This window comes from Haliotis rufescens, unplaced genomic scaffold (assembly GCF_023055435.1).
Source record: "Haliotis rufescens isolate VD_foot unplaced genomic scaffold, xgHalRufe1.0.p SCAF_15, whole genome shotgun sequence".
NCBI lineage: Eukaryota > Metazoa > Mollusca > Gastropoda > Lepetellida > Haliotidae > Haliotis > Haliotis rufescens.
Window position 1 is genome coordinate 28,520,557 of NW_025963835.1, and position 137,589 is coordinate 28,658,145.

Sequence of the window (137,589 nt, forward strand, 5' to 3'; positions counted from 1 at the left end):
CTTCTACGAGGTGGGGCGGTCGGGTAGCCCAGTGGTTAAAGCGTTAGCTCGTCACGCCGAAGACCCGGGTTCGATTCCCGACATGGGTACAATGTGTGAAGCCCATTTCTGGTGTCCCCCGCCGTGATATTGCTGATATATTGCTAAAAGCGGCGTAAAACCTCACTCACTCACTCACTCTTCTACGAGGTCCACGCATGATATCCATTGTATGTTGGTGGTCTGATCTTTCTTCCCATATCAACTTACACACATTGATACAACTAAAATACTTTTTTTAAAACACTAACTCACTCACTCAAAATTGAATTAAAAGTTGACTGATTCCAATACGGAAATATTTCTCCTAATTAAAACAAGGTCTTACAAAACCTCCGACAATACTTACCAGATCAGCAACTCATTATCTATCAATAATCATATCTTATAGTGCTTTTAACGTCTTCAGCTGATGGTAATACGATAATGTACATGCTGCCATAATACTTGGGTCGATAGCGCCAATTGTTGGAATGTCGCCATGAGCTTCCTCCTTTCAAAATATCGATGCCATTTAAAACGCAGTCGTGTGTTTCCTTGTATGCTTCACAGAATGATCATTTGGCTTTAACCGGAATGAAACGAGCATTCGAGAATGGGCTAGCAGCTGTCGCCACGGTTTTTCAGTAATCAAAACTTGAAAACTGTCACGCATTCTGGTATATTTGAGCAGAGACCATATGCATATGTAATAGTTGTGCAATATTTGTATGGAATATGTATGTATATGACGTCTGATTTGTGTTATGCTATTTGTCATACTTTCGAACTACTTTGAAGAGGAACTATGCAACACGCCTTTGTACCTTCGGGTTTAAATTTGGGGCAACGAGGCAACGTCTTGAGGCAACGTCTCTATGTAACTTGGGAGAAGACGAACAGCTATATTGATATACATAATCACATTGAAGTTTGACAGAAAGGGAGAGGCGAACTGCTAGATTGATATACATAATCACATGGAAGTTTGAGGGAAAGGAGAAGACGAACTACTAGATTGACATAGATAATCAGATGGAAGTTTGGGAGAAAGGGTGGCGACGAACTGCTAGATTGATATACATAATAACATTGAAGTTTTAGGGAAAAAGAGAAGACGAACTACTAGATTGATATAGATAATCACATTGAAGTTTGAGAGAAAGTGAGAGACGAACTGCTAGATTGATATACAACATAACATAAAATTTTGAGACAAAGTTATTTTTTCAATGTTCTTTTCTGAAACTTACTGGGTTTGTAAACTGTCATGGGTGATGTCTATTAAGTTGGCTATTACGTGATCAACTTGTTAAAAACATATCTACCAAGCCTGCCTCTGTCGTAACAGCAAATAGACTCACTCTTTTTTTATACCACGCATTATATATTGTCTACAGGTCTCTTGAATCGTGAGTGAATTTATGTTGTTTAACGCCAGATAGCAATATTCAGGCTATATAACATCAATAAGTAATCGTGTCTGGACCAGGAAAACGAGTGAATGAAAGCATGAACAATTATCCACAACGACGCCAAATCAGCAACGTCACAACGTTTGACCATCCGATCCTCTTATCGGATCCTCTAGATGCCTCTTACTGTAATAGGTAACTGAGGACCGATGGTGTATGTTTGTTTGTTTGTTTGTTGTTTAACGCTGCACGCCGCACTCCAGCTAAATTTATATCATGGCGGTCTGTAAATAATCGTGTCTGGACCATACAATCCAGTGATTGACATCATGAGCATCGATCCATGCAATGGGGATACGATGACATGCATCAACCAAGTCAGCGAGCCTCGATGGTGCATGATCATATGTTATGTGTATGATGATACTTTCTGTTGTTCTAGACACCAGGAACTGGGTGAATAGCGTTTGATTTCCCGACTACATGAACCGCAGTGCCCCATGTGTTTATATTTGCCTAGCTGAAGGCGTGTCGTATTATATGTCACAACCTATCATGTATCAACAGTCAATAACAGACGCGCAACCAATCACCGTGTGTGTTACAATGTCGACACCTGTGTACAGTCATGTTTCCTCAGTGTAGCCTGCAGCAAGCACCATGACCGGACTACGCCAACTTAAGGTAATACTGGTACTTTATTTCACGATCTGGTGTCGGTATTAATTCAAGTTACATATCATATATATATATATATATATGTCTGAAGGACAGATTGTGTAGATTCTGCGGACACGGTCAATGTCCTCCACACTGACCGGCACGTTTCAGAACATTGTATGACATTACTGTCTGTGACCATCTGTGTGAGGACCGACGTTGGAATATTGTGATTATTTTATCATTATTATAATTAGACTGTCATAGTAAGAAAGACTTTGGCGGATCTTGGGACACATGTGTGGATCTTGAAACACGCATGTCTCATGTCCTTAAGACAAACAAGTCTCATGTGCTTAAAACACGCGTCCCCTGTACTTGACACGCTCACGTTTCCTTTCTTACCATGGACCCTCGATTGGCACCATTTTTCGTGGATACTGCAAAATGCTGAGCATTCTGGCTTTTATTTGGATTTATTATAAGAATAGAACTCTTTCATCGTCAGGTGCCTCGTACATGCGCGGGGTATGGTTTTCCTTGCTGTTCAGTCTCGCGCGTGTTTTTTTCCTTTCTCATCATATTCCATATCCACAAACAGTTTTAACATGTGTGAAGGACAAAGTTATCGCATTGAATACCCCTCAAACCCTCTCTGCTACGGTCTCGTGAAGATTCCGGGGTAGAATAGGTCTTCAGCAACCCATGCTTGCCGTAAAAGGTGACTATGCTTGTCATAAAAGGCGACTAACGGGATCGGGTGGTCAGGCTCGCTGACTTGGTTGATGCATGTCATCGTATCCCAGTTGCGTAGATCGATGCTCATGATATCAATCACTGCATTGTCTGGTCCAGACTCGTTTTTTTACTGATCATTTTCATATAGCTGGAATATTGCTGAGTGTGGCGTTAAACAACAAATAACCACACAAACAAACAAACAAAAAATCAACATCATGCTCAGTTTTCATTTCAAACATTCCTTCCTTTTCTAAATATGATAGATATGCAATGTCCTCTAACAGTTCATCTATTTCACCGGGTCGGTGGGGTAGCCTAGTTGATAAAGCGTTTGCTCGTCCCGCTGAAGGCCCTTGTTTGATTCTCCAATTTCTGGTGTCCCGCGCTGTGATATTGCTGGAATATTGCTACAAACGGCGTAAAAACAAACACACTCACTCACTCTATTTCATCATTGTCCTCATCACCTGACAAACACCTAGTAGGTTACAGTGTAAACCTCCGTTCAGCTACAGCGTTCATTTTCTCATTCACCTTGTGTCCATGACATGTAATCTTCTACAGCAGAACATGACATTAATAGTATTGACGGTAAATGTGCCAGGTGAGGACGGCCATTATCCCTTCATATCTCTTGGATGCGATTGTTCGGGCCTTGCATTTGTCGGCGATTGCCCTCAAAAATAGCATCGTCCAATGTACGACGTCATCAGGTTACAAGCGTATGACGTCATGATGGAACAATATTTGATCGCGAAATTGATTACGTCTCGTCTTTCATTTTTTTGCGATTTATTGCGTAGCAGTCAGTCATAATTAATAAAGTCCTAGCCCATGATGCCATAGTCGATGGTCGGATTGATTTAGTGTCTCCACTGCAATAAATTGAAAGAAACTTTCACGCCTAAACTGTTTAAACAATACTGGTATTGACAACCGTATTTAAAACATATTCAAGAGCTATATATTTGACTTTGAGAACATTGTGTGCGTCGCCCTATGTGAAACACGTGAAATATGTTCCCTGTGCTTTTGACACGTCCATCTTTCTCTTTAACGACTCGGGTTATAAAATACACGTCCCGGGGCATGTCTCAATTCATACTAGACCAACTCGAACACATTTATCAATCTCATAAAATTTATAGGTCCTTGTTGATGGGCCTATATGAGCAAACACAGCCCTGATCAGGTAAAGAGTAACTGACTGAATAAATCGTACATTTACCCATTCATGAAAAGGATTACTAGTAACTATTAGTCTTGAGGTTAGTACTGTGAAAAAACATCTACATTCTTTAGCCTTCGGTACGGCTTTCGTGTGTTCGAAACCCGCTGGCGACACACGTTTTTCGCGATATTCTTCTTCGTCAAGGTAAATTATAGAGGGAAATGGAATTTCTGGCATAAACAATTCATTACGTTGGTGCACGGAGCCATGGTTAAAGGTTAAAGGTAGATTCAGTGGCATCCAAGGCGATAGGGTATGTCCGGACTCCACCACAGTTCTATACGTATGTGTGGGGATTGTGTCAAGTAGAGGTCAGTGAAATGGTCTGTCAATGGGTACAAAGGTTCAAGAAAGTCCCTGCTCCACGTGTCACCTTTGCAGCTGTTGCACTGTGTTCTGTGGAGAGCTATGTTGTCAAAACTGGCCAACATCTAGTCAATAAGACACTGATATCATTGATATTTCGTATCCTAATCAGTGAATGCATTAGTGATCATCGACAGCTCTTGTTAGTAGTATTTGCTGGAGAAATTCATGATTGGTTGGTTTGGTTTGGTTGTTGTTTAACGCCGCTCTCAGCAAAATTCCAGCATTACGACGGCGGTCTGTAAATAATCAAGTCTGGAACAGACAATCCAGTGATTGATATCATGAGCATCGATCCACCCATCTGAGATCGATGACATGCATCAACCAAGTCAGCGAGCCTGACCACCCGATCCCGTTAGTCGCCTTTTACGACAAGCATGGGTTGCTGAAGACCTATTATACCCCGTAATCTTCACGGGTCGCAGAAATTCATGAATTAATGTGGTATATATTACAATTAATATATCAAACAGTCTCGAATATTGTTGTTTACCTGACTTGAACAGTGGACGAATATTTCATTTGAAACTTTAGAAGTGTTGAAGCTGATGTGCATGTAACTGTGGCAATAAATTATATTATTAAGATGATCTATATGTATTTGATTATTTGTTATTACATCTGTCCGCGCGTGTGCGTGTGCCTGTGTGTTTGTCATCATCGATCCAATATTATGAAGTGTGTCGTGTCTCCATAAATTTGCTTTAAAACTCCTTGGCCCATTCCCTACAATTTCTTCTTTGGGGGGACCGCCTCCGTGGTCTTGTGGTAGAGCGTCCGCCCGGAGAGCGGAAGGTCCAGGGTTCGATCCCGGGCCGCGTCATACAAAAAGACGTTAAAAGATTGTACTTGTTGTTACCCTGTCTGGCGCTCGGCATTAAGGGGCTAAAACAAGGACTGGTCGGCTCGGAGTCAGTATACTGTGTCTGAGTGGGGTATTCATGTTAAACTGCGGCATGGTATCTCAGTGAGCTAGCACTATAAATCGGCATCAGTCCGGACTAGTACAAGCAGCCACACAAACACATACACGTGCATGCACGTCGCTATATAAGTGCAATAATCTTGGACGCGACGTTAAACCCAATTTCACCTCACCTCACCTCTTCTTTGGGACGTTGTGTTATTTTGGGACAAAAGAAAAGAATGAACACGACTATTTATGACAGTTGCTGGCCAGTAGGAGAGGCACACCTAACTTGTTGCATGCTTGTGAGCGTGTTTAGAGTAAGACACTGATATCAGACGTACAGTGAAAGAGTGTCACCTTATTCATGGAAATTTGTTTAGTTCAGTTTAGTGAAGCTTTGAACAATATTTCACTTACATCACCTCATGTCAGCTGACGACAACAGGGAGATGCAGGGCGTCGTGGTACCTTTAAAATGTAAGGTGCTGACAGAAGACAGAAGAAAAGTTCTAACACAAATATCAAATTGGTTTTCATCTGGATTCATTAGGTTTGTTAGTTGCGAGTAATGAGTTAGGTTTGTTAGTTGTGAGTAATGACTTAGGTTTGTTAGTTGTGAGTAATGAGTTAGGTGTGTTAGTTGCGAGTAATGAGTTAGGTTTGTTAGATGTGAGTAATGAGTTAGGTTTGTTAGTTGTGAGTAATGAGTTGAGTTTGTTAGTTGTGAGTAATGAGTTAGGTGTGTTAGTTGCGAGTAATGAGTTAGGTTTGTTAGTTGCGAGTAATGAGTTAGGTTTGTTAGTTGTGAGTAATGGGTTAGGTGTGTTAGTTGCGAGTAATGAGTTAGGTTTGTTAGTTGTGAGTAATGAGTTAGGTTTGTTAGTTGTGAGTAATGAGTTAGGTTTGTTAGTTGTGAGTAATGAGTTAGGTGTGTTAGTTGCGAGTAATGAGTTAGGTTTGTTAGTTGTGAGTAATGAGTTAGGTGTGTCAGTTGCGAGTAATGAGTTAGGTTTGTTAGTTGTGAGTAATGAGTTAGGTGTGTTAGTTGCGAGTAATGAGTTAGGTTTGTTAGTTGCGAGTAATGAGTTAGGTTTGTTAGTTGCGAGTAATGAGTTAGGTTTGTTAGTTGCGAGTAATGAGTTAGGTTTGTTAGTTGTGAGTAATGAGTTAGGTTTGTTAGTTGTGAGTACTGAGTTAGGTTTCTTAGTTGTGAGTAATGAGTTAGGTTTGTTAGGTGCGAGTAATGGGTTAGGTGTGTTAGTTGCGAGTAATGAGTTAGGTTTGTTAGTTGTGAGTAATGAGTTAGGTGTGTTAGTTGCGAGTAATGAGTTTGGTTTGTTAGCTGTGAGTAATGAGTTAGGTTTGTTAGTTGCGAGTAATGAGTTAGGTGTGTTGTGTGCGAGTAATGAGTTAGGTTTGTTAGTTGTGAATAATTCTGTGCAAAAATACCTGGCAAGTCTCTTGGGGTGTTATGTGAAAATGACGGTTACATATGTTCGGGAAATGCTACAGAAAGTCTTTTGTCTTCTCAAGCAATTATAGGATGATTAGGCCCTTGCAAAACAGACACGACGAATATTGATTAATATGCACTGGATAATCAAGGCAAGGAAACTATCGACAATAATACTTCTGTATTTCAGACATCGCTCGTAACCCCACAGCCACGGCGAATACCAATGACCCGCCTTATCCTGGTCATCATGATATGCTTACTGGGGAGTTATATATTTGGAACATTTTACATAAATTATGTCGTGGACAAATATTATAAAGCCATCGAGTGTCCACGTGTTGTCCCCAAAAGGGATGTATTACAGTCGGACACACTGTTGGTCAGAGTGGAGTTCCAACCCACGTACGTCATACCGAAGTATGCGCTGGTTGTTGAGAAGGCTCAAAATGTTGTCTACAAACCTGTCAACGTTTCCTCGCAAATCAAGTCTGCTCAGAAGGTGCAGTTGAAGAAACTCGCCTGGCTAAATCCCCCCGGTTGGATGACGGTCAAGCCCTACAAAGACTTTACTCAGTGCGCTGTCAGTGACTGCGTCATCTCCTTCAACAGGAGCGACGTGGATGGTGCTGACTTGGTTCTGGTTGAAGGTAATGCTATTCCTGACGCTGAAACACCTACAACTAACCCTGATCAAATCTGGGTGTTCTACACAGCCGAGACGGTTCAACAGTTCTACAACCCTAGAAGCTACAGACGGAAAGACTGGATTGGAAGATTCAACTGGACAATGACCTACAGATTAGACTCTGATATCGTCTCTTCATACTCCAGACTCATTCTGAAGGACGGCTTTGTCGACACCGCTAACTACACCGACATCGTCCTCAGGAAGACCAGGTCTGTGCTGTGGTTCGTCAGTCACTGTGACACTCAGAGTAAACGGAAGGAATACGTTGAGGAACTGAGAAAGTACATAGATGTGGATATATACGGTAAATGTGGCAATCTGACGTGTGAAGGACAACAGTGTGATAATTTGTGGAATAAATACTGGTTTTATTTGTCTTTTGAAAACTCAATGTGCAAGGATTACGTCACCGAAAAGTTTTTCAACGCATTTAACAAAAGAATCGTTCCAGTAGTTCGAGGGGGTGCAGACTACCGAACTCTGTTCCCCCCAGACTTGTACATCAACACAGCAGATTTCCCCAGTCCCAGAGCTCTGGCAGAACATCTCAAGGCTCTGCAGCAAGACCTACCTGGCTATACTAAGATCCTCAGGAACATGGCTAAGTACGAACAAGGTGGGAACTTCTTGAAGGGTGTTCCGTGTATATGTGACATTTGTGCCAAGTTGCACCAGCCTTTGGTGAGGAAGAACTACTTTGATATGCACAGATGGTTGACCGAAGGCATTTGTTATGAACCAAAGGACATTTAGAAAACGGATTGTCTGTCAAAAAGCAAAAAAGAAAAACTATGGAGACCTGAAGACTAACACATGAATTCCGTTTCTGCATAGAGTTTACCTACCAGTTCGGACCAAAAACACGTGCGCCAATCTTTACACGATAACGTAAGCCTGGTTTGGGGATGAGAGCAACCTTTGAATGAGCGCTCGAAAACAACCTGTAATGAAAATACTAAAACGGAATTGGAACCAAGAATTTGGAAAACAGATGTCTGTGATAACACCCGGGCCACAGATAATTATTTATTGTTAATTTGGCATTTTGCTTGGAGTATGCATGAGTTAATAGTGATATACTTATTATGATCATATTCTTATGTTGTTTCAACAAAAATATCTATCTTGTCTAAAATTAACTTACAAAAAGTGTGTGGGATCATTAAAACGAAACAACTGAATCATGAAAAGTCAATACAGCAATAGTATTATCATCAACCTTTCTATCATTTACAAATACGAATATCAAACTATGTCTTGTTTTTAAAACTATACCACATTATCAAAATATTGAACGCACTTTCAGGCGAAAATCAAATTATCAACTTTACGAAAGCGTTTATCTGGGAAATTCTGTTTCTGTTTTCTTTTGTTTCTGAATTCATAATCAAGTTTTTTTCTGGGAAAAGTGCATCCTGGTAAATATTGTATATAAACAAAGAAACATTTGTCAGTATCATTCTATGAATGTTCGTGAAAAGAATATCGTTAGCTTATAGTGTTTCGTGAACTGGATATCGTTAGACTATTGTTTCGTAAACAGAATATCTTTCCACTGTCATATCTCAATATAATTTTGTTATATAATCGTATTGTGAACAGTATATCGTTATACTATCGTATCGTGAAAAGGATATCGTTATGCGGTCGTATTGTGAACAGTATATCGTTTTACTGTAGTATCGCGAACAGGATATCGTTAGACTATCGTATTGTGAACAGGATATCGTTAGACTGTCACATTGTGAGCAAGATATCGTTAGACTATCGTATTGTGAACAGGTTACCGTTATCCTCTCGTATTGTGAACAAGATATCGTTAGACTGTCATATTGTGAACAGGATACCGTTATAATGTCGTATCGTGAACATGATATCTTTAAACTCTCATATCATGAATAGAATATCGTTAGACTATCGTATTGTGAACAGGTTACCGTTATCCTTTCGTATTGTGAACAGGATATCGTTAGACTGTCGTTTTGAGAACAGGATATCGTTAGACTATCCTATTGTGAACAGGATATCGTTAGACTATCCTATTGTGAACAGGATATCGTTATACTCTCGTATTGTGAACAGGATATCGTTAGACTCTTGTTTCGTGAACAGGATATCTTTCTACTCTCATATCTCAAAACAATATTGTTAAGCTATCACATTATGATCGGTATTTCGTAAAACAATCATAACGTGAACAGATTATCGTTAACCTCTCGTATAGTGAACAGGATATCGTTAGACTATCGTGAAAAAAGCTTCAATAATAATAAACACAGACATGTCATATTGTGAACAAAGTACACTGCATCAATAATGTAGGGTCATCGTCATACATGCACAGTGTCGTATATTTGTATATTGAAGTGTATTAATCCCTTGTGATCTGCCACAAGTGGGCGTCATGCAACGTGTCACTTGACTCCTCTGGTGAGTTAGTTGGGTTTAGCTTAATGTGGGAGGAAAGCCCGATGTGATGCAGGTCTGAGACGTTTACCACTTCGGTGAAACCCACGAGCACGGGTATGGTGCTGACAAACCTAGAAACATAATCAGGGCGAACCGGGATTCGAACCCACAATCATAGGTTTCCGGCGTGCCCAAGGGACGCAACTCTGCACAGAGAATCGCGGCGCCTTAGACGACTGGGCCACCCGTGCCCCCAGACTCCTCTGGTGTAGGGAAGTGAATCTATCGGTGTAGCAAGAGCGGTAGGGTAGCTGTGTAAGCGTCAGGTTTAGGTCATAGTTCGGTGATTTGATTGTTTGTTCTATTAGCGTTGATGGTGTTTATGATTCATTGTTGTAGATCTTGATGTTGTAATTGTTACCTTGTTGGAAACTGAAACCCTCGTGCAATTTGAGCTAGAAGACGAACAATCTGTACCTTAACAAATTATTTCAAAATTGCTAAGACTGCAAATTTAAGTCAGGATTCTGTACATTGTATACTAGTATATGTTCTTGATCATATGGAGGCGAATTGTTTGATAGGCATTACTTAGAAGTTGACGGATGACAAAGTAGACACAATTTATGGATAACAACTTTTTTAATACTGTACTGTATCAAAAATGTTGCTATCTGTGAATACATTACAGTATTAAACAAGTTGTTATCCATAAATTGTGTCAACTTTGCCATATGAAGGCGGTTTATGCTTCACAGTGTGTGTTCACACGCTAACCCTTTTGCGAACACCTGGTGTCATTTTCAGTGATCCATTTATATAATATTCACCACTATTTTGAACGTATATTTACGCCAAGTGGAATCTGTTTTATCAGACAATCGAGACTGAGCATTCTCTGGCATTGACGTTGTATATTTTGTTTCAAATCAAACTTGCTGGGACTGCTTATTTTCCCGAGCCCAGACCCCCTTTAACTGTTTTAACTGGGCAAAAACCCTACGTTATGGTGAGTGAAAGTGTGAGTCCCTCCTGTGGTTTATTTAAGTTGGGATATTCAGCATGTGAGGCGCTATTCCCTCCATCTGGGCAGTATGTAATATCACATCGTTTATATGTTCAGTACAAGATAATGTTATTCGTTAAACTGACCAGCATGCATATACCATGACCATCAACCATCGTGTGTTAATAAAAGTACATGTTTGTTGGCAATCAAATTGTTGTTGAGTTATTGTTCTTATCTCGCATGGGCGGTCGGGTAGCCTAGTGGTTAAAGCGTTCGCTCGTCACGCCGAAGACCCGGGTTCGAATCCCGATATGGGTGCAATGTGTGAAGCCCATATCTGGTGTTCCCCCGCCGTGATATTGCTGGAATATTGCTAAAAGCGGCGTAAAACCATACTCACTCACTCACTTTTTGGGAGGATGGGCATGGAGGAAGAACGGAAGTTCTTGAAATCCGCAAATCTCCTGATATCCACTTTCCCGAGAGAGGTCGATCACTGTTGAAGTCTCCGGTGTTGTCGTTTTTTGTTTCCATACGGTGTTTGTTCGGGCTTGCGTCACTACCATCTGCTGTTGGCTGGCAGATCATTGAGAACTCAGGCAATGGCATGGTAACATCCCGTCTGAAATCAAGTCTGGAAAGAGCGCTATAAATATGTCTTATTTATCATTATCATTATTATCATTAGAAGTAGTAGTAGAAGTAGTTGTAGTAGTAGTAGTGGTGGTAGTTGTTGTAGTGGTAGTAGTGGTAGTAGTGGTAGTAGTGGTGGCAGTAGTGGTAGTTGTAGTGGAAGTTGTAGTGGTAGTGGTAGTGGTAGTGGTAGTAGTAGTAGTAGTAGTAGTAGTAGTAGTAGTAGTGGTAGTGGGTAGCTATAGTAGCAGTTGTAGTAGTGGTAGTGTTAGTGGGAGTGGGAGTAGTGGTAGTAGTAGTAGCAGCAGTAGTAGTGGTAGTAGTGGCAGTAGTAGTAGTGATAGTGGTAGTGATAGTGGTAGTGGGAGTGGGAGTAGTGGTAGTAGTAGGTAGGGATGGTAGTAGTATGATTTTTCGAACTTCAAGTGAAAATCGAACAACGAGCAAGTCCGTGACTCGCCCAAGGCGGCTTACTTCATACATACGTGAACTGGGTGGATGTTTCTGATGCTGGACTGGGTGGATGTTTCTGATGCTGGTGGACTGGGTGGATGGTTCTGATGCTGGACTGGGTGGATGTTTCTGATGCTGGACTGGGTGGATGTTTCTGATGCTGGACTGGGTGGATGTTTCTGATGCTGGACTGGGTGGATGGTTCTGATGCTTGACTGGGTGGATGGTTCTGATGCTGGACTGGGTGGATGTTTCTGATGCTGGACTGGGTGGATGTTTCTGATGCTGGACTTGGTGGATGTTTCTGATGCTGGACTGGGTGGATGTTTCTGATGCTGGACTGGGTGGATGTTTCTGATGCTGGACTGGGTGGATGTTTCTGATGCTGGACTGGGTGGATGTTTCTGATGCTGGACTGGGTGGCTGTTTCTAATGCTGGACTGGGTGGATGTTTCTGATGCTGGACTGGGTGGATGTTTCTGATGCTGGACTGGGTGGATGTTTCTGATGCTGGACTGGGTGGATGTTTCTGATGCTGGACTGGGTGGCTGTTTCTAATGCTGGACTGGGTGGATGTTTCTGATGCTGGACTGGGTGGATGTTTCTGATGCTGGACTGGGTGGCTGTTTCTGATGCTGGACTGGGTGGATGTTTCTGATGCTGGACTGGGTCGATGTTTCTGATTCTGGACTGGGTGGATGTTTCTGATGCTGGTGGACTGGGTGGATGTTTCTGATGCTGGACTGGGTGGATGTTTCTGATGCTGAACTGGGTGGATGTTTCTGATGCTGGACTGGGTGGATGTTTCTGATGCTGGACTGGGTGGATGTTTCTGATGCTGGACTGGGTGGATGTTTCTGATGCTGGTGGACTGGGTGGGTGTTTCTGATGCTGGACTGGGTGGATGTTTCTGATGCTGGTGGACTGGGTGGATGTTTCTGATGCTGGACTGGGTGGATGTTTCTGATGCTGGACTGGGTGGATGTTTCTGATGCTGGACTGGGTGGATGTTTCTGATGCTGGACTGGGTGGATGTTTCTGATGCTGGACTGGGTTGATGTTTCTGACTGGGTCCATGTTTCTGATGCTGGACTGGGTGGATGTTTCTGATGCTGGACTGGGTGGATGTTTCTGATGCTGGACTTGGTCCATGTTTCTGATGCTGGACTTGGTCCATGTTTCTGATGCTGGATGCCCCTTTCGTGGACACCTGGCGTCGTCACTGATTTTCAATGAGCCATTCATATAATTAGCATCGCCATTTTGTCTCTTACGCCCAATGGAATCTGTTTCGGCCGTTAATCGACACTGGCCCTTCTCTTGGGTTGACGTTTTATATTTTTATAATTTGTAAACGTTTTTCTCATTGTTTAAATTATGCATTCCCCATGGTCAACAAGGGTCCTTATCATACTTTGTCAATTGCCACTATGGCATGATTGAAAGTTGTTGTGAAAGAGGTCACTGAAAATCACAGGGAAACACCAACGCTGACAGCAACGTATTTTGAGAGTTTATCAAATAAGTTGACATTTTAATGTGTAGATGATAGCCAGGTGTTTTAACTGCTCAACGAAATCGTGATCGTTTGAAGTAACTTCTGCTGTTTACCTGTATAATTTACTATATATAAATTAAACTTTTAACTATAAACAAATAACCATACATGTGTCATGTCGCCGTATTTCGACGTATTTCCTCTCACAGAGTTAATGGTTTTGTACACTCACAAAGTAATTATTGTTCATCACCGTATAACGTTAAGCAATCGATACTTCTTCGCACACGCTCAATCTCTCATCCACTCACTCGCACACCTATTTCCCTAACATTCATCTACTCACTCAATCAATCATTCTCTCGATTACTCACTCACTCAATCATCCACTCGATTACTCACTCACTCAATCATCCAATCACTCACTCAATTATCCACTCGATTACCCATTTAAGCAATCATTCATTCATCCACTCGATCACTCACTCACTCTGTCATCCACTCCATAAATCACAACCATCCGCTCACCTACTCAATCATCCACTCGATTACTCACTCACTCAATCATGCATCCTCTCGATCACTCACTCACTCAATCATGCATCCTCTCGATCACTCACTCACTCAATCATGCATCCTCTCGATCACTCACTCACTCAATCATGCATCCTCTCGATCACTCACTCACTCAATCATGCATCCTCTCGATCACTCACTCACTCAATCATGCATCCTCTCGATCACTCACTCACTCAATCATGCATCCTCTCGATCACTCACTCACTCAATCGTCCACTCGATCACTCACACACTCAATCGTCCACTCGATTACTCACTCACTTAATCATCCACTCGATTACTTACTCACTCAATCATCCACTCGATTACTTACTCACTCAATCATCCACTCGATTACTTACTCACTCAATCATCCACTCGATTACTCACTCACTTAATCATCCACTCGATTACTTACTCACTTAATCATCCACTCGATTACTTACTCACTCAATCATCCACTCGATTACTCACTCACTTAATCATCCACTCGATTACTCACTCACTCAATCATCCACTCGATTACTCACTCACTCAATCATCCACTCGATTACTCACTCACTCAATCATCCACTCGATTACTTACTCATTCAATCATCCACTCGATTACTCACTCACTCAATCATCCACTCGATTACTTACTCATTCAATCATCCACTCGATTACTCACTCACTCAATCATCCACTCGATTACTTACTCATTCAATCATCCACTCGATTACTCACTCACTCAATCATCCACTCGATTACTTACTCATTCAATCATCCACTCGATTACTCACTCACTCAATCATCCACTCGATTACTTACTCATTCAATCATCCACTCGATTACTCACTCACTTAATCATCCAATCACTCACTCAATCATCCACTCGATTTGTTCACACACTATACCAAGACGCATTCACTAACACAGTGTCCTGTCCACTGAATTGACTGAGATTGCTTTACATTTCAGACACAGCTTGTACACCCCTGTCGTGTACTCGGACGGGGCGCCGTGGCACGCTTGACCCTTCTTGTCGGTGTGGGTGTTCTGGTTTTGCTACTTTTCCATCAGACAAATGATTCTTTTGCAGATAAACTAGAAATAACAACTCCTAAACCTATAACCACCACGACATTAAAGCCACGGGTGATGTTACCAGGTGGCGTGAAAGATGAATCAGAGTTGTTCAAAATGGAATATAAATATGAATATGGGATACCGAATTATGCACTGGTCGTTGAGAAGGTCAAGAAAGTAGTATACAAACCAATCAAGGTATCCACAAAGTTAAAATCTTTTAAAAAGCGACCCTTGAAGAGACTTGCATGGTTAAATAATCCAACCTGGATGAAAGTGAAAGAGTACAATGATTTCTCGATGTGTGCAGTCAGCGACTGTGTTATGTCCCTCAATAGAAGCGATGTACCCACGGCCGACGTTGTCTTGGTTCATATCGACTTAGTGAAGGACGATGCCGTACCAAATAATAACCCAGACCAGATCTGGGTGTTCTACACAGCCGAGACAATTTACCAGTTTTATAACCCTAGAGCCATTCAACGGGCGGACTGGATTGGAAGATTCAACTGGACATTATCCTTCCGGATGGATTCTGACGTCGTCTCTACGTACTCCAGACTCACCCTCAAAGACGACTTTGTCGACACCGCTAACTACACCGACATCGTCCTAAGGAAGACCAGGTCTGTGCTGTGGTTCGTCAGTCACTGTGACACTCAGAGTAAACGGAAGGAATACGTTGAGGAACTGAGAAAGTACATAGATGTGGATATATACGGTCATTGTGGCAATCTGACATGTAAAGGACAACAGTGTGAGGATTTGTGGAATAAGTACTGGTTCTATTTGTCTTTTGAAAACTCAATGTGCAAGGATTACGTAACCGAAAAGTTTTACAACGCATTTAACAAAAGAATCGTTCCAGTAGTTCGAGGGGGTGCAGACTACCGTACCCTGTTCCCCCCAGACTTGTACATCAACACAGCAGATTTCCCCAGTCCCAGAGCTCTGGCAGAACATCTCAAGGCTCTGCAGCAAGACCTACCTGGCTATACTAAGATCCTCAGGAACATGGCTAAGTACAAGCCTGGCGGGAACTTTCTGAAAGGTATCCCATTTATATGTGACATGTGTGCCAAGTTACATCAGCCTCTGGTGAGACAAACGTACCAGAATATATACAAATGGTGGACTGAGGGGATTTGTTATGATCCCAAGGACTACTAGAGTCGAAATTCGTCTTCCACTTCCTGGCACTCTCGCATTTATTACAGTAAGGAAATGCTGACTTAGCGTTAGTCTATCATGAACCAACAGTACCATGAATTGATAGTTATACAACCTGGAGGGGAGTGTTGTATGTCACGTCAATAACGTAGATGAATATTCAGATATCTAAACCAGTATCTGTCTTTGGACCTACAAATTTGTGATCTGATGTGTGTCTCAGAATATGTGTATGGGTTCCAGATATATGGATATATATGGATACACAGTTACACAATATTAAGAGTGTGTGCTGTGGCAATGCATGTAACAGTGGAAATGAACTGATGAATGATGCTTTCCCCAATTGCTTGTCTGTAATCATGACATAAATATGTGTTGATGTTTCACGATGAACCCTTGCTGTCTAGCTTATCAGATGAGCAGCATCCCTTGTTGGATCTCGACATGTGGATATAACACCAGCTGAATGTTATGATATACATGTATTTGGATTGTGCTGTGTGTGTGATGAAATGCAATGCCTGGCTGTCTAGCTTAAGAGAGACGAAAACAATCTGGTTGAGTTTTGATCATTGAGTTGTACAAGTGGATATAACACCAGCTGAGTGTTATAAGACTGTGTATATAAGGACATTCAACACCTTACTGACATGCAATATAGTAATCTATATTACTGCAAATATGTTCAGTTGTACCACACAGTTATGTCGGCAGTTATACCTACCTACAGTATGTGACAATATGTGTATCTACACCAAACGTACACCGACAATTGGTGCAGATATTATCATACCGAGTATATGTGCAGTTATACCTACCGACAATATGTGCAGTTATACCATACCGACAATATGTGCAGCTACATCACGTGTACACCGACAATTAGTGCACTTATACCACACCGACAATATCTACAGGTAAAATGTGCAGTTATAAACAACTGGCATTATATACCTCACGACTCTGCGCTGACCATATGTGCAGATATACCACACAACACCTTGCTGGATATATGTGCAGATATACCACACAACACCTTGCTGGATATATGTGCAGATATACCACACAACACCTTGCTGGATATATATGCAGATATACCACACGACACCATGCTGGATATATGTGCAGATATACCACACGACACCATGCTGGATATATGTGCAGATGTACCACACAGCACCATGCTGACAATATGTATAGCTATACCACTCTAACAACATTTGCAGATATACCACAGGACACCATGCTGACAATATGTATAGCGATACCACTCTAACAATTTGTGCAGATATGCCACACGACACCATGCTGGATATATGTGCAGATGTACCACACAGCACCATGCTGACAATATGTATAGCTTTACCACTCTAACAACATGTGCAGATATACCACACGACACCATGCTGGATATATTTGCAGATGTACCACACAGCACCATGCTGACAATATGTATAGCTATACCACTCTAACAACATGTGCAGATGTACCACACAGCACCATGCTGACAATATGTGCAGATATACCACAGGACACCATGCTGACAATATGTATAGCTATACTACTCTAACAACATGTGCAGATATACCACACAACATCATGCTGGATATATGTGCAGATATACCACACAGCACCATGCTGACAATATGAATAGCTATACTACTCTAACAATATGTGCAGATATACCACAGGACACCATGCTGACAATATGTATAGCTATACCACTCTAACAACATGTGCAGATATACCACACGACACCATGCTGGATATATGTGCAGATGTACCACACAGCACCATGCTGACAATATGAATAGATATACCAAGCACCACCATGCTGACAATATGTGTAGATATAACACACAACACCATGCTGACAATATGTGTAGATATACCAAGCACCACCATGCTGACAATATGTGTAGATATACCACACAACACCATGCTGACAATATGTGTAGATATACCACGCACCACCATGCTGACAATATGTGTACATATACCACACAAAACCATGCTGTCAATATGTGGAGATATACCACACGACACCATGCTGACAATATGTGTAGCTATACCACTCTAACAATATGTGTAGATCTACCACACGACATCATGCTGACAATATGTGTAGCTATACCACTCTAACAATATGTGTAGATATACCACACGACACCATGCTGACAATATGTGTAGATATACCACTCTAACAATATGTGTAGATATACCACACGACACCATGCTGACAATATGTGTAGATATACCAAGCACCACCATGCTGACAATATGTGCAGATATACCACACGACACCATGCTGACAATATGTGTAGCTATACCATTCTAACAATATGTGTAGATATACCACACGACACCATGCTGACAATATGTGTAGATATACCACTCTAACAATATGTGTAGATATACCACACGACACCATGCTGACAATATGTGTAGATATACCACTCTAACAATATGTGTAGATATACCACACGACACCATGCTGACAATATGTGTAGATATACCACTCTAACAATATGTGTAGATATACCACACGACACCATGCTGACAATATGTGTAGATATACCAAGCACCACCATGCTGACAATATGTGCAGATATACCACACGACACCATGCTGACAATATGTGTAGCTATACCACTCTAACAATATGTGTAGATATACCACACGACACCATGCTGACAATATGTGTAGATATACCAAGCACCACCATGCTGACAATATGTGCAGATATACCACACGACACTATGCTGACAATATGTGTAGATATACCACACAGCACCATGCTGACAATATGTGTAGATATACCACGCACCACTCTGACAACATGTGTAGTTATTACATACCGACAAATTATGTAATTATACCATATCGACAATATGAGCATATATGTCAATCTGGATCTTTCTGTTCATTTAAATATAGGACATGTCTCTTCTACACATTATCAAGCATGTAAAGTATGCCATTGGTATAGGCGAGCTGAACGGAGTTAACAGTTGGAAGTAAATGTATGGTATCAAACAGATTTGTATCAGTCGTGGTCATTGATAGATTAGTGAAGTTACGGTGATAGCAGTTTGTTATTATGTTGGGTAATAAAGACAATGGAGAACAATTCAATCGACTTTACTATTTATTTTATGTTATGTTTAAGTGAGAATGTTATTGAGACATGTGATAATTGTATCTCTTTCTATTGATGGTCATGCTGATCTCTGACATATAGTAAATATAGAATACTAAACGAGCTCCTGTGTAATACCAGTTTTATGAAACTCGTGAATAGTTGTGGTATCTGACGAGCGAAAGCGAGTCAGATACCACAACTATTCACGAGTTTCATAAAATTTGTTTTACACGGGAGCGAGTTTAGTATTTTATTTATTACTTGTATTTTATAACGTTTTATTAGAATTATGCTGTTGAGTGTGAATAGGCTGACACCTACACGACCCACGGCATTATCCAGTTGAGTTCAACATAATAATACTTCAAACACGTCAAAAGTTGAAACGTATGAATTTAATACCATACAACGGTCTACCTTCAGAATTCAGGCGTCCGTTCCACAAAACTATCGTAGCGCTAAGGTTATCGCAACTCACATACTTTAACTAAGACCAACGACTGTCGTTGCGCTACAGTACCATCGCCTTGTGGAACGGAGCCTTGCACCTCAAAGTTTACAATCACGTCACGGTACCCGATGACGTAATTTGTGGAATTTTGTTGCAAGATCCATAGGGGAAACAATGCCATGTGACGTCAGCATAGCAACAAGGTTGCTGGGGGCTTCGAGTGTGCATAAGCTCCTCTCAGTGATCTATCATCTCCACCCGCAATGTCGTTGAATAAGCCCAGGGATGTGGAGTGCTTTCAATATTTGTTCGTAAAACGTGTGTCGAGAGTACATAAGCACGCGATTTGGTATAACACAATGTGTAATACAGCTGTATGTTTATTAAACGGGTGATCTCTTCACGGGCGAGTAACACCATTATGATTCTCAGTATAGCTGTCATATCCGGCCGAACTTTGACTTCACACATTGTTGTCATGTTTGGAACTGAGTCTTTTGCCACTCAGCCAAGTCTCTTAAACTGATCTCTTAATAACAGAACAGTATAATGCAGTACATCTTTGCAGAACAGCAGTATCAACCAATCTACATCAACCGACTGTACGCACAGTATTATGTGTATAAGGATATACAAGTGGTCATACTTGACTGAAAATATTATCAGTTATACCACGCTGACAATATGTGCAGTCATACCACAACGACTGTATGTGCAAATATACCAAGCTGACAATATGTGCAGTTATACCGCACCGACTGTATGTGCAAATATACCAAGGTGACAATATGTGCAGTTATACCACACCGACTGTATGTGCAAATATACCAAGGTAACAATATGCGCAGTTATACTACACCAATAATATTTGCATTCATACAAAAAAAACTTACTGCTATGGAGTATATTATTTAGACATGACAACTGTATCTGTTTCTATTGATAGTCAGACTGTTCTCTGAAACACAGTAAAACACCATAATGATTCTCAGTATAGCTTTCATATCTGCCAAACTGCTTCACACATTGTTGCCATGTGGGGAACAGAGCCTTTGACCATTCAGCTATCTAACCTCTTGAACTGATCTTTAAATACCTAAACAAATATATTGTAGTACATCAGTGCACAACAGCAGTGTCAACAAATCTACACTAATAAACTGATACTGCATAAAAAGCGACCAAAAACATTTTCCTGATCATAAGATATCTCTCCATAAAGCAGAGTCCATTCTAGGCCTACACCATGAGCATGTGTTAATGAATCACTATCACATAGTAATTATACCAGGTGTTCACGAAAGGTGGGCTGTCCTCGCCCCGACGTTTTGCCCGTCACAAAGTCAAGTCGTTTGTTAACTTGTTAAACACGAGAACATATGGTACAAGTCAAAAAAGGGAATTCCAATTGACATCATTTTTGTCACCGATGCGTCAAAGTTAAAGAACATAAGTTACTTTAAAGCTCTATATAAAACAACGATTTTGTTGTGTACAATCAATACATGGCTGTCATGTACTGTGATGTGTTTGCTATGTTGCTGACACCCTCAAATTGTCCACAAACACTCAAAACTTCCAATCATCCAAACGTGATAATTGACAAAGTATGTTCACCTGAGAAAAATGTTCACCTGACCAAGCACGGGAACATATGGTCCAAATTATGCTAGGGAATTGCATCGGATATCATTAACGTCGTTGTCCTCCACATGTCTATCATAAAACCTTTTGAGGCCTTGAATGTTCAAGGGTTGTATAAAGCTCGTATATATTCGTTGAAAGAGCATGCTCGATTGTGCCTCAATAGTTGTGAAATGTAGACACCACAGGCTGAAGCTGCTGGAATATTGCTTGACATAAGGGAAAGTTGACTATTGGAAAGTTGAAGCCATCCCTCTTGTCATATTGTCGTGTGGAGAGTGTTTTGTCATTCTGAATCTTTATGCATAGATCTAAATATGAAACAGATGAAGCGGCCTCGCTGGTCTCCCTTATTTGTAGTTCAGGTGAATAAATCAGGGGAAGGGAATTGGCTATTTGAAAACTATTGAACAATATAAGGTCTTCGATATACATGTACCTGGAGCTTTAGTTTTAAACGGAGGATCTTCAGTGATCATCGAACTGAAAAGCTTATTTCTGATATGAGAATAATTTAACACATTATCCTTGCAGGGTTCTATTTGACCGATGTTGGTGGTTGTCAACGTGTGTTGAAATTTGAATGTATAAATGTAATGCTTTGAACCAGATTATAACTTCCTTATCACTTCAGCAGTTTGGTATTCAGTTCTCAGCGTTTTGATTTTTTTTCAGGCGAACCTACCATCCCTCAATAATCTGCCAGATTTGTTTTCAATTTCAGATGTCCGAGTTTCAGTCCTGCGCGCAGCCCATTGGCTTGCTTCAGATTCGTCTCTCCGCATTCTGCTTGGTCACGATTGAGGGCTTTATTGTACAACCAGTGGCAGTTTTGTCACGTAAAATTTATAATTATTGGGAAAACTGGCGTCTTCATTTCATTTTAGATTGCCAGCCGTTTATTGTATAAACAATAGGAATGTTTAAGCCATTAACTGCTTTGAGGTGTCACGTGTCATCATAAATCATATCACCATTAATAAAGTTTATATTTTACTTTCAAAGGATTTCCAAAAAAGGTGAGGGATCGTGAATAACTTTGATATGCCATACACATTTAAGTCTTTGCTACAACGAAATATCCACAAAAGTATTCATAGTCCGTAACTAATATATTTTGATCATTATAAACAGAAGTCCTATTTAAATGTACTTTAAAATAGCACGATATGAAGAGTATATGTTAGAGGCAACTACGTTTGGCCGAAGAGGCGACTAACGGGATCGGGTTGTCAGGCTCGGTGATTTGGTTGATGCATGTCATCGTATCCCAACTGCGTAGATCAATGCTCATGATTCGATTATTTAGAGACCGTCGTCGTACGGCTGGAATATTGCTGAGTGTGGCGTTAAACAACAAACAAACAAACAAAGTATATGTCAGATTACTGTGATTGTTCTGATTGCTTTGATTACTGAGATTATTCGTGTTAATCTTATACTAATTTTTCAGATTATCCTGATTACTCTCATTCGCATGAATATCCTGTCCTACTCAACACACATGTTTTGGTTTTAATGCCATTATGCCTTGCATGTTCCTCTGCTGCAACGCGGATTCTAGCATTATATAGACATAATACCTTGCATGTACCTCTCATCCAACACGGAATCTAGTATGTTATAAACATAAAACCTTGCATGTACCTCTCATCCAACACAGAATCTAGTATGTTATAGACATAATACCTTGCATGTACCTCTCATCCAACACGGAATCTAGTATGTTATAGACATAATACCTTGCATGTACCTCTCATCCAACACGGAATCTAGTATGTTATAGACATAATACCTTGCATGTACCTCTCATCCAACACAGAATCTAGTATGTTATAGACATAATACCTTGCATGTACCTCTCATCCAACACAGAATCTAGTATGTTATAGACATAATACCTTGCATGTACCTCTCATCCAACACAGAATCTAGTATGTTATAGACATAAAACCTTGCATGTACCTCTCATCCAACACAGAATCTAGTATGTTATAGACATAATACCTTGCATGTACCTCTCATCCAACACGGAATCTAGTATGTTATAGACATAATACCTTGCATGTACCTCTCATCCAACACAGAATCTAGTATGTTATAGACATAATACCTTGCATGTACCTCTCATCCAACACAGAATCTAGTATGTTATAGACATAATACCTTGCATGTACCTCTCATCCAACACGGAATCTAGTATGTTATAGACATAATACCTTGCATGTACCTCTCATCCAACACGGAATCTAGTATGTTATAGACATAATACCTTGCATGTACCTCTCATCCAACACAGAATCTAGTATGTTATAGACATAATACCTTGCATGTACCTCTCATCCAACACAGAATCTAGTATGTTATAGACATAATACCTTGCATGTACCTCTCATCCAACACGGAATCTAGTATGTTATAGACATAATACCTTGCATGTACCTCTCATCCAACACAGAATCTAGTATGTTATAGACATAATACCTTGCATGTACCTCTCATCCAACACAGAATCTAGTATTATATAGACATAATGATTTGCATGTTCCTCCGCTGCGACCACAAAATCTTGCATTATTTAGACCTACAGTTTATGCCTTGTATGGTCCTCGGCTCTAACACGGAATCTAGTGTCATATAGACATAATGGCTTGCATCGTCTTCAGCTCCAACACAAAATCTAGCATTATTTAGACCTACAGCTTATGCCTTGTATGGTCCTCGGCTCTAACATGGAAACTAGTATTGTGTAGACATGGTGTATATGCCGCGCATGTTTCTTTGCTACAAGGACGCCTCCGTGGTCTAGAGGTAGAGCGTCCGCCCAGAGAGCGGAAGGTCCGGGGTTCGATCCCCGACCGCGTCATACCAAAAGACGTTTAAAACGGTACTTGTTGTTACCCTGTCTGACGCTCGGCAATAAGGGGCTAAAACAAGGACTGGTCGGCTCGGAGTCAGTATACTGTGTCTGAGTATTCATGTTAAACTGCGGCATGGTATCTCAATGGGCTAGCACTATCAATCGGCATCAGTCCGGACTAGTACAAGCAGCCACACACACACGTGCATGCCCATCGCTTTATAAGTGCAATAATCTTGGACACGACGTAAAACCCCATTTCACCTCTTTGCCACAACACGGAATCTTGTTTTCTATAGACGTAGTTCCTTGCATGTTCTTCTGCTCTAACACGGAATCTAGTATTATACAGCAATAATGTATCTGGCTTGCATGTTACTCTGCTCAATAACATAATCTAGCAGTACATTGGCATCATGCACATGCTTTGCATGTTCCTCTGCTCCAACACAGAATCTACCATTATGAAGACATGAAATCTTACATGCTTGTCTGCTGCCCACAGTATCTAGTACTATATAGACATAATGCGTTGCAGGTAAGTCTTCGGCAAACAAGGAATCCTGTAGTTTTAGACAAATGTCTTGCACGTAAGTCTGCTCCAACACGGAATCTACTATTACATAAACATAATGCATTGCATGTTAGTCTCCTTCAACACGGCGGAATCTAGCATTGTATGGACTTAATGCCTTGCATGATATTCAGCTCCAACATTGAATCTTGTATTATATAGACGTAATGGCTTGTATGTTTCTCTGCTCCAACACGGAATCTAGTATTCCTTAGTCAAAATGTCTTGCATGTTAGCCTCCTTCAAACACGGAATCTATTATAGTATAGCCATAATGCCTTGCAAGATAGTCTGATCCAACATTGAATCTTTGATAAATATTCGTAATGGCTTGCACGTTTCTCTGCTCCAACGCGGAATCTAGTATTCTATAGTCGGAATGTCTTGCATGGTAGTCTCCTTCAAACACGGAATCTATTATAGTATAGCCTTAATGTCTTGCATGATATTCAGCTCCAACATTGAATCTGGTATTATATAGACGTAATGGCTTGCACGTTTCTCTGCTCCAACGCGAAATCTAGTATTTTATAGTCAGAATGTCTTGCATGGTAGTCTCCTTCAAACACGTAATCTATTTTAGTATAGCCTTAATGTCTTGCAAGATGGTCTTCCCAACATTGAATTTTGTATTATACAGACGTAATGGTTTGCACGTAAATCGACCGCCTCCGTTGTCTGGTGGACAGAGCGTCTGCCTGGAGAGCGGAAGGTCGTGGATTCGATCCCCGGCAGCGTCATATCAAAAGATGTAAAACGGAGGTACTTGTTTTTATCCTGCCTGGCGGTCGGCATCAAGGGGCTTAAAACTAGGACTGGTCAGTATACTGTGTCTGACTGGTGTATTCGTGTTCAACTGCGGCATGGTATCTCAGTGGGCTAGCACTATAAACTCGGCATTGGTCCAGACCAGTACAAGCAGCCAGGCACGCACGCACGCACGCACATGTGCATGCACGTCGGCAATAAGTGCAATAACTTTGAGCGCGACATTAAACCCCATGTCACCTCACCTCACAATCTTGTTGGCTACAACAACGCACATTGCACGAGAACAGACATTACGTACACATGGCACCATGCACGTTACTCTGCGCTTTACTGAGACACTTGACCCATGTATTAATGACGTCATTCATGCCGCTATGTTATTTGGTGGTGGTTCCTGAAATTTGAATAATTGTAGGACATTTAGGGAAACTGATTTTTGTCTCTGATGATACTCAATTTTAAAGCATTGATTGCCTTGTTTGCAAATTTCAAATTTAGGAAAGTTTCTGATTTAGTGATTCCTGGTTTTGAAACGGTTCAAAGCAATATCAAAGCTGTTTGTCTGCAATGCACTTAAGTCGGTGAAATACAAGGTAATGGGTAAGGTAATAGTATGCGATAGGTCATGCTTCTTATTCTGATCTGCATAAGGTAATGGTATACGATTAAGCAATGCACATTATTTTGATCTGCATAAGGTATTAGTATAGATTAAGCCATGCACATTATTCTGATCTGCATAAGGTAATGGTATACGATTAAGCCATGCTTGTTATTCTGATCTGCATAAGGTATTGGTATACGATTAAGCTATGCTTGTTATTCTGATCTGCATAAGGTATTAGTATAGATTAAGCCATGCACATTATTCTGATCTGCACAAGGTAATGGTATATGATTAAGCAATGCTTGGTATTCTACTCTCTATGCATGCACATGGAAAATACCCAGCACCCCCCGTGTTATATTTCCTGAAGTTTTGGAAGCATTTACATATGCCATTGATCACAGGTTTCTCAATGTCTAAGAGATCACAGTACCTGAGAAGTAATTGGTGAAGCAGCACGTATGGAACCAAGGACTGCTTTACAACCAGGGGATGCAACTGAATGTTACTCAAACAACTACGGCTATGGAATAGAACATTGGTATACGATTAAGCCATGCTTGTTATTCTGATCCGCATTTGGGTTTGTAAATGATTAAGCAATGCTTGTTTTTCTGATCTGCATAAGGTATTGGTATACGATTAAGCCATGCTTGTTATTCTGATCTGCATAAGGTATTAGTATAGATTAAGCCATGCACATTATTCTGATCTGCATAAGGTAATGGTATATGATTAAGCAATCCTTGGTATTCTACTCTCTATGCATGCACATGGAAAATACCCAGCACCACCCGTGTTATATTTCCTGAAGTTTTGGAAACATTTACATATGCCATTGATCACAGGTTTCTCAATGTCTAAGAGATCACAGTACCTGAGAAGTAATTGGTAAAGCAGCACGTATGGAACCAAGGACTGCTTTACAACCAGGGGAAGCAACCGAAAGTTACTCAAACAACTACGGCTATGGAACAGTTACAAAACGTGTCAATGGATAGTCGATATTGGGTTCTGTATTTTAAAATGTGCATTTTACTTTGTGAAAAATAATCTAAAGTATTTTCGTCAGAAACTTAATACAGAACACGATTTTTTAAAATAAAGATTTTATAGAGAAAAATGTTACTGATAAGAACACCGGATTCTTTCATATTACTGCAGTTATTCTGTAACGCCCGACAACCCGATTCCTTCATATTACTACTGTAGATATGTCATGCCATGCCAGTTTAACTATACTAATATGACAGAATCCTGTGTTCTTTAACTCTTTTTGAGAAGGAAGTGGTGCTTATTTTGTTTCCAGGTGTATGTATAAAACTATGCGTGTTGCCTCTGGTACTGTACAAATGACCTTACTGTAATAAAACAAAGTTCTGTAAAACTATCAAATAGTTGGTGAATGCCACAATTATGTGAGTAATCTGCAAAAGCCTTTCATCCGTGAATGTTAACTGCCTCGAACAAAACTTATAAACGAAACTAATCGTGAGATTTTGGACTTTCTCTGTAATGTCGTTCACTGCTTTGCTATTGATGTAATATTGTTCTGATATCATTTTCACGCAATATAAATCCTGCTCACTCACTGTCCATTGAGTGAATAAATTAATATGTTCTACATTTCAGACACTGCTTGTACACCCTCTTGTGAGACGTGGGGCGGCGGTACGCTTTGTCCTGCTTGTCTGTGTCGGATTGGTGGTTGTGCGACTGTTGAATCAATCAAACCATGTCACCCTCGTCAACAAAACGGAAATACCCCTCCCTAAAACTAAAGCTGCTACGACTTTAAAGCCAAGGGTGGTGTTACCAGGAGGTGTGAAGGATGAATCAGAGTTATTCAAAGTGCATCATGAATCTGAATGGGGGATACCGAATTATGCACTGGTCGTTGAGAAGGTCAAGAAAGTAGTCTACAAACCGATCAAGGCCCCCACAAAGGTAGAATCTGTTAAAAAGCGGCCCTTGAAGAGATTTGCCTGGCTGAATACTCCCACGTGGATGGTTGGGGAGGCGTACACCGACTTCTCTCAGTGTGCAGTCAGCGACTGTGTTATGTCCCTCAACAGAAGCGATGTACCCACGGCCGACGTTGTCTTGGTTCATATCGACTTACTGAAGGACACTGACGTTCCAAATAACAACCCAGACCAGATCTGGGCTTTCTACACAGCCGAGATAATGTATCAGTTCGTGAATCCAAGACCCATCCAACGGGCTGACTGGATAGGTAGATTCAACTGGACTGTATCCTTCCGACTCGACTCCGATGCTATTTCAACGTACTCTAGACTCATTCTGAAGGACGGCTTTGTCGACACCGCTAACTACACCGACATCGTCCTCAGGAAGACCAGGTCTGTGCTGTGGTTCGTCAGTCACTGTGACACTCAGAGTAAACGGAAGGAATATGTTGAGGAACTGAGAAAGTACATAGATGTGGATATATACGGTCAATGTGGTAATCTGACGTGTGAGGAACCGCAGTGTAAGGATTTGTGGGGTAAATATTTTTTCTATTTATCGTTCGAAAACTCATTGTGCAAGGATTACGTAACCGAAAAGTTTTTCAACACATTTAATAAACAAATAGTCCCAGTGGTTCGAGGGGGTGCAGACTACCGTACCCTGTTCCCCCCAGACTTAAACATCAACACAGCAGATTTCCCCAGTCCAAGAGCTCTGGCAGAACATCTCAAGGCTCTGAAGCAAGACCTACCTGGGTATACTAAGATCCTCAGGAACATGGCTAAGTACGACCAAGGTGGGAACTTCTTGAAGGGTATCCCGTACATATGTGAAATGTGTGCTAAGATTAACAAGCCCTTGGTAAGAAAACGATATACAAACATTTACCGATGGTGGACTGAGGGAATTTGCTTTGAACCGAAGGATATCTCGAAGTAGGACTTCAATGAAACTACAAAAACGGAACTGGATCCGATGACTTGGATTCAAACATTCACTACCTCAGCAAAGCTTTTTCAAAAAGTAGACATGTGTAGGACATTTCCAAATTTGACTCATCAGTGACAGAAATTATTTCCCTATTTTCACTTGTACCATGCGTCCCCGTGATTCTTCCTGTGTACAAGTGACTTGCCTTTGCATGTGTTTGTGCCACCAGTAGGCAGCATTCGTTCATGTTTTCGCGAACATCTTGTGACAGCACTATTTGACAATGATTAAAAAACATGCTTTTCATAAAATGCTTTTAATGACGAATCCTAATGATCATGGAAATGTTTTTTGTCGCGTTCTATTCCGTATACCTACATATTTTATCCACCGAAAAGGAGAAAGGTCACCTGATATGTTAAAATCTTCTTGTGCAATAAAGACAGTAATGGAGAAAGTCACTTAACGGGACTATTATTCTGTTGCATCGTACAATTTTTATGGTGAACAGTTTTCAGTCATATCATCGTGTGTCAGCATGAGTGACTGAGTGAGTGAGTACTGTTTTACGCCGCTTTTTGCAATATTCACGTAATATGACGGCGTGGGACACCAAAATTGGGTTTCGCACATTGTACCCATGTGGGGAATCGAACCGGGGTCTTCGGCGTAACCTCAAGGCTACCCCACCGCCCGTGTATGACGTGCGAGAAAAGCCAGAAGCGACGCAGATGTTAGACATCAAACAAGTTGTTGAAACCACGGGTAACGCGCGGACAAATCTGGAATCATAACCAGGGCTTTTGCAGGATTCGAACCCGCGGTCGCATAGGAATCTGGAACGCTCTGATAAGTAAAGATACAGGAGACACCTGTGTTAAAATATTGTAATGATGATTTTCTTTATCCACAGTAACACTTAAGCTCTCTACTGTGGTCGACCGCCTCCGTGGTCTTGTGGTAGAGCGTCCGCCCGGAGAGCGGAAGGTCCGGGGTTCGATCCCGGGCCGCGTCATACAAAAAGACGTTTAAAGATTGTACTTGTTGTTACCCTGTCTGGCGCTCGGCATTAAGGGGATAAAACAAGGACTGGTCGGCTCGGAGTCAGTATACTGTGTCTGAGTGGGGTATTCATGTTAAACTGCGGCATGGTATCTCAGTGAGCTAGCACTATAAATCGGCATCAGTCCGGACTAGTACAAGCAGCCACACACACACATACACGTGCATGCACGTCGCTATATAAGTGCAATAATCTTGGACGCGACGTTAAACCCAATTTCACCTCACCTCACCTCTACTGTGGTCAGATCTGGAATGCCATACCATCTTTTAACGTCTTTTGGTATGACGCGGCCGGGGATCGAACCCCGGACCTGCCGCTCTCCGGGCGGACGCTCTACCACTAGACCACGGAGGCGGTCCTCTGATTCACAGATGGCATATACATAGGAGTATACACTCATGACATTGTACAATTGGCGATGATGTTCACAGTGTATATGTAGGAGGGTATATATACAGTAATATAGTTATAATAATTATTTTAAATATTACTGAGTGTGTCATTTAACATCAAACAAAGAATATGATACTCAATATGTCTACAACGTGATGAACGCCATTAGCTGGGATTCTGTATGGAGACTAGATATATTTCAGATACAAAACCATATCTTTTAAATTAAAACTATGACCCTAAATTGGAAACAATGTATTTTTGTGGCAAACAATGTCTTTTTCCAACAGTCTGAGGCTTAATTATTTTTTTCAAGCATTAAAAATCCCATCCTCCCAGAATATCAAATGATCGGTCCCAAATGTTATAAGATGAGTCCGGATTCAGTGTGGATTTTCTGGATAGGCCTGGACGTGTCTGGAGGCGTCCTAACGAACGTCATGCGAAGTCAACGTGCGGCAACATGAGGCAACATGACAAATTTGGGTGGGATTGTCATGATATGGGGCGGGATCACTGTGGCAACCAGAACGCCGTTTCAAATTGTCCATGGAAGGGTCAGTGTACTGTGATTTGAAGACAACATACTGGCGCTAAAGGTCGTGCAGTATGCGCACCATGCTGGTCAACGGGTTGACTTTCAGGCCGCGATTCGCCGTGCAAAGTTGCGTCCCTTGGGCACGCCAGAAACCTATGATTGGAGGTTTGAATCCCGGTTCGACACGATTATGTTTCTAGGTTTGTCAGCACCATACCCGTGCTCGTGGGTTTCACCGAAGTGGTAAACGTCTAATACCTGCATCACTGCGGGCTTTCCTTCCACATCAAGCTGACACGCCATGATATAACTGGAATACTGTTAAAAACAAGTACTGGTCGGCTCGGAGTCAGTATACTGTGTCTGAGTGGGATATTCATGTAAAATCTCAGTGAGCTAGCACTATAAATCGGTATTAGTCCGGACTAGTACAAGCAGCCACACACGTACACGCGTGCATGCACGTCGCTATATAAGTGCAATAATCTTGGACCCGAAGTTAAACCCAATTTCACCTCACCTCACCTCACCTCACCTCTTTAGTTAATGAGGCCTTGACACATCCGGGTCCGCGTGTTATTAACTTGAACTATTGAATGGACCGGTAGCTAGCTACAGGATATTACGAAAAAAGTTCATTAGCCTAGCTAAATATTTTACAAAATTGTTGATGATTATAACGTAATGTTAAGACGAGAAATTAAATTTTCTTAATCATTTTCTTTTGCTTCAGTGCAGTAGTTATTTGCTAATAATTAATAATTATTGAAACATTTTGCATAAACAAAATATCTGCATAAATATTAAGCAACAAGAGCAACGGTGTAGGGAGAAAGCTGCATTTTTCTCAAACGGACAACGGACAACGGACTAAAACTCTACAAATAAGACGAAGATCCATAGTCACCTCACACATACAATATTATTAGGATTTCCTGTTTCCGAGAACAAGCTGTCACCCCTTAATTTTACATCCTTATTTAGCTTCATCGACTGTGAGCCACGACTGGCTCGACAGCTGCTAATATGGGCTTAATAACCGTTAGCTGTAATGAGATACAAGCAGTTATTTATTCTCGCACTATTGTTGCTGCTCGAGGTGGTGCAAGAAACACGCGTCGCACGACCCTTTGTAGACATATTTGTGATTCGAGCGGGGGGAGTATTGACTCGCCTCCTTCCAATAACAGGCAGGGCGAGATGTTGCTTTTCGACTTTTGACCACGTGTATTCAGTAACAATGAGATAGGCAGAAATGGCAACAATCATGTTTCTATTGTGAACAGTGTCTATTGAAGGGCCAAGCTAGGTTGTACAGGATGTGAATGCGAATGTGAGCACCAGACGAACAAGTGAGCGATAGTGTGAGCACAATGCAAACCAAAGAGTGATAGTGTGAGCACAATGCAAACTGGTGAGTGATAGTGTAGCACAATGCATATCTGTGAGTGATAGTGTGAGCACAATGCAAACCGATGACTGATACTGTGAGCACAATGCAAACCAAATAGTGATAGCGCAGCACAATGCAAACCAATGACTGATACTGTGAACACAATGCAAACCAAAGAGTGATAGTCTTGGCACAATGAAAACAAGTAAATGATTGTGTGAGCACAATGCAAATCACTAATTGATAGAGTGAACACAATGCGCACCAGTGAGTGATAGTGTGAGCACAATGCAAATGAGTGAGTGATAGCGTGAGCACAATGCAAATAAGTGAGTGATAGTGTGAGCACAATGCAAACTGGTGAGTGATAGTGTGAGCACAATGCGAACTGGTGAGTGATAGTATGAGCACAATGCCAACTGGTGAGTGATAGTGTGAGCACAATGCAAACTGGTGAGTGATAGCGTGAGCACAATGCAAATAAGTGAGTGATAGTGTGAGCACAATGCAAACTGGTGAGTGATAGTGTGAGCACAATGCAAACTGGTGAGTGATAGTATGAGCACAATGCAAACTGGTGAGTGATAGTGTGAACACAATGCAAACCAATGTTATACATATCCACAAATGCATTTCAGATATCATTGATTCGTTTTAGATATATTTAATTCAAATAGAGATATCTTTAAATCAATTCAAGATATCATTAATTCTGAGCGTTACTGATATCAAAAATCCAATTTAAAACAATTGAAGATATCTGTAATTCCGTAATAAATGTGAAAACAGCTCACACTTAACAGGTATAGTTTATTGTATTTGCAGGACGGTATCATTAATACTGTGAGTTAAATATCATTCGCAGTTAAAGTCAAATTCTGTTTGTATACCGCACTCTCGTGGGTTTTCAACAGCTGACAGGACATTTATTCAGTAGACCTGTCCTTCTCATATCCTCTTTTCATTCTGTAGAGCACATTGATTCGACTTGTCGTCTGTTGTTCGGGTTTATTGTCAAATACAGTTTGATCGCAGCTGTCGCATTAAATGAAGGACAATCGATTTTCAGGCTATATGGTGTCTGCTCATATATCAAATTTGCATTAATAATCTGTGATAATGTATGATAGGTGAGGTGAGGTGAAATTGGGTTTCACGTCGCGTCCAAGATTATTGCACTTATATAGCGACGTGCATGTGTGTGTGTGTGTGTGTGTGTGTGTGTGTGTGCTTGTACTAGTCCGGACTGATGCCGATTTATAGTGCTAGCTCACTGAGATACCATGCCGCAGTTTAACATGAATACCCGACTCAGACACAGTATACTGACTCCGAGCCAACCAGTCCTTGGTTTAGCCCCTTAATGCCGAGCGCCAGACAGGGTAACAACAAGTACCATCTTTTAACGTCTTTTGGTATGATGCGGCCGGGGATCGAACCCCGGACCTTCCGCTCTCCGGGCGGACGCTGTACCACCAGACCACGGAGGCGGCCTAATGTATGATAATATGAAGGATACTGTAAAACAGGAATTATACGAAATCTATCAAAACTATTCCTCGTGGGTGACCAACTTAAGCTTAAGCAGGGGTGGGGTGGGGTGGGGTGGGGTGGGGTGGGGTGAGATGGGGTGAGGTGAGGTGAGGTGAGGTGAGGTGAGGTGAGGTGAGGTGAGTGACTGAGATGTGGTGAGTCAGTGTGTGAGTGAGTATGGTTTTACCACGCTTTTAGCAATATTCCAGCAATATCAGGCGGGGGGCACCATAAATGGGCTTCACACATTGTACCCAATTTGGGGAACCGAACCCGAGCCTTCCGCGTGACAAGCAAACGCTTTAACCACTAGGCTACCCCACCACCCAAGGAGAGTCAGGGAGCGAGCGAGCAAGTTATAGTAGGCGTGTAACTGGTGTATGAGTGGCTGTGGATTTGAAGCTTTGACAAATGGTCAAATATAGTAAGGGACAATTTTAGAACTACATACCTTCACTATTTCCCACATTCAAGACCAATATCGGAACAGCAGTTTCTGTGATACGTAATTATTAATGACAAAATGTTCAAAAATACAATTTTTCGGTTTCATGATATCATCCAAAAACTGCATACTATCCCCCTTGTTTTACGTCGCTGGAGTGTTTGAGTGAGTTGGGTTCAAAGCGGCTTTGAACAGTTTTATCACAGCGTGGCAGCTTGATGTGGAAGAAAAGCCAAAGTAATGCGAGACTAGATATCGACCACTTTGGTGAAACCAACGAAAAGGGTATGGTGCTGACAAACCTGGACTCATAATAAGGACCGGTATAGTTGAACCCACGATCATAGGATACTGTCACGTCTAAGGGACGGAACTCTGCACAGCGAATTAACAGCGCCGTGCCCCAAATCCAGTTTAAAGTGATATACAGGTGATCGAGTTAACATTTTGCCTCACTGAAATCAACTCATTTGGTGATATGTTTTGTCAACACAAACCACAGCATATTTGTAGAACTTTGAAGATTCGGGGAAGAATAGGTCTTCAGCAATCCATGATTGCCATAAAAGGCGACTATGCTTGTTGTAAGAGGCGACTAACGGATCGGGTGGTCAGGCCTGCTGATGGTTTATGCATGTCATAGAATCCCAACTACGTGGATCGATGTTCATGAATTCAATCACTGGATTGTCTGGTCCAGACTCGATTATTTACAGACCACTGTCATATAGCTGGAATATTGCTGAGTGCAGCATTAAACAACAAACAAACAAACACAGCATATTTGTATTTACATGGATATTTGCTGGTTGTGGCATTCACTATAACACAAATCAAGTGTATGTATTGTGTAATCTTAGCATTATTCTAGCATATTCTACATTTCATATTTACATTTTGATACAAAATCACACATTGCAGTTTCAAGTGGGAAGTGACTGGTCCTGAGCAGCAAACAGAAAGCCTTCTGTTTCACTGTTAAGGCCAGCCAACTTCATCCAAGTGAAGGACTCTGCACATAAACTTGATGCAGTGGTGGTCAAGAGAGCCTTCCATTGAGAAACCGAACATGTGCCGATTTGATAACTCATTTCGCTTGGTTGACACTCATTTCTGTACCGTCGAGCAGTACAGAACCATCAATATAATCAACACTGACATTAAGATTATGTCCCACATCCTTGGCTCGTTTTAGAAAAAACTGACGGAATGCCTTGTTTCATCATGAGCTTCACAAGAGGATCATCAGACAAATAAATGTTTGCAAAAGTGCACAAAACAATTCTATCATGAAGAGCCTCCACCTTAATCAGACCACGCCCTCCCATTATGATTGGTATATATATGAGGGAAGAGTGAGGGTGCTGGGATCTATTGTCTGACATGATTCTTTGTATGAGGATGTCAGTACCCTGAATATTTTTTTTCATCCATTATAATTATTATTAATTATTAATTATCATTTTTATTATTATTATTATTACTATTATTATGATGATGACAAGTCTAAATTTCAGTGATTATTTTCCTAGCTTTAAATGGTTTTGTTTCTATTATCATTATTGTTGTTATTATTATTCTCATTATTATTATATTATTATTATTATTATTATATGTAAGTCAGGCATTTTCAAAATTATAATTGATGTACAACATAAAACTAAATATTTGCTGTGAACTACACACCCTTGCAATGAGCTGTTGAGTCCTTATCAAAGAAATGCATCCCATTGTCAAACAAACGCATAATATCAATCAATGTTTAACACTTGAAATGACCCTGGAAGTTCGATATGGAAAACACAACTATGTTATTCAAGCAACAGATTGTCAGTTGTAGTATCTAAAAACGTGTTCAAGTATGGGGTGTTTCTATAGCTTTTGTTATATATTTTATTATGGTGGTCTGTATATATAATCAAGTCTAGACCAGACAACCCAGTGACTGATATTGTGAACAACTGTCCATGGGTCATCAGACCCCTTTTGATACTCAACGCATACAGAAAAAATATAAATTCTAAAAATCCCTAAATAGCAAAAGGCACCAGTTGACAACCTGTTCTTTGTGTTTGCACAGTTTCAAGAAAGAGAGACCCGTGAAGATCCAGGGTAGAATAGGTCTTCAGCAGGCAATGCTTGCTGTAAAGGCGACTATGCTTATCGTAAGAGGCGACTAACGGGATCGGTTGGTCAGACTCTCTGACTTGGTTGATGCATGTCATCGATCCAAATTGCATGGATCAATGTTCATGATGTCAATCAATGGATTGTCTGGACCAGACTCGATTATATACAGCCTGCCGTCATACAGCTGTAATATTGCTGAGTGCGGCGTAAAACAACAAACAAAACAAACAAATCAAGAAAGAGTACCTATAAGTTTTAGAGACATGGTTCTGGCAAACACACCACTATGAACATTCGAAACGCAACAAATATAAATCCTAATCAGCCCTAAGTAGCAAAAGGTCACTTTTGGCAACCTGGTCTTTGTGTGTGCAAAGTGTCATGAGAGAATACCTATTAGTTTTAGAGATATGTTCCAGGCACACACCACTATGAACAAAGTCAAAGTTCACTTGTTGCCATGGAAACAGGAAAAACATAATTGTTTTAAAATGTTTTGCAAAAGCCACCTCAACCCCTGATTTAAACATGTACTAAGTTTGGATAAAAAATGTACAATGGTTGTTTAGTTTTCCTCTGGGAACAACACATACTTCCGTTTCAGCTAAGTCTAAGTTATTTCTATGGAAACAGGAAAAAATCAAATTTTGAAAACTTCCTAAATAGCAAAAGGCACCACTTCAGCCCTTGCTTAATACATATTGTAGGTTTGGATAAAAAAGTTTTTCACACTTTTCAAGTTGTGCTCCGGAAACGAAATCCACTACCACCTTTTGAGTCCAAATTGTGTCCATGCAAATCGAGAAAAATTAAAATGAAAAAAATCTGCAAATAGCAAAGGGCAGGACTTCAGGATCTGTTTGATATATCCCCCAAGTTTTGTTGAAAGATATTGAATAGTTTTTAAATTGTGCTCCAGTAACAAAATCCACCCCATTATGAGACTTAGTACAAATTGTTTCCATGGAAATGGAGAAAAATTGAAGTGCCCAAAATCCATAAATAGCAAATGGCGCAACTTTGGATCTGTTTGATACATCTGCCAATTCTTGTTGAAAAATATATGAATGGTTTTTAAATTGTGCTCATGAAAACGAAATGATTACAGATGGATGGACAGACGAGCATCGACTATATCCCCCTGCATTATATATGCCGAGAGGATAATATATGATATATATTAAGTCCCTTAATCCAAATGCCATATGTAGGTAGGTCGAAAACATGCATGGCAGTGTTGGGAAATACGAAAATGAAGGGATGGTGATTAATTTCTTTATATGTTTATATATTCTGGTTATATATTCAAACACATATACTTATTCAGACTCAAACTGGATATGGAATCAAACCAGCACCTGTCTGTCTGACAATGTGAGGTTCACCGCTACTGCTAAACAAAGATCTGAGGACAATCCATTAATTACAGGTCAAGTCAGAATTACCTTTTGCGAAATTGCGAAACAAGAAGTCGACATTATCCATTCAGCAGCAGCTTTCTCGAGCTCTACAGAGCTTGTTTCAAACTGGCAATGTCCGTTTCAGATTATGCTTTGAGAAATATCTATTCAAAATTTGAAAACATAACAAAACAATGTCTTATAGATGGTTGATATTGTATGGCAGTACTTCCTACGGGATATGGACATTCTCTTCCATTTTAAATGTTTCACCAATTAGTAACTATCATTCGGAATATCCTGTGTTGACCTCTGGAGGTTGCAAGATCAGAAAACACATTCCTTCTGCCACTTTACGAATCTGGAAAGCGAGGCTCTAATTTGTCGGTTGAAAGGTCGGTCTGACGTGACCCGTGACAGGATGTCCTGAGATCTTTGTTTAGCCATGACAGCGATCTTTGTTTAGCGCTAGCGAGAACTAAGAACAGATTTTAATGAGTTTGCACCATAAGGAGATCAGTCACCACAAAAAAAAACAGCAGACCGGATGTATTGATAAAACATTTATTATAAGAGTGTGCATGACAGTTACCAAATGACAACAGTGAAATTCTCCACTTGAGTCGCAGGCGAGAGGCCCCCAACAAGTTTTCCATGTTGCTAGGGTGCTCTATACAGACACGACCTGGTGACCCCCAGTCACTCCAGTGAAGGCACTTACTGTGAAGTCACACACAGAAATAATCCAATATTAGGGGCACAGTCTCCTGGAACCTAGTTTCAGTAATTCTCACTGAAAAATAATTCTGTGTTTTCATTGTTTCCATGTCAGTGCATAGCATGATTACCTCATGAATATTCATGTGACATCATTAGAACAATAGCTCAGCTTGGCGGCATCTCTTCAGGTAACAAACATCTTCCTAGAAATTCTTTACTAAAAATACAAGTTGAATAACGCATACTTTGAAAATGTAAAACCTGTATTTACTCAGAGCAGATAATCTCTACTGTTCTCTTAAGCCTCATTAATTCATGGTCTCTCTCTCTTTCTTTAACCCCAAACGTGTTCAAGTACTTAAATAACTGTACAATCAAAAGCCATTGTTATTCTTGATTATCTAGGGTAAATATAGCATCTTTCTATACTGAACAAAACAACATAGGTATCATGTCTACTTTGGGGGATTTTGTGATGAAATTGCGCTCTGTCTTCACTACAAAAAAATATCCCCCGTATCTTCATGATCCTTTACTTTTTTTGTTCAGTATATAATGAGAAATACCACAGACCCATTTGTTTGTCCAAAGAATTTTCTTCCATAACCTCCACAAACATAAAAAGTGTACTAAGTACTGAAGACTAAAGTAATACTACCATAGGTTATCTGAACATACAAATATGACAAATGTATTTAGATTATCATGTTCCAATGGCCATGCATCCCATCTTCTATAATCCAGAAAATACATTGCCTTTGACAGCAAGCCCATGTCACATACAATATTGACTTACAGGCTTGGTAGCGACACAAGCTGTTGTCCTAATTTCTTTATCCAAGCTAAAAAACTCCTCAAATGTCACAATCAGTGCAGCAGATGTAGGCTCCAATTATTGCATACGTCAAGATTGTCGTCTATGAAAAGCCAGTGCTGTTTTGAGAAAAATGCTATTTGACTTTCACACCAAAAAAATTGTTGTTCAGGAAGAAGTAACTCCAAGATAACCCCTACAGAAAGTCACGAGACTTGCCTTCTAGCTGGTTGTAAGTGAGTGAGTGAATTAGGTTTAACGCTATTTTCAACAGTATTCCACTTATATAAGGGCATGTCAGCTTGAGTTGGAGGAAAGCCCAAGTGATGCAAGTCTAAGACGTCTATACCACTGTAGTGAAACCCATGCACATGGGTATGGTGCTGACAAACCTAGAAACAAAATCTACGAAGTGCAAAGTACTACGAGTAAAACGATATTTCAAACTACTGATGCATTGCAATTGTTTTCCATATGATTGTACAATATAGTAATGTATTTAAAAAAAACAGTGGTATTGTTGACAGTGGGCAGAGCAATCGATAGTTTCAATTGTCGCAATAGGTCATTATTAGAACATGAATAATGTGTCACAAAACTCAGATTTCAAACTTCTTATCAGAGTTACTTCCCCTTGGTTTGATAAGCGACAGCAATACTTTATTCATTTCTATTACATTGTTTAATATAACTATCAAGCCTTAAAGCTGGATTAATAGTATCGCATTACTATTGCAATAGTTGACAACTATCGCAGTACTATTGCAATAGTGTGGTTACTATTGCAACACAATCGCAATAGTGACCATATCTTCAATAGTCCTCCCTACAAAATACCCTTATTACATGCACGTAAGTTCACCAGGGATAGGCCTGCATGGTAGCATCATTTATCAACGGAGACGTCATTAAGGCAAGGATTCAGTGGTCTATCACAAGATCATGTAGTCTCTGAGAAACAAACATTACCATGGTTACATGTAGCACTTCAGCAATCATACATAAAAGCTCAATAATTATCATAAAAGATATAAAATTAGACATAGATATATCAATGTAAGTAAAAACCCATATAAGCCTGAATTAACATTCAAACTTGGAACAAATGACTTCAAATGCTGACATTATGCACGCATACTTTGCTAATATTAAGAGATCAGAAGTTGTGATTAAGAGCTGGAACAAGTCATTCATAAACTGATGAACAGCGATATGTGACTCACGTTGTAATATACTTGTGCAATATGCAATTATATGAACAAGACATAGTTGTTTGTAGCCATCAACATTTCACTATGCTTGTCGTAAGAGGCGATTAACGGGATCGGGTGGTCAGGCTCACTGACTTGGTTGATGCATGTCATCGATCCCAATTGCGTGGATCGATGCTTAAGTTATCAATCACTGGATTGTCTGGTCCAGACTCGACTACTTACAGACCGCCGTCATATGGGTGAAATATAGCTGAGTGCGGCGTTAAACAACAAACAAACAATATTTCATTAGATGTTACAAGGAGCCAGCTCAAAGATATATTTTTGGATGCATCCTGCAAATTGTGTGAGTGTGGTTTTATGCCACTTTTACCAAAATTCCTGCAATGATGACAGTGACACCAGAAAAAGGCTCCACATTGTATCCATATGGGGAATCGAACCCCGGCCTTAAGCGTTATGAGCAAACACAGTAAATACCAGGCTACCCACCCTGGAGACGCAGATGGAGATGAACACATAGAGTGTATCATATTTATCAAACAATTCCCATTTCAAGGGACAGATTAAATTATCTCAAAAAGTTGTTTGTTTCTTTGTCACTTTATCAAAGAATATTGCAACGTGTCATCACACTGAGAGTCAGATATCCTGTGTGTTGACACTGTATGTATGCATGGTGCAGCAACAATAGGACTGGGTCCGTTAACACAAGGCTTTGGCACAAGAGCAAAGCAGAACTGATAATCTGTTAGAGTGAGGTGCAAATGAAACTAAAGACTTCTAGTGCAAAACACAGGCCACAACAAATCAAAAACTTTCACCATCAGAAACAATTTTGACCATTTTTAATACTGTTCAAGGTTTAGAAGGACCGCTTCTCATCTTTGATAAAAAAATAAAATATTGCCTAAAACTTTCAAATTCATTTCATGGTTTGCCATAAGTAAGTTTGGTTTTACGTCATTTTTCAACAATACTCCAACAATATTACAGTGGCGGACACTTCATCAACTTCAAGTGAGTGAGTAAGCTGGGTGTAACGTCGCTTTGAACAGTATTTCAGTTATATCATCAACTGTCATCAACTTTAAGCACATTTATAGGACTTCCTTAAAACCGAAAACAATTTTCAGTGAGGCTACAAAAATGAAACAATTTTCAAATCCATGTTGCAAGAAATTTGTACCAAGTTCCTAATATTCTCAAAAATAGAAACAAAAATTCTTACTTCATGATTTCTTTTCGTCATTCAAGAGGACTGAATCTGCCAATATACCGCTCATCAATTACATATGTAGAAATGTTATATAAAGCCAACCAACCACCCTGTCCCCCTTACTTAAAGTAAAGGCCCTGTCATTCATTTGTTGCGGCCTATCTCCTCAACGCAGAACACACACAGATGCATCTCAATGAAGTATCCATGTGCAAGTTTGTCTATCTGCATAGAAGCAGCTAAAATATCACAAAGTAAATACCAAGCAAGAGACTTACCTCCCTTCCTGTTTACACAATGCACAATTAATCAACTGTGTTAAAACGGTGTTGAATCAACAAACACCGAACAAGTGTGTTTTATGTACATAATTTTATATATCCATTTCTGAAATTAATGGCAGTTTACACAAAGCAGCAGGCTATGTCATATCTCTGTAACATATATAACATGGATAGATGCTACCAGTTATACTGTTGATTATAATACAATCACAATACGCACAAGTTTGATTTCAGAAGTGTCGACATAGTCATCTTCAGGACTCCCTTGTTTGAATGAGCAGAGTTGCCTCCCTTTGAGCACAACATCTCTCAGAAAAGGATTGTCTCCCTTTGACAGGGATCAGCAAGCCCAAGTTATTGCCAGCTGATGAAAGATATTGGGAAGTCAAGTGTCATGAGAAAGAGTTAAAATAAGGCATATGATGTTGTTTCCATAGGCAGTCATAAGGTGACAGAAAGAAAAAGACACATGCAGTATTACTGAGAACTGATGGCAGGTCGCTCATCAGCAGGCGAGGAAGTGACGAATAGTGTAGGCTTGTCATCTTGTAGAAAGGTACAGGTACCGGTTTATAGGAACCGGTTTACAGGAACCAGTTTATAGGAACCGGTTTGTAGGAACCAGTTTAAAGAAAACCGGTTTATTGGTACTGGTTCTCTGAATTCAACTCAAAAACCTGCAGGTTATGTCAATCCTCAGTCATGATGATACAATTAAACGAAGGCTATGTCCTTGATGTGAGTTGGAGTAAGCATTAAATATATTTCTAAAATCCTTTCGGTTATATCTGGTTACTAGAAACACAGGCAGAGTCCAAGATGAAATGGTACCATGTCAGTAGGTTAGATCTTAGAAGGGCAGCTGATTAACGTGCCCACTCTTCATACATGTATTTCTCAGTAACAGGCCATGCACATGGAGCAGTGAGATTGGTGGTGTGGAAAATATCATCTAACAAGCAAAACTAACTGACAGCTTTCTGCCAGAGAGTTTTTGAATGATGGTGATGCTGCTGTAATATTCCGGATGTAATGTTGAAACGAAGACTGGCACTCATGACTGTTTCTTATGGAGGAAGGTGTTTCGGTTGACTGGTAGGAAATATACTTCGTAAAAAAAATAAAACTATCATGTGATCACCCCTAGATGTCCTAGATGCCTTTGTCGCTGGGGAGGTCAGTATTGGGACATCCTCATCACACTTGATGCACTTCAGAGGCAGTAAGGATCCATGCGGATTGAATTGGATCATCGCACTTGTATCACTGCACAGTTATCCATTGTTTTGGTAGTGATGTCTCGGGAACAGTATCCTGAATCTTTGCATCTTTGTGCACACAGTCAGTACGTGTGTTTTATGTGTATAGATATCTGGCAATATTGTATCTCATAATTTTGTGTCTGTATCTTGTATCCTATTAATCTGTATCTAGTATTCTGCCTGATCTCTGTCCTGAGTCCAGTACTGTCCTTGTATCCTGTTCTGTATCTTGGTACGAGTGCCTGTATCTTGGAACCTGTATCCTGTTATCCAGCTGGAACCTGAGTCCTGTGCTCCTGTGCCAGTACCCAGTCAGAATCCTGCAAGTATTTCCTGCATCGATCAAGCTTTCCGTACCTTTGTATCCCACACCTTGGTAGATGCGTATCCTGTACATGCACCGGCCTCAGGAACATCCAGCCGTATGACAACATGTCACACCAGAGTGTTGTGGTTTCTTATCGGTCTTCAACTGACTCGGAATTATCACACTAGCAAATCCATCACATCATTTCGAATCCTATAGAGATTTCCAATAACTGAAAAAGCATAGCATAGAAAGGTCCTTCTTTCTCTGCATACAAATAGCAGCAGAACCAGCTGCAATGTGGTCCCCGATGTGCATGCGTGTACTCAGTCGGTAACTGGTCACGTACGTCATGCTACATGGCGATCCTGGAAGACATGTGTGAACACGGCTGGGGCTTCAGCCAAACAGCTTGACGAAGCAGGGGTGACAGTAGGGTTTGTCTCCCTGGTCCTTGAACGTCCCCTTATTCAGCTGCTTTAAACAGAAGGCGCACACAAAGTGTTCGGGGTGGAACTTTTTAAACATGGCCGTGATGCATCTTCCTGTGATGGGCTTCTGACAGCTGGCGCAGAGGGAGCCTCGTTTGGTGTGGTAGTGAGTTTCGCAGTAGGGCAGTCCGTCGTGGTCAAAGAAACTGCCACCACCGAATGGGCTTCGGCAATCCTGGAACAATGAAACAGGCTGTGAGTCAAGGGTCGTGGATATTTTTTCATAATTGAGTGAGTGAGTATGGTCTTACACCTCTTTTAGCAATATTCCAGCATTATCACGACAGGGGACACCAGAAATGGGCTTCACACATTGTACCCATGTGGGGAATCTAACCTGGGTCTTTGGAGTGAAAAGCGATCACTTTAACCACTGGGCTACCCCAATGCCCCTGTTCTTGATTGAACATTAACTGATTCTTATGAAAGTAATTATAAAGATATGCACTAAAACAGGAGATCTGATAAAATTTCAGGGATATTGATCAATTAGTGAGTGCCTTGATTGAGTATGCTTTTATTCCGCATTTTGGAACATTCCAGTAATACCGTATTCGACATAATTCCCAAAATTAGAAATAGGGGGCTCTTATCAGAATATTATTTTGGTGAAAAAAAACAGAGTTGAAAGATAAATTTCATGGTATATGCTGACAGCCTGAAATGTTTATGTCTGACAGATATATTTTTCCAGAATTTAATTGCCCATAATTAAGGGTGCATATAACACACCAGTGCGTATTATACCAGGGTATGAAACTCCCAAAAATTTCAGCCAGACCACAGGACTGGCTAGCTGAAATACTTGCCAGCCCTGACCAAAACCTGCCTGCCCACTATAATCATATGTTTCTCAGGATAAGCTAACGGGGTTTCTTTTGGGTTACATTTTATCATTCATCTTTACATGTGAATTAATGCTTATCATCAGGAAATATTTAGAATATTTTCACATATGAAATATAACCCGACCGTCGGGCAGGGGGATTTGAAAATCTGGCAGCCCGAGTTGAAATCAACCCGTCTCGGACGGTCGGGCAGGCAGGTATTTTGAACACTGATTATACGCGAAAATATAAGTTTTGTGTACATTGATCAATCCGAAGGGGTGCCAATTGGGATTGTTCACTAGCCAATATATCAGCAAATATCGCCGTGGGCGCTTATTACGTTGAATACGGTATCATGGTGGGAACCAAATGGGCTTCACACGTTGTACCCATGTGAGGAATCCAACCCAGACCTTCAGCAACCAAATGTGTTGAGCACTAGGCTACCCACTGCCCCTATTGTTCAAACAACATCACACAAACTACTATGTGGTGTCACAGAACATGTGGACTACTGCGACAGATCATAGTGAGTGACGTCAAGGCTGTCACAATGTTCAAAGATAATGTTGCATAGAGACAGTGAATACTACGATCTTACCCAGCAGACGAAGCACTCGGGATGCCAGTGGCGGTTCAGCGCGGTGATGTAGTTGTCCATGATGGGGTTGCAGCAACCGCCACACTTCGGAGCAAACATCTCATAGTAGTCATCCCTGGGCACAAAATAGCCCAAGCATTAGTTTGTGATAGCAGTACAAGGATATTCTAATCAGTTGTTTCTAAGCATATGTTGTTTAACACCACAGCAACAGACATTTATGTAGACCTGCTCAGAAGCAGATATTTAGCCCCATGTCTGCAGAAAAAGTCAGTAAAATTTCCCTTGTTGGAAATAAACTTTTCTTAATTCATGTTAATATATATAACTAATAACTAATTTTCTGGCTTTGTATTTCACTGATAACAGAACCAATAAACAGAGGAATAAAGGTATTTATACTGCTTAGTTTTATATCATTTCATTGAATACAATGTTAAAATCCAACTGAATTCAAGAAAATAAAAACTGAAAAAAATAATTCCAATTTTGAACAAAATAATGATATTTTCCCAATTTGCCTGCGGGGATGCTTTGGTTTGGAATCTTGCATAAATCCCTGCTCTACAACAGTGGTCTGCAGATATTCTGAAGTCTGAACCAGATAATCCAGTGACTGAAAGCATGTGCAATAACCCATGACACCTGGGCCCGATCAGCCCTATGGCCCCATGATCCTCTCCTAGCTTTCATGGCACTAGAAGGCATGGCACCAGAAGGCAACGATGGAGAGAGCACCGACCCCCTGCAGGGGGTAAAATCGCATGCTACAATCCATCCTCAGTCAACAAACAGACCCCTCTACAATCCACCCTTGGTCAACAAACAGACCCATCTACAATCCATCCTTGGTCAACAAATAGACCCCTCTACAATCCATCCTTGGTCAACAAATAGAACCCTCTACAATCCATCCTTGGTCAACAAATAGAACCCTCTACAATCCATCCTTGGTCAACAAACAGACCCCTCTACAATCAATTTTTGGTCAGCAAATAGAACCCTCTACAATCCATCCTAAGTCAACAAACAGACCCCTCTACAATCCATCCTTGGTCCACAAACAGACCCCTCTACAATCCATCCTTGGTCAACAAACAGTCCCCTCTACAATCCATCCTTGGTCCACAAACAGACCCCTCTACAATCCATCCTTGGTCAACAAATAGAACCCTGTACAATCCATCCTTGGTCCACAAACAGACACCTCTACAATCCATCCTTGGTCAACAAATAGAACCCTCTACAATCCATCCTTGGTCAACAAACAGACCCCTCTACAATCCATTTTTGTTCAGCAAATAGAACCCTCTACAATCCATCCTAAGTCAACAAACAGACCCCTCTACAATCCATCCTTGGTCCACAAACAGACCCCTCTACAATCCATCCTTGGTCAACAAATAGAACCCTCTACAATCCATCCTTGGTCAACAAATAGAACCCTCTACAATCCATCCTTGGTCAACAAACAGACCCCTCTACAATCCATCCTTGGTCAACAAACAGACCCCTCTACAATCCACCCTTGGTCAACAAACAGACCCCTCTACAATCCATCCTTGGTCCACAAACAGACCCCTCTACAATCCATCCTTGGTCAACAAACAGACCCTTCTACAATACATCCATCTACAATCCGTCATTGGTCACCAAATACATACCTGCAATATGCTTTTCCGTCCTTTTCATGAAATCCCTCCTCCCCAAACGGGCGGCCACACTTTGTGCAGAAGAAATGTTCTGGATGCCAGGTCTTACCCAGAGCTGTGATACATTTCTGAAACAAAGCAGGAATCCAAGGCTTTGTGGGAAAACATGTCATAGATAATTAACTACTTAGTTCTTCCTAGAAGACATCAACAACAGCCTGTCTGATTCCATCTCTCTGTGGCTGTCAGCAAGCAGGTTTGCGTGAAAGTAGTCCCATCTGTCTGTTCAGAAATGTGGAAACTAATTATGCACACAATCTTATCCTTTGTTTCCTAATATCAGCAGTGAGGTAATCTGAACCAATCTTACTGAAACAGATCCCACCTGAAACCTTTGTTAGTGTGTGTGTACGTACCTAAATCTACGATGTGTTCACAGTCTATGTGTATGTGTGTACGTTTACTTACATCTACGATGTGTTCACTGTCTGTAAGTGTGTATGTATACTTACATCTACGATGTGTTCACAGTCTATGTGAAAGTGTGTATGTATACTTGCATCTACGATGTGTTCAGTCTATGCGTAAGTGCGTATGTATACTTACATCTACGATGTGTACACAGTCTATGCGTAAGTGTGTATGTATCCTTACATCTACGATATGTACACAGTCTATGCGTAAGTGTGTACGTATACTTACATCTACGATGGGTCCACTGCAGTAGCCACATCGTGGTGCAAATAGTTCGTGGTAGTCTCTCTCACAGAAGGCCTGATTGTCACGCTCGTAGAAGTTCTTTGTCCCGAGTGTTTCATTACAGTGGCTGCAGGTGAAGTGCTCCAGATGCCAGATCTTCCCCAGAGCTGTGATCACCTGCAGATGTACCCAATAACATCATCATATGGCCACAATCAGCAAGCTTCCCTAGCAGTTAGACTAGTAACTAATGATCTCTTATAATCATACGACTAAAAATAACTTATGGACTACCCGATTCTTTCTTGACAGATTAACAATAGTAATATGAAAGAATTATGTGGACCTTAAGTTCTTTTGAGTTGCACAGAATCACAAGTTTCACAAATCATATATACTATACATCTACTGGTCGGTCAGTTTGTTGTTTGGTTTATTTAACATGCTATTCAGCAATGTTCCAGCTACATGATGGCAGCCTGTAAATATTTGAGCCAGGAGGAGACAAACCAGTGATTGATATCAACAATAGATACGAGTGAGTGAGTTGGGTTTAACGCCGCTTTTAACAGTATTCCAGTTATATCACGGTGTGTCAGCTTAATGTGGGAGGAAAGCCCGAAGTGATGCAGGTCTTAGATGTTTACCACTTCGGTGAAACCCATGAGCACGGGTATGGTGCTGACAAACCTAGAAACATAATCTGGGCGAACCGGGATTCAAACCCACAATCATAGGTTTCTGGCGTCCCAAAGGGACGCAACTCTGCACAGTGAATCGCGGCGCCTTAGACGACTGGGCCACCCATGCCCCCACACTATAGATACGATCACCCACTATCAATTAAGTCACTGAGCCCTACCACCTGATCCATTAAGTCGCTTGTACGACAAGCATAGGTTTCTGAGGACCATTTCTAACCCAGCAGTAAGCAAGAGAACCAATCTGAATGTTCCACTACATTAATGTAGTGTCGGGTAGATGGCTTCTTGTTTTTGTGAGAAAGGATTGCTTAGTCATTGCATCAATTATTTCACCTACTTTTGTGGTAGCTGTTGTAATTACCTACTCAACTATTTTCCATTTCCATAAGTTCCACGAGTCAAAGACCTCAACAGATCCCATTGTTCTGGTATTAATCCTGGTGTCAATTTTACCCAGTTTGCTGCAATAGCTCACCTGGCCCACGGTGGGTCAGTTGCAGGCAGCACACACACCCTTAGTCTTGGTGCTGACCCATTTGTTAAACCCCCATGTCTTCTGTATTAGCTCACCTGGCCCACGACGGGTTGATTGCAGGCAGCACACACACCCTTAGTCTTGGTGCTGACCCCCTGTTTGTTCATGTCAGACTGCAAGTCTCCAAGCATGGTCTCCAACTGGTTTGGTGAGGGAATACTTGGGTTCATTGGACTCGTCGGTGTCACCTGACGTCCTGTACCTTTGTTCGGTTTGGCGTATGCTGGTTCTACACTGGCTTGTTGAGGCTTGTTCTGAAGCTGTGAAAACACAAAATTTAACATTGAAAATACATTTCTTACTTTAAAATATTCTAAAAATCTTTTCAACAGCCAACATGGATAATATGTGTCGAGTTTAAAGTCCTTGAATCACTGGCATGATCTACAGAAAGAATAACCTGTCTGGGATTAAATATATCATTTGCAGCCTTTTAAACACCAACCCAGTTTTGGTGCAGAAGCACCAAACTTTGAACCACATAGTTCATGTGCATATAAAGAATTAGCAACATTATCTTAGTAATCCGGGCAGATGATTTCAGACAATATCACAATGATCAAGTCTAGAAATATTTTAAAGCTATAGTAACCTGCTCAGTAAACAGTCTCAATGGGATAACGGGGAAGACCATGTGATAAAACTGACCAAAAATAGGTGCAAATCTGGTCCATTACATCCCAGTCTGGTTGTCCTCTTGAAGAATGATACTGGCACAAAAAGGCAGAAATGTGCACAGGCCATTTCCTAAAAAAATCCCTATCTGACACTCAAAGGTTACATTCTTACAAATAAGTGATTGTTTGTAGCTGGAACACCTTTCTATTCTGACATTACCAGTGGTAGAAATTCAATCGAGTGAATGATTTTTTAGCAATATTCCAGCAAATATTTTGTATCCACTTGGGGTATTGAACCTAGGACTTAGGCATGACGAGTGAACGCTTTACCCACTTGACTTGAAATTCGACATGTTAATTGGTGATACACAAGTGATACACAAGGACACCCAGTAAAAAGTTAACATTAGATGCACTAACTCAGGCTAGTGGGCGAATGCGAATTTCCATCACCAATAACTGTAACATCTTGGATCATGAGATACATTCATTAAAGTTTGGACACAGCCACTAGTCCAGTAGTCAGAGGCTAGGACCAAGCTGCTTTGTCATAAAATGTAGTCAAGTGGCATAATCAAGTCCAAAATGAACTGTTTGGCCTAATGGGTTGAACCTATCTGTTAACTAAAGAACCTGAACAGCAGAAAAACAAGCACCTGCTGACTAATGGGCTGACTCCATGTACACTAGAGGAACAAGTACCTGCTGACTAATGGGCTGACTCCATGTACAGTAGAGGAACAAGCACCTGCTGACTAATGGGCTGACTCCATGTACACTAGAGGAACAAGTACCTGCTGACTAATGGGCTGACTCCATGTACACTAGAGGAACAAGTACCTGCTGACTAATGGGCTGACTCCATGTACACATAAGAAGAACAAGCACCTGCAGTCTAATTGGCTGACTCCATGCACACTAGAGGAACAAGCACCTGCTGACTAATGCACTGACTCCATGTACACTAGAGGAACAAGCACCTGCTGACTAATGGACTGACTCCTGGGAACAAAAACTTGCTGGCTGTACACAAGATGACTCTCTTATCTAGAAAAGCTGCTCTCTTGCTAATAAAATCAAATCCAGAAGAGATTAACTAAAACATCAAAGTACAGTCAAAGAGGAGATCCTTCCTTCATGGCATCAAAGTTGAGTTTCATCTATCTAAAACTTTCGCTTCACGGAGAGCTGGAAACCCATCAGAAAATGGAGCAAGCTTGAGATGAACATAGCGATATTAATAATTGAAAAAAGATAACTTATCAGGTTGTCTAAAAGTTACCACTGGTTGAGTGGCATGGGCTCTAAATCAGAAAACACAGAACAAAGATCTTACTTTAAACTCAGACAATGATGCCATAAGATCATCCAGCTCCTTGGTAGCTGTAGATGCCCCAGGGGTGGGGGGAGCATTTCCAGGGTGGCCGTTAGGAGCAGGGGGACCTCCTCTTACTTGCCCATGGGGGGAGGAGGGGCCAGAGTAGTGACCTAGGTCGTTACCAGCTCTGAAAAACGACACCAAACACATAATTTCACATTTGTACATTTAAGACATAAAAAGACTTCTTGATCAATCTTACATAGGTTGAATCCAACTACATATGAGTTCACTTAAAGGTTTAATTTGGATGAAAAAAAAGTCTCACAATAACATATATCCATAATACTTTAGGCATAATCTTGTCCCTACACACAACATGAGACGTTTCATCATTCAATCAACTTCTGTCACAAACTGTTTTATGAAATGTACTTGAAAAGGACCCAAAACCCAAGTACAGTTTCCTCAAAGATAAGCATCTGATCACAGAAGGAACTGACTTTGTAACCTGTAATGTAAGGTTTAAATCCCTTTGTGGACTTACCCGTGAGGGGATGGGACAGACACTTCCAACTCATCCAGCAAAGACTCGACTGTTGCTCGCTCGGAGGGGCGAGAAGGTTTGGGAGCTACTGGGGGAGGTGCCCGCCCTGTTCCATTCACGATTGGCTCTTTTCCTGTGATAAAATAAAATAGCCATGAATCTGAGGATGCTCTCGGCTCCTAATTATGCTTATCTGGGATCTGGACATGAAGTATGAGATGAGGAGGGGTTATTTCCGTAGGGGTCACCCATCATGTTGGCTCACTTTTCTTTAAGTGATATAAACAGAGTTTTATCATTACGATATGCTGCATCTGGGATCCCTCCATGCCAAATTCACAAAAACTCTTTTAATTTTCAACCAAGAATCTGGCTTTCAGAGGAAGTGGTTATTTTTGGTTTCTAATTTATCTTTAGCAGCAGCTCCTCTGTGAGCTATCTGTGTGTTGTAAAGTACTTGTGGAATGTCGGCAGGGCAAGTGTCAGTGATCACACCATGCTTCTAACTTCAGTTTGAAATTCATGAAACACATCTGCAAAAGCTTGATCTATTTTAAAAACATGTTTATTTCTTTCCATCTCTAATGCAGTTCCTTTAGGTCAGTTGGTAGATATCTGAATGTGTTATCTTCTATATCTGCTAGTATAAATATAGAGTTTCTAATTTGAGAGTCTGGTTTTAGAAACTTGCTATCTCTCCAAGTACACATAAACAAACTAATAACCTGGGCAGGAAAAACAAATTAGCATATACCTGTACCTGGTGCAACATATACCTGTACGAGGTAAAACATATACCTGTACTGGGTATACATATACCAGCAATAGGTGTAACATATACCTGTATCAGGTGCAACATGTCAGTACAGGTGCAAACATATACCTGTACCAGGTGCAACATATACCTGTACTAGGTATACATATACCAGCAATAGGTGTAACATATACCTGTACCAGGTGCACAATGTACGTGTACCCGGTGCAACATGTCAGTACAGGTGCAACATATACCAGCAACAGGTGCAACATATACCTGTACTAGGTATACATATACCATCAACAGGTGCAACATATGCCTGTACTAGGTATACATATACCAGCAATAGGTGTAACATATACCTGTACCCGGTGCAACATGTCAGTACAGGTGCAACATATACCAGCAACAGGTGCAACATATGCCTGTACTAGGTATACATATACCATCAACAGGTGCAACATATACCTGTACTAGGTATACATATACCATCAACAGGTGCAACATATGCCTGTACTGGGTATACATATACCAGCAATAGGTGTAACATATACCTGTACTAGGTGCAACATGGCAATACAGGTGCAAACATATACCTGTACCAGGTGCAACATATACCTGTACTAGGTATACATATACCAGCAATAGGTGTAACATATACCTGTACCAGGTGCACAATGTACCTGTACCCGGTGCAACATGTCAGTACAGGTGCAACATATACCAGCAACAGGTGCAACATATACCTGTACTAGGTATACATATACCAGCAATAGGTGCAACATATACCTGTACTAGGTATACATATACCAGCAACAGGTGCAACATATACCTGTACTAGGTATACATATACCAGCAATAGGTGCAACATATACCTGTACCAGGTGCACAATGTACCTGTACCAGGTGCAAAATATACCTGTACCAGGTGCAACATATACCTGTACTTGGTATACATATACCAGCAATAGGTGTAACATATACCCATACCAGGTGCAACATGTGACGTCAGTACAGGTGCAACATATACCTGTACCTGGTGCAACATATACCTGTACCAGGTGCAACATATACCTGTACCAGGTGTACATATATACTAGCACCAGGTGCAACTCTCTGCTAAAGACTGATCAGTTCCGTAATATAACAAAGATCACAAAGATGACAAAGGTCACAGTATGTATGTTAAAAAAAAATACATGTAAAAGAAACAGTCTTCTTATCACATTTTCTATTGAACTTTATAGAGATTAGGCTGAAAGCTGCTTTGAGCTGTATTTCAGTTTATCAAGGCCTGTCAGCTGAAGGAAAGTTCACAGTGATGCAGGTCAGAGAGGTTTGGTCAAACCTGTACTCACAGGAATAATGCTCAAAGACCAGGATGGTAATCAGGCAATTCTACGACCACTGGAAAGTGGCACAGACATTGTGGTTGAACTCATATTATTGGTATTTTGGGACATAATTGCTCAATCATGTGCTACAATTACCTGGTATAGGTCTATTTAAAGTTCAACTTTGAACACTCTACACCATGTACACAGGAATTTATCCAAAAATTGAAACAAAGTGCCTTTGGCAGTCAAATTGAAAAAAAATATCTTGATACTGATCAACATTAAACTTTTTAAAAGTTCTTATAAAAATAAATTCCGAGGAATTTGGAAATTTTACAGTCATTTGCTACAGACATGGGGCCAGATATAAGCCCCTACAGATAAATCACGGCTACAATTCTGGAAACTAACACATGTACACAGAGATTGTTCAACCATAAGACGGACACCTTCACACAAAGTGCAGAGATGAAACTTCTCCTCGGTTCCTGGTTTAATTTGGGCTGATGTAAGCTGATTCTGGTGTAACCTGAGTCATGCTGAAGGCATCTGTGGCCCAGAACCTGGCAGCCTGGCAAGATAGAAGCCAGGCTCAGTGTTGACTACTGGTTATCTACTGTCTGTCTTATCTGTGTAGCATGGTCATAATCAAGGGCATATGCCCCTAACCTGTGTAACACTGCTGTAACCCCTGGTGGGAGGGGGATAGCATATACCAGTGGGGGAATATGGCTGTTAACCAGTGGGGGAATATGGCTGTTAACCAGTGGGGAATATGGCTGTTAATCAGTGGGGAATATGGCTGTTAACAAGTATTGGAATATGGCTGTTAACTGTCTGGGGAATATGGCTGTTAACCAGTGGGGCAATATGGCTGTTAACCAGTGGGGGAACATGGCTGTTCACCTGTGGGGGAATATGGCTGTTAACCAATGGGGGAATATGGCTGTTTACCAGTATGGGAATATGGCTATTAACCAGTGGGGGAATATGGATGTTAACAGGTTGGGAAATATGGCTGTTCACCAGTGGGGGAATATTGTTGTTAACTGGTTGGGGAATATGGCTGTTAACCAGTGGGGAATATGGGTATTAACCAGTGGGGAATATGGGTATTAACCAGTGGGGAATATGGGTGTTAACAAGTTTGGGAATATAGATGTTAACCGGTTGGGGTATATTGCTGTTCACCAGTGGGGGAATATGGCTGTTAAGCAGTTGGAGGATATGGTTGGTAACCAGTAGGGGAATATGGCTGTTAACTGGTTTAAGGATATGGCTGTTGACCAGTTGGGTTACATGGCTGTTGACTGGTTGGGTAATAAGGTTGTCAACCAGTTGGGGAATATTGCTGTTAACCAGTTGGGGAATATTGCTGTTAACCAGTTGGGGAATATTGCTGTTAACCAGTGGGGCAATATGGCTGTTAACCAGTTGGGGAATATGGATGTTAACAAGTATGGGAATATGGATGTTAACGGGTTGGGGAATGTGGCTGTTAACCAGTGGGGGAATATGGCTGTTAACCAGTGGGGCAATATGGCTGTTAACCAGTGGGGGAACATGGCTGTTAACCAGTTGGTAATATGGCTGTGGGGCAAAATGGCGGGAACTAGACTAACATATTATCTATGAAATCATTTATTACACAATACATTTGTCTCCTCAAAAATAATAAATAAAAATTCCTGATGCTGATTATAGGTGGATAGACCAGCTTTTACATAAATCTAGATTAGTGTTGTTTTCATAAAATACATATATTCTGAAGTCATGGTCCAGGACTAGGCTCTAACCAGAGGGGGAATATAGTTGTTAACCAGCGGGAGTATGTAGCTGTTACCTTGAGGGAAGATTTTATGCCAGATCATATATCGATACAAGAGGGTCTATGTGTAAACATAAGGAAGGCATTCAATATACTATCAAAATATATGGTCAAGATGCTATTTTGTGAATATATGAAAAGAATTCTCAATTTTGACAAAAGCCTACTGAATATGTTTGGGTTGATCTCCCTTTAACCATGTATTGTTTGTGTTAAGTAATGTGATAAACTTTAGCCCAACATGAAGCAACAGCTAACAGATGTCTCCACAGGCAAGTGTTATGGGTTCAAATTTGCCTCTGTTCGTCAAGCAGTTAATGTTTGTTTGTTTGTTTGTTTGTTGTTTAACGCTGCACTCAGCAATATTCCAGCTATATGACGGCTAGCAGTTAATGAGTTCCCTGTAGGTTGAAATGGTAATGTAAATGCACACATTCTAGCGACTTGGGTTGTATACTCCCCAAGGAGTTGAGAATTAATTTGGAATGCACAATGATCCAGCGACTAGGATAATGGCCTGCACTTTGAGAGGACATGGTCTGAAAGTCTTGCACTATAGTAGCCTATTACTATTATTATCATCATTATCATTGTGTTTTCCCTCTGGACAGAGAATAATCAACTCTGCAACATCAGTGATACAGTGCCTCATGCATAATTCTAGCATGGTGTATGTGCTCTTATTGACACCTCACACACATTTACATAATGGAGCATGCTGTAATTACTAACTTCCTGTAAACAACCCGTGCTCTACTTTACTGCCTGTTGGCTACAAGTGCCTGAATACTCCTGCATACACCATGTAGCTGTATGTATGTGGCAGTATGTAGCTGTTTAGGTCCCCATTTTGATTTGTACCCTATGTTCCCGTGTTTTTTTCAGGACACTTGCATTGCCTTTGCATGTGTTTGTGATTGGAGGCACCAGGACAGGACACCTTTTTGCAAACATCAGCTTCAGCTACTAGGCTACTCGGCCGCCCCTCATGTTTATGAAATATTCAGAATCATACATTGGACTCTTACTTTAGCAGAGATTTTTTTTATGATTATGGAAAGGGTTCTTTTGCATATCTATTCATATGACAGTGTTATCATCTCAAGGATAGTGGCCCAGGTGGTCTTGGATCGAAAGTGTTTTATGCTCTCTATGTTGTTGACTCCTGACAACTTCAACTGTTTGAAGCATGTGTGTGTTTTTGTGTGTGTCTGTGCGTGTGTGATTAATGGCACACTCAGAAATATCACAGCTGTATGATGGCAACCTGTAAATAATCAAATCTATTGACTGATCTTGTAAACACTGCAAGGTTAGGATGACACGCTGTGACCCAAGCTACTGGGTCTAACCAGCCGGCCACTTTATCGCCTCTTACGGCCAGCATGGGTTGCTGGAGACTAACCCTAACTCAGAATCTCATGGGGGGTAAAAAACAAGATATGTGCTCTCACCGCCAGTGGACTTCTTCTCGACCTCAGACAGGAACTGAGCCGAGTTGAGGTCCTGCAGGAGCTGGTCCAGCTCGGACAGGTTGGAGCTGAGCTGTGACATTCCTTGCTGTTGTCTCCCCTTGTCTGGGATCGAAGCCAAGTCGGAGCTCTGTGATGTGTCCGATGTAGGGGTCGTCTCTCTCATACGAAAATTCTGGGGCTCGTAGATTGGCTGCAAGAAGAGAAGGGTAATCACACATTCTGGAGGGTTGAAACACTGCATCTTCCAGTGTCATCAATAGCTGGATTAGGGGGTACCCTCCAAGGTTAACAAAATATGACTGATATAAACCAATTGGATAACATTCATCCAATACTGATCTCGCACTTCCTGGATTCAGAACCTCAATATACTGACTACTCCAGTACGTAACTCCTGTTTGCTTGTTTGTTTGTTTGTTTGTTTGTTGTTTAATGCCTCACTCAGCAATATTCCAACTATATGATGGCAGTCTGCAAAATATTAGAGTTTGGACCAGACAATCCAGTGATTGACATCATGAGCATCGATCTACACAATTGGAATACAATGACATAGATCAACCAAGTCAGCAAGCCTAAGCACCAGCTCCCATTGATTGCCTCTTACAACAACTATAGTCACCTTGTACAGCAAGCATGGGTTGCTAAAGACCTATTGTCTACCCCGAGATCTTCACGGGTTCCTGTTAGCAGGGGATTTAAGACTCGACTAGATTTACAGCTCATTTCAAAATGGTGGCTGATGTTTGTTTGTTGTTTTATGTTTCACTCCCAAATACTCCAGTTATATGGCAGAACCCTGTAAACAAATCAAGTATGGACCAGACAAACCAGTGATTGATATTCTGACCAACTTCTCATACCCTCGGGGCTTCACTCCCCAATACTTCAGTTATATGGCAGAACCCTGTAAACAAATCAAGTATGGACCAGACAAACCAGTGATTGATATTCTGACCAACTTCTCATACCCTCGGGGCTTCACTCCCCAATACTCCAGTTATATGGCAGAACCCTGTAAACAAATCAAGTATGGACCAGACAAACCAGTGATTGATATTCAGACCAACTTCTCATACCCTCGGGGCTTCACTCCCCAATATTCCAGTTATATGGCAGAACCCTGTAAACAAATCAAGTATGGACCAGACAAACCAGTGATTGATATTCTGACCAACTTCTCATACCCTCGGGGCTTCACTCCCCAATACTCCAGTTATATGGCAGAACCCTGTAAACAAATCAAGTATGGACCAGACAAACCAGTGATTGATATTCTGACCAACTTCTCATACCCTCGGGGCTTCACTCCCCAATACTCCAGTTATATGGCAGAACCCTGTAAACAAATCAAGTATGGACCAGACAAACCAGTGATTGATATTCTGACCAACTTATCATACCCTCGGGGCTTCACTCCCCAATACTCCAGTTATATGGCAGAACCCTGTAAACAAATCAAGTATGGACTAGACAAACCAGTGATTGATACTTTGACCAACTTTTCATACCCCCGAGGTACAATGACACAATTAACCCACTTTATCTGTCCCCCCATCATGATCTAACCAGTCACCTCTTATTAGCAACAGTTGCTGGGGATCACTTCCAACCCCAAATGGACGATGACACTATAGTGTGTATCATGATGCATCAATGTACTATTCCCATCCCATCCCATCCCATCCCATCCCATCCCATCCCATCCCATCCCATCCCATCACATGGTCCCATTAAAAAGAAAGATGCTTAAGTTAATCTTATGCTTCAACATGCTTTACACACTAGTATACTGTGTTAAAGTCTCCTCTACATTGGATATTGTGTAGGTCAGTCAGTCCATGCATAACAAAGGCCATAGGAGAATATAGTTACATATGAATATGTATTCCTGCGCCATGACTGTGGAATTTATATTTTTTAGGTATCTTTTTTTTACTGACAGCCTTGGCAAGTCTAGATCAAACTAACCAAGTCTAGTTTGTTTGATATGAAAACAGCAGAAGAGGAAAGGTTCTTTCTAAGAAAAAAAATATAATCATTTTTAAGACATGTTTTCATTGATTAAGCGTTAGTCTAATAAATATGGAGTGGCTGTTCTTGTCCCCACTGACATACTTGAGAAAGGGTGGTGACAAGCCTTAGTCTTCTCTGATTACTTCCTCAACATGATGGTTGGTTGGTTTGTTGTTTTACGCTGCACTCCGCAATATTCTAGATATATGATGGCGGTCTGTAATAATAATCGAGTCTGGACCAGACAATACAGTGATTGGTATCATAAGCACTGATCCACGCAATTTGGATCGATGACATGCATCAACCAAGTCAGCGCGCCTGACCACCCTATCCTTTTAGTTGCCTCCTACGACAAGCATAGTCGCCTTTTACGGCAAGCATGGGTTGCTGAAGACCTATTCTAACCCCGGATCTTCATGGATCTCCTCAGCACGTGTTACCCTGTGTCAACACTCCACTCCATCACTCCATCATCCATTTCATACAGCACTACAACAGGTGATAGGGCAATTGAGTAAAGCAAAAAGATTTCCACTTTGTGAATGTAATATCTATCTAATCCTGCACCATGACTGTGGTATGCATGCATACAACCTTAAGGACCAAAGAACCCCTTTACTTAATTAGAACACAGTATGTTTGATAGTCTGCCTCCATTAGCCCCAGAACCACATTATTGTCCCTTTCCCCAAGCCCTTACTGTAATGCTAGGGGCGTTAATCTACATGTGTGATAGAGAGTTATTTGTTAGCCATCAGGGGCACATGTTAACATCAACAGAGCTCCAGATAAGCTGCCTATCTGCGTAAAATACGCATCAGAAATGCAGAAATACGCAGTAAAATAAAATCCAAGCGTATCAAATATGCAACGAACAGTACAGATACGCTACAAAAATAAAACTTGTGCGTATTATCAAAATATTGTGAAGTAACCCTGCGTATTCGATTAGTGAATCAGCAACTTATTTTGAAATCATAAACAGGCATTCCGTCAACCTTGCCAAACTCCACGATGACAGTTACATCATGATCATTTGCCATCACACTTTCTTGTGGAAGTGTCGTGGTATTTGTGAGTCCTATAAAGCTCTCTAACCCACATGACACCAGTTTGCAGGGACTAGATGAATAGCGTTGTTAAATATTTAACTTAAATACCCACATGTGTAAAACTAGTGGGTTACAGAAATTTGTATACCTAGATAGAATTACTGATACCCAATGATTTTAAATGCATGGGTAAAATACCAACAACACCAAAAACGTATCTGGAGCTCTGATCAAACTACATAAATGTGAGTGACTCAGTGTGGTTTTATGCTGCTTCTCTCAATATTCAACCAACCTTACAGTGGGCAGCAGCAGAAATGGACCCATTAACGTCGCGTCCAAGATTATTGCACTTATATAGCGACGTGCATGCACGTGTATGTGTGTGTGTGGCTGCTTGTACTAGTCCGGACTGATGCCGATTTATAGTGCTAGCTCACTGAGATACATGCCGCAGTTTAACATGAATACCCCACTCAGCCCCTTAATGCCGAGCGCCAGACAGGGTAACAACAAGTACAATCTTTTAACATCTTTTTGTATGACGCGGCCCGGGATCGAACCCTGGACCTTCCGCTCTCTGGGCGGACGCTCTACCACTAGACCACGGAGGCGGTCGGACCCAAGAGGGGAATGGAGCCCAGGCCTGAACATGCTGAATACATGGACCCTTATACACTGTATAAGATTATGAAGACTCAAGTTAGACTTTTTCAATAATTAAAAGACATAAAATAAGCAATAGTAGTTTCCTAATTGAGATCTTGGCTCCTGTAAAACACAAAGAACATCACAAAAACATTTTTCGTGGTTTAGGTACAGAAAGAGTTATGGTTTCCGAGAGAATGTATTGGATTGGAACAGCTGAAAATTGTTGATATTTTGTTATAAAAAATATATTTAGTATGTTTAGTGTTACCTAATTGACTCCTTTTAGGATGTTTGGATTTTATTTTCCTAAAAACATAAATCAAACTTACAACAAAGATGGTGATATAGTACAACATGGTACAAATGTGTTTTCAATTTAACATGAATGTCCCCATCATGATACGTTCAGCAAGTGCAGCATAGCACAGAGTGTATTCACTGGTGATCACAAACACAGCAAGTTCCAAGGCTGCAGATCAGCTCACAGTGACCTTCATGGCTCCAACATGACTCAGGACTATGTTACTGGTGTTGCCCTAACCTGTTGCTAACAGTTGGATCCACATGACACTCCTGTTCCCCGCATGGCTCCGACATGACTCTCCTGTACCCCGCATGGCTCTAACATGACTCTCCTGTTCCCTGCACGGCTCTAACATGACTCTCCTGTTCCCCGCATGGCTCTAACATGACTCTCCTGTTCTCCGCATGGCTCTAACATGACTCTCCTGTTCCCTGCACGGCTCTAACATGACTCTCCTGTTCCCCGCATGGCTCTAACATGATTCTCCTGTACCCCGCATGGCTCCGACATGACTCTCCTGTACCCTGCATGGCTCTAACATGACTCTCCTGTTCCCTGCACAGCTCTAACATGACTCTCCTGTTCCCAACATGGCTCTAACATGACTGTCCTGTTCCCCGCATGGCTCTAACATGACTCCTATGTTACTTATGTAAAAGTAGAACTCATTGTTCCCTGAATGGCTTTAATATATCGACTCCGTCACTACAGAAGTGTACATTAGATCATAAAAACAATTGTGCTCGCAGGAATAGATGCTTAGTTTTAAGCATCACTGCTGAGTGATTTTCAAGTAGGCATGGCTCATAGTCAAGACCACATCCACAGTTTGCTACAATGATCATTAGCAAACAAGGTTTTTTACTGATATATGTCTTCAAAATAATTTCCTGGTAATCTCCTCACTATTGAAGCTGAACGGTGGGCCTCATGAATTTTCACTCATCCCATCCTCCTATGATGTAACACTAGTAATTATCCCACGCTGAGAACGCTTACCGGAAACAATTACACTCAGTAATGTTTAATGAAATACTGTTTCTACAAGGGTAATAAGCCAGCTTCCTGCAGATGTCACGACAAACATTTGTCAGTTTCTTTCAAAACGGAAGTTTTTAAAATCAAAACCAAAAATAGTTCCATGGTATTGTGTTCATCATTTGTTTGTTGTTTAAAGCCACACTCAGAGGTATAGCTGTGTGCCAAGGTGAGTAAGGTTGTATGCTGTTAGTAACAATACTCAAGCAAAATCACAGAAATGGACTTCACACATTGTAACCATGTGGCGATTCGAACACGGACCTTCGGCGTGATGAGCAAACGCTTTAACGAGGCTACCCCACCACTGCATATCTGACTATGTCACATTCATGGCTTATAGGAAACAGGTTGAATACCTAACCTGAAACATGCTATATGCCTGAGATAGAAATTTAAAAAATCTGTTCATGGTCAAAATTAATTTGTTCTGAAAAAATGACAAGTATCAAATGATAACATTTATTAATCCACATCTTCAAGTCTCCCAGACAAAACAAAGAACAGTCCTCTGTTGTCAATGGACATATCATATGCATGCCTAGACAACAGTGAGTGTGAACCATGGATTATTCACTACCTAGGATGGTTACTGGAAGACATTTCATGCTGCAATCGACAGCACCACCATCTGAAGATGTCATTACAGCTGTCTGCAGCACTCTGGCATGGGAAGGTGATACTGGCTTACATAAAAGATTAACAGTCATACAGGAAGCCTCTTCCTTTTGCACAGCACTATACACACAAAACTACACACTATGTACAACAGTAGTCAGTCAGTAAATAGTCATGAATATACAGAATCTATTAAACATCTATTTATTCAAACTGATCATTATGATCATGACACTGAAAACTGGGATACTGTCCATATCATGCAGGGCTTGTAATTATTTTTAAACCCAACTTGTCCTGCAGGGCAAGCAGATAATACTTCGTACTCGTCCTGCATTATTTTCACTTACCCTGTTAAATCTAATAACGTTTTATGTTCTCAGTTATTATTCATGACAGTACAAAATAATTCAGATTTCCCGCCATCTACATTTATCTGTGCCCAGTCAAACTCGCTCAACCATGCATTTTGCACAGTTCGTATTAGGTTAAAAATTATCAGTCATATTTAAGGAAAAAGATTAGAGATGAAATGATACGATGGACTTTTGAGCCCTGTCATGTATACATCTCTGTTCTCTACTTAAAGGGAGACCATGTTCCAGGATCTCGGTCCAAATCTCACTGTCTAGGGTGAGACATTTTAATTATTAATGTGTCTCACTGTCTCTGGATATGTCAAATCAGGGGGCCTTGTCATAATATGATAAACATGTCATGTTCAGGGGTTCCAAGGCTACTTCAGGATGCCACTTAATTTTGAACACAACAAAATGAAATTTGAGTTGGTAGTTTGCACAGTGGGAAATGAACTACTTGACATTAAAGAATGGTCCTCCACAAATCATGCCCTTGTCAGCAGTCTGTGCAAACACACTTGTGAATCTACTAGCCCAAAACATGTATTTTAGCTTTGTTTACAGTAGATCTTAGTCAGAAGATGTGAGGTGAGGTGAAATTGGGTTTAATGTCGCGTCCAAGATTATGCACTTATATAGTGACATGCATGCATGCACGTGTGTGTGTGTGTGTGTGTGTGTGTGTGTGTGGCTAGCCCACTGAGATACCATGCCGCAGTTTAACATGAATACCCCACTCAGACACAGTATACTGACTCCGAGTTGACCAGTCCTTGCTTTAACCCCTTAATGCAGAGCGCCAGACAGGGTAACAACAAGTACCATCTTTTAACGTCTTCTGGTCTGACGCGGCCAGGGATCGAACCCCGGACCTTCCGCTCTCCGGGCGGACGCTCTACCACTAGACCACGGAGGCGGTAAGATCTTAGTCAGAAGAAGACTTACTAGACTAGTCTCACAATGTGTCAGTCACAGTGTGACTAGAAAGTGCCAGGTAACACTGTCTCCACGTTTTGGAGTCTCTGCTACAGGATGTCTATAGGGGTCAACTTAACTGCTGGCCTGTTGGCCCGTGGCCAGTTAAAATTACAAAAGGCTTGCAAAAAGTAGATGGCCTGTCTGGCTAGTCAAAATTTCACCTCTGTGTATGTTTAATTTTTTTAACTGGACACTGCTCGTGAATCATGTAATTTCAATAAGAAATAATTAGGGGGGATGAGGTTGTGTGAGTGGTTGGCTCAAAGATCATCTCAGTAGAAGACACAACCACTGGACATTTTGTAACGTTCTTTACAACAACATCTTTACTTAATCATAAAATCATCACTAAATGCGGCAAATGGAAGCTAGATTTTATCTCAGAGTGCAGGAAATGATGTTTCAGTGGTGAGGAGTTCTAAACGTTTCGGAGACCCTGGACAAGTTAGTCGTGGCCTCCACCAGTTAGCTTTGGGCCAGTTAGTTTGGAGAAGGCCCAGTAAATTTTGAAAGGAACAAGTCCAGCTTGGTTCATATGAATTTGTTGTTAAGTCTACCCCTGTGTCTACCATATACCCCACTGGGATAGAAAGAGACATGTTTAAGATACAATATACCACACACCTAACTGAGTGAGTAAATAGTATTACAGTTATATCACAGTGAGAGGAAGTGATGCAGGTCTCAGAGGTTTACCACTTTGGTGAAACCCACGAGCATGGGTATGGTGCTGACAAACCTAGAAACATAAATCTGCACAGTGAACTGCAGGGCCTAAGACGAACAGGCCACTCCTGCCCTCCATGAACCTGACATTGAGAAAAAATTATAGTCACACCTCAATACTCAGATAATATTCTTCGGTTGAGCAAAACCTTTCTCTTGGGTTGATCCAGATGGGGAATATTAAGTTCTGTTTTCTGATAATATTTTCTCTAAGATGAACTTTTTTGGATAAATTATTTGAATTGGATAGCCAATAAAAATGTGTTTCATACAATAAACAATAATTGTTTCACTCTCCAGTTCCTCATTGATGCTAAATGTGGACAGTCTAAACAGTCTGGGTCCAGACTATCAGGGGGTTTGTTTATCACGAACATCACACAGACTGTTACTACGATATTCACTCCCTGGGACCACATTCATACATAAAACTCCCCTATACATCCACAGACAGAGCGTGAGGTATTATCAGATCCTGTGCCCAGAATAACTCTGCATGGCACCAGTCCATACTGCTCTGTGGGAAGCACCGATGCTAGATGCATTACATTATTAAAATACCACAGGGAAACACATACTTCAGGGTAAACAGAACCGCAGGGATAGAAAGAATAAATCTAGGATTCACTTGCGCTGGCAGTTTTCAGTGTGCTATTCCTGGTCCCGTGATTTATGGATAAGTTTGGGAGCTATTTCAGTACTTAGCACCCACCTGCAATGTTTTGTGTTTACAAGAAAGAGCATTCCCCTTTCCCCTTGCTGAGCACTGCTCTAGACTTACCCAACTCAGTGGGGCAGCTGTAGGGAGTCTCAGCACACGCTGTCCACAGTCAACATTCGTATTTATTTGTTTGTTGTTTAACGCTTCACTCAGCAAAATTCCAACTATATCGCGCCAGCCTGTAAATAATCATTATCTGGACCAGACAAACCAGTGATTGATATAATCTGACCACATAATCCATACAGTCATCTCTTAAGGAATGGCACGAGGCATACCTATATATAGTACAAACTAATATTTGCCCATCCCTATGTACAATCTTTTTGTCAATATATCCCTTTTTTCCATCTAAACTCCATCTTGTTGATTATAACAAGAAATTCATAGGTAACAGGGAGTCTTGTAGAATAGGTAATGGTTGCTATTCATTCACCAAAAGACTAAAACAGGTCAGCCTAATCAACAGGAGCTCAACTAACCTCCCTGCATCAACAAGAGCTCTACTAGCCTCCCTTCATCAACAGAAGCTCTACTAACCTCCCTTCATCAACAGAAGCTCTACTAGCCTCTCTCCATCAACAGGAGCTCTACTAGCCTCTCTCCATCAACAGCTCTTCTAGCCTCCATCAACAGGAGCTTTACTAGCCTCCCTTCATCAACAGGAGCTCTACTAGCCTCTCTCCATCAACAGCTCTACTAGCCTCCATCAACAGGAGCTTTACTAGCCTCCCTTCATCAACAGGAGCTCTACTAGCCTCTCTCCATCAACAGCTCTACCAGCCTCCCTTCATCAACAGCAGCTCTACTAACCTCCCTTCATCAACAGCAGCTCTACTAGCCTCCCTTCATCAACAGGAGCTCTACTAGCCTCTCTCCATCAACAGCTCTACTAGCCTCCATCAACAGGAGCTTTCCTAGCCTCCCTTCATCAACAGGAGCTCTACTAGCCTCTCTCCATCAACAGCTCTACTAGCCTCCATCAACAGGAGCTTTACTAGCCTCCCTTCATCAACAGGAGCTTTACTAGCCTCCTTCCATCAACAAGAGCTCTACTAGCCTCCTTCCATCAACAGCTCTACTAGCCTCCTTCCATCAACAGCTCTACTAGCCTCCATCAACAGGAGCTTTACTAGCCTCCCTTCATCAACAGTAGCTCTACTAGCCTCCTTCATCAACAGGAGCTTTACTAGCCTCCCTCCATCAACAGCTCTACTAGCCTCCCTCCATCAACAGGAGCTCTTCTAGCCTCCCTCCATCAACAGCTCTACTAGCCTCCCTTCATCAACAGGAGCTCTACTAGCCTCCTTCATCAACTGGAGCTTTACTAGCCTCCCTCCATCAACAGCTCTACTAGCCTCCCTTCATCAAGAGGAGCTCTACTAGCCTTAATCAAGAGGAGCTCTACCAGCTTCCCTGTATCAACAGCTGCTCTATTAGCCTCCTTTCATTATATCACAGACATGAGAACAGAAAAACTTGTTTGGGGAGGAACATTGCCAATCTAGGTTGGTCTTAAAAACAAGGATTAAAATAAGTGCATTTTACATCATTCTGAAACTGAGAGGAAAATCCCGGAATTCTGGGAATCCAAGAAAAATTCTCATGCCTGATATCAACAAGTAATTTCATGGGTAACTTTGACTCCGGAATCCAAAGAGGTGCCGGCAAGTTTGACATTCACAACATACAATCCTGTCCTCACCTGATCATGACCTCGCGGAGGAGGCAGACTATCCAAGACCTCAACCGGTGGTGGGGGTGGCAGTGGGGGGGTGGAGCTCCTGGAGTCACGGCTTGAGGCAGAGCTGTCCCTATTGGTGTTGGTGATCACCTGCGCTGGGGGATTGATCTGATGCTGATATGTGGATATGTTCTGTGTCGTGGACTGCAGGTCAGCCAAAAGGGCATCTACAACAAACAACACAGCAGTATTGTTAAGGATTGTTGACTCATATGGATGAAATATTGGAACATAAATGTGAAGTATATGCGTGGGAATTGTTCAATGGAACATAAAAAGCTAATTCATTGAAAAATAGAAAGAAATAACTGTAAAATGACATCCTAAATGATGACAACAGTATTTTTCACTCAACAAGTGTGACTTTGTTAAAAAGAAAATAATTCAATGTGATAGTCATCATCAGGAAGTCTGTATATGTCACACCCAGGAAATAAAATATGAATGAACTGAAACCCAACATTAAAGAAACCTTCAAAATATATTATCAAGATTCTACCTCACTGGCAATGACATCCAGAGCTCTATTAGCCTCCCTTCATCAACAGAAGCTCTACTGGCCTCCAATTATCAACAATACCTGGCTCCCATGTTCAACACAAGCTCTACTAGCCTCCCTTCATCAACAGCTCTACTGGCCTCCCTTCATCAAACAAGAGCTTTACTAGTACTAGCCTCCCTTCATCAACAAGAGCTTTACTAGTACTAGCCTCCCTTCATGAACAAGAGCTCTACTAGTACCAGCCCCCTTCATCAAACAAGAGCTTTACTAGTACTAGCCCCCTTCATCAACAGCTCTACTAGTACTAGCCCCCTTCATGAACAAGAGTTCTACTAGTACAAGCCCCCTTCATCAACAGGAGCTCTACTAGTACCAGCCCCCTTCATCAACAGGAGCTCTACTAGTACTAGCCCCCTTCATCAACAGCTCTACTAGTACCAGCCCCCTTCATCAACAGCTCTACTAGTACCAGCCCCCTTCATCAACAGGAGCTCTACTAGTACTAGCCTCCCTTCATCAACAGGAGCTCTACTAGTACTACCCCCCTTCATCAACAGGAGCTCTACTAGTACTAGCCTCCCTTCATCAACAGGAGCTCTACTAGTACTAGTCTCCCTTCATCAACAGGAGCTCTACTAGTACTAGCCCCCTTCATCAACAGGAGCTCTACTTGTACTAGCCTCCTTCCATCAACAGGAGCTCTACTAGTACTACCCCCCTTCATCAACAGGAGCTCTACTTGTACTAGCTCCACTTCATCAACAAGAGCTTCAATATCACTGCTTCATCATGTTCATCCAACCCCTTTGGGGTAGGTGGCTAGCTTGCTTGGTTAACTCCCTGCATGCTTGTCGTAAGAGTTGATTAAAATGTGTATCAGTTGGACGTACTTGTGACGTGGCTGTGTCATCAGTCTCTCACGTCATAGCTCACTTCTCATGCTGTCAAACTCCACCTTACCCTGTCCAGGCTCCACACTAATTATTTACAAGCCGCGTAATGGAGCTGGAATATTGCTGACAGCAGCATTAAACAACACTACCTCCCATCACCAAAGAGACAACTCCATTCTCTCCTCCCAGCCACACACCTGGGATGGGCTGTTTCTGGACGTGTTTAAAGAAACGTGGCTGCTTTAGTCTCCCAGATGGAACAGCTCCTTAGTGGAATGAAGGAATGTTGGAGAGTAAAGAGAAAGGGACAGAACCAAGATGGCACCCTGTGATTTCCTGCTAGAGGAAATTATCTGTAGCCATCAGCAATCTGTTGATGCAGTAACATGGGTCAGTGTGATGTAACGAGCCTCCAGGTAACAGAGCTCCAGGTGTTAACACACTTCTTGTTCCTCAACTCCAAGTGATTTAACAAAACATCTCTCCATGATGATTATGTATAGGAAGTCAATAATAATGTTCAGGTGAACTGTTCTTCTTGTACAATGACAGTTGTTGTTGTTGTTGTTGTTGTTGTTGTTGTTGTTTAACAACGCACCCAGCAATATTCCAGCTATATAACAGCTGTCTGTAAATAATCAAGTCTGGACCAGACAATCCAGTGATTGACATCATGATCATCGATCCATGCAATTGGGATACAATGGCATGCATCAACCAAGTCAGCGAGCCTGTCCACCCGATCTTGTTAGTTGCGTCTTACGACAAGCATAGTCGCCTGTTACGGCAAGCATGGGTTGGTGAAGACCTATTCTACCCCGGATCTTCACGGATCACAATGACAGATGGAAGTTGGTTAGGTCTTGGTAAAGGAGGACGTAGGGTAAGGGTACTTCTTGGGCCACTGGAAATGTCAAATTATAAAATGTTGGGCAAACCTTTGAAATACTGATATAAACTAATCAGTCACAATTAAATAGTTGAATGCAAATGTGACTAAAATGGGCAATTTAAGACCTTCAAGAGATATTCTAAGAATGAGCAAGTCTGTGACCCAAGATGAATACTTCCCCTGTGTTTGTCCTGTCTTTATTTACATATCCTATGAAAATCAGCATTGGTCAAGGACTTCTTTATGTTGAAATATATATAAAAAACTCTTTGAAAACTCAAACATTAGCATTTCGAAACATCAAGGTGTGTCATAATTCCACAACATGCAACTGCTGACATGAACTATCCTTCATCATGTTCATAGGTATCAGATAAATTTCAAAGGGACTTCTTAAGGTATTCAGATCTTAAGGTATGCAGATCAAAAACAGCCCTTATCATACCATGCATACCTTGTCCTTTGGTAGACTTGTTATCAAATATGTTCTTGCTAAGCAAGTCAAGGCTATCTGACTATTTAGTTACAACCGCAGAGGCAGACACCATTGGTCCTCCCACTTTAAGCTGACACGCCGTGATATAACTGGACTACTGTTAAAAAGTGGAGTTAAACCCAACTCACCGACTCACTCACTAGACTGAACAGAATTTTAGTAGAAACAGGCTTCGGTCAAGCGGCTAAAGTACATATTGTTGCAATAAAATATAACATCATATGCAACCCCATAGGCTGATGCCAAATGTAGCTATTCTCATGGTTTGCAAACCTTCAAACCGCATTGACAAGAAGAAGCTTTGGTAATTACAATGCTACTAGTCTTACAACATTTCTTTGATATTCAATACCTCAGTTGACTCATCCAGCAAACTTGCACATCTGAACGAGTCTGTCTGACGCTGAACCAGTAAAAACATCTATAAACTGGGCTCAGTTTACTATCAAGCGCTGCAGGCAGTTAACCCTAGCCTCACCATCACCTAGCTCATGTCTGCTGACAGTCGCTAGGGGTCTTGCTCAGCACTGCTAACTAGTCTGATGGACGATAGTACCAAGTGTTCTGGCATGAAAACTGTTTATAACAGACAGCTGCCAAATACATGCTTGTTTAATGCAATTGTTCCCTTAAAACATACCGTTAAAGAGATGTGCAACCCTATTTTATTTTCACTGGAGTGAGCGAAAGAGTGTGTGTGTGATTATTGTTAGACACAACATGAGCAATATTATTTACTATGAGCATGTCTGTAAATATATATAGACAATTGATGTACAAGCAGTCCTGCCCTGTGATGGCGTAATGTCAGCATATTATTATTCTACTTCTCATAATAACGTAACGTCTGAATCATAAAAATACTGAAGTCTATCAGCCTTCGGAAAAAGGTTCTTACACAATTAAATTTTTCAAAAACGGAACAATTCAAAAGTTAAGATTGTAAGTAATGAAGTCTCTGTCATAACCCTTGTCTATTTCACAGTCCCTGAACCAGATTATTTCCCCTTCCGCCCAGCCCTTACTGCAATGCTACAGCTTTCAATCAATCAAGTCTAGATTTTCTCCAGGTTCAGGCTCCAATCTCACTCGGGCTCCTTTTCAATTTAGGATGTAGTTGCTTGTTTCTTTCAAAATTACATTTTCAGAGCTTTAATCTATGATAATCCTAATGTTACAAGTTGAAAATTTAGATGGTATCTACATTGAAGGGCCCCAGGATCATGTTCAACACTGTATATCCCACTCCCTCATACAGGTAAAAAGTAATATGGTAGTGGAGGATTGCTGCTGTAGTTTTATTCATAACACAAGGATGGTTCTCTTTGTCACACTCTTCCTCCAGGGTGAGGGGCAGTGGGGTAGCCTAGTGGTTAAAGAGTTTGCTCATCACACTAAAGACCAAGGTTTGATTCCCCACAAGGGCAGAATATGTGCAGCCTATTTCTGGTCCCCCGCCGTGATATTGCTGAATTACTGCTAAAAGCAGATAAAACCATATTCATTCATTTCTTCAGCGTGAGCAATAGGGCTGTTACGATTCACTCGCATCTTAGGTGAATCAAACCATATCCATTCATAATTGAATTCGTTATTCGTGGCCACTAGAATCAAATATTTATGGATATGCAATCATGTGCATTCACATACCCTGTACCTAAAAATATCCATAAGAACATATCATATGCATAGATTTATTCAGAGATAACACTCATATAATATGTAATTTGACAGTATTGTGGTCACTGGTCATTGTTGCATTTGAGCAGATACTAGTACCTGGATAAGTGCAGTATATAAATGTATAATATATTAATAGTTAACAAACGATGTCAAATAATTTTCGTTATCGTTTCACTGAATATAACAAATAATACATCAGCTGCTGACTTGTTATTGTATTTGTAAATTAATATTCGTATTCGTAACCCTATATTCATGATAATGAGATATGAATCATATTCGCCTCATAGTGTATTCGTTGCAGCCCCAGTGAGCAACTGGGTGAGAGTTAGCTAAGATTCCATACTTAGTCACCTTGGGAGACAAATTAGGAAAACAACAAAATTTTGTTCAAAATTGGGATTTGGGCAAAAACAATCCTTATTTTCTTAAATGTGGGAACATTTGAACATTTCATTCAATTCGAAAATGTAAAACTCAACATTAAAGCCTGTTCTTGTTCTTGCCCTGTTATCAGTGAAATGTAAGACCAAAACTAGGAATACTCAACATGCTCAATGAGAATGATAACTTTTGAGTAAATATTCAGTGGCTCAAAACATCATCTGGAGCCTTGCTGGCCAGCCAACCTGTGTTCTGCAAGACTTATCCTTGGTCAACTTTATCTGGGTCAACGACAGCCTTTACAGACAGTTGAGACCACGAGTTGTCAGGTAAATAACACTATTACAAGTGGGAACCACCTCAACATGCTTAAGTTGTCAGGTAAATAACACCATTACAAGTAGGGTTTGCCATTAGTTGTCAGGTGAATAGCACCATCTTAATGTATAATGCCTTGAGGCTTACCCAACATGCCAAAGTTTTAAGACAAATGAAAAAACAAGATCTTTTTCGCATAGGTTGGAAATACAGATTAAAAAAGTTAAAAACATCTTCACATGAATGTAAAATTATAATCATTCTGCTTCATGTCATAATGGCTAACACAGTACAAGCTCAAAATGACCATTTCAAAACGTAACAAATCATCCCTGCTTTAAAAAAATGGCTGTGATAGTGGTCATGTTTATAATCAGAACACAATTCTGTCAGCACTTTTTAAAAACACTATGTCCAGATTCAACCATGTTCGTTTAACTTTGTGGTTTCAGAGAATATGTCGAAATTGTAGTTTTCGCAAATTGCTTGACATTCGAGAAGGTCATAGTTCCTAGCAGAGTAAAGAATTCAATTGTAATACTTGTTGACAATCAGCTTTGCAGCATCCCACCCAGGAAATCCTGTAAACTCTCCACAATATCTGTGTAAACAAGAGAGGCAGGCAACAGCTACATGGGAGGTGTTGCCACTCTCTAATACCCTTTGCCTCTTGCCACATGGTCCATTCACATCAGCTTAACCAGCTAAATAAAGGGACAAAGAACGTTTCCAAAATCATAAGAAATCCATTGTACGAGTCGACTACATCATGATGTCATGAGCATGATGAGCATGTGTTTACGAATCACTATCAAACAGTGCTGACAAATGTTCACGAAAAGTTGAGCGTATCCTGCCCCACCTGTGTCCACCGTCACTGGTCATGTCATACCTGTATGGGAAACAGATGTTGATACTAAGCCCCCTGAAGCACCTTTACTTATCTGGTTGGACATATGGCCTGTAAATGTTTATCAGGATCATTCAAAATTGAGGTGAAAAACATGTCAGTGTCAATATTATTACCTATTACCCGTAAATTGCACTAGTGCAAATATCACTTCTCGCACGTGAGTGTATTGTTTCCGTCATCTAGACGACATTGTTGACATTATTCAAATCTTATCATGACGTAAGGTTAGAATGACGTCACACTAGAAATGTCATAGCTGAAGAGTTTTGACGCCATTCAACAAATTGTGTTTTTCTAGGACAGGGGTGGTGAGTAGAGCATTAATCTAAACGGGAGCTCAAAATGATTAATGAACAAGAAATTGTCTGTGATACTGATTTTGTGAAACTCATCTAACATTGTATGCTCGCTTGGGAAATACAAGAATTCTGACACTCGTTTCGTAAAATCAGTATGTCGCACATGCTTGTATAATAATCTCTACATATTGCTTAGTCAAAATGATGTCAGTGAGTGAGTTGGGTTTAATGCCACTTTCAACAGTATTTCAGTTATATCATGGCGAGTCAGTACGATGTGTCAGAAAGCTTGAAGTGATGAAGGTCTCAGATGATTACCACTCTGGTGAAACCCACGGGTACAGATATGGCACTGATGATCCAGGAAATATCAAGGCGAATCTGGGATTCAAACCAAGGATCACAGCTTGACAAAGGGATGCATGTCTGCACTCCAAATTGCAGCACCTTGGACAACTGGGCCACCCATGCCGCCACTATGATGAACACTGTACAGAGTGAGTGAGTTAGGTTTAACACCTCTTTTAACAGTATTCCATGGCATGTCAGCTTAAAGTGGGAGGAAAGCCTGAAGACCTTTACAACTTCGGTGAAACCCACGAGCACGGGTATGGTGGTTACAAACCTAGAAACATAATCAGGACGAACCGGGAATTGAACCCACAATCATTGGTTTCTGGCTTGCCCAAGGGAGGAAAGCCTGAAGTAATGCAGGTCTTAGACGTTTACCACTTCGGTGAAACCCACAAGCACGGGTATGATGGTTACAAACCTAGAAACATAATCAGGACGAACCGGGATTCGAACCCACAATCATAGGTTTCTGGTGTGCCCAAAGGATGCAACTCTGCACAGCGAGTGCGAATTGCAGCTCCTTGGACGACTGGGCCACCCGTGCACCCACAATGTTGAACACAGTGCAGACCATCAGGAACACAGAAATGTTATGCACTTGCTTCCTCCTGCAAACATAATCCCGAATTACATAGCAAACCGACAAAGCAGCTATGATGTTCCAAAACATGTTCCATTCATCTGCCGTTTAATGACAGAAAACAACTGTGTCTTTCACCAATCCATACACTTAGTGTAATCTGGTAGAATCTGACATGCTGTGTGTGATCACAGGCCAACTGCCATTGGCACAGGTGCTTGCAGCTTACATGCATGGAGCACACATGCCTATTGAATGAAGCACACATGGCATGCACACATCAACGGTGAAACCTTTTTAGAAACATGAGAAGAGCTATTTACCATGTTATCTATTCCGTAATGAAGCATTGGAGACGTTAACCTTATTGCTCGGATAATAATAATTGAATAATGAGTGAGTGAGTCATGTTTTACACCACTTTTAGCACTGTTCCAGCCATTTCACTGCAATAACACCAAGAATAGGCTTCACACATTGTACCCATTATGATCATGTAAATAATGAATACTGACATACCTTATCTTGTAATGGCAAGAACATTCTCACAAATCTAACTGATTTACACAATTAACTAGGAATGAATTGTGGACCAGTGCAGGGTTAGAACTAAACTCTAAAGCTTTACAAGCCCAGCTAAAGATAAATTGCCCTTGTAATGTTAGAACAATGGAGAAAATGGGCAATCAGTACTAGCCCGCAGGAATTTGTGCTAGCCCCGGGCTAATGGGCTAGTGTATATTTCTAACCCTGCAGTGTCGTTAAACACATGTCTGCCAATGCCAGAGGGTTAAGTTAAACCTTAAGGGTTGGTATTTTCTGCTGGATTATTCCTGATGCTGGAGCAAGCACCAGAAGCTGAGGGGGTAAATAAGCATCAGTTCTACTCAATCTTAGTCAACTAGGTGGACATCATGGATGGCGGTGGTCAACATTAGTGTGTTTGTCTTCCTACTGACCCAGTGATGGAGGAGGATGCATACTTCAAGAGGGAGTGGGTGACGGGAGGGCTTGGATCCCCTGACGATTTTCAAATCCTAGAAACTGAACAGATGTGAAAGACAATCTTGAATTTCTGGAAGGAGTGTGGGGTTCTGGGTCTGGGTTTTGGGGTGTTGGATGTATATGGTTTCATCTTTACTCGGAAGATAGGGTCATGCCACCTACCTCAGTACCTGTGCAGCACGATGATACGACTCCTAGTCTAGAGTACAATCCTGAATATTAGAAGGGGTGTGGTTCATGTCACCTACCTGTGCAGCACCATAGACCAGTGTGGCACAACTCCTAGTCAAGAATACAATCCTGAATGTTGGGAGGGGTGTGGGTCAAGTCACCTACCTGTGCAGCACCATAGACCAGTGTGGCACAATTTCTAGTCAAGAATACAATCCTGAATGTTGGGAGGGGTGTGGGTCAAGTCACCTACCTGTGCAGCACCATAGACCAGTGTGGCACAACTCCTAGTCAAGAATACAATCCTGAATGTTGGGAGGGGTGTGGGTCAAGTCACCTACCTGTGCAGCACCATAGACCAGTGTGGCACAACTCCTAGTCTACATACAATCCTGAATGTTGGGAGGGGTGTGGGTCAAGTCACCTACCTGTGCAGCACCATAGACTACTGTGGCACAACTCCTAGTCGAGAATACAATCCTGAATGTTGGGAAGGGTGTGGGAGGGACCCCTACTGAGAAGGAATGAGGAAATGTGGTCCTCACCTGTGTGGAAACTCTTCCAGGATAGCCTGTTATTTCTCTGCCTGCCGACCAACCAAAATCTTAGCTAGCATTACCCAAAATATCCATCCCAAATATCAAACCAATACCACATGGTAAAGCTCAATACTCCTGTGTTACTGATCATTAATCTGAACAAGAACCATTTCACAAAATGATCATGTGTGTCAATTACAATAGACACTTCAAATACACCAACACAACATATTAGTTACACTTTCCACCCACATTGGTGTGAGGTATTTCAGGATGAAGGCTTGAAAGTTCAGAGGTCCTAGACAACCTGTTTATACGGCACGAGTCTGGATGACCCAGGAAGGGCATGCTGGGAAGGATGCTCCAGGTGTGAGGAGATGAAAATACACCGCTCTGTATCCTGACAGCTCAAGGCCAGAAGAGAAAACGATTTGGATCAAAATTACAATAATGTCAAGTCAACTGTGTACTAATGGGACTGCAAGTACTCTTTGAAAATGATAAGAACAGCATTAATCGTTTACTGGAGACTTCTGTTGTTTGATACGAAAAACAAGGAGGCAAAATGACTATCCCGAATAATGATCACATATACGTCATGTACATGATATTTAACCTTAATTAGGAGCATTTTCCTTTGGGCAAGTGTACGAGCATCCAACAACTAATATGGTTGTTATAAGAGGTGAATAAATGGGTCGGTGGTCAGGTGAATTCGTTGATTGAGTGTTATCAAACAGTCACGTGATGTTGCTCATGATATTAATGACTGGTTCGTCTAGGCAGGACTTGGCCACAGGTTGCCGTCACATAGCTGGACTATTGCTGAGTGTGGCCTTACACAACAACTCGTCGTAAGAGGCGACGAACAAGATCAGGTGGTCGGGTGTGCTGACTTGGTTCATGCATGTCATCATATCTTAGTTGCATAGATCGATGCTCATGATATCAATCACAGGATTTTTTGGTCCAGACTCGAATATTTACAGACCGCCGTGATATAGCTGGAACATTGCTAAGTGTGGTGTTAAACAACAAACAAACGTACAAATTAAACAACAACAAACAAACACTACTACCACAAGGCACACCTCAGAGCCCCCCAATCACCTCCCATACCACTCATGTTGTGGCTGGTACAGCTACACTAAACCCAGCACTTACACCTAGTCTTGTCTCTTGCACTACTCCCACTAGTCCCCCCAAGTCTCTGGCTGGTACAAATGAGGTGCACTGATTATACCTGATAGCATGATGATAAGGGAGTGGATGTATCAGGTGGCAACAAGCTGGGATTCTCCATGTCTACTGTGAGATACAGACTTCCCCCTCTCCATCTCCACCAACACACACATCAAAGTGATACATATTTCACCCCCGTGAAGATCCGGGTTAGAATTGGTCTTCAGCAAACCTTGTCTTAAGAGGTGACTAAGAGGATTGGGTGGTCATGCTCCCTAGTTGATGCGTGTCACCGTAACCAAGTTGCAAAGATAGATGCTCGTGATGTCATCCCTGGATTGTCTGGTGCAGATTTGATTATTTATAGACTGAATGAGTTAAACAGCAAACAAACACAACGTCTGGCCTGCCTGTGTCTGGTGACTTTTCTGTCAGGCTGCATGAAATTTTCCCCTATCAGCCCGACTGTCTTGCAGATAATTTTAAGACAATAACTCCTTGAGGATTCTCAAGATATTTGCATTATTTCAACTGAATCAAGACATCTGTCATAGTTTTTTTTGCGATTTTTCAATATTTATAGTGCCTGAACGTGGGCAGGTAACTTTGAAGAAGGGCAGGCAACACCTATGGGTCACCTGACTGAGTGTCTAGTTGGGTTTTGAAATTATTCAAAACAGGTCTGGCTCCCGAGACCCGACACTGCCCGTGTCAAGATGACATACATATGACATTCTATCTCTGCACATATATATGCAGGATGATAGTGCATGAATACGAGATGATTATTCCACTGTTTCCAGGAGATTACAGCCTTATTACCCACACAGCTTGTAACACTGTATCAACTTGCAGCACACAGGTGGAGGTGGAGGCCTCACACACTGCCAGACGTGACATGGCAACCTTGTTCCACATTACAAGGAGCACTAGGAGACAAAAACACAACTACCCAAGATGACCCCTCCATGTCTAATGCTTATGCATATCCTGCAAAAATCCCATTTCTTCATTTCCTTTGGGCACGGGTAGCCCAGTCGTCTATGGCACCGCGATTCGCTGTGCAGAGTTGTGTCCCTTTGGCACGCCAGAAACCTCTGATCGTGGGTTTGAGTCCCGGTTCGACCCAATTATGTTTCTAGGTTTGTCAGGACCATACCCGTTCTCGTGGGTTTCACCGAAAAGGTAAACGCCTGTGACCTGCATCACTTCGGGCTTTCCTCCCACATTAACTGGAATAATGTTAAAAGCGGTGTTAAACCCAACTCACTCACTCACTCACTCTATTTCACTGACATGGAAGAAACAAGTGACTTTAATATGCTGATAGAAACCATATCAAGCTGGAAATTTCAACAGTTTACAAAATACCCTAAATAGAGAGATGAAATGGGGTTTTAAATTACTGCACTTACCTGCTTACATAGCGACATACATGCAAGCATGTGTGTGGCTGCTTATACTAGTCTGGACTAATGCCAGGTTTATAGTGCAAGCCTACTGCGATACCATGCAACAGCTTAACATGGAGACCCCTATCATCTGAGCCGAACCAGCCCTTGTTTCATCCCCTTAATGACGAAGGATAACAACAAATACCATCTTCTAACGTCTATTAGTTTAACGTTATGGACTGTACACAATATCCCATATATGGACCAACACGCCAACAGATTGAAGACGTATTGTTCCATTTAGGGTGTGGTACTGACCATATCGATTCATAGCGGACCCGTGAAGATCCGGGGTAGAATAGCTCTTCAGCAACCCATGCTTGCCGTAAAAGGCAACTAGGCTTGTCGTAAGAGGCGACTAACAGGATTGGGCGGTCAGGCTTACTGGCTTGGTTGATGCATGTCATCGATCCCAATTGCGTGGATTGATGCTCACGATATCAATCACTGGATTGTTTGGTCCAGACTCGAGTATTTACAGACCGCCGTCATATAGCTGGAATATTGCTGAGTGCGGTGTTTAACAACAAAACAACCAACCGACCAACCGATTCATATGGTTACTGAAAGAGAAAGAAACTTTTTTCCTGTCTCCAAACTATATAATTAATAAGCCACTAATGACTAATTATTACTGTTGGTTTTGTTGGAATATAATGAAAGCTCAACAAAGCCATTAATCTACCAGTCCCTTTCACACAGTTAATAAACTGTTCCACCTCAGCATGCCATGTTGCAATCACTGAATGCTTGTTTCCAATAATGCCCAGCTCTTACCAGCCATCAAGGCATCTCCTGGAATGACATTTAATTCCCCTGATTCTCTAAGTGATTGACAGGTCAAGCTGTCAATCATCTCCCCCTGTACATTACACTGCCAGGAGACCAGAGAAGCCCATGTGGAGCAAGCAGTCTGATCCCCATCCACACCCTTGTGTTGACCCACCAATTACAGTTTCCTCTCAACTAATTACAAGTCATTCCTGGCTTTGAGGCCATGTGAAGGAGGAAATAGTGTCTGGGGCTCATTAGCACTAAAGAGCTTTGTTTCTCACTGCAGTACTTGCTGAGCATGTTTCACCAACTGTGTGTAAGAGGACTCTCCTACTACTGAGTAATTGTTGGCTGTTCTGCTGAGCAGATCTTCCTGCAGAGTCAGAGGTCGACCATAACTGCTGGCTGTTCTTTCGTTCAGATCTTCCTGCAGAGTCAGAGGTCGACCATAACTGCTGGCTGTTCTTTTGGGCAAATTTCACTGCCGAGTCAGAGGTGAACCTTAACTACTTGTCCTTGGCCTGTGGCCAGGAATAACTTAGTCACTGGCCTTTTGGCGCTCATAATAAGACCATACAAATGCAACTCTAGCAATTATCATAATGTACTAATTGAATGTACCACGCCTATCCTAACTGATGCCCCTCTCCTCCCTTCCAAGCGGGTACTCCAAGAAAGCATCCTTTTCACATGGTTATTATACCTGGTAGGTTCATTAAGTTGGTATTCATGGTTTCAAAATTCTGAGTCCCATGTAGAAAACAAACCCTTGGCCATCAACAAGGCATCCTAACACCCTGCCCACTGAGCCATCCAACAACCAAACAACTAAATCACTGGGCCACCCATCCTTGTTAGCTACATATGGAGAAAAAACCAAGGCCATCATCAAGTCAAGCCAACACCTTGCCCACTGGACTACCCAACCACCAAAGCACTGGGCCACATAACCATCACAGCACTCAAGCACTATGTCACCCATCATTGTTTGTTACATCTCGAGAACAAACCCTAGGCCATCATCAAGACAACACCCTGCCCACTGGACTACCCAACATGACCATCACAGCACTCAAGCACTTTGTCACCCATCAATGTTAGTTACATATGGAGAACAAAACCTAGGCCATCATCAAGACACGCCAACACCTTGCCCACTGGACTACCCAACATGACCATCACAGCACTCAAGCACTTTGTCACCCATCAATGTTAGTTACATATGGAGAACAAAACCTAGGCCATCATCAAGACACGCCAACACCTTGCCCACTGGACTACCCAACATGACCATCACAGCACTCAAGCACTTTGTCACCCATCATTGTTAGTTACATATGGAGAACAAAACCTAGGCCATCATCAAGACACGCCAAGACCTTGCCCACTGGACTACCCAACATGACCATCACAGCACTCAAGCACTTTGTCACCCATCAATGTTAGTTACATATGGAGAACAAAATTTAGGCCATCATCAAGACAAGCCAACACCCTGCCCACTGGACTACCCAACATGACCATCACAGCACTCAAGCACTATGTCACCCATCAAAGTTAGTTACATATGGAGAACAAAACCTGGGCCATCATCAAGACACGCCAACACCCTGCCCACTGGACTACCCAACATGACCATTACAGCACTCAAGCACTATGTCACCTATCAATGTTAGTTACATATGGAGAGCATGAGACTTAAATGGCAGACCAATTCCATACATCAATATCAGCAAGGATTATTGATCTTCCCCTGATTGTCTGTGATCCCAACCTTCTCCACGCCATCTCCCTGTCCACCCACACACCAGCTCCTCGTCCTGATTCTCCATACAAGGATCTCACAGGACAGATTCAGTTGGGTTTTCTCAGCAAAAGCTTAGCAACCCATATTCAGAATAAAGACTCCGCAAAACCACAAAGACAGCACACACATAGACACTGATGTTCTGTATTTAGATACCTCTTTCCTGTTTGTTTGTTGTTGCCATGTGACGGCAACCTATAATTGTAAATAATCATGTCTGGATCAGACAATCCAGTGATTGACATTATGAGCAACAATCCACTCCATCAGGTTACGAGGACACTGTCAACCAAGTCACAGAGTCCATCCATTAAGTCACCTCTTGTCTAACCCAGAATCCCCTCCCCCCAGCCCTGTACTGCCAAGTGATATCGCATAGCCACACAGTGAGTGTTCCCCCTCACATCTTATCATGACTAAGCTACCCTACTTCTTTATAGTCATCTAATACAACTGATCAACTCTCAGGTTTCTAATTCGGCTTAAACATGTTTCCTGAGGAACATCCAGTCCTGAATTAAACTCAGCAAGAGAAAAAAGAAATGTGAAGAAAAAAAGTGAGAAGCAGCAGATTATTATTCAAGTGTCTGATTGAAACTAACCCTTTTTCTATAGACCTGTTAAGAATGATAGATTTTAAGTTTTTAGCAATATTCCAGCAATATCACGGCGGGGGACACCAGAAATGGGCTTCACACATTGTACCCATGTTGGGAATCGAACCCGGGGCTTCGGCGTGACGAGCGAACGCTTTAACCACTAGGCTACCAGACCGCCCCAATTTTTTAGGAAATTAACCAGTTACAACATGCTCAGACTGACAAAATGTTTGTCTCCTACCTCTTGATACAAAATGGCATAATGACTCGTGCCAAAATGATTAAGTCTTCTCATCCAGGCCTGTGTTTTGGCATCTGTGTTCAGATGAGTTTAGTCTTAACATATGACCGATTATTATCACCTGAAATCTTTTCAGACAGAAACTGTATTTAACTCAGGCCACAGCCCAGTCTCTAAAGTCACAATCTGAATATATAAATCAAGAAATTAAATGTGTCTGGCATGAATGATAAGAAATTTACAACTTCCCTTCTTCCTGCCTGCCACAGTCTGTGTACCTGGGCCTCGTACCACAACACAATCTTAGCGCTCTGACTGTCGTAAGTCTATGAGTTACGATTATTTAAGCCTCAAGGTCATTGAAATAGGGCCCTGGAAACATGTTGGGCTCAGATCATTATGATGACCACTATGATTTGTTTGTTTGTCGGAACGCCACACTCTGCAGTACTCCATCTACAGGAGCGGTCTGTAAATAATCAAGTCAAGACCAGACAATCCAGTGACTGATTTAATGAGCACTGATCCACGTACTTGGGATAAGATGACATGCAATCAACCAAGTCAGTGAGCCTGACCATCCATTCCATCTAGTCATTCTCACGTCAAGCATTTAAATAAGGTTGCTGGGGGCCCATATTGTTACCTATTACCACATAGATCATGTTGCAGCCTATGACTTTGCACATGGCCACATAGCTCCAGCTGTGTCACTATCATCTAACACACAAAACATATTCCTGTCTAGCTTCATACCAAGCCAAGCACCATCACAGAACATACTGATGTTCATTTAGATGTTGCCAACTGAGCTCCCTGCACCCAGCTGAGTAGAAACATCGCTTGTTCATTGACAAGCACATATTATATCTATAGCACATTTAACTTGTTTACAGAGCAAAGTCGTGCAGCAAAACATCTGTGCACAATGATGAAAAGCAAGCTAATTATGTTATTTCATTCTCCCTGGATTGATTGACGAAGGAAGGCTAATGCCATGGCATTCATCAAGCCTTCTCTACACAATATGAAAACAGCACATAAACCTATCGAACATGTGATTCTCGCAGCAGAGCGGCTCCTCTACAACAAAGGGAAACTTCTGAAGGTAGATTGTAGGTTTCACAGCAGGCAGGAGATGTACAAAAACATTAGTGGTGGCAGGAGACGTACAAACACATTAGTGGTGGCAGGAGACGTACAGTGGGCGACAGTGAACAGAAATGTTCAACCGTACAGAAAACATGTCACAGTTAGATCACAAAAAACATCTATATAATATAAATATATGTTGGCAAGCATTCTTGTAAATGTCACTCTCATAATGATTTATGACTTCACAAGTCAGTTATTTTGCAGATGTTACTGAAGAAAGGATTCGTATGCTGTGATCTTATCACAAGCTCAGACATGTTACATTTCTTCAATCCAAGGGAGTGAGTGCAGGGAATGAAATTAGGGCTGGGACGAGAAACTCGGGTACCCAGGTCGTGTGGGTACTTAGTAAGACCCGGGTACCCACAGAACTACCTGGACTCGTGGTCCGGTCACGTGATATATTGTTTATTGATAAAAATTATCTAGAACTCTATGGTCACACTACAAGTCACTAATGTTCGCATTTCTTTCTGACTATGCACCCATTCCTTCTAATTTTTCATATGGTTGAATAAAGATATAACTTAATTCAACTTCAGTGTATGAATGACCAGGTTGTTTAATACATGTATCAAAATACGTTTTGCCAGGGCTATTCTAAAAATGTTCCCAGTCGGACATTTTGAGACATCTCCTGAGACCTACAGTGGGTACCCGGGTAGGGTCAGGTAATAGGGGGTTATGTACCCAGGTAGTAAATTTGGACTCGTCCCAGCCCTAAATGAAATGTATTTTCCAACAAGCTCCCAGAGCCCCACAGGCATTCATAACGTTGATCAGGTGTGTCGTGTCATATGCAACAAGAACAATGCATTTTATCTATCTTTGATCTTGCTGAAAGTCATTTCACCATGAGTAAGATAATGGTGATTTGCCCACTTCCTTTACACCGAGATTGTTAAGAGTTTCGGAATCCCCTGGACTATTTTGTGAAATAAACTGTCCACTCAGCATATTCTTATGTATTCATCATGTATTCATCATGTATCCATCAGGGAGTTATCCAGGATTCCAAACTAAGTGCCTTAGACAGGCAATTTGGGAAAACAATTGTTATTTTGCTCAAACTGGTCAGTGAAATACAAGTCAGCTCAACAAAGACATAAGATTAGTTATTACAATATATCATGAATTGGGAAATTTGTAATTCCACATTTGCTGCAGGTTTGGGCCAAATATCGGCATCTAAACAGGAAGATAATACCTGTCATCATATTTGTCCAGTTGACTTCTGCAAGAGTACATTTATCACTGCCTTTCTCAAGTTTCATATATAAACGAGTATAATAAACAGTTTTGTCAAAACACATGTTTTTTAAGTTATCTTTCAGGCAGCAGATTTTTATTTAAAAACATGCCATCATGATTTTGACCATGACACTCTAAAACGCTAGAGTTTAAACATGTTAAAACAGCCTTGAACAGTATTCCAGTTGTATCACAGCGTGTCTGCTTGATGTGGGAGGAAACTACGAATTTTAAACTCTGGAGTGAATGAATGTTGTTTAACACTGCAATCGGTATATATACGGGATATGCAGTTATTGTAATACTCTAGTCTAGAGAAAACAAACAAGGGCTGATATCATGTGATACTAAAAACAGCGGACGAAACTGAAAGCGCATGCAAACATCTGCCATGGATCAGTTACAAAACATGTCAGGGCCCCGTTCCTCAAAGCGATCTCAGCACTAAGATGATCGTAAGTCCCATACTTTAACATAGGGTTACGATCATCGTAGCGCTAAGATCGCTTTGAGGAACGGGGCCCAGGAGATCATTTTTGGTTCTGTACTTCAATATAAGTATGTAACTTAAATATACGAGTATTGACATAAAAGTTTAGAATGTATGATTACCACGATTACAAAAATGGATGTTATATAAGGAAATATACAGCAGTGTTCAAAATTAAGAATGGAAGTCAAGGGATCCTTGTCATAGCCCTAATGTTAAAGGCTACGGTTAATTGGGTCCCTAAATTCAAATAAAACAGGCCCATTTCTGGTGTCCTCCGTCATGATATTGCTGGAATATTGCTAAAAGTAGTGTAAAACCATACTCACTCACTCAAATAAAATTTCCAAAGACCTCAAGGACCCCACAATCCTGCACAATGACTGTGGAATATATATATATTTTTTTATTTGTTTTACTAAAAGCCTGGGCAAGTCTAGATCAATCTATACCAAGTCTAGTTTCCTTCATTCCACAGGAAAGTTCTTTTGAAAAAAAGGATTACAATTATTTTCAAGAAGTGTTTCATACACTAAGTGTTGGTCACTTGGTTGATGTCACTCCAGATTGATAACGGTGTAAGAAACGTCGCTATATGCAATAAACCAGAAGTTGTTATCCATAAAATTGTACGTTTTTCTTACTTATTTTGCAAACTTCTAGAAGGCCAATCAAACAGTTGGTCTAAGACCACCTTAATTTAGAACACTGGTTGAAGCATGGCTGGCAATGCTTTAAACGTTTGTCCAGGTATGTATGTGTATCACCTCAAGCAAACGTTGCCATCATGTCCATACCTCAGTGTCCAGGTTGAACCCGGGGGTCAAACCTGTCATATCTGTGTCACGAAACAGCTTTGTCTTTCATCCCTGACCTAGATTCCTCCATATCCCACTGACCCTGTGGAGGAGTCCGCAACAAGAGGCCCAACACCCACCATACAACATAAGTAGGGCCGGATATAGGTATATGCTAATGAGGAAAAGGACAGGGTTATTCCAGTAATATCATAGCGGGTCAGATTAATTGTGGAATGAAATCCCAAAATGATCCTGGTTTTGAACATTTACCACTTTGGTGAAACCCACAAGTACGGGTTTGGTGCTGACAAACCTAGAAACATAATCAGGGCGACCAGGATTCGAACCCACAATCAGGTTTCTGGCATGCTAAAGGACATAACTCAAATTGCACTGCCTTAGGCAACAGGGCCCACTTGCACAAAGCGATCTTAGCGCTAAGATCATTGTAACTCCCTTACTTTAGCATAGGCTTACAATAGTCTTAGCGCTAAGATCGGTTTGCGCCCTGGGACCTTACTGTGCCCTGTGATCATAATAAGTGAGGATAAGCAATCAAGTAAATATGAACAGGGAAGTAACTAAAAGACAGCACAGAATCATTTAGTCACAAGAGCAATCATCATCATATTCCATCAATACAATCACACATTAAGTCTTCACGAACACCCTGGAATAAGTTTGCAAACTTCCAAACCGTCAAATCGACACATTCCAGCTGAAAATCAAGCTGTATACACCATTAGAGTGAAAGCCGTGGCCTCAACTCACCCTTTCCTATCCACTCACTCCGATGATTTACAGGGACGACACGCACAGATGATGCACACAGATGATGCACACAGATGATGCACACAGATGATGCACACAGATGATGCCCACAGATGATGCACACAGACGATGCACACAGATGATGCACTGACAAGATGTAAGGGCAGGACAACAATGTCCGGCCACACTAGTTCCTAGTCGTACAAGACTCTACAAGTGTTGATCGGACACAACTCTAGGACACAAGAGAAGGGAGATGCCCCTGCACACAAGGTCATCCACACCACTTGAGACGGCCAACCGACATGTATGTCCCTGATATTTGAACGTTTTCCGTGTTTCAAAGCACCATGCCCATTTTAGACCAGTTGCAAGTCCAACACACGATGAAATGGGAGGCTCAGTGGGATGGGAGATTCAGCAGGATCTATATTACTCAGCTTGGGCTGGAACATTTCTACTTAATTAATTCTGACAAATTTGGCCCAATTAAAAAGGCCTGGGGCCTCAGGGGAACAATTATCCTTACATGACCGAACGTAGACTTACACAAGTCTCTAAGGCAATAATTATTAGTTTAAATCATAATTTTTAGACTATGAAATAATAAGAACAAGTTGTCCCTATAAAAGACTGGAGTACACATATCTAGACTTGCCTATTAGGTGGATAGAATTACCATGATTACTACACATCCATAGACTTATCTTTCAGTACAGCCTTGGAGCAAGGCTAGACCGAACCAGTAATCAAGTAGATGAACTAAGGTCTCAACTTGGGCCATGCTCCTACGCAGCATTAATCAAGGACATTATATCTGTGGCTACATTACTGAACCAAAAGGCTACTTCCAACTTTCAACAAAACAATGGATGATAAGGATAGGACACCACAAATTATATCCAACTGGTCCTCAATTAATTTCAGACAAGCATGACTAGTAACTACATAAAACTGGATACAGCCTTGGCGCAAGTCTACAGATTTTCTTGTAAAAGTAAAAAAGTGTGTGTCCAAATAGAGATTGCATTTCTTATCAGCACAGAAATATTAGAAAAATCTTCAACATGCTTCAATCCACTAAGTTCAATAATTCCAAAATCTGCAATCTTTTGCATCCAGTGAGACTTGCCGTGGAGAATATGTAGGGCTGGGACTATACACCAACTGTGCGATCCGATAGGTATCATGATACCTTGCTCACGATCCCATACGTTTCAAGATACTTGTATGTGCTGGTATCTGTGGTACGTTAGTCATCTTTTTCATAGACTGGATAGTTAAATACCTGGCACACTGACGATTTACAGTTGGCAGAGTCAATATGGCTCAATGGATGAAAATATTTACATTTTCACTACTAATAAGTAGTTGGTTTACCAGCCATTAAAGTAAACATTTAAGGTATGAATCGATATTTTTTACTTTGTGTGTGATCACAGTGTTCGATATTGTATCGGGAAGTAAAATATCGCAATCCACCAATGCATCTGTGTATCGTCCCACCACTAATAATATGTGCCCACATTCTAAATTTGTAGGAGGCAAAACCTTGACAAATGCTTCACATCACTGTATCTACATCGTTGGTGAAAACCACCAATCCCGAACTCATCCCCAGCTGGGTAAGTTCACATCCTGTGTCGTATCTTGTATGTCTTCATCTTGATGAATAGTGGTAGATAATAAACTTGTGGCAGGTATTATCAAGGTACACAAACTTAAAGGAGTGGAACATTGAGTAGGATTACCTTCTCAGAGGCTGTGAGCCAGCTTCCCCATGTACCCAGGTTAAACCCGGACAGCAGCCAGTGTGGAAGTGTATGTGTGTATTGTAAACAGACATGTGTGGAATGTGTGATGCTGACCTGCTGCTATTTGTAGATGCAGCTACCCCTTACACAACCTGTCAGTTCAGTCGGGCAGAACACAAGGGGCCCACTTGGACGTGTAGCTAGTTCTCCTGACAATAGGATCAGCTTTTCCACTGATAAGCATCCTATAATTATAGGCTTGAGGCACTTGTGATGGGAGAGGCACCTGTGAGAGCAAGGGCACCTGTTATAACAGAGGCACCTGTGCCAGGAGAGCCACATGTCATGGAAGGGCACCTGTAATGGGTAAGGCACCTGAGCCAGGACGGCAGATATCATGGAAGGGGCATATGCCATGGAAGGGCACCTGTAATGGGTAAGGCACCTGAGCCAGGACGGCAGATATCATGGAAGGGGCATATGCCATGGAAGGGCACCTATAATGGGTAAGGCACCTGAGCCAGGACGGCAGATATCATGGAAGGGGCATATGCCATGGAAGGGCTACTGTAATGGGCAAGGCACCTGAGCCAGGACGGCACATATCATGGAAGGGGCATATGCCATGGAAGGGCACCTGTAATGGGTAAGGCACCTGAGCCAGGACGGCAGATATCATGGAAGGGGCATGTCATAGAAGAGGCATATGTCATGGAAGGTCATCTGAAATCGGAGAGGCACCTGTGCCTATACGAATGTTACATGTCATGGAAGGGGCACCTGTAATGGGTAAGGCACCTGTGCAAGGAAGGCACATATCATAGAAGGGGCATATGTCATGGAAGGGCACCTGTAATGGAAGAGACACCTGTGACAGGAGGGGCATATGTAATGGGACAGACACCTGTAATGGGAGAAACACCTGTGACAGGAGGGGCACCTGTAATGGGAGAAACACCTGTGACAGGAGGGGGCACATGTAATGGGAGAAACATCTGACAGGAGGGGCATATGTAATGGGAGAAACACCTGTGACAGGAAGGACACCTATAATCTGAGAGACACCTGTGACAGGAGGGGCACATGTAATGGGAGATACACCTTTCACAGGAAGGACACCTGTTATGGGAGAGACAACTATGACAGGAGGGGCACATGTAATGAAAGGTGCACTTGTCATGGGTGAGGCACCTGTGCCAGGACACCTGTCAATGAAGGGACACATGCAATGAGAGGGGCACCTGTAACAGGAGAGACACCAAGGCAACCAGGACTACCAGGCCATTGCACCATGAACTCCCCTCCACCCCCACCCCCTCCTGACAACATTCAGGAACACTAAATGATTTATATCCTTCACAATACAATGTGACAATCCTTCCGGGGACAATAGTCTTCTGGATGTGATACACTGTAACGTATACCCTCAGTCCATCGCTTAGTGTGTGTTTCAGGCTTGAGTTGGTCAAAACGTGAATATGCAGAACCTTTTTACAATTTTACAAACTGATCTAAGCTGATCAGGGAAGAAACAATATTTTCCAGAACACAAACATTTGTCCATAGGTAATTACTTATTCCTTTGACACAAGCATCTGGACACAATACCAACCCTATACTATTCTTCACATTTTCAAATGAGCTGCCTCAACTGTGTGTAAAGCTCGCTAAGAATCTCATGGAAATTCCCGCCACAAAAAATCCCAATCCTTGTCATAAAATTTGGCAAAAATGGTAATCGGATAGTTACAGCATATGCCTTGGACAATATCTAGACCAGGCATAAAAATCAAGATTCACTCACTCACTTAAGCTCAGAAACTGGTAATTGTCCAATGGCGAGAATTGAATGATTAAACATGTTACATAGTTAATATGAGTCCACAAGACTAATAGAAATTATTCTTTGAAAACCTTTCTTCTAGACATGGTAGACATCAAAAGAAGGTCATGTGTTGTTTCCAGTGATTGGAAGTACCCTATGTTGATCATCCACATTACCTGCCTATACCACAGAGAGGTCACTTCCCACACAAACACCTCAGTCATTCTCAAACATTTATACATCTATCAACAGTCTTCAGAAAACTCATTTTCCAGTTGACTTGTTTTACCCCAAACCATGACAAAACAGGTCCACAACAGACATCAATCCCTCTACTATCACAGCTTCTGGATCTCTCAACAGACACATCAGACACCCAGGACACCTGATCTTTAATGGTGTCAGTCAGGGGAGCATGTTCACATTGTGTGGCCACAGAGTTCCTCACTACTAACCCCCGACCCACTGTCAGTAAGGGAGGTGTGTTGTGTGGCCACAGAGTTCCTCACTACTAACCCCCGACCCACTGTCAGTAAGGGAGGTGTGTTGTGTGGACAGAGTTCCTCACTACTAACTCTCGACCCACCGTCAGTAAGGGAGGTGTGTTGTGTGGACACAGAGATCCTCACTACTAACTCCCGACCCACTGTCAGTAAGGGAGGTGTGTTGTGTGGACACAGAGTTCCTCACTACTAACTCCCGACCCACTGTCAGTAAGGGAGGTGTGTTGTGTGGACATAGAGTTCCTCACTACTAACTCCAGACCCACTGTCAGTAAGGGAGGTGTGTTGTGTGGACATAGAGTTCCTCACTACTAACTCCCGACCCACTGTCAGTAAGGGAGGTGTGTTGTGTGGACACAGAGTTCCTCACTACTAACTGCCGACCCACCGTCAGTAAGGGAGGTGTGTTGTGTGGACACAGAGATCCTCACTACTAACTCCCGACCCACTGTCAGTAAGGGAGGTGTGTTGTGTGGACACAGAGTTCCTCACTACTAACTCCCGACCCACTGTCAGTAAGGGAGGTGTGTTGTGTGGACATAGAGTTCCTCACTACTAACTCCAGACCCACTGTCAGTAAGGGAGGTGTGTTGTGTGGACATAGAGTTCCTCACTACTAACTCCCGACCCACTGTCAGTAAGGGAGGTGTGTTGTGTGTACATAGAGTTCCTCACTACTAACTCCCGACCCACTGTCACACTACTAACCCCCCTACCCACTGTCAGTAAGGGAGGTGTGTTGTGTGGACACAGAGTTCCTCACTACTAACCCCCGACCCACTGTCAGTAAGGGAGGTGTGTTGTGTGGACAGAGTTCCTCACTACTAACTCCCGACCCACTGTCAGTAAGGGAGGTGTGTTGTGTGGACAGAGTTCCTCACTACTAACTCCCGACCCACTGTCAGTAAGGGAGGTGTGTTGTGTGGACAGAGTTCCTCACTACTAACTCCCGACCCACTGTCAGTAAGGGAGGTGTGTTGTGTGGACATAGAGTTCCTCACTACTAACTCCCGACCCACTGTCAGTAAGGGAGGTGTGTTGTGTGGACACAGAGTTCCTCACTACTAACTCCCGACCCACTGTCAGTAAGGGAGGTGTGTTGTGTGGACACAGAGTTCCTCACTACTAACTGCCGACCCACTGTCAGTAAGGGAGGTGTTATGTGTGGACATAGAGTTCCTCACTACTAACTCCCGACCCACTGTCACACTACTAACCCCCCTACCCACTGTCAGTAAGGGAGGTGTGTTGTGTGGCCACAGAGTTCCTCACTACTAACCCCCGACCCACTGTCAGTAAGGGAGGTGTGTTGTGTGGACAGAGTTCCTCACTACTAACTCCCGACCCACTGTCAGTAAGGGAGGTGTGTTGTGTGGACAGAGTTCCTCACTACTAACTCCCGACCCACCGTCAGTAAGGGAGGTGTGTTGTGTGGACAGAGTTCCTCACTACTAACTCCCGACCCACTGTCTGTAAGGGAGGTGTGTTGTGTGGACAGAGTTCCTCACTACTAACTCCCGACCCACTGTCAGTAAGGGAGGTGTGTTGTGTGGACAGAGTTCCTCACTACAAACTCCCGACCCACCGTCAGTAAGGGAGGTGTGTTGTGTGGATAGAGATTCTCACTACTAACTCCCGACCCACTGTCAGTAAGGGAGGTGTGTTGTGTGGACATAGAGCTCCTCACTACTAACTCCCGACCCACTGTCAGTAAGGGAGGGGTGTTGTGTGGACAGAGTTCCTCACTACTAACTCCCGACCCACTGTCAGTAAGGGAGGTGTGTCGTATGGACACAGAGATCCTCACTACTAACTCCCGACCCACTGTCAGTAAGGGAGGTGTGTCGTATGGACACAGAGTTCCTCACCACTAACTCCCGACCCACCCTCAGTAAGGGAGGTGTGTTGTGTGGACACAGAGCTCCTCACCATTAACTCCCGACCCACTGTCAGTAAGGGAGGTGTGTTGTGTGGACACAGAGCTCCTCACCATTAACTCCCGACCCACTGTCAGTAAGGGAGGTGTGTCGTATGGACACAGAGTTCCTCACTACTAACTCCCGACCCACTGTCAGTAAGGGAGGTGTGTTGTGTGGACAGAGTTCCTCACTACTAACTCCCGACCCACTGTCAGTAAGGGAGGTGTGTTGTGTGGACAGAGTTCCTCACTACTAACTCCCGACCCACTGTCAGTAAGGGAGGTGTGTTGTGTGGACAGAGTTCCTCACTACTAACTCCCGACCCACTGTCAGTAAGGGAGGTGTGTTGTGTGGACATAGAGTTCCTCACTACTAACTCCCGACCCACTGTCAGTAAGGGAGGTGTGTTGTGTGGACACAGAGTTCCTCACTACTAACTCCCGACCCACTGTCAGTAAGGGAGGTGTGTTGTGTGGACACAGAGTTCCTCACTACTAACTGCCGACCCACTGTCAGTAAGGGAGGTGTTATGTGTGGACATAGAGTTCCTCACTACTAACTCCCGACCCACTGTCACACTACTAACCCCCCTACCCACTGTCAGTAAGGGAGGTGTGTTGTGTGGCCACAGAGTTCCTCACTACTAACCCCCGACCCACTGTCAGTAAGGGAGGTGTGTTGTGTGGACAGAGTTCCTCACTACTAACTCCCGACCCACTGTCAGTAAGGGAGGTGTGTTGTGTGGACAGAGTTCCTCACTACTAACTCCCGACCCACCGTCAGTAAGGGAGGTGTGTTGTGTGGACAGAGTTCCTCACTACTAACTCCCGACCCACTGTCTGTAAGGGAGGTGTGTTGTGTGGACAGAGTTCCTCACTACTAACTCCCGACCCACTGTCAGTAAGGGAGGTGTGTTGTGTGGACAGAGTTCCTCACTACAAACTCCCGACCCACCGTCAGTAAGGGAGGTGTGTTGTGTGGATAGAGATTCTCACTACTAACTCCCGACCCACTGTCAGTAAGGGAGGTGTGTTGTGTGGACATAGAGTTCCTCACTACTAACTCCCGACCCACTGTCAGTAAGGGAGGGGTGTTGTGTGGACAGAGTTCCTCACTACTAACTCCCGACCCACTGTCAGTAAGGGAGGTGTGTCGTATGGACACAGAGATCCTCACTACTAACTCCCGACCCACTGTCAGTAAGGGAGGTGTGTCGTATGGACACAGAGTTCCTCACCACTAACTCCCGACCCACCCTCAGTAAGGGAGGTGTGTTGTGTGGACACAGAGCTCCACACCATTAACTCCCGACCCACTGTCAGTAAGGGAGGTGTGTCGTATGGACACAGAGTTCCTCACTACTAACTCCCGACCCACTGTCAGTAAGGGAGATGTGTCGTATGGACACAGAGTTCCTCACTACTAACTGCCGACCCACTGTCAGTGAGGGAGGTGTGTCGTATGGACACAGAGTTCCTCACTACTAACTCCCGACCCATTGTCAGTAAGGGAGGTGTGTCGTATAGACACAGAGTTCCTCACTACTAACTCCCGACCCACCGTCAGTAAGGGAGGTGTGTTGTATGGATAGAGTTCCTCACTACTAACTCCCGACCCACTGTCAGTAAGGGAGGTGTGTCGTATGGACACAGAGTTCCTCACTACTAACTCCCGACCCACTGTCAGTAAGGGAGGTGTGTTGTATGGATAGAGTTCCTCACTACTAACTCCCGACCCACTGTCAGTAAGGGAGGTGTGTTGTGTGGACAGAGTTCCTCACTACTAACTCCCGACCCACCGTCAGTAAGGGAGGTGTGTTGTATGGATAGAGTTCCTCACTACTAACTCCCGACCCACTGCCAGTAAGGGAGGTGTGTTGTGTGGACAGAGTTCCTCACTACAAACTCCCGACCCACCGTCAGTAAGGGAGGTGTGTTGTGTGGATAGAGATTCTCACTACTAACTCCCGACCCACTGTCAGTAAGGGAGGTGTGTTGTGTGGACATAGAGTTCCTCACTACTAACTCCCGACCCACTGTCAGTAAGGGAGGGGTGTTGTGTGGACAGAGTTCCTCACTACTAACTCCCGACCCACTGTCAGTAAGGGAGGTGTGTCGTATGGACACAGAGATCCTCACTACTAACTCCCGACCCACTGTCAGTAAGGGAGGTGTGTCGTATGGACACAGAGTTCCTCACCACTAACTCCCGACCCACCCTCAGTAAGGGAGGTGTGTTGTGTGGACACAGAGCTCCTCACCATTAACTCCAGACCCACTGTCAGTAAGGGAGGTGTGTCGTATGGACACAGAGTTCCTCACTACTAACTCCCGACCCACTGTCAGTAAGGGAGATGTGTTGTATGGATAGAGTTCCTCACTACTAACTCCCGACCCACTGTCAGTAAGGGAGGTGTGTTGTGTGGACAGAGTTCCTCACTACTAACTCCCGACCCACCGTCAGTAAGGGAGGTGTGTTGTATGGATAGAGTTCCTCACTACTAACTCCCGACCCACTGTCAGTAAGGGAGGTGTGTCGTATGGACACAGAGTTCCTCACTACTAACTCCCGACCCACTGTCAGTAAGGGAGGTGTGTTGTATGGATAGAGTTCCTCACTACTAACTCCCGACCCACTGTCAGTAAGGGAGGTGTGTTGTGTGGACAGAGTTCCTCACTACTAACTCCCGACCCACTGTCAGTAAGGGAGGTGTGTTGTATGGATAGAGTTTCTCACTACTAACTCCCGACCCACTGCCAGTAAGGGAGGTGTGTCGTATGGACACAGAGCTCCTCACTACTAACTCCCGACCCACTGTCAGTAAGGGAGGTGTGTTGTATGGACACAGAGATCCTCACTACTAACTCCCGACCCACTGTCTGTAAGGGAGGTGTGTCGTATGGACACAGAGATCCTCACTACTAACTCCCGACCCACCATCAGTAAGGGAGGTGTGTCGTGTGGACACAGAGCTCCTCACTACTAACTCCCGACCCACTGCCAGTAAGGGAGGTGTGTCGTATGGACACAGAGTTCCTCACTACTAACTCCCGACCCACTGCCAGTAAGGGAGGTGTGTCGTATGGACACAGAGCTCCTCACTACTAACTCCCGACCCACTGTCAGTAAGGGAGGTGTGTCGTATGGACACAGAGTTCCTCACTACTAACTCCCGACCCACTGTCAGTAAGGGAGGTGTGTCGTATGGACACAGAGCTCCTCACTACTAACTCCCGACCCACTGTCAGTAAGGGAGGTGTGTCGTATGGACACAGAGATCCTCACTACTAACTCCCGACCCACTGTCAGTAAGGGAGGTGTGTTGTGTGGACACAGAGATCCTCACTACTAACTCCCGACCCACTGTCAGTGTGTTGTCTTGTGTCATACACAACATCATATCCTGAACCAATTTGAAAACAGCCAACCATAACATCCTTGAACATAATGCTTCAATTCAACCAGACTTAATGCACAGCTATGTCTTGGGCGTATTGTTCATCGCGAATGAGAGACTTTACATAGACAATGTTTTCCTTATCCCAAAAATATTTTTTCATAATCAACATGTGTGAATAAGTGTAATCTTCCACCGCCATGCATTTTATGACCTAACTTTTATACATCCAGATCATTTAATGGTCTCCAACTTCGGTACAGATGTTACTTATTCATCAAATTTGATGGAACAGACCAGAATACAAAATCTTTTTCACTTGCAACCATGAAATTCTCATAACATCTGGAACTAGTCATGAAGTAGCTCATCAAAATTTCAACAGTGAGTGAGTGAGTGAGTGAGTGAGTGAGTGAGTGAGTGAGTGAGTGAGTGAGTGAGTGAGTGAGTGAGTGAGTGAGTGAGTGAGCGAGCGAGCTCAGTTTTAAGCCACTTCTAGCAATATTCAAGCATTATCACAGAAGTGTACAATGTACACCAGGATTTGGCTTCACACACAACAATGTGGGAAATATCCCCAGGTTTTCGGCATAATTAGCAAACCCCAGCTATCCAGCCAACCCCACTGCTCCAATCCAAAAGAAAATTAAAAAAGTGATCACTATTTGTTACCTACAACACAAATTTATAAATTGGGGCCTTACTGGCACTACTGAAACAAACAGAAACACTCATGAATGTCAGACTATAAGGAAATAGCAACACATGTGTGATGGCTGCCCACAGATCTCGCCCCACCCCAGGTCTCTGTCAGATATCCGCCACTTCATTGTGGGAATCACGTAGAAGCTCATGATTGATCATCCCTGTGAGATCATGTGGATAATGATCACAGATTGATCAATGATTGATCACAGGTTTAGCTGGTTAAATCTTTGATAAATTTTAGCTCCTTTCAGAAAACAATATTCTGAAAAACAGACAAATAACAATGTGATAAGCCTCTTTCATAACAAGTTCAACTCTTGTTGCCACACTGACCATGCTCATATCAATGAAACATATTCCTCTGAAAACTGAAAAACAGTTAACAATTAATCAATCTTGTGATCTACTGTTTTGACATTTGGAAGGCGAGTGGTGAGCAGTAACAAGTCCACATCCCATTACTGTTACTACAGGAGGAGAGAAGTGTGTTACACTTCTCTACAATCAATGAGCAGTTCAAGTATGATGCTGTTTCACCAACCACGAGGAATAATAAGAGCAAATATGGAATTCAAACCTATGATTGTAGGATTCTGAATTGCCTTAGGGATACAACTCCGCCATTTTGAGGCAGGTAAACCTTGAGGCTGCTTGAGACAGAAAATGGCCACATACGGGGTAATGGACTTAGGGAGTATCAAGGACACGTCAGAAGCCTTCCATAGTGTTGAAGGTACGTAAATAAACTTACAACCAAAGTTCTTAGGAATATTTGGTAAATGGTAAATCGCTACATGCTGATCCTCTACCTCGGAACTAGTGGAGATATGACAGTAATGATCAAATTGGCCTATGGGTATTATGATAGCCTATGGGTATTATGACAGCATGGTGTTCCAGACACATTCTGTGGACACAAGTTGGACAATACACCGACATCCACCTGCCTACTCAGTGATAGAAGCTCACAGTTTTAGCCAACTAGTCCTTATAGTGATAACATATAGCAAAAACCCTAAAAAGGGCAATTTTCTACTAGTCCGTAGGACATGTAGGAGACCTTAACTATTGGGCAGTTTGGCAAGGACTATAGGACTAGTGCCAATTTCTAACGCTGCTACTAAGTTAATACCTAGCTAGAAGTGCACCATGTCCATTAGCATCACTATAGATATTCTAATCAACTAAGTGGACTTTACCTCATATCTCCCAAATGAAACTTCTGTAATCAGAATCCTGTCATATCACATACATCCACAGCACTGAAGATCTCCACACTACCCTGTGACAGCGTTAATACTACTTGACAGCAGTCCTTCCCTTCAGCTCAGAGTGCCTCCTCCTCAACGTGTTGTCTGCATGATACCCGGTCTGTTGCAGTATGCGATAAACAGGATATAGCCTCTCCACTCAACCACACTGCCTCTCTGTCCACATGTGGAATATTTCATATATATACCATGCATATACACTCAAAATAGCATACCAGCTGCAGACAGACACACTTCAATTACCACGGATACTCTCTTTCATGACATTGTGTTTCTTAATGTTTAATCTGTATACATGGTATAAATCTGTGTCTATTTAAGGGTGGGAGTAAAATGACCTTCCCCTATCGCTTGTCATTTATGGAAGACCTTAAGCCGAAAGACAAAAGGCAAAAGCACTTTATATTATATTCTAAAATGTCCATTTTATGACCTTCCCCAAATATGTGTATTATTTTTTATGACCCTCCCCAAGAAACTATACTCAAACTTCTTCGTTAAATAATTGACCAGTCCCTAACTCTTCTGCAAGTTAGTTATCTGGGCCCGGTTTCACAAAGTGATCTTAGCACAAAGACTGTCGTAACTCCCATTCTATAACAATAACTTAATATGATAGTCGTAGTGCTAAGATCGCTTTGTTGAACTGTGGCATATGAAAAAAACTGTACTTTCATCTCCCTATTTATATACCTGTTTCCTGTGTCTGTGTAGAACTAATGCTTATAACAAGAGCTCACTATACTAAGTCCAAGTCACATTGTGTGATCTGTGTCATTGTGTGATCCGTGTCATTGTGTTTCATTGAGCCCATGACAGGAAGGGCCATCGTCAATGCTACTAACCATGGTATGTGTGATTGCTGTGTTATAGAAACCCAAAATATTGCTGACTGTAGCTTAAAACAACATTGTTTTCATTTCAACAGTGGCCGGATAGTCTAGTGGTTAAAGCATTCGCTTGTCACAGTGAAGGATCTGGTTTGATTCCTCAAATGGACACAATGTGTGAAGCCAATATCTGGTGTCCCCAGTCATGGTTTTGCTGGATTAATGCTAAAAGAAGAGCAGTGAGTGTGTGAGTATGGTTTAGCGCTGCATTTAGCAATATTCCACGGCGGGTGACACCAGAAATGGGCTTCACACATTGTACCAATGTTGGGATTCAAACCTGGGTCTTCGGCAAACACTTTCACCACTAGGCTACCCTGCCGCCCCCAAAAGAAGAGTAGAACCCCTCACTTGATTTCACCGAAATTGCAGCAGCCTAATTACCATGGATGAAGTTTACAGACAATTAGTACCTAAAACCTTTTAACATATAACAGCGTATGGACTTGAGATTTCATCATTGGTCACTGGTCATATGTTCTTTGTTCACAAACAATCACTGATAATGATTATGTAGTAGTTATTGTCTATTTTCCAGAACTGACACATCAAAGACTTTGTTATTATGACTGATTTTTCTTCACACATTGTAAACAAGTCTAATCATGTCGAAACCTGATAAACATCTGTTCAATTAGCACATCTAGATTTAATATTTCTTCATCTTTGTTTTAACAGCATTGTCCAAGCAATATGATGGTGGCCTGTAAATAATTGTACCAGACAATTAATCCCGTGATAATATAATGAGAAACGACCACACCATCAGAGTCATCAAAGTCTGATCACCAAATGACACACAAACATGATGAAGTCGCCTCATAAGACAAGTATAGGTTACTGGGGACCAATTCTTACCTAAAATACCCATCAGGTGCATATTTAGGGCAGAAAATGTACATCAAATATCAATTTTCTCCATTATCCAACATACACATTAATCCATGCATCCAGGCAAATTGGAAAAATAAAATACTGTTACTGGTCCTAATGTCAATGAAATACAATTCACCTCTACAAAGCCATAACATCAGTTGAATATTATGAGTAGGTTGGTCATGTTGGTTGGTTGGTTTGTTGTTTAAAGCCGCACTCAGCAATATTCCAGCTATATGACCGCGGTCTGTAAATAATCGCGTCTGGACCAGACAATCCAGTGATTAATATCATGAGCATCGATCCACGCAATTGGGATAGACGACATTCATCAACCAAGTCAGCAAGCCTGACCACCCGATCCCATTAGTCGCCTTTAACAAGCATAGTCGCCTTATATGGCAAGCATGGATTGCTGCAGTCCTATTCTACCCCCGATCCTCACTGGTCTATTATGAGTAGGAAAATTTTACTTCCAATTTGGTAATGATGACTGACATTTATTTTTATAGATTTGGACCAAATATGGCCTCTGAGCAGAGATAGATAAGTCACGGGGAGTGCAGCATAACACATGTGAACATGACAGAGACTTAACTAAGCCTGCTCAAAGGCCGACATAGGATCAAGTCTACAAAATGTCCCCAAATTCCAAAAATGGAATTGAAACTTCCCAATTTATGTTAATACATAAAACAATGAGCCAATTATGAGCCAATATGGCTTTGGAGAAATAATAAATATTTCATTGACAACAAGAAGAATAAATAGGAAGAGGTTGTAAGACTTTGTGGTATATTATTGCATTCAATGCAATCTCAAAATACAATGTTATAATAGGCCTCTGAATTTAATCCCAATTTTGTTTGATTTTTTCCCAGTTCTCCTACCAGGGGCACTTAGTTGAGAATCCTGGCTATAATCCCTGCATGATGAGAGCAGTAACAGAAATAGCCTGTCTTCCTTGCACCAGTAGACAGTAGAACTGTGTTAGCACTTCATGACCTGACTTCTCCCACTCCCAGCACAATGACAGTCAGAGACAAGCATACATCACATGACAGATCATATCGCCTACTTCCAAACTGACACAGGAAATTATACTTCTTTCCAACAAATTGAAATCACTTTGTCTACAGACGCGATAAAATCTGAGTAATTCTACATAATTTGTGGTCCTAATTGGATGGTAATTTCAGGGCTCTACACACATGCTGCAGGTGAGATGAACACAGCCCAGCTGATGACGGAGAAGGAAACGATCCAGCTGGAAGATCTACACAAGTGTTGGGAATGAGAGGCGCTCAATCAAATCTGAAAGTAATGTACCTGACTATCTTTCCAGAACGTGACTATCTCTAAATTAGGTTGTAACTTCGGTTTAACACTGTTTTGAACAGTATATCAGTTAAAATACAGTGTGTCCGCTTCATCAGGTTGATGTTGGAGGAAGGCCAAAGTGATGCCGACCATTGACGTTTAAACATTCAGGGAAACCCCAAATCATGGTATGGTGCTGTTGACACTAGAAACAATAAGGGCGAGCTGGGATACAAACCCATGATCAAAGGTTTCTGGCAAGTCTGAACACAATACTGTGCAGCCAACTGCAGTGCCTTTAATGGCTAGGCAACCTGCGAGGCCCTCCACTAATCTGAGATGAGGTGAGATGAAATAAAAGGAAGTTTGTTTGTTTGTTTGTTTGTTTGTTTAACACTGCACTCAGCAATAACCCAGCTATATGACAGTGGTCTGTAAATAATCGTATCTGGACAAGACAATCTAGTGATTGACATCATGAGCATCGATCAACGCAATAGGGATAAGTTGACATGCATCAACCAAGTCAGCGAGCCTGACAAACTGATCCTGTTAGTTTCCTCGCACGACAAGCATGGGTTGCTGAAGACCAATTCTAATCTGGGACTGAAATGAGGTTTAAATTCACGTTCAAGATTATTGCATGTATACAGTGATGTGCGTGAGAGCATGTGTAGTTTCTTGTACTTGTAGCATGTGTTGTAGTCCAGACTTATGAAAGTTTAATAGTGTTAGCTCATTGACATACCTTGATAAACCCACTCAGTATACTGACTGAGCCAACCAGTCCTTGATTTATCCCGTAATGCAGAGCGCCAGGCAGGTAACAACAAGTTCCATATTTTAACATATTTTGATTACAAACATAGGTTGCTGGCATTCTGTATTCACACCCGGGAATGTCCACGGGTAGTTATCAATATTGCTGACAATGCATGAAGCAGGCCTCAGTGAAATCTCCACCAAGGGAAACACGGAGAAGTACTTGGTATCTCTTTGCCAAGTTTCCACCTATTTAACATCAGGTCAGCTACCTGCTTAGTTAATCAGCAATTCCGCCGCTGGTCTTAACCATCAAACTCTGTGAAGGATGTAAATACCACTGGCTCTGAAACCCGATCAGCCTTTACACAAATCGTCTCTACAACTTTCTACCCATCTCAGTGTTCCTGTAGGGATGAGGAGATACATGAAGCTTCAAATTTAAAAAGTATTCAAATTTATATTTTTTAATTATTATTTTCGATTACTTCAATGCACAGATCTTAAAAATGTGTAGTCATGAATATGTAAAATATTTTCATTCTATTTTTTCAATTATGATTTTCAGCCATGTCTGCAGCTGCTGGATCTCAAAACCTGGGTCCACTTGCACAAAGCGGATCTTAGCGCTAAGATGATCGTAACTCCCATACTTTAACAATGTTTAACATAGGCTTACAATAGTCTTAGCGCTAAGATCGCTTTGTGCAAGCATGGCAAGTGGACCCAGAACATGAACACATGATTTTATCTTCTTTTCCTCTTATAATGCCAACAATCTTAATGCAAAATATCACATGCAGAAAGATGAATCTTCAAATGAAATAAGCAGTTTGTGTTTTCTGTTTTTCGGCCAACAACTACTTTTGCTTCTAAGGAACACGAATAATAAAAATAAACACTTGGTATAATAAATCAAACCTGGTGAGCAATCAGTGAAGGTTCTCAGGTTGGCAGAGAAAGTGTTAGCCTCCATGTGCTGCCTGGACCAGATCACCCACCACTTATCTTATTCAGAATTCCGCATACCACACTTTGAATTCCGGGATCCTGTCCAACATGCAAGCTTGCAAGTTGTATCTTCGCTGTAGTAAGTGCCCCTGGCACTTAGAAAATTAACAAAAAGTTGCCCTTATAAAACCATAAAGAACAAGTTCAATTTGTTTTCTAAGATTGAGCGATTGTGAACAATGAAATTTTAAAAATTCTATAATAGTTACCAGGCAATAATATACCCTCTGGGCTACTGTTTTCTTTTGTTCTAAGATTGAGCGATTGTGAACAATGAAATTAAAAAAAATTCTATAATAGTTACTAGGCAATAATATACCCTCTGGGCTATAGTTTTCTTTGTTCTAAGATTGAGCGATTGTGAACAATAAAATTTAAAAAAATTCTATAATAGTTACTAGGCAATAATATACCCTCTGGGCTACAGTTTTCTTTTCTGAACAAAATAATTTGGGATCGTGAATATTTTTGGGGGTATTTTTTTGTAGTGATGACTGAGGCCACAATTTCATTAAGAAAAACCAATACCGTATTCAACGTAATAAGCGCCCAGGGCGCTCTCAAAATTAGAAATAGGGGGCGCTTATTAGAATATTATTTTAAGTTGAAAGATCGTAAATTTCGTGGTTTATGCTAACAGCCTGAAGTGTTTACATACGACAGATATATTTTTCAAGAATTTAATTGCCCATAATTAAGGGTAATATAACACACGAGTGCGTATTATTCACGAATAAATAAGTCCTGAGTACATTGATCAATCGGAAGGGGTGCTGATTGGGATTGTTCACTAGCCAATATATTAGCAAATATCGCCGTGGGCGCTTATTAGAGCGGGGCGCTTATTACGTCGAATACGGTATATATATATATTCATGATCCCTAACTTATTTTGTACAGTATATTACAAAGATTTGTAATATACACAAGAAAGTATGAAGTGTCACGTAAATTTGCGGGCTTGGTTCAGGGCTCTTACAGACTGGGCTAGAAGTTAGTCAGGAGGCATTTATTGGGACAGGGCAGGTTATTTTAAATAACATTGACAATCATCCACTCATGAATACAGTATTGACCAAACAAATTCTTTGAAAAGACCTATTGTAAATGATCTCACATTCCTTGGACAAAAAACAGGGTCAGTAGAGATTCCAATGGTGGAACTGCTGACCCACAGCAATAACGTCAACATTAAACATACACTGGGAGAGAAATAGAGTTCCATCAGCTTTTGAAATTATGCCTTGGTATGTTTTAATGATTGATAGATACTAAAAGTGACATAAATTCTTCACGAAAAGAGAAATTAAGAGGTTTCCCCACTTTCAAGAACGATGAATAATATACCAGACAACCTTTGAAGATCGCTCAGCCATGACTTAACCCAAACTCTTTAAAATATGTTATGCCCGCAGTGTAAATAATCAGAAAATCCATAACTTATTCTCAGCTTCAATTCCCCAAAACATGCATCTGAGCTCCAGATCAATTTTTTAACCATTGATTATTATTTACTCACATGTCTTTCACACTGGATATTGACAGTTTTCTTTGGCTATTCAATATATTTCTACTCCCTTGGATCCAAGCTATTGGGTATTTTCACACCAGTGAGTTAACCTTTTTTTAACATAACTCTGATAAAAAATGTGGTTTAAAGTGAGTTCTAATTTCCATCTGTTAGTGTGCTGCCCTAAGTGTGTCACATAAGCTCAAAATAGCAATACTCATTAAGGTTTGGTTTGTTTGTTGTTTAACGCCATATGACGGCGGTCTGTAAATAATAAAATCTGGTACAGATAATCCAGTGATTGACATCATGAGCATCGATCCACGCAATTGGGATACGATGACATGCATCAACCAAGTCGGCGAGCCTGACCACCCAATCCTGTTAGTCACCTCTTACAACAAGCATGTTAGCCTTTTACGGCAAGCATGGATTGCTGAAGACCTATTCGACCCTGGATCTTCACAAGTCCGAAACTTTACAATAAGCAAGACTCAGCAATTTGTGAATCATTCACTGCAGTAGAGTTCAAGTGTACTCTGCATTCATTACCGTATTCAACGTAATAAGTGCCCACTCTAATAAGTGCCCATGGCGATATTTGCTAATATATTGGTATATATAGTGAACAATCCTATAATTAGCACCCCTTCCGATTGATCAAGGTACACAAGACTTATTTATTCGTGTATAATATGCACTCTTGTGTTATATGCACTCTTAATTATGGGCAATTAAATTCTGGAAAAATATATCTGTCGTGTATAAACATTTCAGGCTGTCAGCATAAACCACGAAATTAACGATCTTTCAACTCTTTTTTTCACCAAAATAATATTCCAATAAGAGCCCGCTTTTTCTAATTTTGAGAGCGCCCTGGGCGCTTATTACATCAAATACGGTAAATCAGTATATATAGACCTGAAAAGACATACAGGTAAAGGTGAGATTGTGTTTAACGTTGCGTCCAAGATTATTGCACTTACAGTTATATAGCGATGTGCATGCACGTGTGTGTGTGTGTGTGTGTGTGTGTGTGTGTGTGTGTGTGTGTGTGTGTGTGTGTGTGTGTGTGTGTGTGTGTGTGTGTGTGTGTGTGTCTGCTTGTACTAGTCTGGACTGAGGCAGATTTATAGTGCTAGCTCACTGAGATACCATGCCGCAGTTTAACATGAACATCCCACTCAGACACAGTAAACCAACTTAATGCCGTACGCCAGACAGGGAAACAACAACTACCATATTTTAACGTCTTTTGGTATGACACAGCCAGGGATGGAACCCTCGGTCCACGAGGCAATGGCTTAAATGGGTATTTACTTTTTAAAAACTTTCATGCATTTTAATACACAAGCAGCTCAAAATTAAGTGGGTTATGGAGAATAATTTTGCATACTTTACATAAATATGCAGCTTATTTGGAGCACAGATATACATGCAGTGTGTGACTTTAACCACCGAAACCAAATCTTGTAAAATTCTGTTTAGTCTAGTTAGCTCAGTAAAAATAGTCCATATGATAATACTAAACTCTACTGAAACTGATGGTTAGAGCCATGTTCTGGCTAGCAGACTTGAAACATTCTTGCACAGACTGCAAATGACTCAAAATGAATATGAATCAAAGAGCCCCTTCAAGTCCTTCTCCGGGATAGAAATTATGTTAGGTCTTCAATGAATTATGCAAGACTAGGCAGGGTGTGAAGTGGATTTAACGCTCCCTTGAACCGATTTTAGTTACATCACAGCATGACAGCTTAATGCGTAAGAACAGGCCAAAGTGATGCTGGTCCTGCATCTATGATGCATGTTCACAACTTGGTACCCCTTTACATGTCGGGGCTGGTGTAGACTTGCACAAGTCTCTAAGGCAATAATTATTATCTTAAATCATAATTTCTAGATTATGTAAACAAGATGTCCCTAAAAGAGACTGGGGTCTACATATCTAGACTTGCCTATTAGGATAGAATTACTAAACATCCATGGACTTTTCTTTCAATACAGCCTTGGAGCAAGGCTAGGGCTGGTGTTGCAGGAAGTGTGTGAGAATACATCATGTACAGCGAGAGTGTGATGAGAGTCTCCATCTCCACAGCTCTTGTCAGACACGACTTTTTCTCGGACTGAGTGTGTGATGAGTTTTCAGGGCTGTGGCTGAGGGTGCTACAGGTGCAACGTTCCGCTCCATGTGTGGAGATGGCGATGTTGCTGTGCACTGATCCACGTGTCAGGCTTCAATGTATTGCCAAAAACAGCTGTTTCATCACATATCAAATTTATCTTAAAGTTTCTTTCGAGATAACAGACTCCAAATCATGTAGAAGTTTTAGCAAAGCCTTGACAGGGATTGAAATCTTTTTATGAGTGGAAACTTTTAGACCTGTGACAATGTATTACACCTCAAACAATTTTCACATCAGCATGATATTACCGTATTCGACGTAATAAGCGCCCCGCTCTGATAAGCGCCCACAGCGATATTTGCTAATATATTGGCAAGTGAACAATCCCAATTAGCATCCCTTCCGATTGATTAATGTACACAAGACTTATTTATTTGTGTATAATACGCACTCGTGTGTTATATGCACCCTTAATTATGGGCAATTAAATTCATGAAAAATATATCTGTCGTATATAAACAGTTCAGACCGTCAGCATAAACCACGAAATGTATCTTTCAACTCTTTTTTTTCCACCAAAATAATATTCTAATAAGAGCGCCCTATTTCTAATTTGAGAGCACCCTGGGCGCTTATTACGTCGAATACGGTAAGCAGTGTTTGCAATTAAGGGGGTCACATGGGTCCTTGAGATTTGCCCCTGTAGAAGAAGAATCTAGAGACTGCCTTAATCATCACCCCTTGATTTCATGTTCAGGGCTCCAGATAAGTTTTTAAGCCATCGGGTTACTCACATGTTATCATTCACACTGGGTATTTGATCGTTTTCTTGGGACATTCAATACATTTTTTTCTTGGATGCTGTCTATTGGGTATTTTTAAACTGATGGATGGAATTTCTTTAAAGATAATTCTTCCTCAAGATGCTTTTTCAGGTAACTTCTTTTCTTCTCTTCATGTGCTGCCCCAGTGTTGTGTAAGCTCACTACAGCGTTACGTCACAGTAGCAATAAGCAAGAATTAGCCCTATTGTGCATTATTCACTGCATCAGAGTTTATATAGGTGATGCCTGCATTCAACAACAATAATAATGACATGTGCATTAATAATATGCCAAATTCCAGGCACCAAGTCATAGCGCTACACCACTATTACCCCGGTCAATGGATCAGTATGCACTTGATTTTCATTCTCAGCTCCTTGGGGAGTATACAACCCAAGCTGCCTGTGAAGCTCCAGAAGGTCAACATGTGCCCCTGTGTGGGTCAGGACCGAAACCTTGAAACTCTCAGGAGCCAAGCTGCTGAACACGGTCACCCATCCAAGGACTCTCCATGACCAACATTTCTTAACTTCACCTCATTTGTGGCCCGTGACTACGTGCCACCATCAAACAGTAGATATTGATGTGTACATATATTTAGAGAGCCTACTTTATGGAATTACAGTGTAATATTATTTGTTTTGGGTTTTGTATACAAGCAGCTCAAAATTTATCGGGTCATTTGGATGTATTTTGTGGCTTTTTTAGAGCTCTTCACTCAAACGAACAAATAAATAGAATATTTCATGACTGAAAAGGAAATTCTTCAACATGCTCCATCATGAAATACTAGGTAAGAATAACAAGAATAGCTCTGACATGAAAGTTGGAAATAAAGATGCAAATATTTGAGTAAAACTGTTTCAAATTGCCATATAAGGCCTGAGTCATCGTCACCTGAAGATTCAACCCTGAGTATTTTGGGTGAGCTAGCCGTAAAGTTCAAAAACCTGGCCTTAAAGTTCATAAACCTGGCCTTAAAAACGGCCCATGGTTTTCTCAGGTAATAAATCAATTAACAGTGTCTGAGATTCCGGGTCCTGGGGTGCTTGAGGTCTGCTTGGGTATCCAATGATCGGATTCTGAAGCTTTTGACGACATGGCCAGTGTAACTTTGTATCACCAATGGGCAATGTTTGTATGTATTTCGTTTTATGCCGCACTCAGCAATATTCCTGTTGTATGACAGAAGTCTGTAAATACTTGAGTCTGGACAAGACAAATCCAGTGATTGATATTGTGAGCAACGATCCACGTCATCAGAGCACTAGAAGTGTAACGATATGGTGGAGTTGCAAACCTATGGGTATGATCCGATTGGTATTCTGATACAGTACTTTTATGTCATGAGTTGATTCTTTGTTTTTGCAGGTGAATCTTTTTTTTTAAATTTCAGAGATTGATGATAGGATGTTGGAGGGATGAAACATAGCCTAGAGGGCATTGTGAATGTTATGCTATTTATAGACAACTGGGAAATACGGGAGAATGTGTGTAAAGCTGGTTGTTGAAGAGTTTCATTTACTTTTTTATATCTAATTTTTCACGTTTTTACACCAAAATAACATGTAATGTAACGTAACGTACTTTATATGGCACATATCGCAATATAGGGATCATATTGTATCATTGGCATGGAATCAGGATACAACTTTTAACAAGCACCTACTAACATTCCTGATTCATTTTGAACACTCCTCTGGTGTACTTAGTATATTCTGAACATAAGTCATGAATAAACAATTGACTTTAGAGAGAGGTAAAATGTAACATATGATACACAGTCGAGCCTTGTTATCTCAGATACCGTTATCTCGATGTACCGATATCTGGAGCCAATTCTTCGGTCCCGACTGCCTCACTGCATCTCTATCATGCCTCGTTATCACGAATGTCCCGATATCACGAAGTTACAGCATGGTTCTTATAAGTTCAAGATAATGGGGTTCGACTGTAAGGGATTACACTTTCTTACTAAAGTTTAAATTCTAGTACTTTTGGGGGGTGAAGCTCGATTCAGGTTTCAAAACCCACACTCTCAAGATAAGGCACCTAGTTGCCAGGAAACATATGCCACAGCACAAAAAAATCATAGATATTTCGGATAGTCTTGATTCATGCACCTCTCACCATCTAGGTATTGTGTTAGTTGTGGCAAAATTTGTCAACCAATGTTTTCAGCCTCTCTGTCAAGCCTATTTATCACAAGGCTTAGGGGTGTCATGGTGTAGCATCAATATCCCACAAAAACAGAAAGTCAATGGTGTGTATCCAATTCTTTAACAATACTGTGACAATCAGCGGGTAATAAAACCATGATTGATGTGGCTAGAAGCTCATTACGACATCCAGAGCTCGCAGGCTTCTATCTCCCCATTTCAAGATTCCGTCTCCATGTTTCAGTAGCGTTCATAGTTGCCCCAAATAACAAGTTGGTAGGAGCATGATGTCACGCATGAACAGCCACACCTTAGGAATGTGTATCCAAACTGACGTAAGGCAAAGAAACAACAGGATTATAAATTATGCTATGAAGTGAGATGACACACTTTTGTGGCAATCGCACCGCACGACAGTTAGCACATCTGTCAATGACGAAACGACCAGGATCATGTTTACATTCAGGACATCACTGCCCCTTGACCTTTCGAGAAGTATGCAAAATGTCTATTGTGTCAGTCATGTCCTGTCGCTCTTGTGCATCTGTGTAGCGAGATAAGAATGGTTGTTACTCACCGAGATCGTCCATGACTCGCTGCTGTTTACTACTCCCGCTACTGACGCTTGAGCTTTGCATCAACCTACAAACTTCGCGAGACTTCCGCAGGATACGGTCAGTTCGAGGGGGAAGGGCGAACGCTACCGTGTCAGCGCGGCACAGTGCAAGCCCGCCGCCGGCGTTTAAAGGCGTGGGACTCACGCAACTTCCGAAAAGTTCTTAGAAACGTCAACGAACGAGATCAGAGAACAATCAAGAAGTAGTCTAGAGTTTCTCAAAGTCCATATCCGCCATGTTTGTGTTGCGGTGCTTGACACTATTTTCATGAAAACTATCTTTGATAACATTTCGATGCGAGTCGTCAGTTGATTTTAACTTTTATATATGCAAATAATTTTTGTAATAACCCCACGAATACTTCGCAAATATAATTATACTAAAAATGTACAAATATACATTCATTTCACCATAATTCTCAAAATCATATCACTTTAAATGTAAGGAATGCTCAAATCAAAGAGAAATACTATAGATCTCTATACAACTTTAAAAATCCAGTTGACACTTCCTGTTGACGCGGATCCACCCCCTCTATAACATCTGATGACATGTTGTTTGCGCATGTCCTACCATTGATTCGTTTGGTTTGTGAACTATGTGATTTTTTGCAATATATATATATATATATATATAGAGAGAGAGAGAGAGAGAGAGAGAGAGAGAGAGAGAGAGAGAGAGAGAGAGAGAGAGATATTGCGAGGTGGGACAGTTTATAGCCACAAATCCCCTCCGCTTCAGGATAGAGTGTATTGAGTGATATGCATTTACGCCGCTTTTAGCAATATTCCAGCAATATCACGGCGGGGGACACTAGAAATGGGCTTCACACATTGCCCCATGTCTGGAATCGAACCCAGGCCTTCGGCGTGACAAGCGAACGCTTTAACCACTAGGCTACCCCACCGCCCCTTGTATTATATTATATTAAACTATATTGTATTTTATTGTATGGTATTGTATTGTATTGTATGTTTTTGTAATGTACGTTAATTAAATCGCAATAACACCTGCATGCAACGTAAAACCTGTAACGTCACATATATTTTTTACGTTTGGATACAACGGACTAAAAGCAACTAGACAACTCGTCCATCTATGACTAATACATGTTGATGGAAGCCATGGTCATTATAGAAAAGCATTACACAGTGCTGTGACCATCCCGTCAATAGTGTGAGGTTTTACGTGTCTATAGTTCGGCTTCACGCTATGGCGGCCAGCCCCAGTCAAGACACTGTGGCCTCAACGTCACATTGTCCCCGCTACTTGCATTGGTTTCAAATACTCTGAACTTGAACTCGACGCTAACTCGACTTCTATCTGTCCTCAGTCCACCCCATACCTTTTCTCGAACACCCGTGCCATCACTACCGATAGTGATTCATAAACACATGCTCGTGATGCAGTCGGAATTGTACAATCGACTCTGTTTTCGGCAGAGATTTCTTTTGAGTGAGTGAGTTTGGTTTAACGCCGCTTTTAACATTATTCCAGTTATATCACGGCGTGTCAGCTTAATTTGGGAGGAAAGCCCGAAGTGATGCAGGTCTTAGACGTTTACCTCTTCGGTGAAACCCACGAGCACGGGAATGGTGCTTACAAACCTACAAACATAATCGGGGTGAACCGGGGTGAATTGGAAATTGAGAGTTGATATCTAATCACCCAAACTACCATGTCGCTGATATTATTATTTTTCATTTATATTTCTTTTGGGTTTAAATTTTCTTTTAAGATATACTATGAATGAGCCCAGAGAATCTCTTCAGTTTCAGCCTTAAACTAGAGAAATATAGACTTGCCAAACTGTTGTAGGCTTGCTTGGAATTTTCGGATATTTTATTGTTCAGGGTCTGTAGAGGAGGCTTCTAGTCCCCGCGTGTAAACTGATACTGGATCACCGTGATCAGCTGTTGATGTCGTAGCTGCCACAACGCCGCCGTATATACCCCCAACTAGCAATTGTTTAAAATGGTGATCGCTTTACCAGACAGAACACATATCCTGCGATCACCAATGCAGTGTAGTTACTATTGAACCAAAGCAGGCAAAACTACACTGCATTGTTCGTTTGATGAATGTGTGATGCCCCAAAAAGTTATCTTTGTTATAAAAAGTGAAAAATCTTTTTCTATCTTACTCTGAAAAAAGACGTGATGACTCATCGTGGCATCCTGTGTGTTAGCTCCGCAAGGTCCTAATGCTTACTTCGCCTTTTCTAATGAAGAGTTCTCCAGATCTACGCTATGTCCGTACCGTTGCCCGATCAGTATGACTTGCCGTTATTTTAGGAAACACTTTTCCCCCGTGAATGTGTTTTGGGTACAAACGTTTCAATTGGGACGCTGATGAATTTACTATTACGGTTAGTTCACTTGTAAGTGTGCATCACGGTGTTCAAACAAGGTTCATTTCATTACACACGCCTGTAACTAGTTGTGCTTCAAGTAGTATGCTAGTGAGTGTGCCAAACAGAGGGAGCGGTTCTTGAGTCATAACGTCATGTTGTCAATATTTTTTACTTTCTAATTCAGAGGAAAGTAGACATGCAACCCATATTATATGAATAAAGATTTAATTCGATAGTCATTGGGGAAAAGCAACAGTGGGTCTTTCAAAGTGTGTCGATGTTGTACTTCGGCAAAACTCTGTAAAAGTAATCAGCGCTGGCTGATATTCTCTGGTCAGGAATGCTGTGAATAAAAGCAAACACTGGTCTACATCTCACGTCGGTAGTAAAATTAGAACACGGTCACTGGCGAAGTACTAGAAACAAAACTCCACACGACAAAAATATTTTATTGCACCACAGAACTGAACGCTAAATTTGGTAAAGCTTGTTAATACACAACACGGGTCGATCTTCTCTTAATTTATTATCCCCATTTTAAAAATATTTCGGGTGGTTAAAATAATTACCTATATCAGGCTTCCTTGTGTACGGTTGCGTTTCGGGTGTTTTTCGTCTCGGTAGTCTAAACACAATAGTGTCTGATTCTTAACAAACCAGTTTATCTCTGTTTATATAATAGTGAATGAGTTAAGGGTGTAGCGCCGCATTGAACAGTATTCCAGTATTTATCACGGCGTGTCAGCTTAAGGGAGGAAAGCCAGAAGCGATGAAGGTCTCAGACTAGCCTGTCTTTCAGACCCTGATTCAAATATATCCAATACAGCCCATGCAAGTCTATAATGTTTGGCAAGTCTAGATTACCGCATTATCTGAAAATGAAGAGAGTCTCTGGGTTCCTTTTTATTATTTTTGTATTAAGATAATTTAACAACTGTTTTTTTCTGTACGATATGTTCATTTCAGAGACTAGATGTTAGTCTAGTCTGAGACGTGTAGGCCTCACTTTTGTGAAACCCACGAGCAAGGTATGGTGCTGACAGAACTAGAACCATGAAACACCATTGTTTCTGACCCATCTAAGGGACGCAGTTTTACACATCGAATTGACGATTTTAACCCACCACATTAGTGAGTACAAGGATGTCCGTCTGTTATAGTGAGTGAGTGAGTGAGTTGGGTTTAACGCCGCTTTAAAGAGTATTCCAGTTATATCAATGCGTGTCAGCTTATTGTGGGAGGAAAGCCCGAAGTGATGCAGGTCTCTGACGTTTACCACTTCGGTGAAACCCACGAGCACGGGTATGGTGCTGACAAACCTAGAAACATAATCGGGGCGAACCGGGATTCGAACCCACAATCATAGGTTTCTGGCGTACCCAAGGGACGCAACTCTGCACAGCGAATCGAGGCGCCTTAGACAACTGGGCCACCCGTGCCCCCACCGTCTGTTATAGCTTGACAATCTTTATACGGGCGTGATACAGGGTTGTCGTGCTTGTGTTCTCTGATCGCTTACATTCTCACATCCAGTTGACGTTGGGGAGCGGAAGGTCGATGGTTCGTGTCATATAAACCAATAGACGATTTAAGGTGGTACTTGTTGTTACCTTGTCTGGCGATCGACACAGGAGGACATAAAACAATGACTGGTTGGATAATCAGTATATATGTCTGGTTGACATATTCATGTAAGTCGTTGCTATATATATACGAGTGCAATAGTCTTGAACACGACGTTAAACGCCGTATCCTACCTCACGGTCAATTTAAGTTAGGGAACTAAGCATTGTAACAGGTTGAATATACAGTAAACAACGGTTATAACGAACTCAAAGGGACCCCTTATTTTAGTTCGCTATAACCGTAGTTCGTTATAAGCATATATATGCATATATACGACAAATGGACGGGACGGAAAAATAAGATCGTTATATCGGTCAGTTCGTTATAACCGTAGTTTACTGTAGTTGTATAGTTTTGCATTGGTTGTTATTAAGGGAAAGAACTGCGCGTGTGTGTGTGTGTGTGTGTGCGCGCGCGCGTGCGTGCGTATTGGTGTGTGTGTGTGGAGGGGGGGGGGGGGGGGGGGGGGGGTGCTGACGATGTATATCCCTGGTATACCCAAGTGTAACAGGACTCTGCAAGGACATTCAGTACATACTAGTAATTAAGTCTAAATGGTTAAACCTCCCCTGTAAATATTAAATGAATAACCCTTTTCGATTTCTGTGAGAGGTCTTGCTCATACGGATTAAATTTAGAAGCGGTGGGGTAGCCCAGTAGCTAAAATGTCCGCTCTTCACGCCCAAGGCCCGAGTTTGAGTCCCCACATGGGTACACTGTATGAAGACTCACTCACTCACTCACTCACTCACTCATAAACATTTAGGTTATACTCGTACCTGAGACCAAATAATTAGGAGATAAACATACTGTGTTTTCAATGTAGAGCTAGGTTACCTGTAGATTTAACCCCGCTAAATTGAATTTGGAACCGAACGCGCAGTGAGATTTCAAATGTTAAATTTAGCGGGGTTAAATCTACAGGTAACCTAGCTCTACATTGAAAACACAGTATGTTTATCTCCATTCTACCATGACTAAATAAAATGCGAACTCTTTGGTGTTAGCAAATATACTGAGTGAAGCGTCATGGGTTGAGTTCAGTGTTTTGAGTGCGTTATCGATCTGAATTACGGAATCACCGAAAAAGAAATATGGTGCTGTATATCCTCAAGCAGTTTGTTTATACCGTAATACTTCAATCGAACATATGACAGGCATTGAAAGCATATAAGCACGACAACTTGGTAAGCAAACATGAGGTGGGCATCCGTAAAAAAAACAAAGCAAGCTTTGCAAGGCTTTCGCTCTACATCGCACGTCACCTTTATGACGTCATGCCGCTCATTGTGACGCAAAAGATATGACGTCACAGTCATATATAGAAAAGCGCCAAAATTCCAAGCTCCCTGTTGTCTCCAAAACGTAAATACATTCCCTTTGTTGATTTCTGTCGTGTTTTTCTGCACAAAATGTATTGCCACACATCCTTTGTATATTGTATTAACCGCATCTGTGCATTTTGTAACCTGTAATTGCAGATATAATTATTTAAATACGCCTACCGACAATGACTGAAAATAGTACCATTCTACGAATATTAGCTTCCGCGGTGAAGCGGCCGTCAAACCAGCTGTTTCAATCAGAGGGGGTTTATTGTGATTTAATAGCCTCTGATTGACCAATCAGAATCGAGTAAATTCCAAATTCATGGTAGAATAGGTTATATATATGGTCTCTGCGCGTACGTATATTTTGTGTACATCGAAAGTGGCACAATGAAATAAATATTAGTCAACGTCTTCAGTTGATATCAATACATATCTTTTATATTCATATTATATATCGTTTTAAACTTGTGCAACCCTAATTCACGCTCTTGTTGGTAATTGGATACAAAGGGGTTAACCAGTCGTCTCAATTCGCTGTGGAGAGTTGCGTCCCTTATGGGTGACTGGAGCCTATCGTCGTGGGTCCGAAACCTGTGTCGCCTAGGCAGAGACCATATAATATATATCTATTATATGGTCTCTGTTCTAGGTTTGTTCTCACTAGGTCACTAACGGAGAACGCTTTGGTACAACTGCGTTCCCATTGGAGTGAAACGTAATCATCGATGAACAAATTCGGTTACTCAAGGCAACAACAAAATCTACGTTTGACATGACCGTCTCCGATATCTGAACTGTGGTTAACTGATATGGGCTGGGCTCCGTCTGACAGCAGTGCGATAGGTTAACACAAGTGGCGCGGACGCTTCGTACACAATTTGCTGTATTCGCTGACCCGTGTGGCGAGGTTTCAGTACGGTGCCCCGTCTCACACAGGGAACAGATCGGCAGCTGGCGGCTGCGCAAGATTGAATTTCCGCAATGCGATGACTTACATCACAGAGCCCATGTCGTATTTTTCAGAAAAAGCAATTATATATCACGTTACGTGCTTTCGTTGAATATATGTCTTTTTAAGTTCAACAAGTACAGTCAAGACGTGGAATATTTTAGGGACAACTTCCTTATTGATGTAATCCATAAAAGTGTCATGCCTTCACCTTCGTGAACTTCTTTAAAGGGCAAGTTCACACGGAAATGAACCTATTTTTCTTGTACTTTTTCCACATGAAAAGTGTTAACATAGAAGTGTCATAGACAAAAATATAAAAATATCACAATTAATTAACATATTTTTCGCATTAAAACGATTTATTTTTTTCACATTTACCAAGTGTTCTATTTCCACAACAAAAACACCATGGCTTATGCCCCTTGCAATATGACGTCATTGGTGCCAATTGATAAACATGATGACGTCATCATGCTTTGTTAGAGCCGCTTCACGTGGTGTAGGTCCAGGTGTGTGATTCTAGCGTCTCAGATGCCAGCCAGCATAGTGTTATGCTGAGTCACCACTGCGCCGGAGTGTGTCGTAGGCCATGTTGTTTTACCGCAAACTGGTACTTGATATCTTTTGCGTTGAGAATAGACAGGGACCCAGTTGAATTGGCACCAATTACGTCATAATCTAAGGGGGATAACTCAGGCCTGTTTAGCTCGAAAAACGAAGGCCTCACAACGGCATATCATTTTCACACTATTGTGAGCTTCCTACGTTCACTGTGAAAAAAATGAGTGTATATTTTCAAACACAGATACTAATTAATTCTAAAATTGCGTTTTGTTTAGAAAAAGAAAGAAGGTGATTTTTGCGTGTACACTTCCCCTTTAAGCATAGCACCGATTTGACCAGTATATTTGGAAGATTTCACCGCAAAAATAATAACTCTTTATTGTTATATTTTTTTATAATTTTTAATATTATTATTATTATTATTATTATTAGTAGTAGTAGTAGTAGTAGTAGTAGTAGTAGCAGTAGTAGTAGTAGTAGAAGTAGTCATGGTAGTATTAGTTTGTTTGTTGTCGAGCGTCCCCATCCGCAATATTCCAGCTATGTGACGGCGGTCTGTAAATAATGGAATCTGGACCAGACAATCAATCGATCTACGCAACTGGCATACGATGCGTGCATCAACCAAGACGGCGAGCTTGACCATCCATCCGACAAGCATGAGGTGCCGAAAACCTATTCTGATCCGAGTTGTAGTAAAACTGGTCCATTGTCACACAGCGAACTTTGTTAATTCGGTCGGTAAGTTTGGTCCGGTATTGACAGAGATCCAAGAGTCCAGTTGAGACAGATTACACTGTATGTAGTTCATGCCATGAAGCTCAGATCTGATTTAAATGAGATTGTAAGTTATAAGATCTCCCTCTGTGAGAAACAGTTTTAAATCTTCTCAAGACCTGGGGTTTCCAAGAGTTATATCCCTTAGATCGTCGTCGAAACGGGGTTTTTACAGGCGCATCCTTTACTACATCCGAGAGAGAGAGAGAGAGAGAGAGAGAGAGAGAGAGAGAGAGAGAGAGAGAGAGAGAGAGATTATTGGCGGATAGCCCGTTGTTATAGACCTCCGACAATTCAAACAGAATTTTCGTAATTAATTTTTGTTTTATGTCATGGATTGTCAAGCACTGCATAGTTCCAACGGACGTCACGAAGCCACGCCTACCTTAGATACTGTTGCTATGACCCTCCAGCTTGGGATGCTGAGCAGTTAAAATGGCGGAACACGTAAAACACCAGTAATGTTTAAGGCTCTTAAAGGACCAGTAAATTCGAAATGTTAAATAAAGCGATAACATTTCCGTGTCAGCGTAATGTATCAGGAAAGACCGAAGTGATGCAGGTTTACCACTTTGGTGAAATCCACTAGAACGGGTATGGTACTGACAAACCTAGAGACATAATCGGGGAGAACCGGGATTCGATCATGGGTTTCTGGCGTACCCAAGGGACGCAACTCTGCACAGCGATTTTGCCTTGCCTCAGACTACTGGACCACCCCCTGTCACATCAAACATTTAACTTTTAGTTGTTATTTTGTCTACGCTCCCAATAGTATTTCAATTTGTAACATTTATACACAACAGCCATCAGCTGTTAATGCGTTAATGTGTTCACTGAGCAATAGTGACTACGGTACATCGAGCTATAGAGTACCTATTATGTATACAAATATGTACGCATGAGTGATTTCGAAATAAAATAATTTTTCCACGTTTGATATTGAAATCGATAAACTTATGCGTGAATTTTGCGCTAGCGAAGCTATGAGCACGTGTCGCCACGTGCCCTCTAACTGGCGGTACTCAGCTAGTGTAATTTGAACTCCGTACCAAAACGTCCGTCAGTTCGCCAAATACCTGTTTCATTATACTGTCCTCACCAATTCTTTTCCAAAAAGACTTTTATTGTGATACAGTTCGTATATGTGCTTGCTGGTATTACCGTCATGGTTGAATACCTACAAACTGAAAAGACACATTGAAATGTAAGGCTACTCCCAACAAGTTATTAAACTAACAGGGGAGGACCAACCCTTCCACGGTCTTTGGCACGTGAGACAAGGATAGCTCCAGGGATAAGATGAAACAGAAGACAAGAGACACTGGCGTTTTAAAGAAAGAAAATGAATAAACCCTCGAGTGAATTCTTGTGGAAGTATTGCATTAAAAAACAACAACTATGCCCCTCCTCCCTCGCAAAAGCTTAAGCATATGTGGTACTAAAATCACAGCATCCTATCAGGCATTGGAATTATCTTTTCTTTTTCTAATGTCTGATCAACTTTTGTCGCATTATACCATGTGAACATTCTACAGTTTTATTCTGTTTTAGACTCACACATCTTGAAACATGGTTGGCAGTGGTCAGAGGTCTTATCTAGCCACAGTGATGCCAGTCATCACAGGTCACTTCTAGCCGTAATGATGGTCGTCAGAGGTCACGCCTAGCCACAGGGATGCCAGTCAGAGGTCACATCTAGCCACAGTGATGGTCGTCAGAGGTCACACCTTGCCCGGGGGTGCCAGCCAGAGATCACATCTAGCCACAGTGATGGTCGTCAGAGGTCTTATCTAGCCACAGGGATGCTAGCCAGAGGTCACATCTAGCCACAGTGATGGTCGTCAGAGGTGACATCTAGCCACAGTGATGGTCGTCAGAGGTCTTATCTAGCCACAGGGATGCCAGCCAGAGGTCACATCTAGCCACAGGGATGCCAGCCAGAGGTCACATCTAGCCACAGTGATGGTCGTCAGAGGTCACATCTAGCCACAGTGATGGTCGTCAGAGGTCACACCTAGCCACAGGGATGCCAGTGAGAGGTCACATCTAGACACAGTGATGGTCGTCAGAGGTCACGTCTAGCTACAGGGATGCCAGCCAGATGTCACTTCTAGCCAGAGTGATAGTCGTCAGACGTCTCATCTAGCCACAGGGATGCCCGTCAGAGGTCTCATCTAGCCACAGTGATGGTCGTTTGAGGTCACATCTAGCAACAGTGATGGTCGTCAGAGGTCACATCTAGCCACAGTGATGGCCGTCAGAGGTCACTTCTAGCCACTGGGATGCCAATCATCACAGGTCACTTCTAGACACAGTGATGCCAATCATCACAGGTCACATCTAGCCAAAGTGATGCCAGTCATCACAGGTCACTTATAGCCACAGTGATGCCAATCATCACAGGTCACATCTAGCCAAAGTGATGCCAGTCATCACAGGTCATATCTAGCAACAGTGATGGCAACAGGCGGTCACATCTGTCCAATACACTCAGAGGTCAGAGGTAACATCTGGGCACAGTGATGCCAATCAGAGATCAGACCTAGCCACAGTGATGCCAGTCATGAGAAGTCTAATCTAGCCATAGTGATGTCAATCATCACAGGTCACATCTAGCCACAGTGATGCCAATCATCACAGTTCATCATTTACATAAGCAGCGCCGAGTAACAGCCGGACCTCGCGCTCAGCTTCACAAGGGAGAGAACTCCATCGTATCGCGGTACAGGGAAAAGTTGTGTATGAAGGTCCGAATTGGACAAACATAGGACATAATTCTACCAACCATTTGGTATGATGATGCCATACTTCAGTGAATTGTCCAGATAAGTGACAGCACAAGTACAATTCTAAAATAAGAGAATTTTTTTTTTTTTAAATCAACAACAAAATATCGGAAATGAGTTGGATGACAATAATTTGTCAAAAAAATGGAAAAATGTTAAAAGTCAACAATAAATAAAAAGCACTCCTAGTATGCCAAAAGTATGTATTTATCTTTTGGCTACTAGTGCAGAGCGTATTTCTAAGTATGGCATAATGGCCCTTATGATCTCCTTATAGATTCCAGCCACAGAGCGGACAAATGTGCGGACCGCGTAACTTCCGTTACCTTATTAGTCGCCATGAATATGCAGATGATCTAGTTTAGGTCGATGGAGAAAGTTTCCTTGGGAAACTGCGGGTTATATCGTTGGCCATCCAAAACGAAGCCACAGTGACATTTTAATATTCATTGAAACACAATAACATCTCTTTGGAGACGTAATCTACAGCAGGGCAACACTCATGACTTGCCACCGGCCGGTCGTCCACGTGTGACGTCAGTCCCAAAAGACCACCATATTCGGTTGGTGCATCAAAGGAATCGATACCAAACTGCCATATTAACAGCTCGGACAATATGACCCGTAAGTAGGTCAGGGGACTACGCCAGACATTACGTTGTTTTAGTACTTTCGGTTACAAACAACGTTTCACGCCAATGGCGATAGGAGTGTTACATCGGACCTTATAGTCGAGGAGATGCCTACATGAATACACTCGTCTCCAGTTTCTCAAATTCCGTTGGCACCAACGCAAGTTGCTGTTGATGAATCTGTTGCAAAGCAGGGACGACAACTTTTCTTCTGGGTCGGATTCCAGCCTCGCGAAAATGGTTCCTAACAGTCTGATCCAATATCCTCCTCAAACCAGGGATGCGTGCTGCAGTCTCAGCAGCTGTGGCATTGCGATGACGTAGGTGGAACAATCGATTGTGGCGATCCTGTGCAGGAGTGGTAACTCTTGGTCGGCCGGATCTCGGGCGGTCTGCAGTGGAATTGAACTGTGTGAAGCGGTCACAAAGGCGGCAAATGGCGTTGTGGTGGACATTGAAGTGGCGTGCAACAGAAGACTGCGGACCCCCTCTTTAGATACGTCCTATGTGGATGTTCCGACCGGCATCCCTGAGTCTCGGCATTTTCGAACTTGAAAAATGCTGACAATTTTTTTAGCCACTACCACGAGTTATGAATGCCATAACTTGCACGTGCATTTTGCTTTACTGTTTATTGACATTTTTTAACAAGTGTGAAAACAATGCCGTTTAAGACATTGCAAATCGACAATGGCTGCGTTGTGACGCACCGTTTGTCGAATATTAGGCCACCAACAATTTCCAATAACATATATCCAATTCATATACCGGATGTTTTTTAAGTCAGGCTTAATGAACTTCATACTACCTGTGCGTTTCTTTTTTTGAAGAGTGTATTTGGACTGAATTCAAAGCCGCTTCCATTTTCTTACTTATGACACATCGTTAATGGGCTGCAGTCATCAGGTTCGAATGCCACTAAGTGCAACATAATTAATAAAAACAACGAACTGATAATTGTAAAATTTAATTACACTTTTTACGTTCACGTGCACTTTGAATACACAAAACCAAAACTGTTTCCACTCAGTATTCATGAGATAAAGATCAATACATTATGATCAAAATAAGCCAATCTAAATAAATAATGCCAATTACTTCATGCGAGGCAATATGCAAATAACGTTCAAACATTCTATATGAATATGATACATGTCATAAATGCAGAAAACACTTCTCCGCTCTTCACTTGCAGGTACGTTACGTATTTCAGTCATTCTCAGTTAACTGGTACAAATGCAGTCGCTCAGATATGACACCGATTTATTCCAAAAATTGTAGTGTATTTGAAGATTAATTATTGCGCATTAATTAGTTAAGTATACCAGAAACTTAATTCGAGACAAGGGGTCACGGGTGGCCCAGTCGTCTAAGGCGCCGCGATTCGCTGTGCAGAGTTGCGTCCCTTGGCACGCCAGAAACCTATGATTGTGGGTTCGAACCCCGGTTCGCACCGATTATGTTTCTAGGTTTGTCAGCACCATACCCGTGCTCGTGGGTTTCACCGAAGTGGTAAACGTCTGAGACCTGCATCACTTCGGGCTTTCCTCCCACATTAAGCTGACACGCCGTGATATAACTGGTATACTGTTAAAAGCGGCGTTAAACCCAACTCACTCACTCACTAATTCGAAACAAAATAACACATTACGCATGTGCAAATAATTCACAGATGTAATTTCCTAGCTTGGGGTGCCATATTTCAATTGTCGGTGAATAACATTTCCATGAAGAAAATGTCCAACTAAGATATGTGTGACAATGTCAGAAATACTAACTATCATTCATAAAAATATCAGTATAGTCCAAACATCCTGCATGTGAGCCAGAATTGAATTGTCAAATATACTTAAATATTTTGTCGGCAGATGTTGTGAAATTTACTATATGCTCACTTTCTTTATGCTTAGCTCAATTGTTTATTGCATATTTTGCAACCAAACAGGTTTATTCAAAGCTGGAAGGAAGGTGAGGTGAGGTGAGGTGAAATTTGGTTAAACGTCGTGTCCAAGATTATTGCACTTATATAGCGACGTGCATGCACATATATGTGTGTGTGTGGCTGCTTGTACTAGTCCGGACTGATGCCGATTTATAGTGCTAGCTCACTGAGATACCATGCCGCAGTTTAACATGAATACCCCACTCAGACACAGTATACTGACTCCGAGCCGACCAGTACTTGTTTTAGCCCCTTAATGCCGAGCGCCAGACAGGGTAACAACAAGTACCATCTTTTAACGTCTTTTGGTATGACGCGGCCCGGGATCGAACCCCGGACCTTCCGCTCTCCGGGCGGACGCTCTACCACAAGACCACGGAGGCGGCTGTAAAGCTGGAAGGAACAAAGTATATACCTTGTTAAATACAACAAAAGCTGTAGTTGGTAAGAACTTGTTCGTTAATGAGGAATTTTCAAAGCGATTTGTAATTATACGTGACAGCTAGTAAAAGGTAATGTGAATTTGAATTGGTTTCAGTCGATGGTCATGACCAGGGCTTCTATATCCACAAATGTTTCGTAACAGAACAGCGCCAAAACGCAGCTTTTATATCTGGATATTGAACCATTGAAGTTCAGATGTAATTTACGTTTGATAGGCATTTGAAAAAACCGTTTAGTAGTAAATGTTAACCCCACAGAATGTTTAAACACAGGTGTTTGTACCACTGGCCATTGCATCACGCCTTCTAATGTCCCACAGAAATATCCAGAGATTTGGCTTGTCCATGTTGTTCAGTATAACGTAAATTACGAACTCTATGACGTAACTTTCTCGTGAATTTCTCTTCATTTACTGCTATTTAACTTTATAAAATCAGACAAATCTTTCTTTTATTTTGTGCTTAGAAGTGTCCTCAATTTTAATAACTCGCCAGGTTAAATTAAAATATCGAGTTTTTATCATTTTTAGTCAAACTCAATTACAGATCATTTATTGTTGGGAATTCTTCAAACAACCCACCGCCAGGAGCCGTATTTTTAAATATAATCGAGGTTAATTGTGAACTGTATTTGTAAAACTAATCACTGGGTTAGATTACATTCAAATACAATTGTTTTAGGAAGTAATTTCAATTTCAAATGCACAGCAACAGTTTATAGAGTGGCGTAAATTACAACGTAAATTACCTATTCAGTATGGAATAGATTAGTGTCAATAAGTTAAAGTAAACTGAACCAATGCAACAGTAATCGTTTTATATATGCTGCTACTTTAAATTAGACTGCAGACAATATGGCAAATATGTTTAGATTTGAAATTTACGTCACGGTCATACAGTAAACTACGGTTATAACGAACTGAAAGGGACTACTAATATTAGTTCGTTATAACCGTAGTTCGTTATAAGTACATATACAGCATGACTACAGCAAATAGTCGGGACCAAAAAGTAAGTTCGTTATATCCGTCAGTTCGTTATGAGTGTGTTCGTTATAACCGTAGTTTACTGTTTGTACTGTGTTAGTGTTTGAACGACTGTCTAAATGTGAGAACCAAGTATATTTTTATATTGCTACGTTATATGACTTCTCAGTGACATTTATGAAAAAATATTTTGATGTATGAAAACTTGCATTCACGGGATCCGTAATGGCTTCTATGTTGTCCTCAGGTTTAATTTCTTGCATATGCAAATAAAGGAGAAAAACTATGAGTATAAAGTAGACATCTTTAAACGTTATTGTGTGTGAAATATCTAGTTTCCTTTTAGTATTTAGAATATGCTGCATTGTCGATCAAAGGATCTCTAGGAACTGAGGTAGATTCTGTAATGTTTAACCAGGTTTTGTTATGTAAATTACACTGTAATATCAGGGTAGGTCACTTTGTATTACTTGGGTCACGACACTATTTGTCCCTCAGTGCTGAATGTTTGGTTATAGTATTGTTGAAGTTTCTACTTTATGAAAATAAAAAGATTTCATGAAAAATCACAACTTATTTTTTCTATGCTTTGCTCAGCTAATTGTTCCATTTAACTGAGAATGACTGATTTACTCCTGTTCATGTTTGGAGCTTCTGAATCTTGTAATGTCATGAATGTAGTTTTTAAACTTTCGTTTCTATGAAAACCTCACTGTAATGTTGATTGTGGGTTCGATTCCCGGTTCGCTCCGATTACGTTTCTAGGTTTTCAGCACTTTCCCCGTGCTCGTGGGTTTCACCGAAGTGGTAAACGGCTTTCTTCCCACATCAAGCTGAATGCCGTGATATAACTTTAATACTGTTGAAAGCGGCATTACACCTAACTTAATCACTCACACTGTTATTGTAAGCTGGTGACATAACCCTTATTGCTCACTCACTCACATTTAATCAACTGTGCAGAATGCTGGATTCCATTTGAAGAAGAAATTTGATGAATAGTAGCGACTCGTGCCACTCTCATGGCCATTTTTCCGACCGAGTTCCGTCTTAGCGCAAACGGGCATACCTAAAACAATTGTCAACTCGTTGCGTAATAGTTCACCTATATACCCATATATTATATATATATCAGATGCAATTTAGAGCACCCCGGGGCGTGTGTAATTATATAGTATGATTGAACACATTTAACTGTGTCTTGGGTATATTTTTAGATGCAAGACCTATGTAAAATCAAAAATTATTTCTGAGGGATTCTTTGACGAAGTACTTGAAATCATACGCGCAGTCTGATTGGTTTGTCGTATTTTCGCACATAACATTCATCGGCCTTGGAAAATGTCGTTTGGTCCATGGATATTTCTTCGATTTACAAAACAAGTCCGTCTGCGGGTCCACAACGTTTTATTGTGCATCGGAGCTTTGGTAGCTGTTTCGTGTTCAGCTCCTCGATCTCTAACAATCATCCTATTCTATCGTGCAGTGGTCGTCCGGATGATCTTACTCTTGGCCTTATAAGACAACAGCATCAAGTTGCAGTCCTATAACTCCAAGAGAATGTGTGGTCGGTGTAAGAAATATTTGGACTCCAATATTATTTGTACCCCCCGGTACTTCTACGATAAAAAAATCATAGTAATTGGATCCCCCAAACCATAGTACTATGACTCGTCTGTGGCTATTGGACCCCCTCACCTAAAATAATTGGACTCCCATAGAAATTTGATCCCCATTGTATTTGGACTCTCCCATAGTAATTAGATCCCCATAGTATTTGGACCCCAATTTGATTTAAACCAGCACAGTGGCTCTGATCAAAACTTTAACATATCCCAAGTCCGAATTTTGCCAGGGCGGCGGAACTCTGTACGTGGCGGGTACTCGTTTTATATTCCGCGAGGGTAGGGTACAAAATTAATGTGAGTGAGTGAGTGAGTGAGTATGGTTTTACGCCGCTTTTAGCAATATTCCAGCAATATCACGGCGGGGGACACCAGAAATGGGCTTCACACATTGTACCCATGTCGGGAATCGAACCCGGGTCTTCGGCGTGACGAGCGAACGCTTTAACCACTAGGCTATCCGACCGCCCCTATTACACTGTGGTTTACAGCAGTGTCCTACTTCGTATCCTGATATAAGGACTTGATTGCAGGTGAATCTATATGTGGTGTGGTAAATTCCCCTTAGTTTCTAGCCCGTCATTGAATAACCGAGGCAGCACATCACAGGCACCTGGTGTTTATAAACAAATGATTTGTATAACAGATAATTTTGAAAAATATTTTAAAAACCTCGACAAGCCTAGCATTGCATTTTTCACTGCATATAATGTGAACACCAGGTGCTTGTGCAGGACATCAATGCCGACTTACCCAGACGCATATGTCATGTTTTATCTCTTGGTATCCATGGTCAACAAGACAGATAGACCCAGTGTTTTATTGATGGCATCATCAACAATCATGTTATATAATCGTATCCCCGCCGACGCTCCTCCTCGTATACGCGCGTCGGGGCGGATACGATTTTCATGATTGTTGATGATGGATTGAATGCTCTGTCAATGAAAGGTACTGCCATACAATTCACTTGGATGCCAATTCAAGTAACTAAAACACTGTTTGCAATGTTTTAATTGAATGCATATTTATATGAAAGAAAGAAACATGTTACACACAAACCATCTCAATCTCGGTCAATTTTTAAGGCTGTAATTAGGTGTGCACATCCATCTCTACTCGGTCAATTTTAAAATCTGTAGTTAGCTGTTCACGCCTTGGACACATTTCTGACAATGAAGTCTTAAAGTTCAGAGATGTTTTTCTACTCTTAAGAGCGGTCTTCTTTCCAGGGACAGAGTTGCGTCCCTTGGGCACGCCAGAAACCTATGATTGTGGGTTCGAATCCCGGTTCGCCCCAATTTTGTTTCTAGGTTTGTCAGCACCATACCCGTGCTCGTGGGTTTCACCGAAGTGGTAAACGTCTTAGACCTGCGTCACTTCGGGCTTTCTTCCCTCATTAAGCTGACACGCCGTGATATAACTGGAATAATGTTAAAAGCGGCGTTAAACCCAATTCACTCACTCACTCACTCTTTCCAGGGAATGGGTGCCAGTTGTATCGGTGCTTGTGACTGGCGGGAAGTGGTTGCTCATATCCTCACGATATATGGCTTCTTCCGTCATGTTTGTTGTTTCCCAGGGGAGAATACACAAACCACCCGAATGTTGGTTCTCCACTCTTCATTCCTACTGCAATAGACATGGATTGATGCCTTCAGCATTGTAGTGCGGAAATAATCTCAATCTCTGTTCCAAAAGTACCATCAAGATCCATTTCACTTCTGCTAATATACTCATCCATTGGAGTGATAGATATATCACCCAAAAGATGTGCGTGTGACACCATAAAATGTTCAACAGAAGTTCATACAATACCATGAAGACTTTGGCTTCCAAAAACTGCAAAACTTAATGAACGAAAACGGCAGTTTCCGTCAACTCTCATGCGAACAACATCCTTTGGTGATGCCTTTGCTGGCAGTAAAGTTGGAGAGCTTTCATTATGGAGTGTTCTGCCCTTTGCCAGTATTGGCTAACTGGATAATAAAAAAAGGGAGTCCGGACAGCCGTCGACCCGATTGGGTTTTTCAGATGCACTAGACGTTATGGTATGGACATCCGGAGAGCTTTGTGCATCAGTAGGCTCCCTGGCCTGACAAACTTGCTGAATATATCACCCTCAGACGGTTCTGATGACAACTTTCTTATCTTGAATGGGAGCTTCGGTTTCATTTTTGTAGTCTGGCGTGATCACGAGGTGAAGAGTTTGCTCCTTGCCGCTGTAGTTGAATTGTCCTTTGCTACTTCCGATTCTTTGTTTAGTTTCAAATTGGAACCATTGATTATTGTCTTCTTTTAACGAAAACGATACGTCCCTTTTAAGTACATTTTCTACAATGAACGGACTAGACCAGCGAGTTTTCAGTTTATTCTTTCCTAGAATGTTTCCTGGAATTGAACAGCAACACTTTATCACCCTTCTCGTAAGATACCTTACGAGACGGAGAATCATAGTGTTCTTTCTGGGTTTTCTCAGCAGTTGATATGTTGCATGCTGCAGTGGAGCGGCTATCAGCTAAGGCAACGAATGAACTTATTCTGCTTTCTAATGCACTGACATCATCAGCTTCTACAGATCCACTGGTATATCCAACTCAACAGATTTCATTCTTGGTTGATGTCCTGTAGGCAAATAGGACCTGAGGAAGATGCATGTCCAAGTTATTTTGCGCTTCATTTGTGTACTTTACAAGGCTTTTACACAGCGTTTTGTTGTAACGTCCAGTTAGGCCCCCTGGCTGTGGATGGTACGGGGATGTTATCTTGGGATCTATTCCAAAACGATCCCACAGCTCATCATTCAACATATTGCAGAATTCACGGCCTTGGTCAGTAATAAGCGTCTCTGGAATCCCAAATCGGTAATGAAGCGCTTGAAAATGCATATGAAGGATATCAATGTGCATTTTCCATGTACATTTACTTTGTAAAGTAATAACTAGGTGCTTTTGACTTTGTACATCTTTGATTTCTGTACCATTCATATATAAGTTTGGTTTGTGACTAGGGTTTACTTTATGGGTAAATTGAATAGATTCATTTTTTTCGGGACTAAATTTAACTTGCCAACTAGCAGCCCATTCTGAAATTCTGTCTAAGTCATTATTAAGATTACGAGCAGCTATATCAGGATCTTCTATGATCACACACAAAGATGTATTACACATTATTTTTATTCCTTCAACAATGTCATTGATATAGATAATAAACAATAATGGTCTCAGGACCGAGCCCTGTGGCACACCTGCCAAGACAGCTTTTGGATCCGAGCTAGAGCCATTTATAACTACCTTTAGATATCGATTTTCTAAGTAACTGTCACACCATCTCAATACATTTCCACATATTTTATAATGTTGTAGCTTATAAATTGATCTGTGTGCTAGACTTTATCAAAAGTTTTACTATGTCACAAAACACAGCCTTCATCTGAAACCTTTGCAATAAAGTCATATAAATAAGTCAACTGTTTTGAGGTGGAGTCACCCTGCGTGAATCCAGATTGTAGGTTGGTGAGCTCATTTTTATTCCTTAAATAGTAATAGACATGTTTAAATATACATTTTTCTTTGCTAAACAACTTGTGAGCGCAACCGGTCTGTAATTTGTACATTTGTAAGGATTGAGGCTAAACTGTAAGCTGTGTTTTTAAGTACTTTATTTCCAATACCATCAGGGCCAGTTGACTTTGTGGTGTCCACGGACAGTAGTATATCCCTAACTTCCTCTTCCATCAAAATTATATTTACTAATAGATTATCAACTTTATCTAATTTCTACGACTGGAAGGTGCATATCAGGATTACATATGCGAGATTGGTCCACAAAGAAGCAATTGAGAATATTATCAATATCCATACAACCAGAGACCATATGGTCTCTGATACAACCTATCCCCAAATAAAATTCGGGGAAAGTTTTGTTTTGCAGTTTTAAGTTTAAGGAATTCCTTTACTAAACGCCGCCAAGTCTTTGTACCTTGAGAACTATTTATTACAGTATCAATTTTAGATGCATGTGCCTTCTTTGCCTTACGGACATAGTCGATTACTTTACTTCTTAACAGCCTAAAATTTGCCCAATCAGCTGGAGTATTACATCTTTTAGCTTTCTTATGTTTGCGATTTCGTTTTCTTATGGTAACAATTGTATTGGGAATATGTGTATCACAAACGTTTATTATTCGAGATGTAAGTTCATCAGTAATTGTGTTCACATCCCCCGATGAGAATAATAAATCACTATCAATATTCAGCAAGTTAGTTTTGAAACCAACTAGGTCTGGTATAGAATAATAATAATAAACTTTACGTATAAGTGAATGAGATTTAGGGATTACTTCTTTTATGGATACGAAAATTGGACAGTGGTCACTATAAACTGGATTAAGTATTCCCGAGTCACAAAAAGTAAATCTGTCAACGTACTGAAATGTTGGGTGATCCTAGTAGGTTCTCTAAGAATTTGTGAAAGTCCATGCACCATTTGCAAATATTCGATTTATGGATTATTCTCTCGAATTATATCTATATTAAAGTCTCCTGCAATTACAGTGTACATATTCATATCAACTGCGTTTCCTATTGATTGATTCATTAGTTCCCTACACGCTTCACTCTCATCTGCACGATAAACAATACCAATTAAATAATCACGAGTTTTGCATTTAACATGTACCCATATCGCCTCTAGACCAACTATAAGAAGCTGATCCATATATTTGACATACATATAATCTCTAACATAAATAGCCACGCCACCCCCTCGAGTAGTCATTATATACAATTTAAATCAGTGACCACGATGTGTTTTTAGCCTTTAAGACACTACATTGTATAATGACACACTCCGTCACCAGGTTTTAGTACCGCTTTGTTTATCGTCAAATGTTATGATGGATGTATATTTAGCACTTAATGATTACTTGTTTGATAGGTAATTTTTAGAAGTTGAGGGATGACAAAGTAGACAAAAATATTATAGATAACAATTATGATATCGACGTTTGAGTATAGATCAATATACTTTTGTCAAGCAAAAATAATTTTCCTTGTGTTCATTGAAATTCCTGCATTCTGATTAGCTGAATTGGCCACGTGTTTTTGCATTCATTTCCCTTCTACTTTTATTGCAACGGAATGTCGGGGAATCCAAATACTACAGTCGAGGGAATTCGCTTTCTGCTCATGCGCTGGACATTTAGCGAAATTCGGATTCATTGTCCCAACTACCCGTTGAGACCGAAGACAGAGACGGAATGAAACAGCAAACGTGCAGGCTCGCTCTTCTGTTTTTTGTGCGCTCGCCTGGGTTTCACAAATTTCATGGGTTCGGGTTTCATTTCTAACCCGCATTTTTCTAACTGTGTCTTCCCGTTCTCAGGGAACTAATATTTGAATCTGGCGGTAACTGTCCATGTCATTTGAAACAACCGGCTTCGTTGTTCAGGTTCGTTACAGTCTGACTGTTGCGGTTCTTCTCGCCTCTTGCCTTGATTGACAGGTTCTATGAACTTTGTTTTGATCCTACTCTCCGTTGATTGGCTACTGACTTTATGGGCGTGTCAAGTTCTGAGCATAAATTAAACAATCACCTTATTCATGTCACGCCACAGTATATATTCCTTCACCTGGAATGTTTATTAATCTCGTCATTTTTTCTGCTTTAGTATATACAACTGTTGCTGGTTAACCTACTGTAGATAACACATGTTTTCGTTGTCGAATTTAATTATAACGATTAACTGTGGATTTGTTTCGTTTCATTGAGGTATGAATCGAAAAACCGATGTGTAAACTGTATGAATCCGCGTAGCGGATTGTTACAAAAGTTTGCACAGTTTGTTTAATTTAGTGGATTCGTACAAAGGTTTGCACGTCGGTTTTTCGATTCATACCTCAATGAACCGAAAAATAATCCACAGTCAATCCTTTATTGAATCATGAACATGGTACAACATTATGTACAGAATCAAAATTAACAAGAATGAGCATACATACGATGGATCAGCATAGAAAAGCTTATCAGAACGGAGGAACACAATTGTAACGCCATGATGGACAGAGAACGCACGATGAGGAAGCCATTTAAACCGGATTAAATTACCAGGTGGGATGAGTGGGAAAACTATTACTTCAATACAATACAGTACAATACAGTACAATACAATACAATACGGTTTATTTTTGTCTCACCATTTGTGCTTAAACAAGATAAGAGTCAACGGAGCATAATACATTAAAACACATGTACAAACGCCACCCAAATGGGTTATGAGAGACAGTAAAATCAAGAATAATTGATAAAAACCTTAAAATTACGTACACATAAGGTCTAAAGTATATTGGTATATATACATACATAACCCAACTTTAACTGGGCCTATAGAATGCATGCATAAGCCAAGCGTCATTATAAGCCAAAACGTCCAAGCGTGTTTACGAAAAAAAAGTAGGCCTTAACTTCGCTGAAATATGTATATTTTAAATATTACATTAAAAACATATTATTTTTTTAACCAATTTGACAAAATATGTGTTTTATTACAATATTTTAAGTGTACATATTCAAACTTTTTAGATGAAAAGAAGGTACTTTGGCAGATGACAATCACAATTCATATTTCATTTCATAAATTTCCAGATATGCTCATTACATAATAATGTCTGAGCTCCGCTTCAAGACTATATAGTCTGACTTAAGAACGTTAAGATGCAAAATCTTAAAAGCTGTATCGATTAAGAGTCCGGGGTTAAAATGAACATCTCCAAACATAGACGGATCAAGCGGGGTACATTAAAGTTTGATTCACGTCCGCTGTTCTCGAACAGAAAAGGCACGTAAAGTACGATCGTAATATTATTATCGTTGTCAAACAGTTGAGGAAAACACACAACTACCATGTGTTACCGCTAAATGAAACATTACTGAATTAAAGTGTGTCATTACGCCTCGATGATTGAGCATCTATGCATTGAAGTCATCATACCATGTTAAGTAATTTATTCTAATTCGGTAATGTAGCGTATTGGTTAATTAAACTTAAAGCGTGTCTATATATCCAGATCACGAGGTATGTGAATACATTAATCATTTTTATGATTAATAACCCACATAGTATAAATTTAATGATAACCTTAATGCTCATCAAGATGAAGACGAAGCCAAGTGCAATAGCAAACTGAAACATTATTGGTACATTATACCTGAACGTGCCAGCATGTTACAGGGGAGGTAGAAAGGGGGTTTAACGTCGCGTCCGAGATTATTGCACTTATATAGCGACGTTTGTTTGTGTGGCTGCTTGTACCAGTCCGGCCGATTTATAGTGCTAGCCCACTGAGATACCATGCCGCAGTTTAACATGAATACCTCACTCAGAAACAGTAAACTGACTCCGAGCCGACCGGTCCTTGTTTTAGCCCCTTAATGCCGAGCGCCAGACAGGGTAACAAGAAGTTCCATCTTTTGGTATGACGCGACCGGGGATCGAACCCCGGACCTTCCACTCTAATTGTACCATTACTCAAGCAGGGAGATACACACTGTCCATCCAACCACAGAGGTATATCAATTCTAGTGAGTGAGAGAGCCTGGTTTTACATGCTCCATTTGCTGCCCATAGTTGTTTGTCAAACCCATCTTTTGGTTTGGACAACGGCAAGGAAAGGCGAAGGCAGCAATATCTCTCTGAACTGAGTGAGTGGGAGCTTCTAGTCTTCTCTACGAGAAGTCTCTAATGGGAGTGAGTGAGTGAGTATGGTTTTACGCCGCTTTTAGCAATATTCCAGCAATATCAGGGCGGGGGACACCAGAAATGGGCATCACACATTGTACCCATGTCGGGAATCGAACCCGGGTCTTCGACGTGACGAGCGAACGCTGCCACATACTCTTATAGGGCCAAAGTGGCTGTGTTTTCAATATATGTTCAATGTTGTAGTTTGCCGTAAGTTTCTATGATTTTGGACAATGGGAATGAGCGAGTTGGATCTGTACAAAGTTTGAACCCCCAAGGCCATAATGGTCAGTCGTTGTTTCTTTCATTTATTTCCTTGACGGGGCTAGATTCGTGCTCAATAGGATATTGCCGTACCCCCAACACTGATTTCAATGCTGGTGTGGAATTTGTCCTGAATAACCGAAACTGCTGAAAGAGATATATACGCAACTTAGAGTATATCATCTGGAACCTGATGAATACAATATTGGATATAAAAATTGCATACCCTTTCATATCTTGCTTATTTGTAATCAGTATGGTAAATAATACCATTCACGATGAACAAAGAATTAACGTCATGTTATTTATTACAAGCAGATGTCTCAAACTTAATGTATATGCAGATTGTCATTTGAGTTGGGAATTATGCCTCTTCAGCAATATTTCAACAATATCAAAGCGTGGAACACTAGAAATGAGTTCTCAGAGTGTACCACTGAAGCAGATTTGGTTGATAACAATATTGCAGCATGGATGGGAATTGATGATTTTTCTGATGCAAAGTAATGAAAAAAATATCAAACGTATTATACAACTTCATGACATCTGATCGTAAAGCAAACTCTATTGTTTACCCATGGCTAAACTGTATATAGCAGTTTCGTAATAATTACGGTTTGACCGAAATATTTCTGGAACCACACCCACGCACGCACGCTATAAGAAATTATAGCCATCTTGTCATTATGTGTGAAATATGTAATTCATTGCTCTTGAACCAAGTACTGAGCCACTTCCGAAGTTGTGATTAAGGGACGACATTGCAATTCCATTAAAATCAGTGCCGTAGCCTTTGGGCAGGGTGCAGTTTCAAATTCAACACGAACTGAGAGAGGATGGGTAATATCGGTAGCACATGGCTTGAGCCTTTGTGGACTACACTACCACAAGCTTCTAAGTCATGCCATTAGATGTAGTTGTAAGTCTGACAGGGGTGTAGAGCAAGGTGTGAGTGTTGTAGCACATTTGATTAGTGCACACTATGCAAACGTGATCAGATTTCATTGTCACTAGCCATCCAAAACATAAGCAATGTACAAGAATACTTCAATGGACACAAATTTTGTTCTTTAAATATTCTGAGTATGCAATATAGTCATTTGGCATTAGTTATGTGTCTTAAAGAAAGAAATGCATATTCTTTTCATTTTTACACTTTAGTTGACCTAAATCAAAATAAAGAGTACTAAAATATAGTTATTTACTTTAAAGATGTAGTGTTGGGTAAATACATTCCAAATTGTTCAGTTTTCATAATATATTTAGGTTGTGGGTCCTAATCAAACGACATATACCATAATTTAATCCATCCCTGGCGACCATATTTGATTTTTTGGGTGGCCCAATAACTGAAACGAAATGGCTCCACTATAAGTATTCAGAGCACGTTTATTCGCTCACTAAATTGCTAATATAAACACGTCCGTCCAAATGATTTGGCTAAATATGAGGACATAATGAACCGTTACATGTACCAAATGTTAAGGCTCTATTTGCAATGAGAAAATCCTCAAAATGTACGCTTGTCGAAATTGCATTGATCTGACAGATCTGGGTCTCAATTTTGTCGAACAATATTGTTTGTTTGTGACCATGCCCCCAGTCCATAGTGTGGTGGCCTAAGTTTGAATGCTGGCGATCTCTGGTCCAGTTTTATATCATACCGTAGGTAATTAGTCATAACGTTTCAGGACCGCCTCTGTGGTCCAGTGGTAGAGCGTCCGACAGGAGATAGAAAGGTCCGGGTTCGATCGCCGGCCGCTTCATACCAAAAGACGTTAAAAGATGGTACTTGTCGTTAACCTGTCTGCCTCTTGGCATTGAGCCTGCAGCATGGTATCTCAGTGGGCTAGCATTAAAAATCGGCAACATTCCGGGCTAGTACAACCACACACACACACACACACACACACACACACACACACACACATGCACGTCGCTTATAAGTGGATGCGACGTTAAACCCCATTTCACCTCACCTCATCTCATAACGTTTTACGGCAAAGTTGTACTGAAACTATGTGGTAGTCGCCATTCTGTCCATCGTTGACAAGTTTTTAGAAATTATTAGTGTATGCCTTGTGATATACTGACGATGTGATTTTGTTTTAATTCACTCACTCAACCAGAGATATGATTGACGAAAGAGGTGCGCAATGATATTCATAAACTATGAAATGGCCGTCAGATAAGATGTTCAAATCAGGGTCGAGTATTATCCAAAGACACGGTTAATATATAATACTAGAATGCCATTTAACTGAAGCATGTATCCATGGCATAAGCCTATGACATAAAACCATGTTGTTTGTAGTTTTTTAACGCTGCACTCAGCAATATTCCAGCTATATGACGGCGGTCGGTATATAATCGAGTCTGGACTAAACAATTCAGTGATTGACATCAGTGATTTACGCCAAGCATGGGATGCGGAAGATCTATTCTACTCCGGATCTTCACGGGTCCGTATCCCAATTGCGTAGATGTGCGCTCATCATGTCAATATATGGATTGTCTATATGAGCGCCGTCATATAGCTGTAATATTCCTGACTGCGGCGTTAAACAACAATCAAAATGCTGAACAATGTTGCTGATTGCGCCTACATATTGCTATCATGAAGAGACCACATCCGTGGTCTAGTGGTAGATCGTCTGCCCGGGGAGCGGAAGGTCCTGGGTTCGATCCCCGGCCACGTCATACCAAAAGACGTTCAAACATGGTACTTGTTGTTACCTTGTCTGGCGCACGGCATTACGTTTTTTTGTTTGTTGTTAAACACCACACTCAGCAATATTCCAGCTTTTTGACGTCGGTCTGTAAATAATCGAGTCTGAACCAGACAATCCAGTCTGGAGCATCGATCTACACATTTGGGATGCGATGACATGCATCAACCAAGTCAGCGAGCCTGACCACCCGATCCCGTTAGTCGCCTCTTACGCCAAGCATAGTCGCCTTTTACCGCAAGCATG

General features: G+C 41.4%; 2 protein-coding genes across 6 annotated transcripts; one reads left to right on the top strand and one right to left on the bottom strand.

The window, feature by feature from the left end:
* Window positions 1-2,023: 2,023 nt before the first annotated feature.
* LOC124140233 (glycoprotein 3-alpha-L-fucosyltransferase A-like) lies at window positions 2,024-29,699 on the top strand. Of its 3 annotated transcripts, none has more exons than XM_046507681.2 (2): window positions 2,024-2,117; window positions 15,009-19,419. In XM_046507681.2, the coding sequence occupies exons 1-2, from the start codon at window positions 2,094-2,096 to the stop codon at window positions 16,284-16,286; spliced, it is 1,302 nt and encodes a 433-aa protein (XP_046363637.2). In that variant the 5' UTR covers window positions 2,024-2,093; the 3' UTR covers window positions 16,287-19,419. The 3 variants fall into 3 exon arrangements, with proteins under 3 accessions (XP_046363637.2, XP_046363636.2, XP_046363638.1); XM_046507680.2 differs by lacking the exon at window positions 15,009-19,419 and adding an exon at window positions 27,971-29,699 and having other exon boundaries at window positions 2,075-2,117; XM_046507682.1 differs by lacking the exon at window positions 15,009-19,419 and adding an exon at window positions 6,988-10,042 and having other exon boundaries at window positions 2,075-2,117.
* An 8,989-nt stretch (window positions 29,700-38,688) lies between these two features.
* On the bottom strand, window positions 38,689-110,839 carry LOC124140235 (paxillin-like). 3 transcript variants are annotated; one of them, XM_046507684.2, is made up of 10 exons: window positions 110,550-110,839; window positions 67,526-67,731; window positions 57,334-57,544; window positions 51,958-52,090; window positions 51,429-51,597; window positions 49,508-49,732; window positions 48,237-48,410; window positions 47,547-47,662; window positions 45,883-45,997; window positions 38,689-44,626 (listed from the first exon to the last, which is right to left on the bottom strand). In XM_046507684.2, the coding sequence occupies exons 1-10, from the start codon at window positions 110,608-110,610 to the stop codon at window positions 44,360-44,362; spliced, it is 1,677 nt and encodes a 558-aa protein (XP_046363640.1). In that variant the 5' UTR covers window positions 110,611-110,839; the 3' UTR covers window positions 38,689-44,359. The 3 variants fall into 3 exon arrangements, with proteins under 3 accessions (XP_046363640.1, XP_046363643.1, XP_046363642.2); XM_046507687.2 differs by lacking the exon at window positions 110,550-110,839 and adding an exon at window positions 98,423-98,611; XM_046507686.2 differs by lacking the exon at window positions 110,550-110,839 and adding an exon at window positions 88,869-88,951.
* Between the last annotated feature and the right edge of the window lie 26,750 nt (window positions 110,840-137,589).

What these genes read in the sequence shown, in the direction of transcription:
- LOC124140233 (XM_046507680.2), top strand. Translation starts at nt 2,094, where the DNA reads ATGACCGGACTACGCCAACTTAAG. An exon ending in CCGGACTACGCCAACTTAAG is followed by an intron (nt 2,118 to 27,970) that starts GTAATACTGGTA and finishes TCTACATTTCAG; the next exon opens with ACACTGCTTGTACACCCTCT.
- LOC124140235 (XM_046507684.2), bottom strand. Translation starts at nt 110,610, where the DNA reads ATGCAAAGCTCAAGCGTCAGTAGCGGGAGTAGTAAACAGCAGCGAGTC. An exon ending in ATCAACCCGTCGTGGGCCAG is followed by an intron (nt 48,411 to 49,507) that starts GTGAGCTAATAC and finishes GTACATCTGCAG; the next exon opens with GTGATCACAGCTCTGGGGAA. An exon ending in GCAGTGGACCCATCGTAGAT is followed by an intron (nt 47,663 to 48,236) that starts GTAAGTATACGT and finishes GCTTTGTTTCAG; the next exon opens with AAATGTATCACAGCTCTGGG.